We start from the raw sequence: 121,896 nt of genomic DNA on the forward strand, positions 1-121,896 counted from the left end.
GATTGGCTGGGGTTGGAGAGAGAAGAGCCCTAGCGGGGTTTGTGTGCTAGATGCTTCAGACGAGTCACCAACCTTTATCCTCACGACACCCTTGCTGTCAGTACTGCCAATCCACAATCTTTTACCCAAAAGCCAGGAGTGCTTCAGGATTCTGATTTTTTTTTTTTTCTAAGATTTTGGAACAGTAATACGACATAATATACGTTTTATGATAGCAAACCCTCAGTGGGTGGGAGGGGCACCTTAGAATCAAACACATAAACCCTTTCTGCCGTGTAGTATGAGAAAATTCACATTAAGTAGTAAAATACATAACCTCAAGTCAGCTTAGGTCAGGTCTTGCTGCCAAGTGAGTTGCAAAACGCTTCTGGTTTTCAGAATGTGGGAGTTTGGAAATGTGGACAAAAGAGTGTGGACCGGTGAAATCCTCACTTTTTGGATGAGGCAACGGAGATTCCCAGAGTCACTCTAATCAGAAAGGGGAGTCAGGATTAGGGACACGACTGTGTCCAGCTCCAAAACCCACGTTCTATGGCACCTTCTGGGCTCCTTGCCTGGTCTGCCGCCCAATGCAAAAAGGAGTAAAAGGCAGACCCTGTGGATCCTCAGCAGCCCCAGTAATTCGGAGACCAAGTTTGGAAAAAAGAGTTTTCTTTCTGGAACAGCAATGCCTCCATCTACTGGACGTATCTGAGAATGACATCTGACTCACCCAGAGAATGACGTTTACTGGCCTGGTGGTGGCCTCTATAAAGGGCAGTGGAATTGGCTTTCCCTCTGTAACCATGCATGCCACATTTCAGGGAGCAGAAAGCTGCTACTAAATTACCTCTGTGTAATCCCTCTTTCAAAACAAAACAAAACAACCACAACAGTAATAATAATGAAACCCGTTTCACCCAATTGCCAGAAATTCTGGACCGCTTTCACCGTTCTCAGTGATTGCAGTACTTCTTCTGAAACATGACACCCTCCTTCTTCAGACTTTTCAGTGGTCCCCATTACAGAAGCGACTCCATAGGCCTCCTTTTAACCACACCTGCCTCTCCAGCCATTCCCCACGCCATACACTCTCTGCTTTCGCTGGGCCCTTATCCTACTGTACCTTCTCTTATAGCACCTGGAACTGCCCACTACGTTACTTTGTTTGCTTGTTTCCTCAGCCAGACTCATAGCTCCTGTACATTTCAGGCTACCTGCAATATAGTAGGAGTTTGATCATTTTTGAGAGATGAAAAATGAGAGTGAATTTATTTCATTAACTTAAAACACCCCCAAATTTGTTCATCAATTAAATGCACATACAGGAATCGTTGTCAGGCTCCTAAATCTCAGGTAATTCTACTTTCAAAATTCTTTCTTGAATATGAAGTTTGGTAGAGGGCAGGATGGAGAGAGTTTGGGGATATTTATTTCCCTAAAGAAGGAAGATTATCAAATAATATTCAGAATAAATTGTTCCTCTAAGAAATGATTCCTTCCTTGAATTTCCCACATCATCTTTTCTCAATGTCTTGAATTTCTCAAAATAAAACCTCAGAATGAGTTACCCAAGGAAACAAGAAACTGTACATAGACTATGGCACTTTAGAATTTGGGGTAGGTCACAAAACAAACAAGAAATAGTTATCTTTTCAGGTACGTGTATTATTTTTTGCAACAGCTTTATTTAGATATAATTTACATACCATAAAGTCACCTACTTAGAGTATACAATTCAGTGAGTTTTAGTATATTTACAAAGTTGTGCAATCATTGCCACAATCAATTTTAGAACATTTTCATCATTCCCCAAAGAAACCCCGTACCCTTTAACTAACAACCTCCCATGCCCTGCTCCACCGTCACCCTTGGCAACCACTAATCTACTTCCTGTCTTTTAGGAGTTGCCCATTCTGGACCTTGAGGACAAATGGAATCATATCATATGTGGTGTTTTGTGACCAGCTTCTTTCACTTAGCATGATGTATTCAAAGTTCATCCATGCTGTAGTATGCGTCGGTACTTCATTTCTTTTCATGGCTGAGTAATAGTCTATTGTATGGCTTTATCACATTTTGTTTATACGCTCATCAGTTAATGGGCCTTTGGTTGTTTTCACCAGCAGCTATAGTGCAGAGCGCTACTACAAACATTCGTGTACAGGTTTTTGTAAGGATGTAGTTTTCAGTTCTCTTGCGTATATACCTAGGAGGGGAATTGCTGCATCAAATGATACGGGTATGTTTATTTCCATCCCCTACTAAATACAAACACCCCCAGGGCAGAGTTTGAGGCATTCAACTCCTGGCCCAGTACTCTGTACATAAATGTTCAGTAAATGTTTATTGACTGGAATGAAGGAATGGATGATATTTGCAATTCTAACATGGAACATAGTAGAGAGTTGGAGGAATAGACAGGCAGCATCAGGAAAATGAATCTTTGGAAAAAACTCAAATCATGAACAATCTTGACACTGCCAAGTAAAATTGCAAAACGTAGTTCTCAGAAACCAGCTCCCCTTCTGTACAATGAAAGTAACAACACCTTTCAGAGTTGTGTCAAATTGCTTTCTATATGGGGAGGCTTCAGACAGGCCTGAGACACACCCTAGGCACTCAACTGACGCTGTGCCGCTACTTAAATTCAGGATGGCTCCTCAACCGTCTAAGTTTTGACCTTCTGTGAAATATCGACTAGATTTAACCTTGAAAAGACTGGGTTTTCATCTCACTTCAGCTCTGTCTTTTGCTGCCCAATGTGAGGTCATTATACCTGTATCTACATTCATGATATCAATTTATTTTTAAAATGTTATTCTTTTAATTGAAGTATAATTGATTTACAATCTTATGCCCATCTCTGCTGTACAGCAAAGTGACTCAGTTATACACACATAGACATTCTTTTTTTATATATCCTTTTCTGTTATGGTTCATCACAGGATACTGAATATAGTTCCCTGTGCTACACAGTGGGACCCTGCTGTTTATCCATCCTATATATAATAGTTTACATCTGCTAATCCCAAACTCCCACTCCATCCCTGCCCCCCCTTGGCAACCACAAGTCTGTTCTCTGTGTCTGTGAGTCTGTTTCTGTTTTGTAGATAAGTTCATTTGTGCCATATTTTAGATTCCACATATAAGTGATATCATATGGTATTTGTCTTTCTCTTTCTGACTTACTTCACTTAGTATGATCATCTCTAGTTGCATCCATGTTCCTGCAAATGGCATTATTTCATTCTTTTTTATGGCTGAGTAGTATTCCATTGTATATATGTGCCACGTCTTCTTTATCCATTCCTCTGTAGGTGGACATTTAAGTTGTTTCCTTGTTTTGGCTATTGTGAATAGTGCAAAGCAGCTAGTTGAAAAGCACGTGACTAATCTAGTGACTTTGGCTCTCAGGAAGAGCATCAGAAGTGCCATTCCCTCAGTCTTGCCTGGCAGCATCCCTACATCCCCACGGTGAGCTGTGCCTACCTGGCTTCACGCTCTGCAAGTCCACGGAGTTAGACTTTTGCCCTCAATTGGGGGCAGGATCGATCTTTCAAAAACACACTTTGTTTATTATTTAGATATCAAATAGACTCAATCTGTTGACCTTTCTTCAGAGTGTCATTCTTGAGATCGTTTGGGGATAAAAAACCAAGTGAGGGAGTTCTGTGTTTGTGATACTATCATGCTTAAATATGTCTAAAAATAGAATAGGCATCTAATTAAATACTTTTAATGATGGGTTAGATTTTGTTATGATTATCTCCGCAGTAAAACATGTTCAAAATGATACTCTCTAAATTTCAGAATATAAATGCGTGTCAATTCCTTTCAAGTTCAGGTACCAGCCTCAAGCTGGAACACAAAAATGTCACCTAGCTCAGTTTCACTTCACTAACTAGATAAAAATAGTATGTAATCAGTACATCAACTCAATGATCTAAAAATTGTTAGCCTCAGCCTATTATGTGTATAGACCGTATAATTTCTGTAAACTCAAGGAGACTTCCAAAACATCTGAAACTTTCTAACCTAGCCAATCGGCCCAAAGTTTTTTTGTTACAATCTTGCTTACACTATTCATTTGTTTCTTACCTACCCTCTTTCAATAAATAGAACAAAGGGGACGTTCTCATTTCCTGTTTGTGGAACAATCCTCCAACTAGTTCTTGTGAGAACCACCAAGTTTTATTGCAGGGGTCAACGAGGACCCCAAAGCTTCCCAATCTGTGGTGGCATTTGACAGTTCACAGACATGCTGCCCTCCAAGGGACCGCCAACAACTGAATCTCAGGATGCCTTCTCACCCCCATGCATCCCCTACCCAGTGCCTCCAAGAATCACAGCTAGGAATCTTCTCACTTCATCCCTGGGGGGCTGAGGAGGCAGAGTTTGTAGTTGGAACCAGACCCCATTTGGGAAAGATAACCCATTCCTGTGCTTCCGTCATAGAAATACCTAGAACGAAGAGAAGGCCTGGAAGACGATCTCTACCCCTCTCTGCCACACAGCACACACATTGTGCTGTGGGCAGAGGTGTGTGCCCGGGGAAGGCTGACCCAGGCAGGACCCCATGAGCCCACAACCTAAGGACATTTTCTCTGCCATCTTTCACCAATTATTATTGTTACTTTTCAATTAGAAGGGGAGGGAAAAAAAGTCAAGGGGACTTCCCTGGTGGTCTAGTGGTTAAGACTCTACGCTCCCAATGCAGGGGGCCCAGGTTTGATCCCTGGACAGGGAACTAGATCCCACATGAATGCCGCAACTAAGGAGCCCACGTGCTTCAACTAAGACCTGGCGCAACCAAAAAAAAAACAACATTAACCAAAAACAGGTCAAGAGGGATGTGGGTGTGTATATTTCTCGGAATCCAGAGGTTCAGGGGGAAAAAAATCCATCAAAAATGTCCCTAGTACAAAACTTGGCAAAACAAAAAGGACTCTCTGTCTCTCTTTTTTTCTTAAAGCTGAACTGTGTAACAGGAGAAATTCTCTCACAAGGGGAGAGTGTTCCTGAGCCAAGTTTAGGCCGAGGAAAACTTTTCCAGCATGTCAGGAATGAAGCCGACGTTCCATTAAGGAAAGAAAAAAAAAGTGCCGGAGGAAAGAGTAAGCGGGAAAAGGATTCAGACGGAGCTTTAAATTCCAGACGGGGCCGCAGTGGAGAGCCCTCGGGAAGCTCCCTCTGAAGGGAGACAGCAGCCAATTTCTCCCTGGGGCTCCCAGCCCTAGTGGACATTTCCTGTTCTGCCCCTGGACATTCAAGCCAGAACTTACAAAACATCCTTTTCCCTCGAACCAAGCGTTTGGTTTGGAGACCCACCCTTCCCCACGTCGGTGATCTCAGCCCGCCCTCCCCTTCCTTCCACGGAACCCCTCCCAGACCAGCGGCGCTCGGCTTCCTAAGCAAAGATGATGGATCCGCTGTAGCAGGTGACGCCAAAGGGAGAGAGGAGACCCGGGGAGCACCACCGACGAGGTAGGAACAGGGGCTGGGTGTTCTGGGGTCGTTTGGCATTTATTGAGCAAAGCGGGGCCCTTGAGCTTTAAGCCTTGGGCTGGGGTCGTTTTCTGGTTGATGGGGGTGTGTGGTGGGTGAGTGAACTCCAGGGAGGTTGGGCATTTCTTTTCCCTCTCCCTTTCCAAATTTTACTTTAATTCTTGGGTCTCTGGAAGCACGTGTTGTTTGTCTGGTGTGGAAAGTGTTAGGGCAGAATTCTGGGAATTCCCTGATTTCTTTTTTCTTTTGCTTTCTTTTCTTGGAAAGAGAGGTCGTGGGGAGGGAGTCTTGCAATGTCAAGGAGGAGCATTCATAAATACATTCCTCTCTGAATAGATTCAGAGAGGAATGACCCACGTGCCTGTGCAAGGAAAAGGTATCTTCGCCTTGATGAGCTGGGGTCCAGCTGTTTCCCAGGACCTGGGTGGTGTGTCCTCCTGGTCCGCCATGCTTCCCCCTTCTCCCCCTCCAACTGTCATGGGTACACACAACTTGAGCTGTTTCTCAGGTCGGGGGATGTGGCACATGGCCCCAGTGCTGTGCGCTTATGGGCAGAGCCCAGGTGTCCCTGGATACTTAGATGTCTGTGGCAGAGCTAACTGGTCTACCTGGAAGGCTGCATGTGGCTTGTTAGGGAATTGCCCCAGCAGCTGGTCACTGAGAAGTTAGCCTTGCCAACACGCGCTGACATTGGACTGACCCAGAGAACTCAGCATGGCTTCTGCACAAGGAGTGCTCAAAATTTTATGAAGCAGTCATAAATGAAGAATTTCAAATGCCCTTCCTCTGAATTCCTATGGCTTTTTACTTCTCTGTAGCACTCATTTTGCTCCTTATCCACATACTGCCTTGCACTGTTCTCTAACAAGGTAAATAAATGAGAGAGTGAATTGGACAAATGAGTCATAACCTATTACTTGGTGATCCCAAGACAGTTACTAACTCTAGCTGAGCACTGGCTGTGTGCCAAGCACCATTGTAAAGGTGGCAGGTGTCATCATCATCATCATCCCCATTTTACAGATGAGGAAACTGAGGCTGGAGACACAAGTAGTGAGTGCAGAGGAGGGATCTATACTAAGTCCAGGATGCGATGTTCTGAAACCAAGATTGGGGTTTGACCCTTGGTTCCCTCATTGCCTAGCTGGGTGATTTTGGACAAGTTAAATGTCCTCAGCCTCAGTTTCCTCATCTGCAAAGTGAGACAATAATAACCACACCTCACAGAGGTGTTGTGAGAGATAGATTAATTTTAAAGATTATTTTACTGAAGCAGGTCAAAATGTAGGCATGCTCTTCCCAGACCCTACTGTGTGCGTTGTAAATGTGGAGGGATCTCTTGCAACTGAAAAGCCTCAGGGTTCTGTAGGAGGTAGCAATAGTGCCTTGTTAGGATTTGTACCTTAACGATGGACATTGGGGTTAACTTGCCGGCCAGTACAAGCCTGTAGCCACCAGTTCACTAGACTCTAAGCTCGCTAAGGGCAGGGTTCGTGTCGTATACACGTTCTGTATTCTGGATTCAACCAACCTCGGAACAAACACCCGCCCCCCCCAAAAAAAATTCCAGAAAGTTCCCCAAAGCAAAACTTGAATTTGCACTGCAATTATTATTATTATCTTTTTTTTGCGGTACGCGGGCCTCTCACTGTTGTGGCCTTTCCTGTTGCGGAGCACAGGCTCCGGACGCACAGGCTCAGTGGTCATGGCTCACGGGCCCAGCCGCTCCGCGGCATGTGGGATCTTCCCGGACCGGGGCATGAACCCGTGTCCTCTGCATCGGCAGGCGGACTCTCAACCACTGCGCCACCAGGGAAGCCCCTGCAGTGCAATTATTTACATAGCATTTACATTGTATTTACAACTACTTGCATGGCACTTCCCTTGTATTAGGTTTTATAAGTAATTTAGAGATGATTTAAAGTATAAGGGAGGATGTGTGTAGGTTATATGCAAGTACTATGCCATTTTATAGAAGGGACTTGAGCATCAGTGGATTTTGGTGTCCGCAGGCATCCTGGAACCAATCCCGGGGGTGGGGGGGGGGGGAACCAAGGGACGACTATGTATTTGTCTCTCTTAGAAAATGTTTCTCAACCTGTGGTTGAGGGACCTCATTGCCCTTCAGAAGGGTCGCAGGGTCCCCTTAGGGCAGGAGTTCAACAAAGCAGCTGTGGATGCTCCAGGAGCCTCCTCTTTCCACTCCCGACAAAGCAGCTCCATCTTTACCTGATTACGTGTTGGGGTGCCCGTCTGAAAGAAAGTTTTGAAAACAATGTTCAGAACTGCTTACCTGAGACAGGTAATGTCGTGTCTAGGGAGAAACTGACTGCTTACGGACCGGAGTTGATTTATGGAGGGATTTCCTGCTGGGCCCTGTCTGGGCTCTCACTTGGCCCTCCCCATCACCTTCTACTTAGTGACCATCTCCCACTCCGGGGAACCCACAGGAGGTGTGTGCCAAGCGGGCTCGGGAGGTGAGCCCTTCTGTCCCAGGCAGCCGGTCCTCAGGTGCAGGGACAGACAAGGGGCGGGGCCCCAGAGAGCTTATATTATTACAACCTGGCCTCTCTCTGAGTCTTCTCGGAATGTGTCCTTCTCAGTTCTGCTCACAGTGATGGACCGCCTGATCGATACTCATAATAGCTATGATTCATCTGCCTTAACAACGACAGCTTCCTTTCTGAGCCTGGCGCTGTGCGGAGCACATTACGCAGATATGCTCAGGTAATCCCCACGAAAGCCCTGGAAGGCAGTTTCAGCCTGTTCCCCACTCTGCTGGTGAGCAGCGTGAAGGTAAAGGCTTACATCACCTCACCAAGGGCACCCAGCCAGTTAGTGATGAAGGTGGGATTGGAGCCCCTCCCCCAAGCCTGATCCACCCCACCTGGAATATTTTTGCAGTCCCATTTGACAGAGGTAAGAGGGATGTTGTTGTGTGTTTCTTTCATATTTTTGGCAAAGGATGGGCCCTGAGAATAGGCTGGGAGGAACGGGGCCAGGACAGGACGTTCCATGGCGGAAGAGTGCTGCTGTGAAAAAGTAGAGTCGGAATTCTTGTCCAAGCTGTGGCCCTGGGAGCGTCACCTGTCCTATGAGAGGTGACATGGTTTAGTGGGAAAGAGCCAGCTCTATTGCCAGACTCCCCGGGCTCAAATCCTTGCTCTGCCCCATATTAGCTAGATCATCTTCGGCGAATTTCCATGTAGAGGGATGATAATAACCGCACCTATATCATAACGATATTATGATGAAATAACTCAGTCCACATAAGGCATTTAGAGCTGTGTCTGGCACATAGTAAGCACTCAATAAATATGTTATTATGTGTAAAAGAGGTTGGTTTAACCTTAGGCAAGTAGTTGGGTGGCAGGCTGGAAATAAGAAGTAACTAGTGTTTGAGATTGAAAAATGGACACCAGCAATGTCACCTGTGAGCTGGGGATGGGACGGTTGTGCCTGGACCCCAACCTGGAAGGATCCAGAGTCCCTGAGAGACAGCTTAAGACCTACGAGAAAAAGCTTAGATGTTCTCTTAGAAGTTTAATAAAACTGAAACAACTAGTCTTCAGGATTGGACTTGCCAAATTGGAGCCTCTGATTAAATGAAGTTTAACTTATTTATCTTTTAGTTATGGAAATGAGTCCCACTTCTGACCTATTGTTATTTCCAAAACAAAAAACAAAAAAAAAAGCTTGCTTGTAAATGCCATTGGCTGAACCACTTGTACTTTTGGAAGGATGACTTTAAGATTTCAAGCTGAGATATTAAATATAAGAGCTAAATATAGCTGATAAAAAAAAACAAACCAGGAAGGGCTCGTGACTTATAAAAGAATTTTGTGGCTTTTTCAGAGAACAAATCCGTGAGCACCGCCTAAGTCTAGACTAAATTTGCAATGATTTTGAGAGGAGCATGCATCCATTTGCCGACTGTTACTGGAAGCAAAAGTATGCAAGAAATAAATGAGAGGTGGTTGTTTATTGAGCACTTACTATGAGTCAGGCATTGTGCTAAGTGCTTCATATGTACTATCTCACTTGTTTAACCCCCATGTCTGCCATCAGGTTAGTACAGTTGATCCTTGAATAACATGGGTTTGAGCTGCGTGTGTCTACTTATAAGAGGAATTTTTTTCAATAAATACATACAGTATTTAAGTATCTATTGTAAAAACTACCCAACCTGAGGTTGGTTGAATCCACGGATGCGGAATCTCGGATACGGAGGGCTGACTCTGTGGAGGGTGGTGATCCCTAACCCCCTGTGTTGTTCCAGGGGCAACAGTACTACTATTATCCCCAGTTTGCAAATAAGGATAACAAGCCTTAGAGAAGGAAATAATATGCAAAAAAGCACACAGCTGCTAAGTGCGAGGGTAGGGATTCTACCTCAGTATGTCTGGCTTGGGTATGGGTGCTTAACTCTTACCTTAGGGTAAATCTAATCCTCCCTGATTTAAGCCCTTTCTATCTGTCTGAGGAGGGCTGTATTTGGAAGGGGGTGGAGTAACTCACAGCCCTCTTAGGCATTTGGAGAGCAGGGGTCAGAAGATGTAAAGGGCACCTGACAGCAGAGGCCCAGTGCAGCTGTATCCAAGCCAGCAGACTGGGTCAGGCGGCCAGGCGTGGGTAACCTCGTGAAGCAGGCTGTCTTCTTAACCTTTCTCCGTGCACTCCGAGAGGCCCACTGTCTCCAGGGATTTGTCCCTCCTTTTCTGCAGGGATCTCAGCACCTAATCCCCTCTGTATCCCATATTTAAAATGGATCCTCTTATTTGCTGTCCATCCAACCCTCCTTTGACCAGTGCTTGACTTTCAGCAGACCGTTGAAAAGTGACTAATAAGTGAATTGATATACATCTCCAGTGGGAGACTTAGCTGTCACTGTGGCAGCGCATAGGTGAGCATTTTGGAGGAGGGAGACTCCCCAGGTACCCGCTAGCCAGCTCCCCAGTTGTTTCCTGCTCCAGTCTGGAAAGACAAGCTCCTTTGTGAGTGTCTGGGGTCCAGGTCACAAGGTTTTCATGTGTTACTGGATACAGAAGCTGCTTATCTGAATTCTCCAAATCTTTATAGCACCGACTCAACCGGGACAGCTCCAGGCAGTGGCATGAAGCGTGATGTCTTTCCTTGGTGCCCAGAGCGCTCTCTCTCTCCGTCTCTCTCTGTGTCTCTCTTTCGTAGAGGCCCTTCTTCCACCCACCTTCTCAGCCTCCGACATCCAGACCCCTTCCTTCCCCATCTCTGGTTAGGATTTCAGCCCCTTAATTCACCGAACAACGTTGAAGCACACATCGCCCACGTGTGGGTGTGTTTACAACAAGAATCATTTTTTTTTTGCTGGAGACAAGATGATAATGGAATTTAGGAATCAATGAGCAGTTTGGGGAGGGTTTTTAAGGATTTTGGAATATAGGTCCTTCATACACGATAAACTAAGGCTCACGTGGGGCCTACCTGTAGTTATGGAGGGACCTAGTTTAATGGCTAAGGGTAGGGTTAGGGGAAAAGGAGGAATCCCTTGTATCTCCCAGGCCACCCAAGATACATGAGAATGGGGAGATTACACCTTCTGCACTTTCGGCCCTGGAGGGGCTCCTAGCTTCACCTCTATTTTCAAAAGGAGGTTCCATGGGACAGAAGCAGACAGAAGTCCCTGAAAAAGCAGACACAGTACCGAACACAATGTCCCCAGGCAGCAGGGGAAGGCTCGGTGTATGTTCACTGGTCCATGTGGGGCTCTCCTGGACCCTTGGAACTTTCCACGGTTTGACTTTCTGGCTAATCATTAGCAGCTGTGTGGTGGCTGGCAGCCACCTCTGCATTGGGCCTGCCAGCCCGAGTTCTGGGCCAGCCTGAGGGCTGCTCTAGCTGCTGTGGGGGGCTGGGGTCCCTGGAGTTTTTTTCAGGAGCTAGCAGGCGTGCCCCGGGCTGCTGACCCCTCCCGCTGGCTGAGGAACAGCTTCTCTGCGGCCTCTTGGCCTCTCGCTGCTGGTGGTCCAGAGCCCCGTGTGGTTTTCCTGCCTCAGGTTTCCTTCTCCAGCATCCCTGAGCGAGCGCGGGCCCTGCTCCTTTTCTGGGAGTGGCTCGCTGGCCCTCGCTGCCCATCCCTGCAGAGACACCGGGTGGGCGTCAAGGAAAAGAGACCTTAGTAAGTAAACAGCTATTGGGGCTCCAGGCAGGGATCAGTCTTAGCCTGAAGGCATTCAGTCTGCTTCTGGAATAATGAGTGTAAGGCTTGAGAGGAATCTCAGAGGCTTTCTGGTCTAAACCCTTCATTTTACAGATGATGGGACCGATACCTAGGGGAGTGGTGACTTGGCCAAGGTCATAAAGCTTGGGTCCACGAAACCAGTCTGCTATATGGGTGATCTGGTAGGGGTAGTTACAATTTCTCGGGTGCTGGCTATGTCCATTGGCCCCTAAATCCCCTCCCCACCCTTCACTCTCCTCTGTGTCCAGCAGGCTGACCTGAATAGTTACCTTGCATTTGGCTCCTATATAGTTTAGGTTCAGCCAATGGAGGCCTCAGGAAGGAGGTCAGAGGGACACAAAGGTACTTATTCCCCTTGGTCCTTTCGTGCTGCATTGCGTGGGCTGGTGTCTCCCCTGACTGAAGGCCACACTCCTGTCAGACGGCCCTTCTGTCCCTCTGACCCTCAGGCCTAGGGCAGCAACAGTGTCTCCCCGACTGTACAGCTCTGGAGAACTGCATTTTCTCTTGTCCCCAACTCTACTCAGGCCTTTGTAAACCGTCCCTTTATTAAATTCTCAAATTGGAGAGTGTTACCTGCCAGGGTCCTGACAGATACAAGAGGGTTTGTTTATTAGAGAAAGGAAAGTCTATATGACAGGAGGATGAAATTTAGCAAGAGGGTGTATTTGTTTCCTGAGGCTATTTTGAGAAATGACCATGAACTTGGAGGCTTAAAACAATAGGCATTTATTCTCTAACAGTTCTGGAGGCCGAACGTCCTACCTCAGCATCACTGGGCAGAAATGAAGGTGTCGCCAGGGCCGTGCTCCCTCCAGCGTCTCTCAGAGAGGATGGCTGCCGTGGGCTGGAGTTGAGTCTTTCCCTTTCCAGGTCAGTTAGGCTTTGATGGTACCCCAGCATGTTAGGCTCTGGTTAACTAATTTCCTCGGCAGACTCACAGACTTAGAAAACAAACTACGGTTAACAAAAAGGAAAGGTGGGGGAGGAATAAACTGGGAGTTTGGGATTAACATATACACACTGCTATATTTAAAAAGGATGACCAGCAAGGACCTACTGTACAGCACAGGGAACTCTGATCAATATTCTGTAACAACCTAAGTGGGAAAAGAATTTGAAAAAGAATAGATACATGTATATGTGTGACTGAATCACTTTGCTGTACACCTGAAACTAACACAACACTCTTAATCGACTAGACTCCAGTATGAAATAAAAATTTTAAAAAGAAGAAGATAAATGGAATGCTCTGGCATGTTTCAAATGGTTTCCCTCTCCCCTTGCCAGAAGCCCAAGGGGATTTTTCTCTGTGGGAATCTGGTCTAGCTCCTGGGAGTAAATCTCAAAATTCTGGGTCTCCCTGGAGTTTGAAACCTTCAGAGCTGTCCACACTGAGCCCCCAGCAATTCATCAGTTGCAGTTTACCCCAGCATGGTTTCCACCGTCGTTCTGGTTGTGAGTCTCTGCTCTGCTAAGCAGTGACTTCCTGCATTCACCTGTATGCTGCTCCAATCTGGCTGCAGTGGTTTGCCCTCTTTCCTCCCCTCTCTTACGAATCCCAGAGGAGTTGTTGATTTTTCAGTCCGTTTATCTTTTTACTTGTTGGTAGAACAGAGTGGCGACCTCCAATCTCTCTACACACGGAACTGGAAAACTCTACACATTTATTGACATCCCCGTGCTTGACAGAAGCATTGCCCAGTCTTTGAGGGACATGTATTGCTGAAGACGCCTTTCAGCCCCCCCGACTCTCTAATTCTCTTATCCTCGGGCCTGGCAGCTGGCGGTCACTGTGGTATTCCCATTCTCAAGCCAACAGATTAGTCACCAGGCAAAACACTGTGGGAGACGAAATGGCAGCAGGGGTGATGGAAGGGGACACCAAAGTTGTGGAAGGGCCCAGCCTGCCGACATTATGTATGTGGAGGTTTCTTGACTCAAGAGTTGAATCCTACAATTGGGAGTTTGGGATTAGCAGATGTAAACTATTACATATAGGATGGATAAACAACAAGGTCCTACTGTATAGCACAGGGAACTATATCCAGTATCTTGTGATGAACCCTAATGGAAAAGAATATAAAAAAGAATGTGTATATATGTATAGCTGAATCACTTTGCTGTACAGCAGAAAGTAACACAACATTGTAAATCAATTATACTTCAATAAGAAGTATACCTGAGTATACACACACATTTATAAATATTTCTATATGTGACCATACGAATCTATATTCAGCAGAACATGAATTCACACTGATGTCTCCAACTCCAAACCATGACCCCATGGATCTTTCTAGACCTCCCTTTGCTCATCTATAACTCCCCACTCCGACAGTGAGAAACCTGGCTCCCACCATCTGCCATCCACTTACTTCATTGTTCAATTGAGACATTCGTGTATAGCGGTATTAGGCGTGTTAACACGTACACCCATGGGAACAACTTTATCAGCTAGAGAACACTGCTTGTGCAGTTTCCTTTGCCTTCAGTTTTACAGACTCCATTCATTTCCAAAGTTAGTTAGGTCAGCATCTTTCCCCCCACATCCCCTCCAGTGGACTTGTTTCACACATTTGCAATACAGTTAGGTTGTTTTGTCACAGTCTGCATTCCATCCTGGGATTCCCTGGTCTCCTAAATATTTTTTCTTTAATTTGCACACATTAAGTTTCACTTTTTTGCGCCGTAAAGTTCTACAGGTTTTGACAAATGTGTAGTGTTATGTCCCCACCATTACAGTATCATATGGAATAGTTTTATACCCTAAAAAAATCCCCTGCGCTTCACGTATTAAGGCTTATTGAGGAGTAACACCTGGGAAAGGAAAAGGAGAGAAAGCAAGATTGGACACTACAGCGTTCAGACTGTGATACAGGTCAGATTAAGTCTGCCAGGCCAACGTGAAGCTCCAAAGCAAAAATTGCCTGAGAGAGGAGTCCCACATCGGGCAGGAATGGACAGGACGTTGTACCACCACCTTGCTCAGCCATTGGCTGGGGGCTGCCAGAGGGGACTGATCTCAGCTCAAAAGCCCAGGCAGACTCTGAAGGCACTAACAGCTTCAGGTTAGCAGCTAACCACATTCCTTGATGCTGGGTTGCTAAATCCGTCCTTGACAGGGGTCTGAGTGCTGCAACTCTGTGTCTGCCGGAAAGATCTTTGAAGTTTCCAAGCAGAGGCTGGCTAACCACTGATCAGGAATCTTGAGCGGAGGATCCCTGCATCAGGTGGGATTTCAAATCAGGTGATCCCAATGGCCTCTCTCAGCTGCTGGGCCCCGTGACAGGTCTTCAGCCTGCTCTGATCCAGACGACCCAGCTATTCCATTTCTCACATTCATTCCACCTTGCTCAAGGCCCTGCTTCTCTTCTTACCCTGGCTAACGTATGCCCTGCTCTGTCCTAGAGGTAGGATCAGGGACCAAGATTATTCGTGCAGGTGCCAGGGAGCCAAAAGATGGAAGCTATGGCTCCCACTTATGCCCACACCTTCTTAGACCCCAGATGCTCAACAAAATGGTTACAGTATCAATAGCAATGTGGACCACAGATTAGAGCGTAGATAAAAAGCTTGTGAGTGCAAGCAAGAAAGTTGAAAAATTCAAAGCTCAGACTACACAGACCAATCCTGTTTGGAAATGTCCCCTCCCTTGAACATGGGAAAAACAAATCAACAGCACTCCCTACCGATCTGTGTATATACCATACCTGGCAAGGTACGACACTTTTATTTTTTTCAATCCCAACTCCTATGGGCGCCCCTGGGTTTTTATCTGCAGATGTGCAATTCTGCTCTTTCTCTGCAGGAAGGTGGAAAACTTCCAGAAGAAGGAGTGGCTCTGATGCTTTGTTCTACCTGTGCTTACTTTTGCTTTTATTTAACCTGTTGAAGGTTAAAAGCCTGTTTTAGTCTTGTAACTTGGCAGCTCTGCCTGGCTCACAAATGTCCTTAGATAAACAAGCGAGGTCTGTATATAACCTCTCAGGACAGTCATAGCTTCCAAGCCAAAAGAACTTTTAATATTTACTTTGACTCTCTTTGGAGACTTCCTCTGAATGTTTGCTTCTGCTTTGAAGCATTTTCAGACTCCATAGACCCTGTTTGTTTTGCCCAGCCAGAGAACAGTGGCATTTTTTTCTTATATTCACGCTCCTATTTTTGTACAATGAGCCATGCATATTGCTTTTAATTCCAAAGGCCCACAAATTAAAGCGCTTCCTTGAACCGAGACCTCCAGTACTTTTGCCAGCCTTCTCATTTTCTTGTCCACTTTGCCGTTTCGTGGTGGAGTAAGTAAAGTCAGAACCTGCTGGCTCAGAGTAGAAATAAACTATTGGTGGAAAACTCTCCTGACCCTCCCTGCCCCAGGACCAGACAATGGGGTTGGAATCCATGTTTAAATACCCAATGGTTGCTCCAGGTCACTACCCCAAAGTTATAGGAGACCCACAGAAGTACTTAGAGTTACTATTCCAAGAATAGTGGTTTCTGAATCCAGGACTTTTGAATTATAGGCAGGTTCTGTTTCTGAACACAAAGCTGGAGCACACATAAATAGTCTGCTTAAAAAAAAAAAAATTCAATAAAAAGTCCACAAAGCGTGTACTGTCCCTGAAGCATTATGTAGGAATAGAAGTGACAAGTAAATGAAATAAAAAAACAAAAGAAGTTTTTTTTTAAGTGCTTTCATTCCTCTCCCTGAGGATACAGACTGAAATTGTCAACCTGGCAGCTGTATCCACAGGAGGAGACTGAGGGTCACAGGTCTGAAGCGCGAGCTGTCTTCTAGAAACCGCCCTCTTACGATAGGTGACAGTTGCATCACCTTGAAATAGGAGAACACTTTTTCGTTTTTCTTTTCCCTCCAGAATTCAACTTTACTAGCACGGTGTGTTAAAGAGCAATCACAGAGTGGCTGTTGGAATTATAGAGGAATTTCTGAGAATTAGCCTTAGGCAAAAGGCATTTGGCTGGAAACTTGCACTGAAAACTTACCTTGCAAGTCAGCATGTGACTTCCACCTGACTTAATTTTCCTCAGTCCCAAGGGTTCCAAGGCCAGAGAAAAGGTTCTGGTCTGGGTTGCTGGCGTGTTTGCTCTTCAGAGTCAACTGGGAATAAATTCAAAGACAAATCAACAAAGGTAACTTCTCCCTTTGACACTGAGTATAACTGGGAGGGTTTCTTAAGTAAAAATTTTTGTTTTCTCATCAAAATAACAGATACGCAATCTTTGTATTTGGTTTAAGTGTGAATGAAAGAGATAAGGATTGAGGAAAACACAAAGGACTGGGCAGGGGTGGGGAAATCTGAGTCAGGGTTTTAGCTTCTGTCTCTTGACCTGGGGCATGTTGCTGGGCCTTCGTTGACTTATATTAAAAGAAGAAGGTGGAACTAGATGGCCCCTAAAAGCCTTTCCAGTCTGTTCTAGGAATCAGTCTCTTAGTTTTTATTTTTTGTTATCTTTAGGCCAAAACAAGGATGCAAGGTAGAATTAGGGTATAGATTTGCAAGAGGGTCATCTTTTTTTTTTTTTTTTTTTTGCTGTACGCGGGCCTCTCACTGCTGTGGCCTCTCCCGTTGCGGAGCACAGGCTCCGGACGCGCAGGCCCAGCGGCCATGGCTCACGGCCCCAGCCGCTCGGCGGCATGTGGGATCTTCCCGGAAAGGGGCACGAACCCGTGTCCCCTGCATTGGCAGGCGGACTCTCAACCACTGCGCCACCAGGGAAGCCCGGGTCATCTTTTTTTTAAAAAATTTTCTTTTAATTAATTTTTATTGGAGTCTAGTTGATTTACAATGTTGTGTTAGTTTCTGCTGTACAGCAAAGTGAATCAGTTATACATATCCATATATCCATTCTTTTTTAGATTCTTTCCCCATATAGGTCATTACAGAGTATTGAGTAGAGTTCCCTGTGCTATACAGTAGGTCCTTATTAGTTATCTATTTTATATATAGTAGTGTGTATATGTCAATTCCAATCTCCCAGTTTATCCCTCCCCCCTTCCCCCTTGGTAACCATAAGTTTGTTTTCTACATCTGTGACTCTATTTCTGTTTTGTAAATAAGTTCATTTGTACCATTTTTTAAAGATTCCACATATAAGCAATATCATATGATATTTGTCTTTCTTGCAAGAGGGTCATCTTGTGGCTGGTAGCAGGCTTCAGATGACTCACCTCATCCAATATGTTTGCAAAGATGAACTGAGATCAAGACGGGCATCAGGGTAGGCATTTATATATATTTGTCAAATGAATGAGTGAATCAATCAATCAGTCAGGATGGTATTGAGGGAGAAGGGAATGAAGTCCTTCCACTGGTGGAAGTTTATTTGGGGTAGGGCATAGATTTGCTTAGCAGTGATGGCTGGGGAGAGGTTTTATGGACAGATTCAGCCAGAGCTGAACTTCAGGACTGGGAAATGTTAGGGTTAAGGCTAGTTTACATAGCACTCTTTATCTATAGAATAAAATAGAGTGATTGCTGGCAGGCTGCTAAGTACTACGGTTTTTCCAACTACAGGTGGTTTAACTACAAGATAATGGGACTCTTCTTCTCCCCAGTTTAATAACCAGAATATTGATTAGTATTTGCTTTGGCTGAGTCTTACAGAAATCCAAACTTATAGTGGCTAAACAACATGTAAGTTTATTTTTCTTTCACATAAATGAGATCTGTAGGTAGGCAATTCAGGGCAGGCTTAGAGGTTCCAAGGTGTTATGGATTAGCATCCTTCAACCTCAAGTTGAAGTATGGCTGCATGAACTCAGCTATCCCATCAGCATTCCAGCCAGCAGGCAAAAGAAAGAGCCAATAAAGGGCTCACCTCCTGTCTTAGTCCGTTTGGGCTGCTATTACAAACTATCACAGACTGGGTCATTTATAGACAACAGAAATTTATTTCTCATAATTTTGGAGGCTGGAAGTCTGAGATCAGGGCGCCAGCATGGCTGCATTTCAGTGAGGGCCCTCTTCCTGGTCCATAGCTGGTGCCTTCTAGCTGTGCCCTCCCATGGTGGAAGGGGCAAGGGGTCTCTCTGGAGCCTCTTTTTTAAGGGCACTGATCCCATTCATGAGGGCTTTACCTCCATGATTTAAGCATCTCCCAAAGTCTCCACCTCCTAATACCATCACCTTTGGAGGTTCGGGTTTTAACCTATGAATTTTAGGGGGATACAAACGACCATAGTACCACCCCACTTGCCATGAATGATACTCCTTGGAAGTTGAATTTGACACTTTTTTTTTTTTTTTCTTTTTTTGCGGTACGCGGGCCTCTCACTGTTGTGGCCTCTCCCGTTGCGGAGCACAGGCTCCAGACGCGCAGGCTCAGCGGCCGTTGCCCACGGGCCCAGCCGCTCCGGGGCATGTGGGATCTTCCCGGACGAGGGGCACGAACCCGCGTCCCCTGCATCGGCAGGCGGACTCTCAACCACTGCGCCACCGGGGAAGCCCTTGACACTTCTATTGTCATCCCATTGACCAAAACTTAATTACATGACCACACCTAAGTGCAATGGAGACCGGGAAACATAACTTTTATTTATAATACGTAAAAATCAGCTTTTTTTGGTTTAAGAGAGAGGGGGAGGACAGATATTGGGGAATATTAGTCTGTCACCCTGAGAGATTACACACTTATTCCAGTTATGCAATGAAGCTCCTTTTGTTCAACTCCTTTGGTCCTTATCCCTTAAAATCATCTTCAGGGCCCATAGTAAATTATTTTCAGTATTCTAAATCTTTACCCTGGGGAGGTGAATTTGATTTTTGAAAGCAGGCCAGGGTCACTCAGGACAACTGTGATGAGTAAGGTGGGTGATAAAGCTGAGAATTACCATTTCATAAGAATGAGATATGGGCTTGTATATTTGGATATTATAGGCTATACTGGGCATTAGGATCATTCCTACAGAAAACAACTCTAGAACCCGGACATAATACATAAAGCGATTCACTGAAGGTACTGAAGAGGGAACAGAAGTAGGTAGATTCTGGTGTTGCATGTAGCTTGGAGAAGAGGAGATAAGGAGTCATACAAGTAGTCCCTCTGCCTCGGCTTTTAGTGCGGGGCTAAGTGTAGTCCACACAGTGGCTTGTGTAATAGAGACATCCATGAAAAACTCCCGAGCCCTGCTGTTCTGGAGAATGAGAGAAGTGAAGCCAGGAGATGATGAATGCTGAAAAAGTGGGGGAACCCAGAAAGGAAAGAGCCAAAGAGGGGATCCCTACACCAAATCACTGGCCAACCCCTGAACCACACATGCACAGAAAACACTCAAAGCAGCTCAGCTACACAGAAGGTCTGCACTCAGACTGGAGCTGCCACCCCAAGAAACAGGGTTTGGAGTTCAAGCCCAACAAGAAAATTATCTGCTAAAACAAAGGAAAAACAACTCTCACCAGAGAAAAATAATGGAATCTGAAATCTCCACAGCTTAGTATTCATGATGTCCAAGATGCAGTCCAAAATTATCCGACCAATGGATACTAATAAACTAACACTAATATTAGTCTCTAACATCTGAAAAATCAACATAATTCAAAAAATTAATAGAATATAGAGGAAAACCAATATGATTATTTTAATAAGTGCAGAAATAGCATTTGTCAAAATTCAACACCCATTTATCATAAAAAAAAGTCTTAGTAAATTATGAATTAAAAAAAAAACTTTTGGGACTTCCCTCATAGTCCAGTGGCTAAGACTCCGTGCTCCCAATGCAGGGGGCCTGGGTTCGATCCCTGTTCAGGGAACTAGATCCCACATGCTGCAACTAAGACCCGGCACAGCCAAATCAATACATAAATAAAAGTATTTAAAAAAAAAAAAACAACTTTATCGGGCTTCCCTGGTGGCGCAGTGGTTGAGAGTCCGCCTGCCAATGCAGGGGACGTGGGTTCGTGCCCCAGTCCGGGAAGATCCCACAAGCCGCAGAGCGGCTGGGCCTGTGAGCCGTGGCCGCTGAGCCTGCGCGTCTGGAGCCTGTGCTCCGTGACAGGAGAGGCCACAACAGTCAGAGGCTCGCGTACGGCCAAAAAAAAAAAAAAACAAAACAAAAACTTTCTCAACCGCATCTACAAAATCAGATAGCTAATGTACTACAATGTGAAGGATTTTATGCTTTCTACCTAGGATCAGGAACAAGGCAAGGATGTTGACTAGTTTTTTTTTAACATTGTATAGAAGGGCCTAGTCAGTGCAGCAAGGCAAGGGAAAAAAAGTATACAGATTATAAAGGAAGAAGTAAAATTGTCTTTATTTGCAAGTGATATCATATAGAAAACCCTAAGGAACACCCAAAAAAGCTATTAGAAGTAATAAGTGAGTTTAGCAAGGTTGCAGGATACAATATACAAAAGTCAATTGTATTTCTATATACTAGCAACTAACATTTAGAAAGTAAAATTATAAAACAACTCCATTTACAATACCATAAAAACACTTAGGAATAAATTTGGCAAAAGATATGTAAGATCTGTAGGCTAAAGGCTACAAAACATTATGGGAAATTCAAGAACATCTACATAAATAGAGAGCTGTACCATGTCCATGGATCAGAAGTCTCAAAATTGTTAAACTGGCAATCCTCCTCGTATTAGTCAATAGAATCAATATAATCCCTTTGGAAATCCAATCACTGGGATTTTAATTTTTTTTAATTTAATTAAATTTTTAAAAAGAAATTTATAAGTTTATTTTGAAATTTATGCAGTAACACAAAGGACCTGGAATAGTCAAAACTATTTTGAAAATTGAGAACAATGTTGGAGCACTTACACTACCTGATTTCAAGAACAGTATGTGACTCTTAAGTAGTAAATCCAGTGTTTTGGGGTTTTTTTGCGGTACGCGGGCCTCTCACTGCTGTGGCCTCTCCCGCTGCGGAGCACAGGCTCCGGACGCGCAGGCTCAGCGGCCATGGCTCAGCGGCCATGGCTCAAGGGCCTAGCCGCTCCGCGGCATGTGGGATCTTCCCGGACCGGGGCACGAACCCGTGTCCTCTGCATCGGCAGGCGGACTCTCAACCACTGCGCCACCGGGGAAGCCCAGTAAATCCAGTTTTAATCTTTGGTTTATAAAGTGGCATTTAAATAATTTCCAAAAAAAGGGAAGATGGTGCAGCTCTGAGATAAGCATGTAACTTCCCAAGTTGGCTACTTTGAAGAGTAGTATTCATTTGGCATGATTGCTGGGGAAAAAAAAATCCACTTTGAGCATAAGCTTTGTAATAAAGACAGAACTGGGTTTAAATACTGAATATACCACTTTCCTTTCTACATCTCAGTTTCTTCATCTTAAAGTGGAGTGCACAGTGTAAAAATTAAGGAAATACAGCATAGAAACTAAGCTTTATGTTATAGCTCTGGAACGAGCCTACGTGGGTTAGAACCTGGCTCTGTTGTTTTCTAGCTGTGTGGCCTTAGGTGTGTTTAATCTTTCCATGCTTCGTTTTACTCTTTGTAAAGTGAGTATACTAAAAGTACCTACCTAAAATGTTGTGATGAACTAAATGAGTTAATAAATCTAAAGCATTTAGAACGGAGTTTGGCACATTAAAAAGTGCCCAACAAGTATTACCCACTATTATCCTTTCCCAGTGTTATGAGGACTAAATGTGGTTACTTTTGTCAACCACCAAGCAGGGTCCCTGGTATCCAATAAATATTAGCTCCCATCCCTCCTTAGAGCATAAGTAGCATTCTGAGGGTAGGATTTGACACTGAAGGGTGTATTTTGCTATCTCGGAGACAATCTTGAATTTCAGTCTCTTAAATTTTCTTTCTTTACTCTTTTTTTCAATGTTTAAAAATGCCTTACTGACAGAATCACAATGCACAAAGGGAAACCTTAACACTGGATATCAAATACTACCCCCTCTGGACCCCATCAGGCATTTTCCCGGAACAGCCTTTGTAAGTTTACTTCCCAAAGACAAGAATTCCCTTCACTGTCTTCACTCCTCTGGTTACCCCTGTCTCTGTACCAGACGAGGCAGCAAAAGCAGTAAACACAAGCATCTTAGTAGAGATGCCCTTTGGGCCCCTGTAGACCATCTTTCACATTATTGTACAGACTCCTTTTCCCCCTCATTGTCTCAGTTTCTGTGCACCACAACAAGATGTGGGCTTCACTCTCTTCCTCTTCTTTTAAACCAGTTTAGTGATGCTATCCTGTGCCTTTCCGCACAAATATTGGATTGGACAAAAAGTTCGTTCAGGTTTTTCCGAAAATCTTACAGAAAAACCCGAAGGAACTTTTTGGCCAACCTGGTAGTAATAAAACTCCTCCCACGACCCATCTTGTCTACCCGGTAAAAAGAAAACTTTCCCATCCTCATTTCCCTCTCCCACTGCTTCCCCTCCCATTTTCCCCTTGGAATGACCCACCTTTCTCCCTAGGAAGGGCTGAATGTTCCTCTGGAGGGGACCACAGCTCTTGACAGGGTTGTGTTTGCATTCTCAATGACACTTCAATCACATTGCCAAAGTATTCCAGGTAGAATGTGGGGAGAATTTGAACTTTTAAATTATCTGCCAAGAGTCAACTTTTCTTCAGCTATTTGAAATCCTTCCTACAAAACCTCAATGCTCAGTCTCACTATACTGTTACTAATTAATGTTTATTTTCCCACCCTCAAATATTCTGCTTGTATATGTCTACAACGCAGCAGCATCCTGAATCCTGGGAACCTTCTGGCTATAGTAGAGTGAAGATAATGTATAAACAGAAAGTCAAAATTTGACCTAAAAAAGAGAGATCTGTTGTAAATATGTCTGTATTAGGGGTTTCCCGTCCTTTCTGGAAACATTAAAATGTAGCCATATACATCTTTACTGCCTGTAGCTTCCATTCAAGGGGGACGTTAACATTCCACGCCATTCTGTGTGCTTAACCACTGGCTCGTTCATTCATTCGGCAAATATTTATTATATATAAGCCAGGATACAGGCACTGCGCCAGGCACTAAGCTTGGATACAGAGATAAGGAAGCTTTCTTGCCCTTAAAAAGAACTCATATCCTAGTGGAAAGACAAGTAAGTGAAGAGATCATTACAAAATAAGATTGGTAAGTGCTATGTTATAGGAATTAACAAGTGCTATGGGAGCAGTGGGAAGGAAGGTGATAACGTGTGTACGATGAATGCACTTATCAACAGTTATGAGTATGTACTAGGTATGTGCTAGGTATGTTGGGGGAACAGTGAAAATGAAACAATGAAATAAATTCCCCGTCTTCACGGAGTTTACATTCTAGTGAAGGAAACAGGCAATAACAAAAAAGTTGTAAGACCAGGATGCAGGATAGTGTTATGGAAGGGAGTATGAGTTGTGTCTGGAAGGATAAATGGGTGTTAAAAGAGAGCGTTCTTCTTCCCACAAAAAAAACGAAACGCTGAGGTGAAGGAGAGATGGCTGGAGGGGAGGGAAGTGGGAGGTGGGAGTGGATGAGAAACAGCATGAAGTATTCTGAAAAGGGAGTATAAGTAGGTGGATCACAGGTGTATGAGTAGGTGGATCACAGGTGTAACGGGAGGGACAAGGTGCGTTCCCCCCCTCCCGCAAGACAGAGTTCGGAAGAGAATTCATTCATTGGTTGTCAGAACCGGAAGGGACATTTAAGAGGTAAAGAATGATCACACTCCCTTATTTTACAAATGAACAAAGCAAGACTCGGGGAGGGAGCAGTAACTTGTCCCAAGTCACCCGGCTAGTCGGGGACACGACCAGGATTCCCCCAGTTTTCTGCACAACTCCGCGGAGGCCTCTGTGCGGGACTAGCGGCCGGGGGAGGCCGCGCCGCGGGAAGGCAGCCCGGGTCAGGGATACCGACACACACCGCCCCCTCCCGGGGCTTCTCCGCACGGCCGCCCGGCGGGCCTCCTCCCAGCCGCGCCCCTTCCAGCCTCGCGCCGGGGCGCGCCGGGCGGACAGGGAGGGCGACGGCCGCCGGGCCCCAGCCCACTCCACCTGTCGCCCTCCGCCGCCCAGGGTCTCCCTGGCGCAGTGACCCGCGCGCTCAGCTTCTCCCGCGGGGTCCCCAGGAGGGGGTCACGAGCCGCCGCGCCGGCCGAGCCCTGCGATTGGCGGAGAAGTAGTAGCGTCTCCAGCAACGCCCTTTAGCCGGCTCTCCCGGCGGCCGGGACCCTGAGGCCGAGCTCCCCGGCACCCCCGCCCACCCGCGGCCCCACCCTTCCTCCTCCGCCCGCCGCCTCCTCCTGCAGGGGTCCCGGTCGGGCCGGCGCGCTGCAGAGCACGAGCGGGCGCAGCCGGGGCGCCGCGCTCCGAGCTATGGGAGGCGCCCACTCTCAGAGCCCGAGGGGCCGGGAGCCGGCCGCGGAGAGGCCCCCGAGACCCCGAGAGATCGCGTGAGTCCCAGAGCCCCCCGCCTCCCGCCCCCAGATCCCCGGGCCGCCGTTCGGGGCTTTGCATGCCGGCCGGGGATGGGAGCGCACGGCTCCCGTCCCACCAGGGCTGGGAAGGTGGGGCTCCCGCTGGCGCCCGCGGGGCGCAAGGGCACAGGGGTGGGCCTGGTGGGACATCCCGCCCCGAGCCTCGCCCTGCAGTGCCCCGGGGGCGCTGGGCCACGACCCACAGCGACAGAATCGCGCCCAGGCGGGGCTGCTGTCCCGCGCCCCTTCGCGCTGCGCGGGTGGGACATGGGGACCCCGAGGTTTTCCAGACTTGTCCAAGCAGGAAGACGCACGTGTCCCTAAAGGGCTCAGAAACACTCCAGAGACAGATCTAGTTGCAGGGAGGAGTAGATATTAGAAGGGTTCTCGAGTCTCCAAGATAACGCGGCTCGTGTTGGCCTTCAGGGTCCAGGAATTTGATGCAGTGCTCGCTGTTCGCAAAAACTCCCTCTCTTGTTTGCTCCGAGGGCTTCACGATGATCTCAGAGAAAGGGCTGTATTGTAACAGCAGCAATTAGGCTTTTGTTCTGGGACAGCAACAATTGGGGACACCAAGTACTGAAATGCTCCGAAGGGACATTTTTAGAGAACGTGATTTCGAGCAAGTTGCACGGTTTGGAAGATGGCCTTGCTTCTTATCACAGAGAGGATGCGTCGATAACTATATATTTATTTGAGAACCCAAACGATCTTTAAGCGTATAATTAAAAATGTTTAAAGGGGGTGCGTGTCTTGCAAGTGAGGTAATGTCAAGGAATCCACACTCTGTTTGAATTCAGCCAATGCCAAAGCTATTTAGTTTGAGAAAGATACACTTAGCCATCACATATAGGCAGCCTGGGCCGTGGGAGGGCTTTTTTTGGATTATCTTTTCAAGGCAAAGTATCTTCTGGAATACCCAGATGATAGACGTGTTAGTTGTTCCTTCTTATGTTTACATATGATTAGTAATCTAAACTTAGTTCAGGCATCTTATTAATCATACGAATAGCTGAGAATTATTGAGCACGAAAAATGTGCCGAGCCCTGTTCTAAACACTCTGGGTGTTATTTAATCCCCAAGAACACTGAGTTAGTTTCTATTATTGCCCTCATTTTATTGGTGAGGAAACTGAAGTAAAAGAGATGTGACTCGTCCAAGGTCACAGAGCTAAAACGTGGTGGACCCTGCTTGTCTGACTCCAGAAATCCTGGTGCAGCCACTTCCCACAGGAGAGTTGGGACTGACTTAGGAAACAAACTGTTATCTCAGCTGGCAGAACACACCCCCATTTTCCCCTTTAATTCCTCCCGAATAAGGGAGGAATCTGAATTAGCAATGCTTATGCCTAATGAGCAAAAACTGCCGAAGTTGATTTAACTTTTTAAAAAGTTAAGAGGCAGTGTAACACTGAGATGAAGTTTCAAGTTTTGGTGGCAGATTGCCCTGGGTTGAATTCTAGGCTCTGCTCCTTAACAGCTGGAGCTCTTTTATCTCTTCCTTAACCTCTCTGGGTCTGTTTCCTTGTATGTAAAATGGGAATGAAGACAGTGTCCACTTCACAGGCTGTTCTAAGGATGACATAAGATCATGTATATAGGAATAACAAGTTAGAGTTTTATCTCTGAGCAGTAAGTTGTTTTAGCCAAGGATGACAGCTGACTATTTAATCTTTGTGAGCACGTGGCTGGTGTAGCTCAAAAGTAAACCCTTAAATCATTCTCTGAAAGGATGCTGAAGCAATGAACTCAGGGCTTCCTGTGTAGGATTCAGTTGTCAGGGTGAGGAACCGATTCTTAATTGTCAAATTATCCCGTGCTTTGGCAGTAGGTAGAGGATCTCTCTCTCTCTCTCCAATGAGGTTCTGCATGTGCCTTATATATTTAGCTAAACTTGCCTAAAGATAAACATAAAAGCCATCCTTGGTCTAAACCTGGGAATACCGCCCAGGGATGCCCTATCCTACTGGAGTGAGTACATTTAGAAGGACGAAACGCACGTAGGCAGTGTTGGGAGCGTGCAGGCTTAATGCGTCAGCCCCACAAACCACTTGGTGCAGACCAGCTGCAAGTCGAGAAATATGAGCTTCGATGCCTGTGATGTATATACGTGAAAAGCAAAAAGCATGCTTTTAATCCAAATCCTGGCTCATTCGGATGTACAGCCACAAGGGTCTCCACGGTCATTGTTAATGTCACCCGGCTGCAGATTTCCTGCCGGACACATGGCTGCCATGGATAACCCTGACCTCAAGGAAGTTCCCCTAACTCAGGCCATTGCATTTTCAAAATCTATTGTTCCTTTTTTAAAAAATAAAAATAAATACACGAAAACCTCACAAACGTTGCATGAATACTGGCATTTGTCTTTTGAGGGAGAAAATTATGTTTCAGAGTGTTCACAATTTATATTTCAGAAAAACTTAATCAAGTAGGAAAATTAACCAGACAAATCTGTCTTAACAGAACTCTACTGCGAAATATAAACAGGTATGGATGTGCGTGAAGAGAAAGGTCTGATTTTAAGATAAAACACATTATTATTGAAAACTGTAGCAGTCTACCTTCCCCAAACCAGAGGAAACAAATGAGCCAGCCTTCATTTATACAAAGAGGGCTGCTCACATGGTGATTAAGAGCAGAAGCTGTGGAGTCAGGCTGACCTGGGCTGGAATTCCAGCAAGATGGCTCGCTAGCTTAGGTCAGGAAGCTTTGGAAAATGATCACTTAACTCTTCAGTTGGGCAGATATCTGCATCTTTAAAATGGCAATAATTATCATATCTACCTTATGAAATGGTGTGTATTATTAGTGCAGGGCCTGGTACCTAAGATGTGCTTAATACCTGAGTTACCGGAATTCCCCTACATACAAACGAGTTCCGTTCTGAGAGTGCGTTTGTAAATCCAATTTGTTCGTTAAGTCCAACGAAGTTAGCCCAGGTACCCAACTAACACAATTGGCTATGTAGTGCTGTACTGGAACAGGTTTATAATAGTTTTCACACAAATAATACATAAAAAGCAAACAGAAAAAATAAAGACAACATTTTTAATCTTACAGTACGGTACCTTGAAAAGTACAGTAGAACAGTACAACAGCCGGCATACAGGGGCACGTTCACATCTTTGAAAGTTCGCAACTTGAAGGTTCGTATGTAGGGGACTTAGTGTATTATTAGTACATTCACATGTGTATGTACCTATATATCAGGTGCTACGCTAGATTCTGTGGGATGTATATTTTTGAGTAAGGCTGGATCTCTTCTGAAGGGAGGGTTGACTTGTGTGCTGATTCAGCAAGGCCTCTTGGAGAAGCAAGACAATGGCTTTTTAGAGTTAACTTTTTCCACAATTAATTTCCCTTTTCCAGAAAGAAGCACTATCCCGAGGATGGACCTGTGTTTGGGGATATGGTAGTTTGGTGAAATGTTTGTAAACAATGACTCCTTAGTTGATCATTTTCGGCAATGGGGTCAAAGTGGGTTTCCTAAGAGCAGTAAATAATTTGCAGAGAGGTTTGAAGAATGACATAAAGGAGAACCTATTTTTCAGTAGGGAATATGGCATGTAACTAATTCATCTAGAGCTTGTTGAGTTTGTCCACCTGGGATGAACAATAATGCACTTGTTGTCAATTCTTTCAGTTAAATTTCTAGGCCAGTCTTTGTTTGCATTTGGAATGTATCCTAATGGAATAGGTCGGTGGTGAAGTCAGGAGGAGTTTCTGAGGTCTCGAGTGTTTTTGCCATGAGGTTTTCTGATCATATGAATTACATGTAGGTTCTACAATGTTCTGGAGAACTGCAGGGCCAGTTGGGAACAGTTGAGCCTCTTGATGGACAGACATCCTGACATGAAGAGGGAGGTGCTGGCTTTGAAGTTTTAGACACAGGAAAGCAGGACTCAAAATAAGTAAACTGAGGAAGCAACGCTCTTGAACCCACTGCTTTCAAATTCATATTGTTCACCACCTCCTCACCACACAATTTTTATTGTCATTAAAAACATTTAGGTCCCCAATTGCTGTAAAAAAATTTCAAACATCCATCTAAAATGTTTTGGTGTACAGTTAAGAGAAAGACTTACAGAAAGTTTGTGGAAAAGACCCAGAAAAACCAGCTAAATGAAGAAATGTTAAAAGAAGTGTAGTATTTAGCTTGAAGGAGGGACTGGAGAGATGGTGGAAGTATATAATTTTTAGGGGATGTTGGTGGCGTGTATCTCTGATGAAGCCAACCCAACAGGAAATGGTTTGAACTGCAGGACAAGGGAATTATTTGTGTGTGTATGTTGAGTTTAGATAGCACAACTTCTAGACTGTGAGGGTAGTTGATATACCAAAAAGAGTTAATAAGGGAAGAAAAACCCCTTTCTGCAAATCATTAAAAGGTAAGAGAGATAATCTAACAAGGATTGAGACTCCAAGGGGGTTTGGGTCTAGTTTTGCTCCACAATTTCTGCTCTCTTTTAGCTTCAGTGGCGCCCCACCCCTACCTCTACCCTACGGCTTCTCCCGGCTGGTACAAGTTTCCGTGTTAAAAATCAAGAAGAGAAAGGGTGGGGGGCACAGCTGCTGGTGTCCTGAGCTAGCGAAGTGGGTTATTTAATATCTGAGTTGGCTGGTAGCCAGAGTGGGCTGCAGGGTGTGTGAATTTGTTAACCCAAGGTCAGGAGATGAACTGGTAGCACCCTGAATGGCCATGGAACGTGGAGGTCCATCTTCTGAAGAAGTTCACTCTGGCTCCTATGGGATGCTTTTTTTTTTGCAATTTTTTTTTTATTGTCGTAAAATATACGTAAGATAAAATTCACCATTTTAATCATTTTTAAGTGTCCAATTAAGTTCATTTACAATGTGGTATAACCATCACAACTATCCATTTACACTTTTTCATCATCCCAAAGAGAAACTCTGCATCCATTAAAAAATCACTCCCCATACTTCCCTCCACCAGCCCCTGCTACCTCTATTCTACTTTCTGTCTCTATCTGCCTATTCCTCACATAAGTGGAATCATATAATATTTGTCCTTTTGTGTCTGGCTTACTTAACTTAGAATCATGTCCTGAGGGTTCATTCATGTTGTAGCATGTGTCAGAGTTTCATTCCTTTTTATTGCTGAATAATATTCCCTTGTATGTATAGACCACATTCTGTTTATCCATTCCTCTGTTGATAGACACTTGGGTTGCCTCCACCTTTTGGCAACTGTGTATGATGCTGGTATGAACATTGGTGTACAAGTATCCGATTGAGTCCCTGCTTTTAATTCTTTGGGGGTATTTGCCTAGGAATAGAATTGCTGGGTCATGTGGTAACTCTATGGTTAACTTTTTGAGGAACCAGCAAACTGTGTTCCACAGGACTTTATTCCATTGACCTATAGCTCTATCTTTATGCCAGTACCACACTGTTTTGATTACTGTAGCTTTGTAATAGGTTTTATTTTATTTTTTAAAATAAATGTATTTATTTTTGGCTGTGTTGGGTCTTCGTTGCTGTGTGTGGGCTTTCTCTAGTTGCAGCGAGCAGGGGCTACTCTTCGTTGCAGTGCATGGGCTTCTCATTGCGGTGGCTTCTCTTGTTGCGGAGCACAGGCTCCAGGCATGTGGGCTTCAGTAGTTGTGGCACGCAGGCTCAGTAGTTGTGGCACATGGGCTTAGTTGCTCCACGGCATGTGGGATCTTCCCGGACCAGGGCTCGAACCTGTGTCCCTTGCATTGGCAGGCGGATTCTTAATCACTGCGCTACCAGGGAAGCCCCTATAGTAGGTTTTAAAATTAGGAAGTTTTAGTCCTTCAGCTTTGTTCTTTTTCAAAATTATTTTAGCTCTTTGGGGTTTCTTGAGGTTTGTTTTTGGTTTTGTGTTTTAATATCTCTCTCTCTCTCTCTCTTTCTCTCTGTCTCTGTCTCTCTGAGTTTTTCTTCTTGGCTGGTGGCAGTCAGCAGCCTTCATGAGAGAATGCTGGACCGCCTTCAGCTTGTGTGTGCTGCCCCAGAAATTCTCTTTCCCTGCCCTCCCCTCTACCCCCTCTCCAGCCAGACTTTTCACCCCAAGATATGAACCTGTTTGTGAGTCAGACACTCGGGCACTGAGTATCCAAAGAGGACCCAGATGTGGGGAGGAGCCCGGGAGGGATGGGCAGGAGACTGGAGTCACTGTGCAGGTCAGAGGTACCAAGAGTTGAGCATCAGGGACCCCCCTGTTCCCAGGGGAGAAGCTGACCCTGGAAGGAGTCTTGAAGGATGAGTGAGTGGCCAGGGAAGGGGGGTCAGGGGTGGGCAGGCCAGGTGAGGAAAGCATGGCAGATCGTGGCCCAATGTGTCACGATCCATCCTGTCTGGGCAGTGGGGAGGGTTTGGGGTAGGGTGGGTGTGGAATGGACGGGGGATTGGGAAACAGTGAGTCTGGAGAGGTGAAGAAGAGCTGCGTGCTGGGGGCTTTGTGGCTGGCTGGGAGTTTGGACTTAATTCCAGGAGCCATAGATGATGGTTTGCCAAGCCCTGGACTGAACTGGGGAGAAATATTCTCACCGAGAGGCTCAACCACATGTGGGGGTACCTGTGATTCTCCTCAGCACCTCATCACCCACCCAGGCATCACATCCAGGGCGCTAGATTTTCCTTTTTCAACCTCTTACTTCATCTTCATTTTTGTATATTAGCAATTCAGTAACACATATAAACGTTTTCTTCTTTTCATTTTTCTTGTTTTCCAAATTTTCTACAACAAACACATTTTCCTCTGATAGTCATAATGTACTTTAAAAAAAAAAAGCCTGAAAATTTAGAAAACCCAGAAAACTGAAGAAAATAAACCACTCATAATCTCATCACCCAGAGATGACTGTTAATATGTTGGTACATTTTATTACAGTCTCTTTTTTTCCCAGTAAATATAATTTTCAACAGTAGGGTTATACTATATGTGTTTTGCATTCTGATTTTTTCACTTAACATTATAAACATTTCTCTGTATCATTATACTGAATTTTAAAATGTCATTTTATTGCTTGCTGAATGGTACACTATGTGCATATATTATAATTAATTTAATTTTTCCCAAATGGTTGACATTTAGGTTGGTTGCCGTTTTTGATCATATAAGTAATACAGTTAATAAATATTCTTATAATTCTTTGTGCATCTCTGATTAATAATTAGGACACATTCCTTGAAGTTTAATTATAGGGTCAAAAACGCAAGTATTCGAAAAGTTATATTTTGTTATATATTAGTATATATTGTCAGATTATTCCCCCAAAAGTCATCCCAAATTATACTCCCCCCCCCTTAGCAGTATAGCGTACTTTCCATATGCTCATAGCATCCTTCCCAAGCTAGGCACTATCATTTTCAATCTTTGCCAGTTTGGTAAGAGAAAAATGTGTAATCTTGGTTTGATTTCTTAAATTCTTCATCAGTGAGAGTGAACTTTTCCCCCATGTTTAGTAGCCATTTGTAATTTCTTATGTATTTCTCTTTGCCAGTTTTGTACTAAGGTACTAATTTTTCTGTACTTATTTGTGAGAATTCTTTATATGATGAAGCCAGTTACTTATTGAGCACTTACTAGATGCTAGGCACATGTTAGTCTCTCACATGCATTAACTCATATGATTCTCAAAATAACTCTATAAGCTAGGTGCAGTTTTACATTTCCACTTTACACATGAAGAAACAGGTATAGAGAGGTTAATTAACTTGTCCCAGGTGTCACAGCTGGAGTGACAAAATTGAAATTTAAGTGGCCTCAATCCAGAGACCTACATGCCTAGCCATTTGTCTTATACAAATCTACTAACCCTTGTCCTCCATTTTTGTTTTGTTTTGTTTTGAAGGGGAGGTATTTTTAAAAATTAACCTCTTAATTTAGAACAGTTTCAGATTTACAGAAAATTTCAGCAGATGTACAGAGAGTCCTCATAGATTCCACAAGCAGTTTCCCTTATTATTAGCATCTTATATTAATATGGTACTTTTGCTACAGTTAATGAAACCATCATTGATATATTATTATTAACTAAGGTCCATACTTTTTAATTTTAATTTTTTTAACACCTTTATTATTATTATTTTTAACATCTTTAACATCTTTATTGGAGTATAATTGTGTTAGTTTCTGCTTTATAGCAAAGTGAATCAGTTATACATATACGTATGTTCCGGTACTTTGTTTAGATTTCCTTAGTTTTTACCTGATATCCTTTTTTCTGTTCCAGAACATATTACATTTAGTAGTCATGTTACTTTTTAATATAAATCAACCTATCACGTTTTCCTTTGGGGTTTCTTCCTCGGCCTTTCCCTGTCCCCAAATGAGATAACTCTTTTCTTCTGTTTGTTTCATGATGTCCTTTTCTTTATAAGAAACCATTTACTCGATCTGAAATTTCTAGAATCACTAGTGTAAGATAAGACTCTAACAATTTTTTATAAGGCTCTAGCTTTTTTTTTTCAAAATAGCTAACCAGTTACTCCAGTACTGGTATTATTAAATAATCCTTTTTCTTCCCACCAATTTGTAATACCTTTTTTTTTTTGGCCGTGACATGCAGCTTTTGGGATCTTAGTTCCCTGACCAGGGGTTGAACCCGGGCCCACGGCACTGAAAGCACCGAGTCCTAACTACTGAACCTCCAGAGAATTCCCTGTAATACCATTTTTAAAAATTCAGTGCTATAACTTGTCTTTCCTTCTGTTTAACCCTTGATGGTTTTTCTCTTTCTGTTCTCACTCATTCAGCAAATACGAATTGACTGCTTTCTTATGTTCAGGCACTGTGAATATCCTTTATTATTTATTTATATATATATATATTTTTTTTTGTGGTACGCGGGCCTCTCCCGTTGTGGAGCACAGGCTCCGGACGCGCAGGCTCAGCGGCCATGGCTCACGGGCCCAGCCGCTCCGCGGCATGTGGGATCTTCCCGGACCGGGGCACGAACCCGTGTCGCCTGCATCGGCAGGCAGACTCTCAACCACTGCGCCACCAGGGAAGCCCATCCTTTATTATTTATGTGGGAATTTACAGGGACAGAGGAAAGCATTTCTAAATGTGTAAAATCTGAATATTCATTGATAGTGTTGGGGGCAGGACATTCGCCAGAGAGTTGGATGAGGGGGGGGTGACCTGTGAAAGGAGCTTGGGAAAAAAAAGGACATTCATAATTGAGCTTTCCTCATAGGTTTTACACCGCCCTAGGCCACTCTGCCATCCATCTGAAGGTTTCATTTTAAACAATGTAGCTTCCTGTGCAGAAACAGCTGTGCCTTCAAATGTTCTCAGGTCATCTGCATGCTTTGGCAGGCTCACATTTTTCGTGTACAGTCTAGACTTTATTTTTCGCAGTAACATGATATAAAGTCCTACAGATTTATATAAGGAATGAAGGATTTATATAAGGATAAACCACCTCTGCTTCTGATCTTCCACCTCTTGTGCCTGTGGAGACGTGGGAACCTTGGAAAGTGCAAGAATCCCTCACTTTGACATTCCTTCATTCTCAGGATTCTTACTGTGCAGGACACTTTGGATATCGTTTTTTGTGGGGGTTTTTTGCCTGTACCTAGTACAAGTTCGCCTTAGCCAATCTTATGGTATGTCTGCTGTGAACGTTATGAATAACAGTTGTAGGCAAAAGAAATTATATTTGGCTTACTTACATTTAGGGGTATTCTGTAGCAACTTTAGAGTCATAACTATATTTTGGAGGCAGGATAGTTCTGTTTTTAATATAACCCATACATCTGTCTCGCCCTGCATGTCCCCATAAAAGCCTGACAGCATAAGATATCATTGGTCAGGATGAGAGCTCCCAGGAATCTGGCAAAGACCCTTCACTTTAGAGCAATAGCTCTGAAAACTTCATTGGGTCAGAGATCCTGTGATAACATAAAACTTTTATAGACTTTTTCCAAATGAAAATACACATACACACAGTACAGAAAAGTTACGAGAGTCAGAGATCCTGAGACATAGGCATTAGCTCGTTTAATCCTTTCATGGCCCCTATAAAGTAGATGTTAATAGCTCCATTTTACAGATGAGTAAACTGAGGCCTGGAAAAGTTGAGAAACTAAGGCTGCAGAGCTAGTAAATGGTCGAGCAGGGATTCAAGTGGACCTGGCTGAGGGAAAACAATTACTGGTCATTTCCAGAGTGGGTCAGCCACAGAACAACTTATTAACCAGCAGAGGCTTCTGTTTATCTGCTAGAAAATAAGGTTTTATGGCTCCCTCCCTACTGATAGCACAGTTTCAGGACAGTAAACGCCCATTCTGTAGACAAATACCCGTACACTGTGTTGCCTTTACACAGAGCAGATAGAATGCCTCTCCCGGGTTTCTTTGCTGAATTATTTTTGTCTGTGAGTCTTGTTTTCCTAACAACTGCAAAATGTTATGTTTCCATGGCTACCTCAAAAGTGTTCTTAAATAGGGGTTTGAGAAAACAAAACTAGGAAGGCTTGGGCAAGACATAATGGTAGGAAGATGACATGTTTTACCTGCCAGGCATCACCTTCTCAGCATTTCTGTGAGTCCAATGGTGTCTTGTCTCTGTCCCTTCCCCAGTTGCCTCCTTTGCCTTTTAAGACCTGTGATCCACTGGTTCCACCACGTGTGAAGCCATGGTTCCTGTGACGTCTCCAGTGGCCTGGAATGATGGCATCTGGGAAGACAACTCAAGTTCTGAATAACATGGGCCACCTTTACAGTTGACACCCGAAGTGCGGGTTGGCAGGTTCCACTGAGGACAAGAGTAGAACTGAGAGATGTGCCCACGTTTCAGGAGCGGCTGTTGCCGGCGGGGAGGAGGAGACAGAGGTCTCTGCAGTGGACCTCACCTGTCGTCCACCTCCGTCCCCCTTCTGGCCGGGTAGAGGGTGCTGTTCTCCAGTCGTCCCACCAGGGGGCGCCAGCCACCATCTGCTTAGTTTCTGGCCTTGGTTGGCCTGGGGTGACCAGGACGCACGGTCTTCAGCCCGCTCCTTTGCTGGGTGGGAGAAAACAAGAGAGTCTTCGGATGCTAACTTACAGTGCACGTAGGAGGAAAGGAAACAGATTAGGGAGCGAGGGAGGATGAGGCCGAGGGTTTTGGTATTTCCATTTCCTTCTGCTGGCTGGGATCCTGCATCCCCCGGGTGTCTTGTTTCTCTTCACTCCTCCGAATCTGTGGTTCAGGGCATATTTTTTGTGGCTTCTGTGGAGTTGGAACTCTTCCGCGCTCCTTTGCGTTGTTCGCTGGTGTTCGCTGGTTGAACTGCAGTATAAACACCCAGGGCTGGACGCAGAGGGGGCTCACTGTGACCTTCTGACTGATAGAAATACAAAGCTGGAAGAAAGTCTCTTCAAAAACATTTGGGGGTTGAAGGTGTGACAGAAGTTTGTGGTACCCCCTGGTGGCCGCTGTTCAGTACTTCATCCACTGAGAGAAAGGAGGAGCCCCGCATCCCCGCCCCCACCGGCCGCTGGGTCTCCCGTGACACGGCCGGGGTATCGCCGCTCCGAGGAGTCTTCTGCAGACACCAAGACCAGACAGCTCTAGCGCTTGACCGGCTCCACCGACATCCCTCTTTCTTAGTTTCTGTTGCCCTAGGCCCACACTTTTAAATTCCTCTCGTGTTTCTCATTCGGCAGTCTTTCCCCAGTTCAAGGCCTTTTTCTTTTAAGTAAAAGTTGTTTTTATGTCCCTGATAATAGACTGTTTTGTTTGGTTGATTCCATACCCCCGTTTGAATGGTCAGTGGGGCTGGGGAGGGTCTTGTGTTTGGGACTGAAAATGCTTGAAGGGTGTGTGTGTGTGAGGTGTGTGAGGTGTGACTGTGTGGAAGGTGTGTGTATGTATATGTGGGTGTGCAACGGTGTATGTGGTGTGGGTGTGATTATGTGTGGGAGGTGTGTGTATGTGTACGTGTGTGTGTGACTGTGTATGTGAGAAGTATGAGTGTGTATATGTGGTGTGTACCTGTGACTGTGTGAGGTTTGTGTGAGACTGGGTGTATATGTATATGTGGTGTGTGTGTGTGTGACTGTGTGGGTGTGTATGTGTGGGTGTGTGACTGTGTGAGTGTGTCTGTATATGTGGTGTGTGTGTGTGTGGGTGTGTATGTGTGGGTGTGTGACTGTGTGGGTGTGTACGTATGTGTGGGGGTGTGTGTGTGACTATGTGTGTATGTATATGTGGTGTGTGGATGTGTGTGTGTGTGTGACTATGTGTGGGTGTGTATGTATATGTGGTGTGTGTCTGTGGGTGTGTACATATGTGTGTGGTATGTGTGTGTGGCTATGTATATGTAGTGTGTGTGTGTGACTATGTGTGTATGTATATGTGGTATGTGTGTGTGTGACTGTGTGAGTTTGTATGTATATGTGGTGTGGGTGTGTATGTATATGTGGTGTGTGTGTAACTGTGGATGTGTATGTATATGTGGGGCGTGTGTGACTATGTGTGGGTGTGTATGTATATGTGGCGTGTGTGTGACTATGTGTGGGTGTATATGTATATGTGGCGTGTGTGTGTGTGACTATGTGTGGGTCTGTATGTATATGTGGTGTGGGTGTGTATGTATATGTGGGGGGGGTGTGACTGTATGGGTGTGTATGTATATGTGGTGTGTGTGTGTAACTGGATGTGTATGTATATGTGGTGTGTGTGTGTAACTGTGGATGTGTATGTATATGTGGCGTGTGTGTGTGACTATGTGTGGGTCTGTATGTATATGTGGTGTGTGTGTGTGTGGTGTGTGAGTGTGAAGGAACCCCGGTGCTGCCAGCCCCAACTTGCCCACAAGTCCTTCGTCACAAAGCAGTGACATTTCGCACATAGAGACGTCAGGAGACTGGTTTCCCCGCTGGGCTGAAGAGCTGTCTCATGTGTCTGGTACAGAGTGTGAATACTCTACTGAGAGCATCAAATCCCAGGTTCTCCGCCTTCTTTACAAAGCACAGAGGGTTTTTGACGTTTCCTTGTTTATCAGCGTGAAACTATCTCCAAGGGAGCAGCGGCGTCCTGGCCTTCTGGGTCATCTGGAAGGGAGCGGGGCCTCGGGCTCCCGTTTCTCCTTTGCATCAGTGCCATCGCCACCCTCGGGTCGCCCCTCCTCTCTCCCTCTCCCCACACATCTTCCCTTGCACGTTTGAAAACCCTCTGTGGAAGCTGAATCATGTCGCTTCCTTTTTTGGTCATCCTGGAGCTTTCCTCCACTTGCATCACTGGGATGTGTGAAACAAATCAGTTCCTCGCGTTCTGTTTTGTATGTTCAGAGTTCAGAGAGAATAAGCAGTGCCCTGGGTGTAGGGTGCCCCACTGAACCACTCCGTAGATGTTCTCGCACAAGTCAGTTTAATTAAAGGGTGGGTGCTGAGATAAAACCATTCCGAATATCTTATCTGAGAACAAAACTAAAATCAACAGCTAAAGGGAGAAGAGAAAGAAAGATCCCAGCACAAGGACTTGTTAATATCTCCGAGTTGGGGAATTTCTGTGCGTTTGGCCCTTGATGGTGTTGTCAGGGGAGAGAGTTCTGGGAACATCTGAGGCCGCGTTTTCCCCGACAGATGTACCAGGAGCCCTGGAATGAGGCTGAGGAATGTTGCCACATAATCTGCATGTATCCATCCCCGCATCTGCCAGCCTGGGAAATGTGGCTGCCAGCTGTCACTGCTGGAGGCTTACCGGGTGTCTCAAATAGAGGGATTAGGGAACCAAAAGGCCAGTGAGTAATGGAAATGCCCATCCTGGTGGCTGATCCCAGTGCAGGGTCACATTTCTGCATGTCCTGTCCCCTGATACGGCTGAAGCGGGCTCATCCTGTCCCCAGGGACACCTCCTGGTCATACCTCCTACAGGTGGCCCCTCTGGGCAGCGTTCGGCATGCCTCCCTCCCTTTGGAATGCTGCCAAAGGGCACCAGATTTGCTGCAGAAGTAGGAGGGGTAGTGATGGAAGAGTTGAGAGAGGTTGTCGGGAGACATGAATCATCGACGGCCTTGGGTCCCGCAACCTTGGCTGAGCCGAGCTGTGCGGGGCTTGCGTGCAGGGCTGGCGGTGTGTGCTGGGTATGGTGTGGGTCATGCTGAGTCAGACCTGAGTCACTTTCCCACCCCTGCGCCAGGAGCCGGTTGGGGGGGGGGGATCCAAGCCACAGGCCTTGAGAGTGAGGGGGGCAATATGGATTGTGGCTCAAAGAAGGGGACCGATGTTGGTCGGACGAGACTCGGGAGTCCCCTGTGCAGCGGTAATTCGGCTGTTCTGAGTTAGGTGAGTTTTGTTATGGTAATTCAGAATCTTTTCTTAAAAAATTTTCTATTGGAGTAGAGTTGATTTTCAATGTTGTGTTAGTTTCTGCTGTACAGCAACGTGAATCCATTATACGTATACACATATCCACTCTTTTTTAGATTCTTTGCCCAGATAGGCCATTACAGAGTATTGAGAAGAGTTCCCTGTGCTATACAGTAGATTCTTATTAGTAGCTACAGAATCTTTTGGAGGAACGGAAATGGTAAATGATATTCAGTCCACAAATGCAGTTTTGAGGAGGAAATATTGAACCTGCTATTGATCAAAAAGCTTTTCGTCTCCAGTTTAGAGGTTAGAGACACGTTTTCTGTATAGAAAGTGAGGATCTACGGTGTGACAGAAATCCCAATGATTTAAGGCATTTCAGCATCTATGCAGAGTAGCCATCACCTGGACAGCCCATGCCCAGAGTTTCTGATTCGATAAGTCCAGGCTGGAGATAGGGAATTTGCATTTCTAATTCTCAGGTAATGCTGATACTGCTGGGCCAGGGACCCTACATTTACTGATTTAAGGCAAAGGACTGAAACATTCCATTTACCAAAAAAGAAAGAAAGAAGGAAAGAAAGGGAGAATGGAGGGGAGGGCGGGAAGGAGGAAGTCCGCCAGTGTTTCAGTAAATACATTACAAGATATTCAGACTTCAGTAGTAATCAGATGTGTTAGGTAAAACCAACAGTGGCATAGCATTCGTACCCACTTGCCAAAGTTTTTGAAGATTGCCTGACTCGGTGTTGGTTAGGATTTAGGGAAGAGGCTGTCTCCCATGCTGCCATTTAAAACGGAATTAGTACAACCTTTCTGGAGGACAGTCTGGCTATGTGTCTCCAGACACAAAATGTGCTCCAGAGTTTTAACTCTAGGAAATAATCCTGTATGTGTGAGAAGATGCTTGTATAGGGTTATTCATCCCGGTTTCGTTTATAATGAGGAACAATGAGCCCCCTAAATATCCCTCCACGGGGAGCAAATTATGTAAACCATGGAGACACACAAAGGCTTGTTATGCAGCTGAGAGGAGCTGGGAACACGGGCTCTGCAGGGGTCAGGAAGGGTCTTGACTCCACAGCCTGGTTTCCACTCCCTCCCCTGGGGAGCAGAGCTTATGATGAAAACAGGAGAAGTTGGGAATAAGCCCTGGCCTCTAAACGAGGACAATACGTATATTTAAATCTCATTTGTTTAAAAGTATCTATCAGTCCATCTGTTTATCTGTCTGTCTGTCTGTCTATCCGTGCTCATAAGTACGTGCTGTGTGTATGTAACAGGGCGATTTGGGAGGTTTTTGCCTATTCATTCAATTCACCAAATATTATGGAGCAGACAGAACAAGACAGACAAGATGCTTTGTGTTCACAGAGCACACTTCCAGTCAGGAAAGACAGATACTAAGTGGAAAAATAGAAATAATTTCATTCCAGGTGTAAAAAAGTGCTTTGAAAAAAGATAAAAAGAGAGTGTGTTGCTCACCAACATTTTAACAGTTGGCTGTTTAGCAAAAACACGACTCTGGGTAAGTTCTCCTTTCTTCTTTGTACTTTTCTGTGCCATCCGAAATTCACTGTTTCAAAGACCGTGATCCTTGACGTTCGAGGATTCTCCCCTCACTCACTTGGCTTAAGTCACACTTGCTGTCTGCACAGTTCGCAGGCTCCTCCCTCAAGCCTCAGCTGGTCACTTCCTCAGAGCAGCCTCCCCGGCTGCCTGATTCATCATATGCACTTGTCCTCCCCACCCCACCCTCCCTGGCCTTCCTAGGAGCCCCTGCACTTTTCTTGAACGTCATTCATGACGGCTTGTAAGTTCCATATTTTCCTTGCTTACTGAACTCACCAATATGCAAGCTCCGTGAGGGCAAGAACGGGGTCTGTCTTGTCATCTGTGAAATGTGTGGGGTGATTGAATGAAAGAATTCTTACCGAACTCAGGTTCGGCTGCTTGCCGCTCAAGAGCCAATAGTTCAAGAGGCAAGTGTCAATAGAAAGGAAAGGTGCTTTAAGTCAGAAGAGCCAGCAATCTGGGGGGAAGGTGGACTTGTGTCCTGAGACCAGCTCCAACGAGTCTGCTCAGCCATGACGGTTTTTAAAGGGGAAAAAAGCGGAAGGATCTCAGTGAATCATCGAGGCAGGAGGTTGGATTCTGCATCATTCTCTGTTGTGTCGCAGACTGGCTGACTCTTTCTTCGGATGTTATCTTGCCCAAGTGATCTGCGTACAGGATCGCTAAGGGGGCTGCTGCAGAGCAGAGAGCTAGTCATTTTAACTGCTTAAGTCTTTGTTTTTACTGCTTTTTATCTAGGAAAAGAATCAACAGGTTAGACAAGGTGTGGTGTGCTTTCAGAAGAGCGTAAGTCAGGAGTTACGTTAAATTGCCTAGTGATCTCAGTCCTATAATTAGGTTCTTTTAAAGTTAGAGGGGAACAGAAATAGGCAAACAGGAAAGGGGCCAAAGAGCTGCTTTCCGAATGAGCGTGTGTATTATTTTGCCTTAAACAATAAAGGTGTTTATTTAAAATACCTTTAAAAACAAAGCACAATGTTATTTGTATATGAAAGAATCCTTTTCTTGATTAAACAGTTCACGTTGCCTTCTAAAATGAGGTGAATTTGGGGAGGGATGTTGTATCTCTGTTACACATACCAACTGTGCATATTGTTGGGGAGGAATACATTTCCCTCTACCCTTCTAGATTCTTCTGGCTGGTCTCGGAATTAAATGGACATAAGACAGATTAATAGGAGAAAATCAAACAAAAGTTGAATAACATGTGTACATGGGAGAGACCCAGGATAACTGAGTAACTCCCCCAAATGGCGGAAACCCTCACCTTATATACCATCTTCAGCTGAAGACAAAAGGGGATGCTGGGGGTAGTGGCTGGGACTTCGAAGGGATGGAAGGAAATTCACATGAAGATGGAAAAGCAAATGTTTGGTACACAGCTGTTTGCTGGGCCCTGCAGAGACGATGGGACCCAGTGTGGACTCTGGTCACTAGGTCCTGCGCCCACTGCACTGAGCCCATACTCTCTGCAGACATCTCCGGTGACAGCTCTATCCCGGGAACAGGCCCTCTAGCTGAATTTTTTTAGTCAGTTGGGAGAAGGTCAGAATTTCTTCCTGAGTTTTGGTGCCTTGATTGTTTTCACCTTGATATAATCCACATGCCAAAGAGACGTTTGGAGGTGGCAAAGTTTGCTTCCCTATAATATCCTTCACAGTTGAGGAGAAAGCCTAGAATTCAGACGTCCCACCCGAGAGAACTGAGTCCTAGTCATGCAAACTTTGGTGTCTGGTACTCCTCAGGAAATCAATGCAGAGACTCATCTGCTTGTCTGGAAGCAGGATACTGGGCCCAGGGATCTTTGACAAAGGGCCTTTCCAGCTAAAAATTCCTGTGTTTCTGTGAGATCTGGGGTGGAGGCTTAGGCTTGGAGTCAATGACTTATTAGTTCAGAAAAGAATTGAGAACAAATGCATTCTACTCAGTAGCTAGCTATGCCTTGGCCGAAGGAAATAGAAAATACATATGATCTTCCTATATCATATGTGGTAAGGTGCCGAAAAGAGCAGTAAGGATAATCTTGCTTATGCTAGTTCTGTAAGATAATAATCACAGAATATCTTGGGAATTCCCTGGCAGTCCAGTGGTTAGGACTCCGAGCTTTCACTGCCGAGGGCCTGCGTTCAGTCCCTGGTCGGGGAACTAATACCCCACAAGCCACGTGGTGTGGCCTATATATATGTATGTGTGTGTGTGTGTGTGTGTGTGTATCTTGACTAATTATGAGTCCGTAAGAAAACAGTTTCCAAGAAAATACTTTTTGGGTGAGTGCTAGAAATCGTCACTAACACCAGTTAGTGTTACAGCCAAAGGACAACAATGGTTAAGTCATTTATAGAGTGTTGGTCAGTTATTATTTTAGCCTTTGAATTGGAAAAAGACTCATTTATTGTATAGTTTTTGTGGATTTATAAAATCCTATTATTTTCAAGGAAATCTCCCCAAAGAAGGTAATATCCTCGTCCAATATCCAGCCTTCCTTTCCTTCAATGTATCAATATTTTCACTAACCCAATTGAATTTACCCTGAAGCTAATGTAGCTTAAACTTCAGGACCTCTCACTGTGCAGCCCTTCCTAGGTCTCCAGAGGGGCTCTGGCATTGTGTTCACAAGGTTCATTTGTAATTTTCTTAAAGGGAGCTCCCCAAATTCTGAAGCTTCCTGCTTCACAGAATTGGGCCTGGCAGCCTCCTCCATGCCTCGTTCCTCCACTGAGCCCCACCACGGTTCCCGCTTTTTCCCAGATGGGAAGAAAGGCTCCCGGTAGTGCCATCTGTGTCATCAACATGGTGTCCTGGAAGAAACCACCCTAAAGGGAATGTTAGAAAACAATTCAACCCAGTAAACTGAAAAGTCAAATTGGCTTCTTTCTGTGATCCATGCATTGGGCAGCATCCCATGGAACCAATAGGAGGGAGCTCCCCAGAGCTGCACAAAGTGAAAGGCTTTTATGGACAGAAGGGGCAGGAAAGGGGAACTAGCGAAGAGCGGATTGTTTCAGGCAAGGTCACCTCCCTTTGGGAGGCAGCAGGGGGCTATGAGGTGTTTACCTCTCTAGGGCTGCCCAGGGAATTCCAGACTGTCTGGTCAAGATCACATTCCTAGGAGGCGCTGACTCTGCAGTCAGGTTAGGTATTAAGTCTCGGTTTGGTGCCGTGGGCTTAGCACAAGTGACTCCATTTGGGGCCTGTTGTCTCTTTTTGAACAATTTCCCCTTTTGATCAGACTCAAGCTTAACTGAGAAATGGGATCCAAATTTAAGGTGTTGGCACCACTCCCAGCTACGGCTCTGAAGCTCTCAGTGTTTGTTGATCCTATGTGTGGTATTCACAGGTTGTGACTTCAGGTTCACAATTTTTCAGCTGGTCATTTTCTTCATTCCTCTTCTGGCCTTCCAGTCTTAGGGAGATCATGTGCTTGGTGGTTAGCGGCTGCAGACATGCACTTAAACCTTTTTAGAAAATGCAGGGACTTCCCTGGCGATCTAGTGGTTAAGACGCCACACTTCCACTGCAGTGGTCACGAGTTCAATCCCTGGTCAGGGAACTAGGATCCTTTATGCCACGTGGTGTGGCCAAGAAATTTAAAAAAAAAGAAAGAAAGAAAGAAAGAAAATACAGTGTGCCAGGATTATAATGATTGTTACAAGCAAGCTAATTCCCAGTGTTTGGAGTGCACTTTGGAGCCATGGTCCCCAAGATCCAAACCAGTCAAAAGCAAGTAAGTCAAAGAAGGACCCAACTGAAGGAGTCACCGTCTTAAGCCAAGTGGCTTGTTTGGTGATCTTCTGTAACTGAGTTTCAACTTCCCCAGAAGAGTTAATTCAGGTGCAGCAGGTGTTGTTGACCACAGAACAGACACTTCCTTGCTCCGCTAAAGGATAATCAGGGACTTTCCTATTACCAAGAACAACTTTGGCCGGAAAGTCTAAGGATTTTGGTTCGGCAGCTGTCATCTTAGCAGTGGATTCTGCAATGTTTTCAAGAGTTGAGGAGAGGTTCCTGATCATAGCTTCATGTACGTTTACTCCAAACCAGGGAAGTAGGGCACTGCCAAGGGAAGTGAATCCTAAGTCATGAGGGACTCCTGTTAAGTCTTTTCTAACTGAACAAGGCAAATTCAGGGGAGTTAACCAATGATGTGTCTTTGTTTGTTGGTAAAGAGTTCGGGGCACAGTTAGAGAACCTAAGAGGCAGGCATCCGTAGGCCCAAGGAGAATGATAACCACCACAGACAAAGGTAAATCCTGCCACAGCACAAACCACTTTCACTAAGGTGGTTAATGAGTTCATTCTCAGGAATTGTTGCAGTTGCCCATTCAAGCTAGGGGTTAGTCAGGTTTTGTAGCGCATTCGGGAAGTAAATCTCCTACCGTGAAATTAAAAGTTACTCTAAATTCCAGAGGTTACCTGTCTTAACAGTGGCCTGGGAGATATGGATGATGGCATTATCTTTCCAGGCCAATGTCACAGTAAAGGAAGGAAAACGAGAAGAAAGGGTTGCCTGTTTAGTTAAAGTGTGAAGTCTTGATCCTGTGTCTTGGGAGGATGCAAGTCCTCAATGTTGGCTAAGTCTCTTCCCAGTCAATTTGATTTTGAGGTCTCTAGCTGGTGTAGAGGGCCAGGTATCAGTGGAGACTTCTTCAACTGTGAGATATATACCTTTGGTTCAAGTCATCTGGGTAGTGAAGAGGACCTGGTATAGTCCCTTCCAGGGAGATTCAAGGGCAGTCTTTGTTCTTAGTGATTCCAAATCAGAAGGGTGGGAGAAAACTGGACAACTTAGTTAGGAGAGTCATAGCCAGCTGTTTGAGGAAACTAGAAGAATTCAGGGCACAGTCCAGCTTACAGGTATATAACAAAACCTCAAAAACAATTAGCCGAACTAGAATCTAATATATATGAAGGTGCAAATATAATTTTTCTCTCTTCAATTACCCCATTTCTTTTAACTTTTTTTTTTTTTTTTTTGCGGTACACGGGCCTCTCACTGTTGTGGCCTCTCCCGTTGCGGAGCACAGGCTCCAGACGCGCAGGCTCAGCGGCCATGGCTCACGGGCCCAGCCGCTCCGCAGCATGTAGGATCTTCCCGCACTGGGGCACGAACCCGTGTCCCCTTCATCGGCAAGTGGACTCTTCAACAACTGCGCCACCAGGGAAGCCCTACCCCATTTCTTTTAACCAAAGATAATCACAGTAAAACTAACTTGCTTCCATTAATCTTGGCCTTATTATTTACGTAAGTGCAGCAAGAATAGTGATTGACCATATAAGCTCTTTTAAAGACTGCTTTGCTGGAACTTTTCATAAGGAATCTCAGATTGACCTTTTAAAAGCCTCTGAGGCCAGGAAGCCAAGCCAAGGACTTACCATTAGAGTTTACCTGCAATACCTATAGTTTGGGTGAATTCCTCTCTTCTCAAGGTCCCCCACAAATATCCTGAGGTTCCTGAGCCATCAGGCAGTGACCTTTCTTACTCACCTAGAAGTAAGTCCTCCAGGAACCTTATAAGCAAGGTACCAGGCTGATTTTTCCAAGCAGTTTTTAAAGCTATACATTTTGATATATGTGTGTGTGTGTGTGTGTGTATACATCCTCAGAGCTATGTCTGAATTTATACACATCTCTCTCAGATATAAGACTTGGTAAATAGTCAACGTTTCCAGTTGTGTCCTCTTACAAGAAGAACATATTCTTATTGAACTTATGCAAATAATGAATTACATTGCCATGAAAAGAATACCCAAGATTTTGCAAATTCTGGAAGGATCAGGTAAGGAGAAAAAGTAAACGTTTCATCTTTGTTTACAAAGATATACTTTACAAAACTGCTGTAAGTCATAGAGAGCTTAAGAGGAAAGATTTCCTTAATCTGGAAAAACTAAACATTAAGGAACCAGCAGTGCTTCAAACAAAAATATTATTAAAAATTATGATCATCCTCAGTTCATTCAGTCCCATGTAATTATACTTGTTCTGCTTGAATTCTGTTCAGTTTTATGATCTTAGAGTTATTAGAAACCTGTACTTGTCAAAGTCCTTTCCCTGAATCTCCTTGAAGATGAAGTACTATTGTAGGAACACTTTTGCAAAAATATCTAAGACAAAACTCTGTAAATGACAAAGGCTTTTAAAATACCCATTGTTAAAGATCTGGTAAGAGTTCATTTGATAAGGAAATGTAGTTATCCCTGTGATATACAACAGTTTAAGAGAATAACTAGAATTATGACTGATAACATTATACCACAACATATCAGATTTCCAGGAATTGCACGGAGTTTCTAGAACACTTACAAAATATACCTATACAAATACAACATCAGGAAGGCTTAGTATTACTTTCTTATTTGACAATGCCCATGTAATTTAAGATATCAAATAAGCCTAATTAGTGTAACTTCTCCTTTTTTATAAGGAGAGAGAGAACAAATCTTTTGAGATGTTCCAGGGGCCCTCTGGAAAATTTCGAAGTTGGTTCAAGGTCAAAAAAACTTTATTTATAATTTAATTTTTTGGCATTTGCCAGAAACATCAAAGGTTTCAAGACACTTGGTCAAATAAGATCATAGGTAACTGTGAAACAATACTTAGTTATTCATTTAACCAAACTGACAATTGAAGACTTTGCAGGCAAATATAGAAAGTTAAGTAGTAGTCACAGAAAATTATTTTGGCAAAACACAGAATCTTTGCTTTCTAGGCAGATTACTTAAAAGGTAAAGAAACTTTCACAACTGTTCTCAAAAGCAGACTAAGAGTCTAAAAAAAAAATTAGTCTTTTTAACAGAGAAAAAAACAGTTTTCATTTTGCACCAAAATTCATTTCATTTTTTTTAAACTTAAATAAATTCATTCCAATATTAGCCATCTTGATCACACATAAAATTCCTTTACCAAGATTCCTTTTCCACAATCCGTCTACAGTTTTGTCCTATGTTTTTCCTCTTTCCCGTTCTGAAATAACCAGTCTCACTGTAAGACAAACTTTCTTTTCCTTAACAAAAATGCATCTCCATACCTCATACCTTTTTTCATCAAAAACACACATCCTGGGCTTCCCTGGTGGCACAGTGGTTGAGAGTCCACCTGCCGATGCAGGGGACACGGGTTCGTGCCCCGGTCCGGAAAGATCCCACATGCTGCGGAGCGGCTGGGCCCGTGAGCCATGGCCGCTGAGCCTGCGCGTCTGGAGCCTGTGCTCTGCAATGGGAGAGGCCACAACAGTGAGAGGCACGCATACTGCAAAAAATAACCCCAAAAACAAAAACAACAAAAAACACACATCCTGCTCTCCTTTCACACAGAGATGTTTCTTTTATTATTTCTAGTAGCTCTAATTTTACTATATATATTAGAATTTTTAACTCTAAAAAAACCTTAATTTTTAGTGAAAATAAAGAGGTAAACAACTGTGAACTCTCTTTTATATTAGCATTCTGTGGCTTGACAACTTTGTAAATACTTTTTATAATCTGTAGAAACAATTGCTTTCTCATAGTAAATTTTTCAGTGTAGCACAAAACATATTTACTAATAAACCCAAGTATCTTTAGTTCCTCTGTAAAAGGAAGCCCAAAATGGACAAACCTGTGTTCGGTAATTACTTAATCTTATCTGGAAATGATCTAGATATTTAATAACTATCTGTCATCTAATTTAACTTAGTGAAACTTTAAGGTTTCAGGTTACCAAAAAGATTTGGGGAAACAATTTCAAAAGTTCACATAAAAACTTTTATTCCACTGTATCTATTTAATTCACTTGTTCTTGATAATTATGTTTAGACTAACCACAAAAACTTCATGAGACATTAAACAAAGTCAACCGTCATCCCAAGCTATTTTTCTTGCTGACATATTTCTTTCTTTCTTTTTTTTTTTTTTTGCCGTATGCGGGCCTCTCACTGTTGTGGCCTCTCCCGTTGTGGAGCACAGGCTCCGGACGCGCAGGCTCAGCGGCCATGGCTCACGGGCCCAGCCGCTCCGCGGCATGTGGGATCTTCCCGGACCGGGGCACAAACCTGTGTTCCCTGCATCGGCAGGCGGACTCTCAACCACTGCGCCACTGGGGAAGCCCCTATTGCTGACATATTTCATAACAGAGATAACATGAACTTCTTTGACCAATAAACCCAAGTTGTATGTTGGCATTATTTTAATACTGATAATTCTAAAGACATACCTATTTTAATTAATCCAAAAAACTTAAACTACCTTTTATTTACCAAAGATTATCTCAGGTCACGTGAACTTGAAAAACATTTGGGTTAGCTTCTATTGTATTTCTGAGAGTTTTAAGAATCCTTTATACATACAAGTGCTTAATTCTCTTCAAGCCAGTTAAATAGGGCTCTTTTACAAATTAATTTAGTAATACCATCTGAAGGTGGAAAATACCATGTATCTACAACACATGTACATAGACATACATACACATACAGACAGATGCAAACAGAGACCTTATAGCTTCTGTTTAAAAATTTAGCCATGAATCAGGTAGTTATAAAAGAGATTGGATCCAAATTACATTTCTAGCAGAAGGAATAATCTAAGGTTGCCTGCTCAGATGGCTAAAGCTTTTTATTAATATTTGTGGAGAAGACATTTAGGATTTTTCAGTTGCCTAAGTTTCAAGTTTTCAGTTGCCTTTACCCCTTTTGTTTTCCTTCTGATAAGAAGTACCTCCCTGAAGTTGGTATTTTAAAGAGGTGACCTAAATAAGAGTTCCTGGAGCCAGAGTTCTGACTTTGCAAAGATATGTGAGATAAAGACACTTGCTTTTAATTCCTCAAGGAATTGGGCTGCAACTTAAATGACACCATAGGCTGGTCCACCCATAAATCCTTTTACAGGGGCTTTAGAAGGCTTTTCTTTCCCTCTGGGTACATAATTTTATTTTAGCTTAGGGAAGAAGGCCTAAAAAAAATTTGTATCAGGCTCTGCAGTTTGGCTAGTTTCTGACCACAAGAGCTACTTAGTAGTTGTCAGGTGGGACAAACAGTAAATATTTCTGGCAGTATTGAACAACCACTTGGACTCAAGAGGCATCTCCAAAGAGGGTACTGAAACCGAGCAGGACACTGTGAGACTCTTGGGCAAGGAAGCCTTTCTGTGTCCCCTATTTCTTGTTTGTAGGGAATAGACTCCAGCCCCCATAACCTTCCCTGAGCTCCAAAGGGCAGGTTCGAATAGTTCTTTATCAGGGAAGGGAGGGGATGCAGAGACAGGGGAGGAGAGCACCTAAGGCCAGATTGAAGGAGTGCAGGCCCTGCACACACCCTGATCCTTGTCAGCAACCCTGCCCTTGAAACATTGCCATAAAACTCCTCACCAGATCCTCTCAGGTTGGGACACACAGTGTCTGAGGCGTGAGCCCACCGTGTCCCCCTTTGCCTGGCAAAGCGGTAAAGCTGTTCTTTTCTACTTCACCCCAAACTTTGTCTCCAAGATTCAGTTGAGCACCAGCGTACCGAGGCTGAGTTTTCGGCATCAGTACAAAAGATATTTTATTTTCCTCTCTCTACCTGGTACTAGAGACAGATCTGGAAGAGCTGTCTCTGGGAAGAATTCTTACCCTTAGGTGGTTTCTGCCACTTTCTCCAGGATCCCATCCATAGGTTCCACGTGGAGTTTACATAGAGAGTGTAGCACCCGTATCTACCAGAATTTAGCCAGGTTTCTCATTAATTTTAATTTTAGTTTTCCTTGGCTGTTTACCAGAAAATTCTTCAGAGACTCATCAACTCTGGGGAGGGCCCATAAGAGGGTCCTCCTTTGAGAGCAGTAGATATGGGGGTGTCTGCATGGCCACTAACTTGGTGGACTTTTGTTTACGGTGTTGTGGTCTCTTCAGAATGGAAAGACTTTCAGACAGAGGATTACTAGAAGAAAGTGAGTGCTGCAAGGAGAATAGAGGGGAACAATATGAGTGATGTTGGTCTCACACTTCTGTTTCAGGTCCGTCTTGTGTTTAGCTTTCCATTATCTGTTTTGCAATGAATCTTTCCATGGAGCTATTTTGGAATTTTGAAGCCTTTCGGAGGCTCCTGCATGCTAATTAAAATAGGTATCCCATTCTGTTTTTGATTTGGGAGCCTTTGCTTTTAAGTGCACTTCTTTTTTTTTTTTTTTTTTAAGTGCACTTCTTAAATGATCTTATCTACATGGAACTTTTGTCATAGTGGTCATTGTAATTCTAGGTTGTCTTTAGTAAGATTTTGCCATTTCTGTAGATGTTTATAGCTTCCAAAGCCATAGTTCTTAGGCATAAAATAAGCAGCTGTGCTGAAAGGTAGCACGCTTGACTCTTTGGAGCTTAAAGATCCCATTCCTTTTTTTTGTTTGTTTCTTCCTTCTGCTAAGCCTTTGGGTCTCTTGGAGCCACACTAATAACTAAAAGGGTGGTGCCGCTGGGTTGGGGATTGTGCAGTGCTTTACAGTGTACCTCATTGCCTGGAAACTTTCTTGAGGTTGGTAGGTGACCTAGTGTCAGTCTAACCTGTCCTGTGACCACCTTATCCTAACACAGAGTCTTTGGTTAGGTGGCGGGCGTCCTAATGGCCTCTAAGTGTTTGATCCATGCCCACCAACTTTGGCAGCTTTTCTGGCTTCTGAGATTCCCACTAGCAGTTGCCTTTATACACACAAAGTGAGACAAATGTGCACCTTTAACAAACCAGCAGTAACCAAGAGATGTTACTGCGGACTGACCACACCACCAGCAATTCCCAACCCGGAACTGGGGACTGGGCAGGGCACTGAACCACAAGTGAGGGCGGCCGACTGGAAGGGGTTTCCAGAAGGGGGAATCGCAGACTGGAATGCCAACTAGGTTGGGAGCTCAATGCAAAGAGAGCCGAGCTCAGAACTGAGAAGCATTTACACGCAGCCTTTGGAAATGGTGGGAAAGACTGGGAACTCAAAGGGCTCTCCAGGCAGCAGGCCTGTGTTTCTCATTGTCCCCGAAGCTGTCAGAAGTTCACTTTGGATCCCATCACTGACACCAAATCTGTTAAAAAAACAAAATTCAGTTGAGTACATTGAAAGATCAGATTGGCTTCTTTCCATGATCCATGAATTGGGCAGCATCCCATGGAGCCAATAGGAGGGAGCTCCCCAGAGCTGCACAAAGTGAAAGGCTTTTATGGACGGAAGGGGCAGGAAAGGGGAACTAGCGAAGAGCGGATTGTTTCAGGCAAGGTCACCTCCCTTTGGGAGGCAGCAGGGGGCTATAGGTGTTTACCTCTCTAGGGCTGCCCAGGGAATTCCAGACTGTCTGATTAAGATCACATTCCTGGGAGGGACTGACCCTGCAGTCAGGTTAGGTATTAAGTCTCGGTTTGGTGCCGTGGGCTTAGCGCATGTGACTCCATTTGGGGCTTATTGTCTCTTTTTTTAACCGGAAGTACACCAAAAAGAGAGAGCATCCCCCAAAGAAAAATGTCACAATTATTCTTTTGCATCCCCCTCATGAAGTGCACCTTTTACATCCTGGCCCAACTTTGTATGTCTTTGAGGAGGCTCCTGTGTATCAGTAGGGATCCCTGGGAAAATCTCCCTTTTTCACGGCATCTTTGCTGCTGGTACGAGGATGTCACACTTTGGTCACCAGTCACTTACATTAGACCCACGGGCTGCCCACTGGGTCTTCCTCTCCTCTCCTTTCCACCTGTGGCGTGTCATCCAAGCTCATTGCTTCTTGTATTAATCTCTGGCAGGTCTGGATTCTCTGAGTATGGGCCTCCTGGGTTAAAACTTCCTTGTAACTGATGGGGGAAGAGAATCTTTTATTGGTACCTCTTTCAGATTCGAAAATTCATCTGTAATCAGCCTAAAGCATTGTTGCCGGAGTGGAGCTTGACTGTACCTGGGGAAGAGGAGGGGGAGAGATGGGTGCAAACGCACGGGGTTAATTTCTCATGTAACTTCAAGGAAGTCATGATCTTCTCAAGTCCTTCCTTACTAAGCCCAGATCAAGAGCCCCTGCTCTAGAGGTTGGAAATGTAGCCAACTTGTCCTGCTTTTTTTTTTAAGCCGGAATAATACCTTCCTCATGAGACTGTGGGGCAAGGGGGCGGGGACTAAGATGAGATAATGCTTGCAAAGCGCTCATAATGGTGTTGACACATAGTATGCAGTTATAACTGCTCACGTCTCTGCTGGGTTTGGGTGATCTTACTGGTTTCCACGAGTTCCTTAGGTAATAACAGTGTGAGCTTTGGGTTGCCACTGTTTTCCTCAGCCTGTCTGTTCGCCTTTTAATTTGAAGGCAGACGTTCAGGAGCTTTCGTCTTCTTATGGTGGATTGTTTCAGGCAAGGTCACCTCCCTTTGGGAGGCAGCAGGGGGCTATGAGGTGTTTACCTCCCTAGGGCTGCCCTGGGAATTCCAGACTGTCTGGTTCAAAATCTGCGATCTTTATTTGGTGTGTGATTTCGTGAATTACTCCAAAGTTTGGACAGTCATCCTTCTGACAGAGCTTTGACAGATTCTGTTGCTTCTAGATTGTTTTCTCCCCATGGTTTGACTTGTATTATTTAGCCATCTAATCCATCTGGAATTTATGTTGGTATATGCTCTGAGGTAAGTGTTGAATTTGAGCTTTTTCCCATTGCCAACCAATTATTCTTCAACCATTTATTAAGTAATCTTCCCTTCCCCACTGTATTGTAACCTCTTCTCTATCATATAACAACTTCCTATATCTTACAGGGTTTTTTTCTGGGCTTTCTGTTCTGTTTCACAGAACAAGGATATGCCTATTTTTGCATAAATGTGTCTTAATATCTTGCACAACTAATCCCCTTCTTGACATTTTTTAAAAGAATCTAAAGTATGCTTACCAGTTTATTTTTCCAGATAAATTTTTGAAAACTATTGAGAAATCCTCAGAAAAATCCCCTAAGAATTTTGATGGAAATCGCATTACACCTAGAAATTAATTGAGCAGGACTGCCGTCTCTACAATATTTAATTTTACCAACTTGGAACATTGTTATGTCTTCCTATCCAGCTAGTCATTTAGCTTATATTTATTAGCAGTGTGTTAATATTTGGCACTTTTACAAATTTTAACACCCACAGAAAGGACAGGTTTCCCCTCTCCCTGCTTTGTACTATAACAGAGATGTAAAAGAATATATTTTCCTTGAATTTTCACACACATGTAGTTTCAGAACCAAATTATGGCAGTTAAACTTTTAGCATAAAAAGATAAAAGCTGGAAGTAACAGTAGGCTGCATATCATGCCATGGAATTTGCTTCTTAGTTTCTGATCTTTTTCTTTTCTTTTTATTTTTTTTTTTGCTGTACGCGGGGCTCTCACTCTTGTGGCCTCTCCCGTTGCGGAACACAGGCACCACCGGACGCACAAGCTCAGCGGCCATGGCTCACGGGCCCAGCCGCTCCGCGGCATGTGGGATCTTCCCGGACCGGGGCACGAACCCATGTCCCCTGCATCGGCAGGCAGACTCTCAACCACTGCGCCACCAGGGAAGCCCTGATCTTTTTCTTTTAGAAACACAAGAAGATTTTTGGTCACAAACACACAAGGTCCTGTGATGAAATTTCCCCCATGTGCCCAGAGTGAGGATTTCAGTGGAGTGGGTTTCCCAGTTCCTTTGGAAATCTTCTTGCGGTTTTATTCTTTCTTCTGAGAGGATACCTCTCTCCACATCCTCCTACCAGTGACTCCCTGCTGCCCTTTCCAAGTGCCCTCCCAATCTGTACCTTCTCACTACTTGGTGACAGTGTTTTGTAAATGAAAATGGGGACAAGTCTTTGTGTGGACGCTGGGTAGAATATTTGATATCAGGATGATCTCAGAAAATCTGGGCCATGTGATCAGTGTTCTTCCCGTCCAGCAGATGGGGAGGTTGATTGGGGGGGATTTATTTTATTTTGGACCGGCACCGGTCCACAGCCCAGGGGTTGGGGACCCCTGACCTAGGTGGAATGACATACTTTCTGAGGAAGTCAAACTTTGTTTTTGTGATACAGAACAAAATAGATGAGAGAGAGGATCTGACGAGAGCTGTTTACCAGAGCAAAATCTGGAGCAGGTCTCCTAGGTGGGGAGCTTGGCCAACTCTTTAATGGATGCAGTCTGAATCCCTTTTAATCTTCTTGGAGCTCTGAAAGAGTTTTAGCCATGGACATAAATCCAACTTTTCTGTTTTAAAAAAATGAGAAAGGAGGTTCTCTTCAGGATGTAATATTCAGCGTAAACGCATACTACAAATTCCCTGATTTGGGCGTGTTTGGGTGGTGGAGGGAAGATTGTGATTCTCTAGGTGATGATAGCCTCCAGGTAAAGGATAACATCGGATCTTGCAAGGTTAAGACTGTAACCTGAACTTACTTGAATACCTCAGATGCCACTGTTGGCAGTGGCAGCTCTTCACTGGTGGAGTGAGGTATTCCTAGTTGTGACTTTGCAGCCCGTGCAAGGTAAGCAGGAAGCCAGGACTGCAGCAGCAGGAAGAAATTGAGAGGGCCGTCCAGCTGATGGAACCACAAGCTACCAAGGGGCTCCAAGGGCTTTCTGCTTTCTTCCGATTTGATACAAAGCAAAGGAAGGGTACTGAAAGGTAGGAGACTAGGGTTCCATATTCAGTTCTGTGGCGCAGTTTCAGGCAGGTGGCTGCCCTTTCTGCTTCAGTTACGTCATCAGCAAATTGAGAGTGAGAAAACCTGCCCCACTACCAGAGAATGATTGTAGAGATCAGATGAAACTTTATTATGTAAGATACTCTTATCATTGCATCTTAGAGACCTTCATCACTTAAATATTCGAGTAGAAAAAGGTTAAGGATTGAGGGTGTTTAGCTCAGTGATGGGGCTGATGGAGGGAGCACACGCCCAGAGTGCCCCACCATGTCTTGGAAGCTCAGTCCGTGGACAGGGTGGCTCTCAAAAAGCAGGGTGGGGAGGGGACATGGTCTGTCCAGGTTCCGCTGAGGCACCTAAACCTAGTTGCCATTGGCCGTTTCAAGTCGGTATGGGCCCATGCTTTTTCTCAGCCCTTCAGAGATGCCCTGCCACTTTGGTGACATCATCAATCTGACATTTCATGTTAATTGAATTAGGTGTATCTTACGCTCACCGAATTCGTCAATTGTTAGGAAATACAGATGAGTTGATGGGTCTGCCTGCCTGACCTTTCTGTTTTCTCAGCGGTGACTTTATCTCTGTGATTCCCTAGTGCCACCCTGGTCCCACCCTCCTCCTCTCCGGAACATCATCTGGTATACACCTGGCGGTCAGAAATTCACCGACTGTCTCATTTCACTGGCTGTCGGAAATGGTTTTCTTCACAACAGCAGTTTTCTCTTCCTTCTGTTGTAAATTGTGCTTGGATTGCTCACAGCTCCAATTCTTCTTCTTTATTCATTTATTTATTTAAATTAAAAAAAATTTTTTTTGGCCGCACTACGCGGCTTGTGGGATTTTAGTTCCCGGACCAGGGACGGAGTGAAAGATAAGGATGCTAATTCCAGTTCTGCTTCTTTACCCTCTGGAGGAGAAGCCGTCTGCCTTCTTCAGGCGGCTTGGGGCAGGGAAAACAGCACTTTCAGGCGTCTCCCATTCTTCACTCCTTCCATCCCAGCCCGCAGGTTGTTACCAGAATGATCTTTCTAAATGGAGGTGTTTCTTACTGGCTCCAAAGCGTGATAACTCCCCTCGGCCCATCCAGGGTCCATGGGCCACGCAGGCACACAAAGTGGCTTTTGTTTGTCCTGCGCCGCGATGGCCTCCACAAGGTTTAAAACAGTTGAAATTAGTAAGAACACGAACGCTTAGGGACTTCCTTGGCGGTCCAGTGGTTAGGATTCTGCGCTTCCACTGCAGGGGACACGGGTTCGATTCCTGGTCGGGGAACTAAGATTCCTCATGCCACATGGCCAAACAAACAAACATGGAAGCTTGGAAGATGTCTTATAAAAGCCAGGATTTGGGTTTCTCTTGGGAGATTGTTAGATGGGCACCAGGAACTGGGTCGGATTGCCCCTTAGCCTCCTCAGGGTTCTCCAGCTGCCACCCAGGCCTCGTCGCTCCCTCACACTATCTAGGTAGGGACTTGTGTTTGCTCCCCCTACTGCAAGATCCAGTTCAATCTGAGTTAGGATCTACTCCTTAGCAGTAGAAGGATCCTTCCCGGTCAGGCCCCACCCTGCCTCCGCCCTCCCCTCCTGCCACATTCCCCCAGACATTCTCACAGTAGCTGCGCCACTAAATGGATAGTTGTTTGCCTGTGTGAATTTGCTTACTCATATATTTTATCTTATTTTATTTTATTTTACTTTTTACCAAAGAGACCCATTTCACAGACCCCTCTGGAGCATCCATTAGCGGCAAAGTATGTGCCTGGCCTGGCCACCTGTGTGGAGCGTTTCAGGGAGTTTCATTTTAGATTTTCATGGTGTTTCATTTTAGATTTTCATGGTGTATTGATCCAAAGCTTCTGTGAAGGCCAAGGAGCAGAGGAAGGAAGAGAACGGATGGGCCGTTCCTGTGCTTACGGTCACTTCCAAAACAAAGACATTCCATTTGCAGACATTCTGCTCCTTGAGGCTAAGGGCTTAGCAGCAAAATGATGGTTTTCCTTGGTTGTCAAACGTTGCCCAGTCTTTACCAGAGTTACAGGAAAATTGACATATCAGCCTCATTATTTGTTCTAGACAATAAAAATAATTCAGGCTATAGAGTAATTACTTACTTTATTGCTGTTCACGTTAAGTCCAGGAGTTTGCAGAGATTTTCAGAAATCTGGGCATTTACCTCTCTAATTTCAAGAAATTGCTCTGTAGTCTGGGCTTTGTCTTGCTGGGGCCATCACTCATCTGGTTTCTGTGCTATGCTGGTTCGAAATCTTGATTTCTCCAGAAGAGTCAGTCTTTAGGAATTTATATCACCCTAGCCAAACTTAGAAGGTCTGTTGTAAACTGGAATATTCATTTTCTGCACATTTACACAACACCCTACCGAGTGTGTGGCCCTGTCCTGATTTCTGGGGAAACAAAAATAAATCATAAATATGACGTGGTCCTTGCCGTTTAAAAGCTTATGATCCAGAAGTGGGAGAGATGTGAACAAATATGTTATATGTAGTGCGCTAAGTGTAGGGTGACCTTATGTCCTGGGATGTCCTGGTTTATGCCTGTTGTCCTGGTGTAGCTATTAATGGTACCCTATTTCAAAACTACCTAAGGGCCACAGTCAAAGTCTCTCTGAATGTTCGGGGTATAGAGATGGTAGAAAGCAGGGAGACATCAGTCTGTTTTCCCAGGGTAGACACCTGCGCTGGGTGAGGAAGGAAGTTTGGGCAGTCAAGGCCTGGGGGCTTGACATGTGGGTGGAGGCCAGGGCGGTGGGGGGGCGGTGGGAGGGGTGGGGAAGAGGGTGCAAAACTCTGCAGGCAAAAGGGAGATTGTTCCTGACGCAGCAGTTAGTTGGCTCAAGCTGGTCGTTGTTTCCCAAATTTATCCTGTGGAAGAAATTCCCCAGGACACTTGGTCAAAATACAGATTTCCAGAATCTGCTGGCAATTTGGATTTGGACTTTTAAAGAGGGGCCCAGATGATTCTTGGACATATTAAAGTTCAGAACCAATTCTGTAGAGATTATGGCTACGACTACAAAGGGTCGGAGGAGAGGGGAACAGGAATAGCAAGACTAGAGCGCAAGTCACAGATCAGCCAGGCAAGGGTGACCCCAGCCGAGACGACCCTCTAGAGGTAGAACCAATTGGACACATTTACAGTAGATCTATATGAAAACTAGGGAGTGTGGGAATTAGGTCAGTCACAGTGGGGATGCAGAGGAGGGAAAAGTTTCGAGAACCGCTCGGGAGGAAGAATGAACAGGACCTACTATATGCCAGCTACAGATTTACATGGGCAACAAAACACGTGTCAGATCCAGGAACTTGGGGGGAACCTTATAATCTGAAGGTTTGTGTGGTGAGCCATAAACCAAAAAATATGACCAGTTGGATAGTATTGTGGCGTATTTCATGCAGACCTGATAAAAAAAAAAAACGACTCCTGCTTATTTCTCATCTTTGTAGTCTCCAGTACGGTCAAGACAGTTGTATTCATCTCTGGGAAGGAGCTGGATGACTTCTAAAGCATCCAGACACCCCAGCCCTCTAGTCTAGAGTGCAGGCGAACCCCCATCCGTCTGTTATGGTGAGACTACCTGCCACGCCTGATCTTGCGTTATTTTTGCTTTTGTTTTTGTTATCAAATGTGTAAGATAGTCATGATTCATCAACAGTTTGCTGCGCCAACCCCTTTCAGTGGAGACGTCCGTGTGGCAGTTTCAGCCTGACTTTGTTCTAAATTCTGGAGCTGCTGTCTCTGTGGGAACCCGCAACTCTGGAAATTACAGTAGTACAAGAAACGCCTTATCCAGGCAAGGAGATCACGAAGCCTGGTTGTTTGAGGCAGATTCGCTTGGTGCCTTGGTGATTCTGAGAGGCGCAATCCCTAAGTAGAATCCCTTGATGGAAAATGAAGAAAATCAGAGGAGAGCTCTGCTACTTCCCTGCCTCTCCCTTCAAACACAGAGGGTTTTTATTTTGAAGGTTGAAATCATTAGGCCTGTTGGCAGACTTCGGAAGCAGCAAACGGAGTCAGAGACCAAACACTTAGAAGTTATGCCTCAAAAAGGAGAATGGGAAACGGATCAAGCTCTAATTTCACAGGGTAATTTAGCACCCTTTACCCAAGACCTGGCCACGGCACTTCCACCAGTGAGGACTGAGGAGCCACAAAGCGTCTAAAATCCCAGCCCTTGGCTACTCTTGCAGCGTTGCTGAGGGATCTGAAGGTTGAAGGTGAACAGGCTGAAATCTTCCACGCCGTCCTATTAGGGAGGGGAAAACACAGTCAACAGCGGCCTCAGAGTTTTTTATAATAAGGGGCTGAACTTCTCTGCGATCCAGTATCACTAACGCCATTAAGTCGCAGTAGCAAGATGAGAAAATAAAAATAAAAAGGGAAGGAGGCACAGTCCAGCGTGCACGTACACGGAAAACGGATCTTCCCGGCTCGCGACGCCGGGGGAGCCGTTGAGGGCGCCCGGGTCCTCGGCCAGCGGCCAGGGTCTTAGCAGAGAAGCCCCTTCCCGCAGGGAGGGCGCGACCACTGTGGCGCGAAGCCGGGGGGATCCGGCGGGCGCGCGCGCTTCAAAGTGCCGCCGCCGCGGGCGCCCCCGCCCGCGGGCGCGAGTAGTACGGTCCGAGGGGGCGGCTCCTGGGGCGCGGCTCCGCCGCAGCTGATGCGCGCCCAGCCGGCCGGGAGGCGGGAGCCGGGAGACGGGAGCCGGGCCGCAGGGACCGGGAGCAGCTGAGCCGCCGTGCAGCCAAGGCCGAGCCGCCGGGCGTCGCGGACCCGGGCCCCGAGGAGGCCCCAGGAGAGGCATCTCCCCCGCGGGAGTCGCCGGGTGCGGGGGCGCCGTGGCCGCACGTTCAGGAAGGAGGACGCGGAGGAAGCGGCGCTGCCAGCCGGAGGAGAGGAAGCGCTCCACCCGGGCCCCCGACGGCGCTCGTTTAACCACATCCGCGCCTCCGCTGGAAACGCGTCCGGGCGCCTGTCACCGGTTCCCTCCATTTTGAAAGGGAAAAAGGGCTCTCCCCTTTCCCATCCTCCTAGGAGCCGGAGCCGGAGGAGCCGCGCTCATGGCGTTCAGCCCCTGGCAGATCCTGTCCCCAGTGCAGTGGGCGAAATGGACGTGGTCCGCGGTGCGCGGCGGGGTCGCCGGAGAGGACGAGGCCGGAGGGCCCGAGGGCGACCCCGAGGAGGAGGACTCGCAAGCCGAGACCAAATCCTTGAGTTTCAGGCAAGTACACGCGTTCCTGCCAAAATGCAAACGCGCTGCTATCCATCCATCCATCTGCGGCTCAGTCTGTGTGCGTGTGTGTGGTCGCCACCCGCGTAACCGTGTTCATGGCAATGCTGCGTCCCTGCCTGTAACCGGGTCCCCGCTGTGCCTTCGAAGGTTCAGGATGTTCTGTCCTCCCGGGTATTTTCTTCCCCCCGTTTCAGTATGATCTTTCTGAACCTAACCCAGAATCTGCAGTCTCTCTGCATCCCCGTCTGCCTCGGTCACTTTCTCTAAGCTTCGAGCCCCCAGCCCCCCGCCCCTACACACACACACACACACAGTCGTGGGTCACACCCGGTGGAACTTGGGGCCTTCCCTGTGGGGAAGAAGTCGCTCCCAGGCCCTCCTGGGGGTTCCCCTGTGTCCCGAAAATGCAGCCTTAGTAAAGAAGGTCGCGTGATGACAGGTTCTTGGCAGCTGGTGAGAAATGGTGGTGTCTGCTGAGCTGTCACCCGTGTGATTGCGGAAGGCAGGTGACAGCATCCCCGGCCTCTGGCTGGGTGAGTTCCAGACAGGTAGAGGCCTACCAAAGAAAAAGACATCATGGCGAATAGTGGCTTAATTTTTTTTAGAACGAGAGGGCAATTTAATTTTTAAACCTCCAGGAAAGGGCTCTTGTGAGAAAAGGAGTCTGTTGAAAGGGCTTTTTTGGGGTATCAGAGGGAAGGATGACCTCAAAAAAAAATGGTGCTGGAAAAAGTCTCCTGAGGATGGAGGAGATTTCAGGGAGACAGGAGGCCAGACAGAAGCCCGAGGAGGGCGCGGCAGCAGCTCCCACAGGCCAGCCCATGCTGAGGACGCGCAGGTTGTAAAATTAGGCAAAAATACTGGACTTTGCGGATATGTAGACTATAAAGGGTGTCGGAAATACCGTTGAAAGTGGTAATTCCTCATTTTTCCCCCTTGGCAGCTCGGATTCTGAAGGTAATTTTGAGACCCCTGAAGCCGAAACGCCCATCAGATCACCTTGCAAGGAATCCTGTGATTCACACCTAGGACTGGCAGGCCCTGGGGCCAAAACCCAAGGTAAAGAAAGACTTTCCTTTTTGGCCTTATTTTGTTTAAAGGTTTGAAAATGTAAATGAGGGAAGGAAAAGTGTTAATTTAGGGCCATTTGAAAAGGTTGGGATTATCTCCTTACTAAGCCGGAGCTGTTTGAAAGCTCCTGGCTCATTTGAAATGGTTTCCTTGTTTATTTATTTATTTATTTTTATGAATGTCGTGGTCAGAGGCTTTCTTCTCTAAGTAGACTGTACATTTGCTGTATGAGATGATCATTATCAGAACATTCCTGCTGGGCCCTTCCCCTCGGCCCCTAAACAACAAAACTGTGTGTGGTGATGCCGTGATGGAGGTATGTTTAGCTTTGGCTTCACACATTTCTCAGGCCAACTCACTTTCTATAGGGTGTGGCTGGAGACAAGAATTATAGGTAAGAGTTGACTTTTTTAGATGAGGAGGACTCTTAAGAGGCTGTTTCAAAGTTGTTTACTGCTCCCTCTTCCACCAGGGATGGTAGTGAGCCCCTGAGTCCACCCGAGATGGGAGATTCTCTCCCGGCCCCTCAGAGCCCAGCCTGGAGCCTGCCCTTCATCTGCAGAAGCTGTTGCTGTTACGCTTCATTAGTAGAAACGCTTTTTGTCACACAGCCGGTTTTAAGTAAAATTTCACCTGTCCTGATCGAATGCATTTAGCTATCCAGTAAACAGAGTGGGCTGGGATTCAGCAGTGAAACAGTCCCTATCTCCTCCGCAAGCCAGCGTTACAGAGGGAGACAGGCCTCTTAGAGGTTAAGCAAAATGTATATGTCAGCTTGTCCTAAGGATTTTGGAGAAAAATAAAGCAGAGGAAGGGGGAGCAGAGCGGGGGCGAGTAGGAGGTGCTGAAGGCCGTTGGGGGGTGGGGGAGCCCAAATGATCAGGGGACTTGAGCAGAGCCCTGAGGGAGGATTGAGGGGAACAGCTGTGCAGGTTCCCGAGAAGTCTTCCAGCAGAGGATGGCACCTGCGAAGGTCTGAGACAGCAGCAGCCTGCGCGTGGGCCGGCGCGTGGTGGCAGGGTGGCAGCATGTTCGAGGACCAAGGAGGAGGCCAGGGTGGCTGCAGCGACCTGCGGGGCAGGGAGCTCTGGGAGCCACAGTCAGCCGGGTCGGGGGAGGCCTGGGTCACCTCGTAACGAGGCATTGATTTTCCTCCTGAGTGAGACAGGAAGGGGCTGCCTTTCAAAATTGCCACAAACAAAGGGGGCGGCGTGAAGCAACAGAAATTGATTCTCTCACAGCTCTGGAGGGCAGAAGTCCGAAATCAAGGTGTTGGCAGGGCCACGCTCCCTCCAAAGGCTCTAGGCAAGGATTCTTCCTCGTTTCTTCTAGCTTCTGGTGGTTGCCAGCAGTTCTCGGTGTTCCTTGGCCTGTGGCAGCAAAACTTCCCTCTCTGCCTCCTTCATTCCATGGCCAGCTCCTCCCTGTGTGTCTCTGTGTCTTCCATGTGGCTTACTTATAAGGACACCAGTCATTGGGTTTAGGGGCCACCCTAATCCAGGTTGACCTCCTCTTAACTGGATTACTGCAAAGAGACCACAGTGGAGCCCTGAGCCACGTGGGTTTGAACTGTGCGGGTCCACTCACACAGATTTTTTTCAGTAAGTATGTTCTAGAGTACTACACGATCCACGGTTGGTTGAATCTGAGGGTGCAGCACCGCTGATGGGGGAGGTTTTCAACGGTGCTGGGTGGTCGGGGGTCGGAACCCCTAACCGCCACGTTGTTCAAGGCTCAGCTGTACCTCCAGATGAGGCCACATTCCAAGGTGTGGGGAGTTAGGGCTTGAGCTTGTCTTTTGGAGGAGTACAGTCCAGCCCACAGCAGAGGGCTTTGAGCAGAGGGATGGTGCCTTGACTCCTTTTTCAGAGGCTGGCGGGCTGCTGCCTGGAGATGGGCGTCTAGGAGGGATGTCCTTTTCACATGCTTTTTCTATTCCAGTGTCTGTCACTGTCACCTGCAGTGACAAAGTAGAGCCAGCTTTCAGTTGTCCAGTTAGCTAGTTTTTGACCTGATCACGAATTTATTCTCCCAACAGTGATTCTGTTTTCTTGCTTAGCAGCTTCCTCACGGGTCGCCACGGGAGGTCAGGTTCCCTGTGCTGGACTTCGTGACGGAGCTGGAATTACTGGGGAAATGATATCAGCTTTTTGTGATGTGGTTTTGCTTTAATGGTGAGCTCCATACCGTGCTGCCCTGCTGAGAACTCCCCCGACTGTCCCCGGGCTGCTTTTTACCATGGGTTCAGGCAGAGACCGTGTGGGAACAGGCAAGTTTGCGTGTGGGAGGACTTGTGTGTGGCACTTCGCTGTGTAGCCATCTCAGTGACAGAGATGCCGCTTCATAGCTTCCCTTTTTCTTCTCTGAGGATTGGCAGATCAGAATGGAGATTTGAAAGCCTGAGGGAACTATTCTGTGGCCTTCCCCTCAAATTCACATAAAGCTCACAAGACACGTTAAGTAGCTGTTTGAAAGCCTCTTTGAATTGCTCAGCCTGGGCCGCCCCCTTCCTCACCATCCTGTCAGCTGGTAGTCTGATTCATCCTGACAGATTCTTTGCTAATTGAATGGAGGCCAGTATGGCCCAGGCCCCCAGAACCACACAGACCCAATTGTTTGGTCCTTCCTGTGCCACTGACTTATTTTTACAAGTTTTGGTAACTTGTAGCTCATACTCTCTTTTTCACTCTTTCTAGAAGTTTTCCTTTCGTGTCTTTTGTTTGCTTGTTTGTTTCTGGCCACACCATGCGGCTTGCAGGATCTTAGTTCCCCGACCAGGGATTGAACCCGTGACCCCTGCAGTGGAAGTGCAGAGTCCTAACTACTGGAGCCCCAGGGAATTCCTGAAGTTTTCCTTTTAGAGAGTTATGAACCAAGAAAGCTCAGTGGAGTAGATCACGATTGCGGACCATGAATATGGCAGGGGTACATCCTAGGAAACAGCCACTACATATTATGAAATCTTTCAATTTAGGGTCTCTCGATAACAGCGTGATTCCTCATCAGCCTGGCAGTATCCTGCCTTCTAGGGTTTCTTCTCCCCAGCACCCAGTCCTTGTCCAGAGCCCTGTTGATGGCCTTGTCATGCATACACAGTAAGTGTAAAAATACAGCCAAAGCACAAGGCTGACCAGGAAAGAGATCAGTGGACAAAAGTTTCTGGAGTCTAATGTTTAAGTCTAATTTCTGGGCCTGGATGGTTCTCTTTCTCCAAAAATTGTTGATTATTTGGCTCCTGATAAGATTAGTCTTTCATGTTTCTGTGGTTCAGGACATGGGGCAACAGCAGGTATAGATCATGTAAGACTCTGTCTTCTCTGGGGATGATCTATGAGTTGTTAGCTGGTCAGGGTTGGAATTAACATATGTAGAAGATCCTGGCTTCCTGGTGTAGAAGGGCCCTCAAATGTGTGGCTGCATCCCATGTACTGTACCCATGGGCTCCATCCCAACCTCCATCTAATTCTTTGAACTTGGGGAAACATCTACATCTATTTTGAACTAATTTTCTTTTTATTGGAAGCTTTTTAGGGACCTAAAGTGTCTGAACTCTATACAGACGTGTCTTATTGTACTGCACTTCCCAGATACAACATTTTTTACAGGTCGAAGGTTTGTGGCAACCCCTGCATTGTCAGATGATGTTTAGCATTTTTTAGTAATAAAGTGCTTTTTACTTAAAGTATATATATTGTCTTTTTAGACATACTGCTATTGCATACTTAATTACAGTATAGTGTAAACATAACTTTTTTTATGCACTGGGAAAACAACAACAGAATGCATGTGACTCACTTATATGCAATACTTGCTTTATTTCAGGGGTCTGGACCCAAACCCGCAATATCCCTGAGATGGGCCTGTAATAACTCTTCTTAAGGCAGGATTGTATGCCATACTAGGAATTAGACAGTGGATGAGGTTGTACGGTTTTTTTAAGCCACAGATAGAAGCCGGTTTCAGACTAACTGTTAAAATAAAACTGTAGGCCAAGAAGTTTCTTGAATGTACCAGAATGGTGGCTGTAGTGCTTGGGCTGATAGCTCTGTGTTTGCTATCTGTCTGCCTTCCTCCGCAAAGGGTGTTTAAATTGCTGGTGTTAACTCTTCTTTCTCTTTGCTGGGAGATGTATCAGTAAGGAGACATCACCTAGGAAAGGACTTTTGAAAGGCACAATCTCAAGTTCATCTGTTTTTTGTTGTTTGGGTTTTTTTGGTGCGAATGGACTGTGGTTTTGTCCAGTGTTTCGGGTCATAAAAGCGAAAGCTGCAGTGGCTGTCCTCTGTTAATTGACACCTCCCCTCCACACACACACACACACACACACACACACACACACACACACACACACCCCTTTATTTACAGATTGTTACCTTTCTTTGAGAGAGGGAATTTTAATTCACGCTGAAGCTCTCTATGCCCTTGGAACAAAACTACCCTGCTTGATGTGTTGATTAGATGGCTAGATATTCCAGACACACACTGTGGTCCTCCAGAACAGGAGAGAGATAAACAGGGTCAGTGCATAGGTATCTACTGCTGGAGGCCTGTGGGGACTGCAGACTTGTTTGTCCACACAGTTTGGGTTAGTCTAAATCAGGCATCAGCCAATGATGGCTCATAGGCCAAATCTGGCCTGCTGTTGCCTTTTACTGTTCTGCCTGAGAGCTGAGAATGGTTTCTGCATTTTTTTTTTTTTTTTTTTTTTAAATTTTTTTTTTATTTTTCGGTACGCGGGCCTCTCACTGCTGCGGCCTTTCCCGTTGCGGAGCACAGGCTCCGGACGCGCAGGCTCAGCGGCCATGGCTCACGGGCCCAGCCGCTCTGCGGCATGTGGGATCTTCCCGGACCGGGGCACGAACCCCCATCCCCTGCATCGGCAGGCGGACTCCCAACCACTGTGCCACCAGGGAAGCCCTGCATTTTTAAATGGTGGAAAAACATACTTTGTTTGAAAAATATATGGAAATTCAGATTTCAGGGCCCATGAATAAGGTTTCGTTGGCGTGCAGCCACACTTGTGCATTTCGCTGTTGTCTGGCTGCTTTTGCGCTAAGATAGCAGGCTGAGTACTCAGAATAGAGACTGAAAGAAAGATGGGCAAAAGCCTGAAATATTTACTGTTTGGCTCTTTACAGAAGAGTTTGCCGACTGAGATCCACACTTACGACAATTTTGGTAAAATTATAAAGTTTAAGTAATTAAACTTCAATTTAAAAAAAGCTACAAGGCTGTAGCTGATTAACAGATGAACTGTGGGCGCTGGGTGCCATTCCTGTAGGCCTGAATGGTCAGGTAAGGCATCACGGAGAGACTAGTTTGGGCTGGCTGTTTGTCTCCCTTGCAAAACAATGTTTTGGTCTGTCAATATACTTAATTTTCAATTGACTAAAAGATCTGAGAAAAAAGGAAATTAGGGAAGAATGGGGAGAATTTTGGAATCATTTAGTACAAGTACAATCATAGAGGCTTTTCACTTTTGCCCATTAAGTGTATTTAATGTAACTTTGAGTGTTTGCGAGTTTGTAATTTGACTGTCGCTATGATGTATTGTTGGTATAGGTTGTGTGGTTGATATGATGTATTTATTGGATTGTTTTAGACTGTATCTATATAAGACCTAGAAGGGAGATCTTATTAAAATCTGAGCCTTAGATTTTTGATCCTAAGGCTTTGGGCTACATGTATAAGCAAAACTTATGCAAACATTTTTCATGAGGTACTTCTTGAAATGTTCTAGTCGAAACTATGAGTGTGGTTCTCCTAGGGATTTAGTTTGACGTCCTTTCCCTGCTCCTACCGCAGGGATTGCTTTATTAGAATGTCCTAGAAGTAATGCGACTAATAAGGACCCTTAATGTTACCTAGTCCGACAGTTCAACCCATGTGGCTCCTTTGACAGCATTCCCGGTTAATGGCCTTTTTATTTTTATTTTCAACTTTTTTATGTGATAGGCTTTTTCACAATTTAAATTTTTATATTGCACTATTTTAGATTATTGTAAGAGAAAACATCTCAACGATAGGCTTGAAAACCTCAGCTACATGATACAATGCCTTCCCCCCACCCACCACCCCCTTTAATGTTTGTAGCTGTCAGCTTGGAGGTTCTCACTAGTTAGTAAATGGGATCAGGCCATGTTTCTCTGTTGCTTTATTTATAACAATGTACAGGAGCCATGTAGGGAGCATCTCTACCTCTATATGGTGCTCGACCCAAGGACAATGTACTCTTGGGGGAAAAGTATCATTTTTCCAGCAGAGACTCAGAGAGCGTTGAATAAAACACGTGGGGGCAGGGGCAGAGTGTGCCTGCCTGCCGGAAGTGAAGATTTTAGTAACTGTCAAAGCAGTATTATTCTTTTAAGGTGAAGAGCAAATTCAAGACCTTCTTAGATATTGTAATGATTGAACTCACCTCAGACTTGGCATTTCCCGATTTGGGGCTTACCTGAGTATCAAATAAAGCAGTATAGCTTTCTTTGATAGCTTCTGGCGGTGGAGGCATTTTCTCTGGTGTATGGGCGGGGGGGGGGGGGGGGGTGTAAGCAGCCCTGCTAAAATTACGTTGCTACCACTTAATGTTCCACACAAAAAACGGGGGAGGGAGGGAGACGCAAGAGGGAGGGAGGGAGACGCAAGAGGGAAGAGATATGGGAACATATGTATGTGTATAACTGATTCACTTTTTTATAAAGCAGAAACTAACACACCATTGTAAAGCAATTATACCCCAATAAAGATGTTAAAAAAAAAATGGATGTGGTCTAAAGCCATTTAAACATTTAAAGAGCAGTCATAGTACCTTTTCCAAGTGATCAATAATACTGTTCATAGGAAGCCCTAGCAGTATATGCCGTTTCGTCACGGTCTTCTAAACTCAGATTAGTGACAGGAAGATCATGGTTGACCCACCCAAAACAGCTGTCTCTGGGGATTTGATAACTGTTAACCTTGGGCCTAGGAGGGGATTGCCGTTTCTGAGTTCAAGGTCTCACCCTCACCTTTGGGTGGACATGAACCTAATTTTATGGGCTCTCACAAACATGATTAGATCCCCAGGGCCTAGACTGGTGATGGCCAGACTCACAAGAGGATAGTAGCCAAACGGAGTATTTCATTAATTCACAAATGGAAAAATGTAATCTGGCAGTTCTGCTTGACAGATGCAGACATTGTCCTAGCCAGTCCCTCTGCCCTATGTCATTGCTGGAAATACGACAGCAAATTCTTGATCTCCAGCTTTCCCACTGCAAGATTCTGACCTAACAGACCCCCAACTTTCTGTTTCAGCTGTATTTATCGTACATATTGAAAGCAATTTTCCCCCCAGCATCTTATTTGATTTTATAACAGTGATGCCGTGAGATAGGACACATGTGATTTCCAGTCTAAAAACTGGGAAATCGAGGCCACAGCTTTTAAAGCAGTGGGGTCGTAAGTTCAGCTTTGAAGATCACACATCCAGCTCACAGGGAAGGTATGAATCTCCCTCTCTTCGCTGACTTAAGAGAAGACCTATCAGAGGAAATAAAAGTTCTTAAAATGTTGCCAGGACAGAGTGTGTGATGGGGGAAAGCATCTTCTTTAGTATCTTATTAAATGATAGTAATTTTAAAAAAAATCATCAGGGGATTACATCTTTTTTTTTTTTTTTTTTTTTTTTTTTTTTGCGGTACGCGGGCCTCTCACTGTTGTGGCCTCTCCCGTTGCGGAGCACAGGCTCCGGACGTGCAGGCTCAGTGGCCATGGCTCACTGGCCCAGCCGCTCCGTGGCATGTGGGATCCTCCCGGACCGGGGCACGAACCCGCGTCCCCTGCATCGGCAGGCAGACTCAACCACTGCGCCACCAGGGAAGCCCGGATTACATCTTTCACATGTGTTAACTTAGCATATATAACATATGAAGTATAAAATGTATTTTAAGAGTTTTGAACATCAGAAGTTTACACACAAGTTAGCCATCGAGTCAGAAGGGAAAAAAGAAAAAGCGTCACAGGGTAAGCAGTGCCGTTGGATTGAAAACATTTTGCTTCCTTAATGCTCAGCTTCTGCTCATCCATGAGAAATAAACAGGGAATGGACACACTCGTCCTAGCTCTTGCTTCCCTCTCCACCTGTGAGTCATGTGTGGGTGAGGAAAGGCAGGTGCGTGGAGACGTGTGCGGTCTCCTGGGACTCTGCCCCTCTTTTGGTGTAGAAAGAAGAGTCTCCCAGAGTCTGGCATCGTTTATGTATTGCCACATAACACAACTCCAAAGCTGATGAGCCGCTTACACCACTGGACGTTTATCATCTCACGTCGTTTTCATAGGTCTGGAACTTGGGAGCAGCCTAGCGGGGTGATCTGGCTTGGGGTTGCTTGTGAGAATGCATTCCTGGCGTTGGCTGGGACTGTAGGCATCTGGAGGCTTGATTGGGGCTGGAGCCGTGAGCTCACTCACGGCTGGCACCTTGGCCTGGCTGTTGGTGGGAGGCCTCAGTTCTTTACCCCTCGGGTGGACCCCTCTCCATGAGGTTGCTTTAGTGTTTTTGCAGCACGGCAGCTGCAGCGTCTCTTACGACAGCCTCAGAAGTCACACTCTGTTATTTCCACAGTATCCTTTTGGTTACACGGGTCCAAGGGCGTGAACACCAGGAGGTGGGGGCTCACTGGGGGCTGCCTTGGAGGCTGCCTGCCACGAAGCCCGTTACGCCTTCCTTTGGGGCCTCTTCCCTGCATCCCCACCCCTCTTTCTGCCCCTCTTCTTAGGGTGCAGGAGCAGAGGAGGTGGGAGCCATGACGTGGGCTTCAGCCAGGGTCCCCGTCCTGCTGCGGAGGCATCTGCTTGCTCTGTCTGGAGGCTCCCCTCTTGCCCAACATTCTCCCTCTTTTTCTGTATCCTGCGTCTGCTTCCCAGCTGTGTGGGTGGTTGCTGCTTTGTGAGAGAGGCAGTTGGTGTTTTGAATGCTCTAGTAATGATTTCTGAAGAGATGCGCATTATGGTTGTTTGGCAGCAGTAGAGTGAAGTTCAGGTCTCTGCTAGCTCTGTTAGCACGCGCCCTTTCTCCTCTGCTCCTGCTGCCTGCTGGGGCTGGAGCAGAAGGCTCTGGGGAGGGCTTCTGTCTGTGCAAGGGGTCTCTGCTCTACTGGAAATGTAGCCTCAGACGAATCCAGGTGGTTCCAAACCCAGGGGCACCTCCTGAGTGAGAAGAGAAGACGTATCTGTCATTGGCTCAGCTTCTGGGCAAGGCTGGGGTTCTTGGGGGTGGACTCCTCCGGATGAGTGAGCCCCACCCTCTTACCTTACGGTCACCTTGGCCTTCAGAGGGTAGGGTTTGGGTCTCTTTTTAAATAAAACAGCATGGGGCGCTGGTTTGGAAATTTGAAGTCCTTTCGTCATCCTTAGTACAAACTTTTCCAGTTTATCGAGTGGCTTTCCAGATTATTCTTCACCTGCGGAGTCTTGTATATTAGAGTGAGCCTCTCTCAGGAGTTAGAAGCTTCCAGCACCTGGCCCCATCTCTTACAAAAAGCAAATAAATTACCACCCCCCCAGCTCCTGGGTAGTGTTTTTGTTTTTGTTTTTTGGACAGTGGGGAAGAGGAGGTTTAGACCATCAGTTTGTTGTCTGGGTTCAGGCAAGGGTGTGCGTGTGTGTGTTGGTGCTGTTTTTCTGCTGTAAGTGGGGATATCTTAACATTGCAGCATACTTAAAAGGCTGTTGTGCTTTTTCCCACCTTGGCTCACCCACTTGGAACCCCCTCGTCACTCCCAGGCTCTGGGTGACGTGGGGCCCCAGCGGTTGTCAGGGGAACGTGGGTCCTGCGGCCACCACCCTTAGGGTCTACCCAGCAGTCCTGGAAAAGGCCTTCTTGTCCCGTTATCCTGTTGTCCTGCCCCTGGACAGTGCACTTCTACTCCATTTTAAGGTTGATGTCCTTGGCTGAGTGGCTGAGAACATACGTATATGAAGTATATGTCAACTTGGGGGGAATTAGAGGGACTGGGAACTCAGAGATGTGAAACTCTAAAAAATGTTCACATTTTGGACGCTTCCCTAAATGCTGATACGTACCTTTTTAACAGTCTTCTCAGGTCAGACCCCTTGTGTTTCCCTCCTGAAGCCCTCCATTGGTTCAGACTTGGGAGAACAAAGGTGGGAGGGAAGACACAGAAAGGAGGGGCGTCTTCGAAGGGACAGGGTCAAGTGAAGAGCAAGTGTTTCTCCTGCGGATAGAGCTGAACGGCTTTGTCACTGCTGTTCTGTGTACTTTTGTTCTGTATGAAAGATGATCGGGTGGGAAGGGGGTCCTGTACGTATCAGACATCAACTCAGCAGTGACCGTGAGCATCAGCTCTGTCTTGAGTGCTCAGTTTCTGCTTTGGGGACACAAAAGGGACCATGGGATAAGGCCCTGCAGAGCTCAGAGTCTGGAAGGAGCTGGCCGCCTCCTGTTTCCCAGGCCCCTTGGTCTCCTTGGCTTCCCCAGATGTTTAGCAGCAGACAGGTAGTTTTAGCAAGGGAATGTGTGAGGGAGGTCTGGGAAGAGGTCCAATGTTAAAAATAAATACATAAAAGACTTTTTAAAAGCACACAACTACCCCTACCCCCAAAACAAAAACAAAAGCCTTTTGAGCATGCCAATTGTCATGTCTGTAAGATGGTTCATATACTTGGCTACATCTGTTGTAGAAGAGAAGAGTGATGTCATTTTTTCTCCTCTTTCTGTAAATAGAATTTCTCTAGCATGTTGTGGGCTTCCTTAAGAAAACTTTAAAATCCCAGATTGATGTGATGGTGAGACCTACCACCTCTCTCAAGTATGTGTTCCTACACGTGACACATAAGAGACTAAAGCATTTTCTGAAATGTAAGTCTGTGATATAGTAGAACATTTTGTAGGAATTGCAGGACATGCTTCTGCTCTGTTACCCTCTGAGTCTCTTTGTTCTCTCTCTTTTTTTAAAAACAGTTTTATTGAGATATAATTCACACACATACAGTTCAACCATTTAAAGGGTATATACAGTTCAATGGTTTTTAATATATGCACAGAGAACGTTGTACAACTGTCACCTCAGTCTAATTTTATCACCTCCCCGCAAAGAAATCCTGTACCCATTAGCACTCATCCCCCATTTTTCTCTCATCCCCAGTCCTAGGCAACTGATAATCCACTCTGTGTCTCACTAGATTTGCTTATTCTGGACATTTCATATAGATGGAATTAATACAATATGTAGTCTTTTCTGACTGGTTCTGTTCGCTTACCATAATGTTTTCAAGGTTCATCCATGTTGTAGCATCTGTCAGTACTTCATTCTTTTTTTATTGTTGATTAATATTCCACTCTATGGATAAACCGTATTTTATGTATCCATTCATCAGTTGATGGACATTCGGGTTATTTTCACATTTGGGCCATTACGAATAGTGCTGCTGTGAGCACTCGTGTTCAACTTTTTGTGTGGGTGTATGTTTTCGTTTCTCTTGGGTGTATACCTAAAAGTGGAATTGCTAGGTCATAGGGTAACTCTTTCTAATTTTGAGGAGCTGTCAAACTGTTTTCCAAAGTGGCTGCACCATTTTACATTCCTACCAGCCGTATAGGGGGGTTTTCAGTTTCTCTACATCCTAGCCAACACTTGTTAATCTGTTTGATTGTAGCCATCTTTATAGGTGTGAAGGGGTATCTCATGGTGGTTTTGATTTGTATTTCCCTAATGACTAACGATGTTGAGCAGTTTTCCATGTACTTTTTGGCTGCTTGTATATCTTCTTTAGCAAAATGTTTATCCAGATTCTTTGCCTATTTTTAAATTAGGTTACTTATCTTAGAGTTGTAAGAATACTTTATGTAGTCTAGATACAAGTCCCTTATCAGATATCCGATTCTAAATATTTTCTTCCATTCTGTGGGATGTCTCTTCACTCTTTTGGTTATATCGTTTGAAGTGTAAAAGTTTTTGCTTTTCATGAAGTTCAGTTTATGTATTTTTTTCTTTTGTCCCTCGTGCTTTTGGTGTCATATCTAAGAAGGCTTTGCCTAACCCGTGGTCACAGAGACTTACTACTGTGCTTTCTTCTAAGAGTTTTATAGATTGAGCTCTTACATTTAGGTCTTTGATCAATTTTGAGTTAATTTTTGTACATGTTGTGAGGAAGTGGTGCAGCTTCAGTATTTTGCATGTGGATATCCAGTGCCCCAGCACCATTTGTTGAAAAGACTGTTTTTTTCCCTTTTTAATTAACTTTGCACCTTTGTGAAAAATCAGTTGACCAGAGGTGTAAGGGTTGAGCTTTTGATTCTGTTTCATTGAGCTATATGTCTCTCCTTATGCACACTGTCTTGATTATGGTAGCTTTGTGGTGAGTTTAGAAATCAGGAAATGTGAGTCTTCCAACTTTGTTCTTTTTTCTCAAGGTTGTTATAGCTATTCTAGGTCCACTACATTTCCATATGAATTTTAGGATCAGCTTGTTAATTTTGCAAAGAAGCCAGCTAGAATTTTGATAGAGATTGTGTTCAATCTATAGATAAATTTGGGGAGGATTGTCATCTTAACAATATTAAATCTTCCAATCCATGAACATAGGATGCCTTTCCATTTATTTAGATCTTCTTTAATTTCTTCAAATACTGCTTTGTAGTTTTTACAGTACACATCTTGCACTTCTTTTGTTAAATTTACTTCTAAGTATTTTATTCTTTTTGATACTACTATAAATGGAATTGTTCTCATAATTTTGTTTTTGGACTTTTCATTGCAAGTGTATAGAAATACAGTTGACATTTGCATATTGATCTTGTATCCTGCAACCTTGCTGAATTCACTTATTAGTTATAATAATTTTTGGTGGATTCCTCAGAACTTTCTGTACAAAAAATTGGGTCATCTGCAAATACAGATAGTTTTACTTTTCCTTTTCAATCTGGATGCATTTTTGTTCTTTCTCTTGCCTAACTGACCTGGCTAGAATTTCTAGTACAATTTTGAATAGAAGTGGTGAGACATTCCTGTCTTTTTCTTGATCTTAAGGTAAAAACATTCAGTCTTTTACCATTAAATATGACATTAGCTCTGGATTTTTCAGAGATGTATTTTATCAAATTGAGGAAGTTCCTTTTTATTCCCAGTTTGTTGAGTTTTGTTTTTTTTTTTTTAATCATGAAAGGATGTTGGATTTTGTCAGTTTTTTTCCTGTGTATATTGAGATGATCATGTGGGTTTTGTCTTCCATTCTATTGCTGTGGTATATTACACTAAATGATTTTCAGATGTTCAACCAACCTTGCATTCCTGGGGTGAATCATGCCTTTTTATACGTTGGTGGACTTGGTTTGCTAGTATTTTGAGGATTTTCGCATTGATTTTCAATAAGAAATACTGGTCTGTAGTTTTTCGATTTGGTATTTTTGGTGATATCTTTGTTTGGTTTTGGCATCAGGGTAATATTGACCTTATAGAATGAATTGGGAAGTGTTTCCTCCTTCTATAGCTTTTTGAAGTTTGGGAACAATTGATGTTAATTCTTCTTTAAATACTTGGTGGAATTCACCAGTCTGGTCCCGGTGTGTGTGTGGGCAGGGGGAGTTTTTAATTTACCAGTTCAATCTCTTTACTTGTCCTAGATCTATTCAGATTTTCTGTTTCCTCTTGAGTCAGTTTCAGTCGCTTGTGTCTTTTTAGGAATTTGTGTATTTTATCTAAGTTATCAAATTTGTTACCATACAGTTATTCATAGTGTCATTTTCTTGATTTTAAATGGAATTAATAAGCCCTGCTATGCCTTTTTCACAGGGTTGATTTGAAGATCAAGTTAGGTAATATGTATGGAAGTGCTTTGAAGATCATATGACTGCAAAGTATTGTATTTGTTCTAAATTCTTAGTTCTAGGAAGACATACCCAGGGTACCACTGTCTGCAGTTAATGTTTGTACTACATTTCCCCTTTGTGACTTGCATTTCAAGGGAGAGATTGTGTCCCTTGTTACCAAAGGAATATGAACTAAGATGGGTTGGAGGGGGAAGTGGTTTGGGGGCCTGTCTACCTGTTTCTTGAGGGGTAGCAGAACATAGGTCGTACACTTTCAGGGTCAGAGGGCATCAGTGCCCCATTAGGACATCAGCGTCAGGCTCTGACCCATCCAGCTCCTGCCTAGACCCGAGAGCAGCTGTTGCCTTTCCTCTGTGAGGAAGAATGCTGAGTCTGGTCTAGTCACTGATGTCGTCACCTCTCCCGTAGCCCATACCTTAGATGCACTGCATTCATTCTCCTTACCTCCTCCCAACTTGCTTGGTTTTTTTAAATTAATTTATTTTTTAAATTAACTTTTATTGGAGTCGAGTTGATGTACAATGTTGTGTTAGTTTCTGCTGTACAGCAAAGTGAATCAGTTATACATATACATATCTCCATTCTTTTTTAGATTCTTTTCCCATAGAGGTCATTACAGAGTATTGAGTAGATTTCCCTGTGCTATACAGCAGGTCCTTATTAGTTATCTATTTTGTACATAGTAGTATGTATATGTCGATCCCAGTGTCCCAATATATCACCCCTTTGACTCCCTTGGTAAACATAAGTTTGTTTTCTACATCTGTGACTCTATTTCTGTTTTGTAAATAGGTTCATTTTTTTTTTTAGATTCACGTATAAGCGATATCATATGATATTTGTCTTTCTCTGTCTGACTGACTTCACTCAGTATGACAATCTATAGGTCCCTCCTTGTCGCTGCCCAGCTTGCTTCTAAGTCAACAATAAAGGTCCTTTTAAAATACAACTGGGACTCCCCTGGTGGTGCAGTGGTTAAGACTCCGCACTCCCAATGCAGGGGGCCTGGGTTCGATCCCTGGTCGGAGAACTAAATCCTGCATGCCCCGACTAAGATCCCACATGCCGCAGCTAAAGATCCCGCATGCTGCAACTAAGACCCGGTGCAGCCAAATAACTAAATAAATATTTTTTATAAAATACAACCTACCTGGCTTTCAAAAATAGTTACTTTAGTGCTTCTAGAAAGTTCTCTTGCTAAATATGGAGGCACATTCAAAGAGGAAATAACCCATTTAGAAAGGGAAGAGAAGTCGGTGATGCAGGAAGACCAGAGGTCAAGCAGTGGCGGTTTTCTCTGTAAGAACACGTGAGGTGGCTGTCACGTGAGAAGGTGGTAGTAACTTCCTCACGATTCAACCCTTGAGTGTCTCCGAAGGGTCTTGGAATGTGGCTCTCCTCTCCTTCACTGGATTATAAGCCCCGCGTGCTGATTTTGTGGCCCCTTCGTGCCCAGCGCAGCATATGCTGCAGGTCATAGGGCCTGTGGTTGGTTGGTTAGATGATTATCTTAGACATAATTTTATGATTCGACTTTAGGGCTTCAAGTCCCGCTGAAGCTGAGGGTTTAAACTGATTAGGGAGTGCGGACATGGAGCGTCTGGTTTGGGTCTGCATGTAGGATTTCTTACTACTGTGGCTGACAGTCAGCTTGGCTCACAGCAGTACATCTGTAAAACTTTTGTGATCGCTGGACCCTCCACGTTTGTGGATCACTGTGAGATCAGGCACCCCCCACCATGAGGACAGAATGGAGTAGTGAGGGAGGAACAGTTCCATCTGTTTGTTTTGTCTTTTGGCTGCACCACGTGGCTTAGTTCCCGAACCAGGGATTGAACCCGGGCCCTCGACAGTGAGAGCACCGGAGTCCTAACCACTGGACTGCCAGGGAACTCCCTAGTCCCACCTGTTTGGATGTCTAGCCCAGCTTGGTCACGTGGGTTCTGTACCTCACTTGTGAGCTCTCAGAAGCATGGCACGGGTGGTTTGTTCCTAGACACGGACTGTCCCCTGCTTCCATCTTGACTCAGATGCCCACCCCTCCATGGATGTAGCAATGTAGAGCGATATACTTGATTGTGTCCTACCATAGCATTGAACCTCCACCCCAGAACCCTTCTTCCTGGGCTTGTGACCCCATTTGGGTTTTCTCAGGGTCATCCCAGGAGCCAAGAGAAATGAGGTGAATGCCGGCGGCTCTAGAATTAACTGGGGGACTGTGTAGCATGGTTGAGCCATGACCTTCCTGTGCCCCAGACCAGGCTCCACGCCCCCTCCTCCCTCCTGCTCCCTCACTCCATCTGTTCTAACCTCTCTGGGCCATGGTTTCTTCATCTGTAACATGGGCTCAAGGAACACCTTAAAGTAATATATCTGGAGCACCAAGCGCAGTTACAACAGTAGTGTAATTGCGAAGAATTTTTCAGGAGGGAGGCCCTTTAAAAACAGCCCTTAACAAAAAATAAATTCCACCCTTGTGTCTTGGGAAGAGAAGGAGAGGTGGGGCTGGGTGGGCTTGGAGCCGCAGTCCTGTGTTGAAATGGAGACAGAGGAGAAATGGGTGAAGAGGGGATTAGGTTTGGGTAAGAAGAGATCTTTATGCTTAGTAAGAAGGATTCTGGGCCTCGGGATGGGAGAATTGGCTTAATATTAGTCATTTGTTTATATATCTGTAACACTGGGGGATAATGTAATACTTGTCTAAGGTTTATTGCACGAAAATCATTGCACGAGAAACAGTCTCTGGGTAAGTTATTCTGGAAGTGAGGTCAAGGCTCTGGGTCCCAGTGTTTTCTAGAAATTAGTTTCTCTAATAATATATAGCCAACATCTTTTAATGTCACTAACTACTTCAAACACAATTTTTAACGTGGTACCACAATGTGTTGTTTTTATTTTAATCATTGAACTGGAGTCAGACAGCTAGTAACCAGGAAGTTAAAGAGTACCATGGGGAAACTTTTTCTCTGTTTTTTTTTTCTGGAGGATGTGGGGGTGGGTACCCCTGCTGGACATCTTGCAGCATCTGGTTTTGTGCGAATTTGCCCCGTTTCCCTTGTGAAGATCATCAGCCTTGGGTAATTGTGAATCAGGCTGCTTCTTCCATCACACGGAGGCAGAACCTTTATCTTGCTATTAGATAAGACTGTATTTATCTACTGTCCGTGGTCAACCTGTAGCTTATTAGGATACATGAAAATGTGACAATGTAAATAGCACTTGTAGTTGAGAGGGTTTGGGGGTTTTTTTGACACCAAATATGTGGTGTCTTTTCAAATACCAATTCTGTGTGTGGTTGATACAACAACTGAGCGTCCTACAGTTCAATCTTAGTCTGACAGTAACTACCCAGAGTTAGCGTCAGACTCCAGAGATTTAAGGGCTCAGTCCCTCAAGGTTGCCCTCACCTGAGGCATCAGGTGCATCCCAGGTCCCACACTTCTGTCCAACTTGGCTACAGATTTGGGGGATCCTACAACCCCTCTCAGCTTCTCTACTACAGTGACTCACGAACTCAGGAAAATACGTTTACTGCTTTATTGTAAAGGATGCAACTCAGGAACAGCCGAATGGAAGAGATGCAGGGGACCGGGTACGTCTTGTCCAGGCCTGTCAACCCCTCCAGCACCTCTGTGGGTCCACCAATCTGGGAGGCCCGTGAATCTCACTGTTCAAGATTTTTTATAACCCGACGGATCTCCAGCCCCTGAACGTTGCCACCCTCTAACCACGAGTTGGGTCTTTCTGGTGACCAGCCCCATCTGGACGCTATCTGGGACCCGCACCCTGAGACACCTCATTAAACGCAGGTGTGATCAAAGGGGCTTGTTATCAATAACAGGACACTCGTGTCACCCAGGAAAATTCTGGGGGTTTTAGGAGCTCTGTGCCAGGGACCTTGGACAAAGGCCATTTTTATTGTGTCACATCTTCTAGTATGAAGGTACGTACACGAAAATCTTCACCCAGCAATAATTATAATGACAAATTTGAAAACCCTCAAAAATTACGTGACATGTAGCGTGACTTCAGTGCTTCTGTCATTAGTTTAACCAGTGAATGGATCTTTTAGGCTGGAAGGTGGGGGCGGGGTGCTGCTAAGTGTGAAGGAGAAACACGAAGCAGGAGAGGTGAGTGCAGGTACCCACACGCATGCTCCGAGCTGTCCCCGGTTTGCTGTTTGCGTTCGCTTCATTTTTGAAGTTGCTGTTCTCAGGACACCAGAAGGCTTAACGACACTGAGACTTCTCTCCAGGGGGAAATGGTTAAGTGTGTACGGCTGTGGAGTTGTGTGATTCAGGTGTTTCATGGCATCCCCTAGAAACCTGCTTTGTCCAGTAAGGTAGCCTGTCGCCACCTGTGCCTGTTTAACCAGAATCGAATGAAACTGAACGTTCATTTCCTCCGTCACACTGTCACATTGCAAGTTCTCAGCAGCCACAAAGAACTGGTGGCTGTCTTATCACACAGCTCAGACAATAGGATGTTCTCATCCTGACAGAAAGTTCCGTTGGACAGCACTGCCCTCAGTCCCACTCTGCATGTTAGAATCATCTTTTTTTTTTTTGCAGTACGCGGGCCTCTCACTGTTGTGGCCTCTCCCGTTGTGGAGCACAGGCTCCGGACGCGCAGGCTCAGCGGCCATGGCTCACGGGCCCAGCCGCTTCGCGGCATGTGGGATCTTCCCGGACCGGGGCACGAACCCGTGTCCCCTGCATCGGCAGGCGGACTCCCAACCACTGCGCCACCAGGGAAGCCCTAGAATCATCTTTTTAAAAGTGCCTGGGCCCTTCACCGGACCAACTAAATGAGGGGGCTCTGGGCTAACACCCAAGGATCTATTTGTTTCAGAGCTCCCTAAGTGATTTGGTTCAGGGGCATTTTCAAATCACTGCACTAGATGCATCCGTTTCCACCACGGGAATATCTGTCCTTCCATCTTTCTGTCAGGCACTCATGCATCCTCCACCACTGCACAGCCAGCATACCTCATGCTCTTTTCCTACAGCCTGTGTTGTTCCATTTTTGTCTTAAACCGTCTGCCGTTTGCTAGCCAATTTTACACTTGCTGATGCAGCCAGACTTTGCTTACGCTTTCTGCTTCGCTTCTTGGAGAAATGTGTCGTCTGGTTGCATCGTGCACCGGCATTGTGTTAAGTTACCTCTTACCCTTCTGTGACAGGCTGTGTCTGTAGGTCATTTTCTGAAACCAAGTTTGGAAAGTGGTCAAGTGCATCAAGGTACTGGCTTTGGTGGGATCAAAGGGGATCGGGGCTTCTGTTCCTCTGCGTTGTGCTTGGGGGCGGGAGGCGAAGGGTGCCTGGGAAGGAAGGGAACTTGTCTTGAACTCTCTAGAAATAGGTATCGTTGTACGTAGCTTTGGAAAATCATCGAAATAATATTCATTGTAGACAGAAAGTAGAAAATCTAGGTAAGCAAATAAGAGAAAAAGAAAAAGAAAACAGACATAGTCCCAATTCAAGGGATGAGGTGTTAAAAAAATTCATGTACGTCATTCCAGAGTTTTTTCTAGATACTGTTTTTTTATTCTTATGAAAAACCTAGGCATACAGTAATAGAAGAGTATAATGAATCTCCATATGCATATCACCCAGTTATAGCAATCAACATTTTGGCATGTTTGCTTCTTTTTTTTGAAGTATTTATGAGACGTGTTCCCTAAATATTTAAGTGTGCATCTCTAAAACATAAGGACATTTTTCCTGTTAACCATAAGACCATAATCATAACTAATAAAATTAACCTAATTAATGTTATCTAACCCAGGCCGTGTTTAATCAGGCTTCCCCAGTTCTCCTCAGAATGTCTTTAACATTGGATCCAAGCAAAATCACATACTGCATTTGGTAGAACAGTCTTTTTGGTCTGTTTTAATGTGTTCATCGATTCCCTCCATTCCCACACCACTTTTTTTTCCTACCGCATTCTGTTTGACAAGAGGGCCATTTTCTGTATGCTTGTCCCATCTTTTGGATTTATCTATTCCCTCATTTCCTGCAAACCGGACATTAGGTCTAAAAACCTGATTCAGGTTATGTATTTATTCTTTTTTAAAAAAAGTTTAAAGAGAATGAAGAGGGCCCATCCTTCCACTGTATGTGTGCCCACCACCCTCCTTTCCCTTTTCTTTGTTAGAAAATTCTAATGGCACAGAAAGCTTCTTTCCACTTTCCCCCAAGGCAGTCGGTCAGCGGTAATTTCCCCTTCCATCTGTAAGGCTTTTGTCTTTGTATGTCTAAACTGAAGAAGGTCTCATACCTTGTGCACCCTTCTTCCCCTTGCTCTTTCCACCTGACGTGTCTTGGAAACCCTCCCATTTCAGCACATACAAGTCTGCGTGTTTTTTGATACCCAGATATCAATAGTATTCCCGTGTCAATGTTGCACATTAAATGATCTGTCAGTCCCCTCTGGTGCTCTATAATAGCCCCCAAAGTGGGTGGGAACATCCTCACCCTTGTACATATGTGTGCTTGGCCCTCTTTGTGAGCATAATTAAAATAAACGCCTACCCGAGGAAATCATGAGATAAGCACTTCCTGAAGGATCCCCCATACGCTTTCCCACACGTGTGAGAGGGCCGACTGGCCCGCTTGCCTGGCCGCTGTTAACTGAGCATCATCAGTATTTTAAGTTTTACAAATCTGATGGGTTAAAAACAGTATCCGGTTTATTAACTGTGTGAAAGCGAGTCTGTTTCAGATGTGATTTGGCCATTTTCATTTTTTCTTTTTTTTTTCTTTTTGCGGTACACGGGCCTCTCACTGTTGTGGCCTCTCCCGTTGCGGAGCACAGGCTCCGGACGCGCAGGCTCAGCGGCCATGGCTCACGGGCCCAGCCGCCGCTGCACGTGGGATCTTCCCGGACCGGGGCACAAACCCGTGTCCCCTGCATCGGCAGGCGGACTCTCAACCACTGCGCCACCAGGGAAGCCCCATTTTCTTTTTTAAATTAATTTATTTTTGGCTGCATTGGGTGTTTGTTGCTGTGCGTGGGCTTTCTCTAGTTGCCGTGAGTGGGGACTATTCATTGCAGTGGCTTCTCTTGTTGTGGAGCACGGGCTCTAGGCACGTGGGCTTCAGTAGTTGTGGCACGTGAGCTCAGTAGTTGTGGCTCACGGGCTCTAGAGCACAGGCTCAGTAGTTGTGGCGCAGGGACTTAGTTGCTCTGCAGCATGTGGGATCTTCCCAGACGAGGGCTCGAACCCGTGTCCCCTGCGTTGGCAGGTGGATTCTTAACCACTGCGCCAGCAGGGAAGCCCCTTGGCCATTTTTAAAAATTGCTTGCTTTTTATGAATGAACTGTAGAATTCATTCCTGACTTCAGTTGTTCAGTGGCAGGCACCAGGGACGGTGTCGTTTCAAGTGGGAAACAGGGAGGAGGTTCATGGTCTGGTGGAGGCTCCACCACCTCTGGTTCGTGAAGCCCCTGAGACGTGAGGTTCTCTGTACGTTTTCCTTAATTCTCCTTTGATTACATGGGTTTTGTTACACGCTCCCTCCGAGGGAAGGTCGTTCCAGCATCTGGCCGTTACCAGAGGCCAGGGGCGCCTTTAAGCAGAGCTCCATGTGGAGCGGAGCGTGGAGAAGGGCCTGCGGGCTCAGGCCAGGTGTTGGCTGCCTCTTCACCTTACGCTGCCCTCTGCCCAGCAGAGCCCAAGCCACCCTCCAGAGAAGGAGAGCATCCCCCCAGGTCTGATTTCCCACGGGGTGGTCTGTCCAAGCGTCCCTCCCTTCCACACCAGTGCCCCGCCGGGACCACGCCACCAGCTTTCACTGGACGTTTGGGGCCCCTTAGGGCCTGGCCATCCACCACCCTTCAGTCCCATCTCAGTGTCAACGGGTATGGAGCCCGTGACTGAATCCTGTTTAAACAGACGATTTAAATTTGTGTTTTGGTGCGTGTTCCCTCTCAGACGTTTAGTCCACACTTAAAATTGCTTAAAACAGCACTTGCAGCATTCCCTTGGAATGTTCTCGGAGGTGGTGAGCTTTGTCTTTTGACGTTAGGATTTTTTTCCCGCAGTAGCGTAAGAGTTTTTAAACCCCGGTGTGGTGATTGAGGGGGAATTGAAGTTTTAACTATCAGGTAATGAGAGGAGCCCTTTGAGGACCCTAAACGTGGCCCCCAAATACAGTCTGCCGCCCGGTGGTTTCTTTTCCTTTCTTTTTTTTTAAAAATAGCTATTTTTTTAAAATGTATTTTAAAATTTTATTTATTTATTTTTGGTTGCGTTGTGGTGGCTTCTCTTGTTGTGGAGCACGGGCTCCAGGCGTGCGGGCTTCAGTAGCTGTGGCACGCGGGCTCTTGAGTGCGGGCTCAGTAGTTGTGGCATGTGGGCCCCGTTGCTCTGTGGCACGTGGGATCTTCCCGGACCGGGGCTCGAACCCGTGTCTCCTGCATTGGCAGGCGGACTCTCAACCACTGAGCCACCAGGGAAGTCCCTGCCCGGTGGTTTCTAAGGCCAGACTTTGGAGAAGGCCATGGATTTTCTCCCCTGGAGAAGGCTCTAATGTAATTTTTCATTGAGTTTCTGGGGCTTCATGGACCCTCTGAAATTTTACCTTAGAACCCTTCTTCCTGAATTATTGCAAAGACATTCATTTTCATGTATTGGTTCAGAGATTTTTGTTTTAGCCTCAGAGTCAGGCCTTGCATCTCAGACTTGGTCGTGAGATATACTTGAACGATTTTGAGGTTAGAAGGAGGCCAGGGTTTGTGTGTGTGTGAGAGAGAGATACAGGAGGCCTGTTCAAATATTGGCAGCTTTGTCACTTTACAGGTCCAGTGTTTATTTGTTTGGTTTTTTGTTGTTTTGGTTTTTTCGTTGTTTGGCTGCACCGCAAGGCATGCAGGATCTTAGTTCCCTGACCAGGGATCGAACCCACACCCCCTGCAGTGGAAGCACAGAGTCTTGACCACTGGACCACCAGGGAAGTCCCACATGTCCAGTATTTTAAAACCCATAAAAGAGGCCTCTTGTAGCTGCAGGAGAGGAAGTGATGGGAGGTCTAAAAGGAGCTTGCAGACAACGTTTCACCAAAAAGTTAAAATCTGAGGGGGGGGAAATGTCAAGCATATTAGAGAAAAATGCCAAATCTGCAGTGTTAATATACAATGTCTTCCAAGTGGTTGCTGTTTTATCTCCTCTCAGATGAGGTTATCCATGTGGAAACAGCCAGCTGAGCAGGTTCTCAGTGTATGTGAGCTGAATACATTTCTGAGTGTCAGAAATATTTTGTGTTCATGGCATTTCCCTTCTGCTAAGGTTTTTCATACACTTGTATTTTAACCCAGTATATTTTCAGCATACCAGAGTACAAAGCAGAAGGTCAAGCTGTTACCTCAGTCTTTAGAATTTTGGTGTTCTGTGCCTTTTCTTTTACAAATATTATAAAGAAGGAGGGAAAAAGCTCTTTTTACAGGAGAATAGTCTATAAAAAGCATATAAGGTATCTGTGTTAGAGCACCCATGCGTGCGTCACACAACGTTTTAGATCCAGCAGAGGCTGCCCCTTGAAAGGCAGAGTTTCATTAACAGCAGCAGACGTGACAGAAGTGGAAATGTTGGTCTATTTTTGGATTTCCTCTGTGTTTGCTTTGAATTCATCTGCTGATCACCTCTCTGTCTGTGTTCACCAAGCTGCCAGGCAGTGCTGTGCTTGTCAGAATCATCCAAACTCAATAGACTCAATCCAGGGAGAGAGCCTATCAGCGCGCTGGAGGAAGGTTCTGATGGAATGCAGGATTTGTGTAAAAGTGGAAGGATGGCTTAGAGGGAGGTTAGTTACCTAACAGCGCTCTCAGACGGGGACCGAGGTTAGAGCTCTTAACCAGAGCTTGCAGACATTTTGGGTGTTTTACTTCTTCCTGAAAGTTACCTGTGGTGCCATGCTTGCCTTTAGCGTCTGTTGTAGGGCAGCCCGGGGTATGTGGGGTCGCCTGGTATTGGCACACTTGCTGACGGAGGGTGTAAATGCAAATAAAATCTTACTCTGAGGTACCTTTTCCAGTTAGGTGAGGAGTTTGGTTTTTTCCTTGTTTTACATTTTCCCAAACTCCCCAGACTGGTTTATTTTTATTTTTATTTTGTTTTTTTTGGCCACGCCACGCGGCTTGCGGGATCTTAGTTCCCTGACCAGGGATCGAACCCAGGCCACAGCAGTGAAAGCGCCAAGCCCTAACCACTGGACCGCCAGGGAATTTCCCCCAAACTGGTTTAAGTCAATGAGAAGCCCTCCCCACACTCCTGCCCATCAGTGCTTTCTCCTGGTGACTGAAGATGCTAGACCAGGGTGGGGTCTGCAGGGAGTGGGCGTAGGACTGGGCAGGTTTACTGACCTGGTACCTGGCCAGAGCTGGCCAAGAAATGCCTGGGCAGGGGTCTTCTGCTCAGGCTGGGGGGCCGAATTCAGGTGAAGGGTGCTCGTTTTCCTTCCCCCTCCCACTTGCTGGGTGGCACGCTTTAGGGTACAGCAGAGCTGCAGGTGTCCCCAAGTTGCCGGGCGGGCTCCTTTTCCATTCCTCGCTCCTCTGCAGCCGGTAGAGATGGGGACGGAGAAGGGTCTAGAGGAATGGGTGGAGGTGGAGGAAGGTGGGAAGGCCCTGCCCTTTTCTAATGGAGGCGATGAGGGCAGAAATTGAAAGCTAGGAGAGAGTAAGCGAAGGGCGACTCCATAGGTCTCCCCTCGGTCTCTGGGAGGTGTGGGATTGTTGGTGAAGGAATCAGGAAAGGGAGACAAAAGTCCCAAGAGGGAAAGGGCCGCTGGGCTGGACGCACTGTCCTCACCTCACCCTTTCCCCTTAACTTATCACAAGCCTCTGCAGGAAGAACACAGAGGACTCGGGTATCAGTGCCCAGGGCTCCCACGTGGAAGACTGGCAGTAAATGTTTAGAAGTCAATGGCAAGGAGAGGTTGGGAGAGCAATTATGTAACAAAAGACAGTTTTTCTTTGATTGTCATCAGCTTCCAATGTCCTGCAGTAGAACCTGTGTGTGCCCACTGCCCAGGTTAAATCGTTGCCCCCATTTGCCCAGGTTTGTCCCCACTATGACCTTCTTTTTCTTTTGTTTTGCTGCTTTCGTTTTTTTTTTGTTTTTTTTTGCGGTACGTGGGCCTCTCACTGTTGTGGCCTCTCCCGTTGCGGAGCACAGGCTCCGGACACGCAGGCTCAGCGGCCATGGCTCACGGGCCCAGCCGCTCTGCGGCATGTGGGATCTTCCCAGACCGGGGCACGAACCCGCGTCCCCTGCATCGGCAGGCGGACTCTCAACCACTGCGCCACCAGGGAAGCCCTGCTTTAGTATTTTTAAAACAAGTTCCAAGGTATCAGGTCACAGATATTTCAGTATGCATCTCTAAAATGTTTGGGCACTTTCTTATATAACTATGATGTTGTGATTAATAATACTCTCTTAATTTACAAAGATGGTTAAACTTCAACTTTCATTTTAAATGAATCCTTTTTAGGTAACTTCTTTTTGAAAGAAAGATAATCTCTTTAAAATTTTAGAATAAAATATGCTAAGGCTCAAAGATGCAATGTAGGAGGGAGATACCTTACAGTTAAGTAGTATCCAGTGTGACTTCAAAGGTAGTCAGTCTCAATTATATCGTGGCTTCAGTTAGGTCAAGTACTAGTTGCAGCCCAGATCTGTCTGCGCTACTTACTTCCTACTCAGCATCTCTGCTTCAGAGTTCCAGGCAGCTCTCGGTGTCCAGGGCCAACCTCCCCACCCCAGCCCGACAGCCCCGAGCTCTTCGGCTGGTACCCCTGAATCTCGTTGAACAGTAAAACCATCCTCTCATTCCATGAGCTGAAAACGTACGAATCATCTTTGATGCCTCCTTCTCCTACAGTCCTACATCCAGCCTATCATCAAGCCTTATCAAATTTCACCTCATTTTCTCAGTTACTGTGCACTTCTCTTCCTGTCCATTAGCACCGCCCTAGTCGAAGCCCCAGAATAACATGCTAGCGGTTCTGTTTGTTCCATTTTGACCTCCTTCCACATTTCAACTGGAGAGAGCTGTTGAGAACGTAAATCTGATTTCGATCCACCCCTGCTTCAGCGCTCTCTGTGGCTCATGTAAAATAAGCGGTAACTGTCTATACTTTGGTATAATCAAGATTAGATTGTATTCAACCAGCTGATGCTAGGGTGTGAGCAGTTGTGCCCAGACCCAGCCTGGCTTCTAACTGAGCCTGTTGCATGTAGATTTTTGCAGCCCTGGGGTTTTGATGCTGTGTTTTCACTGTTGCTTATCTACCCTCCCGCCCGCCATCAGCACGGAGAAACAGTCAATAACACCTGCATCACAGCTCAAATATATGGAGAGATAATAGAGAGTCTGTACAGACACAAGTGAATTTGTCAGTACACTTTAAAACGTTCTCTTTAAAATTCTGTGTGAAATGCAGTTGTTTTAAATTTTTTTATTTTGAAAGGTTTCAAGAGTATACGATAGAGAAAATAGTACAATGGAAACTCCTATATACCCGTCCCTGGATTCAACAGTTATCAAGATTTTGCCACATTTGCTGTCTCTTTTTAAAAAAATATCCTTTTGAAGTATGTTAAATCCCAGGTATCATGTGTTGAGAGCTTTTTAAAAAATTACAGTATTAATAATAGTTAAATATATCTTTAAGAACAAGACATATTGGACATTGGTTAGAATATCTGAAGCATCTGTGCAGAATAGTTTGTAAACCGCTGCCCAATTCCAGCCATAAAGAAATCGTGTAAAAAGATGTGTGAGTGCTTTAAAAAAACTCTCCCAGTGATGCTTAGTTCTTTGATCCTGGATTAGGATGACGGTCAGGAAGTAGGATTAGATGGTCATCTCTGAGTTTCCCTTAAATCATGAGATACTATGATAATAACCAGTTTACTCAGTTTTTGCTGCTACTCTATTATCGTTTCAGATATATGTCAGGAAAGCACTATCTTAGTTTGTGCTTTAAAGAAATACCTTCATTTACACCTTCCTGATTGCAGAGTTTCTCCTTATAAAACCCCAATTAAAAAGGATCTTTCATTTTCACAAATGATTTGAGAAGATTCCTGGCCAGCTTAGAGACAAAGCTTCTAAAGAAGAAGTAACTTTATTGTTTTATGATTTGTGTTTTAGTAAAATAAGGGCTGTTTGTTTATAAAGCCACTTTTCTATCTCTGCTTTTTCTAATTAGTTTTTTTTATTTGGCTCTTTCCATTTTTAAGTATACAGAGAAGTTATTCTGAGCAGGCCGTGATGACTTTTTCATTTAATTTTAAACCAGTCTAGTTATTTAAACTCTATTCTGGGGAAGAGGGAATACTTAACATCCAGAGATTAAAACCCGCTTACTGCATAAAATCCGGACCCTGAAACTCTCAGGCAGTGCCTGGGAACCGTGTCCGTGCCAGGTGAGAACCCTGTTACCTGAGTTGTCTGCATCCAAAGTTTCTTCCAGACCATTTTTTTTTTTTAATTAATTAATTAATTTTTGCTGTGTTGGGTTTTCGTTTCTGTGCGAGGGCTTTCTCTAGTTGTGGCAAGAGGAGGCCACTCTTCATAGCGGTGCGCGGGCCTCTCACTATCGCAGCCTCTTGTTGCGGAGCACAGGCTCCAGACGCGCAGGCTCAGTAGTTGTGGCTCACGGGCCTAGTTGCTCCGCAGCATGTGGGATCCTCCCAGACCAGGGCTCGAACCCGTGTCCCCTGCATTAGCAGGCAGATTCTCAACCACTGCGCCACCAGGGAAGCCCCAGACCAGTTGTTTTAACCTGCAGAATTTTAACATCTTATTAATTTGCTTTGCAGAGGGCCCACGATCTATTTAGCCATTTCCTGAATAGCTCTATTCGGTATAATTGTTATTCGTGTGACTTGGATAGCACACACACAGCGTTTGGGCTGGGAAGACTCGCTTTAGAGTGTAGTACCAGCCGTCCGCCGTCAGGCCACGCCGCCGTCGTTGCGGAACCTTAGGGATGCTTCGTACAAGCAAAGAGGGCAGAGCTTGCCGTTTGTGCGGCTTCAGCTAGTGGAGAATAGTCACCAATGCTGAAAAGGTAATTTGTTAACAGGCGGCTTTTGTGTTTTGTTTTAGACTCACAAGAAGTGGACGAACAGCTGGTAGCAGAAGTGGTTGAAAAACGGTCGCCCGAGGCTGGTTCTAGACCCTCAGAAAACGAAGCAGCTCAGCACGCTGCTGAGTCTTACTCGGTCCGGGGTTTCAGAGAAGAACCTGAACACGATGTGAGCAAAATCTCTGTCGTGAGGCCGTTTTCCGTAGACACCAAGAATTCCACGGCGCCCCGGGGGCCGCCTGGCCCAGCAGCGGGTCATGGCTGCGTGGCCACGGCCCTAGGCCAGGCCGGGCCCTGCCCCCGCGCGCCGGGCGACGCCGAGGACCAGGCAATGACCGAGGGCGCCATGGGGTCCACGCTGGAGGCCTCGGCGGAAGCCGACCCGGAGGCGGGAAGCCCGTGTCCGGAGCCCGGGGCCAGCAGAAGCAGGCTGCGGAAGCCCAGGCCCGTCCCCCTTAGGAAGAAGGCGGCAGGCGGCGGGGTCTCCGAAGCCCACCCCGCCCCGGAGGGCGCGCGTCTTCCCCGGGTGGACCGCCAGTCCGGTTCCGACGGAGAGGCTGGGAACGCCGCCACCCCTGCCCTGCTAGGAGGTGACAGGAGCCAGAAGTGTCCCCCCGACGTGAGGGAGACACCGTGTGCCCCCAGCGGAGACACCAGCGACTCAGGGACTGAGCTGCCGGAGGCCGTGAGGGGCTCCCCTCTGAAACTGGAGTTTGACTTCACGGAAGACGTGGAGACTGTGGAGTCCAGGAAAGCCCTCCCGAGGAAACCCGGCCGGAAACTGGGCAGCAGGGTGACACCCAAGGTTCAGAAAGACGGCGCCGGGGAGCCAGCAGGCGCCCCGGGGGCAGGGGCGTCCTCAGAGCCGGGTCCCTGCCCCTGTCCCGGGGAGAGCCCCGACTTCGGGCCCTTTGGGGGCCACTCCCCGCTGCAGCGCTCGCCCCTGCTCTCGGCTCAGGGCTCCTACGGCTTTGACCCAGATCACTTTGACGAATCCATGGATCCCTTTAAACCCGCTATGACTTTAACGAGCAGTGACTTTGGTTCTCCCGCCGGTAGTCATATTAGTGAAATCTTAGAATCACCCAAGAAGGCAAAGTCGCGTTTGATAACGTGAGTGAGATGGGCGTGGGCCTTGTGTTCTAGGTCCTCTCTGTGAGTTTGGCGGCCACTGCTTTTGGTTTGGGTGAAGGTGCCCCGGGGCAGACGCAAAGCTCGTAACCTCGGACTGCAATCTTCACTGTTTTGCCTAACTCTGGTGTGGAATCAGAGATACCTGAGGTTTCCTTTTTAGATGTCTGCTTTGCTTCTGAATCCTCAGTTTATTCAGCTGAGTTCTTTTTCCCCCCATCTTGGGTACTTTTTTCCTATTTAAAAAGAAAAAAGAATGTCATGGGCTAGGCAGGTAGAGATTTGATGGTTTTCAGAAATCCTATCTGAGCTGTCGGGAATCGTTTTATATAACAGAATTCAGGTGTCAGTGCTAGCCACCTTCTTCAGCTTCTCTGTGGATGAAACAAGAATACCAGGGCTGCAGGTAAACTGTGTAGTATCAGTAACACGTGGGAAAGGGTCTTACAGAAGTCTTTTCACTTGAACAGAAAGCTGTGATTTTTGTTGGAAACAAACCTACCACTAAAAGTTAGAATTCTTGTGTCTTCTGGTAAAGCTTCTGGCTCTTTCAGAAAGGAGGTGAGTTTCCAAAAAGAATCAAGACTATTTTAAACAATTGCCTAAATCTGACTAAATTAGGCTGTTAGTCTTCGTTGTGTGAGATCCCGCTCCCCACCAACCCCCCTTCTCCCGGGAAATCTGGAGTCACTTTTGCAAGGTCCTCAGAGTTCTCTCGGAGTCGTCACCCCCAGGCCATAATTCCACGTCACATTTCAGGTTAAACTTGTTACAGGGTGACCTTATCACAAAACTTGAGTCGATGACAATCTGTTGGTATCTTCATGACCCTGTGACATTTTACTAAGAATTAGATATAAAGAAGGGCCAATGAGGAATTCCCTGGCGGTCCAGTGGTTAGGACTTGGCGCTTTCATGCTTTCACTGCTGTGGCCCAGGTTTGATCCCTGGTCAGGGAACTGAGATCCCACAAGACGTGTGGTGTGGCCAAATTAAATAAATAAAGTATTTTTTAAAAAAAAAAAAGGGCCAGTGACATGGTGGATGAAATATGGAAAGGGAGGGTGAGAAGAAGTACATGTTTCTCGTTGTCACCACAGTTGTATTGGCGAAATGCGTTTCAGCGTTAATGTGATGTAAAGAAAAACACTAGATGGTGTGGTGATTGACACCAGAGAAAAAGGGTTAAAGAGCAGAAAGTATGAGGACCAAGAAGCTTGAGCACTGCAGGAACGGATTCTTCAGCAGCCCCAGAATATTCCCCAGGACGTCTAAAGGGAATGAAATGTCATTAATAGTTCTTGGTCTGTTCTTTGGTTATAGACACACAGTTAAATGGTTGCTGAAAAATATTATTGATCAGGTGACCTCAAGGTGCTTTTCTGTGGTTCAGGTTAGTTACCTGTGTCTAGACAATGCCCGGGGGACACGATGGCCAGGTCTTTGCCTGGATTCTTCCTAACCTGGGGTCCCCTAATTATGGGCAGACCTGCCTATCAGGGTTGATAAGGGGTCATTGGGAGCCTCCCTTTCAGTTGCTGTTGAAGGTGTGTAGCCAGTGCACTCATGTTACATGAGACTAAAGTGGGACCAAAGGGAGGGAAGTTTATCCTACATCTTGTTTTCAGTAGCAAGAAGCACCCTCTCCCAGTCCTACCACCCTCACCTGCTAGCATTTTCCTCCTGTTCTGTTTTTTTTTTTTTTTTTTTTTTTTTTTGCGGTACGCGGGCCTCTCACTGTTGGTGGCCTCTCCCGTTGCGGAGCACAGGCTCCGGACGCGCAGGTTCAGCGGCCATGGCCCATGGGCCCAGCCGCTCCGCGGCATTTGGGATCTTCCCAGACCCGGGCACGAATCTGTGTCCCCTGCATCGGCAGGCGGACTCTCAACCACTGCCCCACCAGGGAAGCCCTTGTGTGACTTCTTAAAAGATGACGTAATTGGTGGCATCTCAGATCCTTCTTCTGTAAACTAGAGACATCATCCTATGATTGGGATTTTTGTGGGTCAAATAAGATAAATTATGTAAAATCGCTTGGAGTTTCTCAGTAATATACACCTACCGGAGATATAAGCAGATGCATTTTCAATTATATTTTCATTCATGCATTGATTGCCTTTAATCTGGATGACTAGACATTTAAGAGTAAACATACTCGGCAGTAATGCCGTTTTTTTACATTTACAAATATTTGAAAGTTTACTTTTCATCCATAAATTTGACCGTGTGACATTTCCGAGTGTTTCTGTCACTCTCTAACTACTGAGAATCATTCACTCACCAGTGGTAACATTCATGAGTATGACATTTTTAATTCACATCTCACCTCATAGAAAGAACTTTGCAACCATTATGTCTGCCAGACTAGAGATAAATATTCCAGGCTTTACATGATTTTTTTCTCCATCTGTCTGTCTCTTTCCCGTCTCTAATTTTGTTGGTGCATCAGGACTACTGAGCAAGTGAAATTTCTCTGTTTTCTGTTGTAAGTACTCCTGTTTCTGGCTCTCCCTGGGGCCCTTGGCAGTTCCTCCCCTACCCTCCCCGGACCATCTCTCCATAGCATGTTGGCTTCCCTTTCTGAGTTGGATCTTTTGATGATTTTTTTGCATTTCATTTGCCACTTCCTGAGCCAGCTTATTAGCCTTGCCATCTGTACCCAAAGGCTTGGCGATGGGGCCCTCCCACCTCAGGTGCGAGAGCTTGCGTCCCCGGCTTGACACACGCCTCGTGCGGCGCTGTGATGCTGCGTGCTGGCTTGGCCCTACTCTCATCCCCGCAGCGGCTTGAGGAACTGCTCTGCTGTTTCATGTCAGGAACAACTGACTTTTTTGATAGGATAAGGCTGCCGCCTTGGAGCAGGGAATACATTTTACCGAGTCAGCTCAACCTGCGTTTGGTGGCAGGGGTGACACTCAGGCGTTAGGGAAGACAAGCAGACACTACCGAGGTGGTGGTCCCTCTTCTGGTAGCCATGCTGGTCTTTGTTTTTGCCCCGCAAAACGAGAAGAACTTGCAGTTTTGGTTGGGGGTGGGGTGTGGTCAGAGCGGCGGTGCTGTAAATTCTAAGTTCATTACAAAAGAACAGAATCTGGATAGTCTTCAGATCACAAATTACGTGCTAGTTTAAACAAAGTGGGCGGTTTGAGCTTCCCCAGTTCCGGTCGTGACGTTCGTTTTCCATCTCGCTACTTAAGAGGAATGGTAACAGTTTGCTCAGACATTTTTATTTTCATCCTTTCTGTTGCCCACAGTCCTCCTCTGTGAGCACGCAGGTCTGGAGCTGTCTTCCCAGACTTCCGTGGCTTTTAGCGCAATAAAGAATTTTTAAAGAATGTGGTCCGGCGTGGTAATTTTTCTGGTGACTTATCAAAGCCAAGTGAGCGCGGATCAGATGACCCGACCGTCTCCAGGTACTGGGGCTGCTCTCGGAAGAGCTGTTGGTGGCTGCTGGCGCGCAGTTACAAGCCGTAGGGGCCCGAGTGCTGGTGTTTAGCTACCCGCAGAAGCAAGTGAGGAGGTCACTGAGTTATAGTTCTTTGCTTGCCCTGCCTCTCGGGAGAGGATTCAGAGGCAGGAAGGTGTTTGTTCCCATCTCTGACGCGTGGACGTGTGACTCGCGTGGGGCTGTGCGCTTTGGCTTGTGTCTGCACACACCGCTGTCTGCACCATCTCACAGCTTGGAGGTTGTCAGTGTGATTCCAAACCGGCCCGGTGTTCTGTTTGTTTTTTTCCCAGGAGTGGCTGTAAGGTGAAGAAATACGAAGCCCAGTCTCTTGCTTTGGATGGGTGTTCTCAGGTAAGTCTGTGTTCCTCATCAGAGTGGTGATGAATGAAGATTTTCCAGTGGGGATCTGAGTACTCAGCTTTAAGGAAACCAATTCCCAAATCCTTGACTTGCTAAGCTGATCTGAGAAAGGGCCCTGGAGATAAGGGAACCGTTCCTTCACAGCTACCCTTTTCCCACTTTTTTGTGATAAAGTTCCCTCTCACCCGTTCTCAAACTTACTAGGGTGCATCACCACTGGGTGTGAAACCTCTGGGCACCAAAGAGGGGATTTGAAATACTGGTGTAAGTTATAAGAAGGTGATTGACTCCAGTGACTGGATAATATATTTTTAAAGTCAGATGTTTTTCCAGTTCATTGCTTTTAGCAAGTTAGGAGAACCTGAATTGTCAGCTGATAGATTATTAAAAATATTTTTTGACACAGTGATATATGTCAGTTATATCTCAATTAAAAAGATAATTATTTGAACTTCCCCGGTGGTCCAGTGGTTAGGACTCCACGCTTCCACTGCAGGGGGCTCGGGCTCGATCCCTGGTTGGGGAATTAAGATTCCTCCATGCAGCACGACATGGCCCAAAAGGAAAAAAAAAAGATAGTTACTGATGATAGAATCTTTTGGAACATAATTTGGAAAGGAGTTCAAAGAACTGAGACATTTCTATTACAAACTTCGTTCTGTTTCACCTATTTATTTGTATTAGTAAGGCTTCTGGCTTCTTGATTATAACTATAAAAATGGAAAACAGGAATCAAATTGATGCTGACCTTTGTTTCATTCTAGCAATAAATATTTGTCCATGACTGTATAATTAATTGGGAAACACACACACACACACACACACACACACACACGCAAACAAAAGAAAACCCGGACCCATTTGATTGCAATGAAGTCCTTTTTTTTCTTCCTTTTTAAAACTTTATTCCAGCATAACCATGATTACAGAAATACAGTCATTGCATTTTAAGTTTAACTTATCTTACGCAATTTGGACCAAAAACTTGGTACGTGGTTTAAGATTTAAAAAAAAAAAAAAAGATTTGTAATTTGATTTATGCTTCATCTATTACAAATGTATGAAGTGTCCACTTTCAAATGCTGCCAAAGCAGAGGCAGCAAGAGCTATGAAAAATTTACGTTTGATTTGCTCCAGAAAAATAACACATATTGCATTGTAAAAGATTTTTTAAATCGGTGCAACAAAATATTGTAATCGATTTCCATCTTTTAAAAATTTTACTTTTGTGTTTGATTGTACTTACCAAACATTGTAAAACTTTTAGAATAAATTGTGCCTTTGTAATTGTAGTGATAACCCTCCAGAAGAAAAAATGTTAACAGAGACTTATGGTTGTAAAAAAGGTTTTTAAAATTTTTTTGAACAAATGTAATAGGAGGACTTTAAAAAAACTTGAAAGCAAATGCATTTCTTTGGGATAATTTCTTGATGGAAGTAGCAAGGAAATACAAATTCAGAGAGGAAAAGGAATGATGTAAATTTCTGACTATTAAAGGGCTTATTCATGTTTGATTTTAAACAGATGGTAAAGTATCATCACTAGAGTAACTAAATTGAATTAATAAGCCAAGTCAGTATTTAAAATATAATAAAATTTTTTTCTTTTCTTTTGTATCTGTGTGAGAGGATGGATGTTCTGCAAACTTACTGTGATAATTTCATGATGTACGTAAGTCATATCATTATGCTGTACCTCTTCAAGTTACACAGTGCTGTTATGTCAATTATATCTCAATAAAACTGGAAGGAGAGATAAGTAAACAAGCAAACAAATAATATGTAGCAGATATTATAGCCTTTGTGACTACTTAAGCTCGTAGTGAAAGGTTTTTAGATGTCACCTGAAAATACAGTGGGGTGCATAAATTTTCCAGAAAAGTCTAGGATCTATCTATATGAGCAAAATCTATGAAAACTATTTTCTTCAGCCACTTCAACTTGTTGCTTATAAATTTAGGCTAGAAAAGCTTAATTTTTTAAGCCTCAGGTGTGAATTACAGAAGGTAGGTCCTAGAACATACAACCTTCCATGGTTGAGGGGCTGCAGCTTCTTCCTTGGTTGGTAGCCAGATTCGTGGAGAACATCCATATGGAATGGCGGCTGCTTTGCTCTTCCTGAGATGTCGCTTTCCCCACTGCTTGCCCTCCTAAATGGTAGCATCTCATCTGTTGCCTTTCCCAGGATGAAGGAGCAGTGATCTCCCAGATTTCAGACATTTCTAACAGGGATGGCCATGCTACCGACGAGGAGAAGCTGGCGTCTACGTCATCTGGTCAGAAACCCATTGGGGCCGAGGGGAAAGGTGAGCCAGAGGACGACCTGGAGTACTTTGAATGTTCCAATGTTCCCGTGTCTGCCATAAATCATGCGTTTTCATCCTCAGAAGCAGGTATGGAAGCAAATCTTCATCTTTTTTACGTACATAAGCACAGAAATGCCTGGAAGCCCAGGGCAGGAAACACTTTAAAGAGATTAGAGAACGGGTCCCTTGATGGATAGGTTTAGGCTGCTGGTCTGTGCTTTGCTCCTTTGCCTGGTGAAGAAACACAAAAGGGTGTCAGTGGAGCGCCAGGGACGTATGGATCTGAGTGGCAGGATGTACGGAGACACTGATGTATCAGACTGCTTGAATTCTTTCCTAATTATTTCAGTCTGGCCACATCTTCACGTGTAGTGACCTGGAACCATGTTGGGATTATTGGGCTCCTGGTTTCCCTTATAGAAATAATAACGACTAACAGGTATAGTTGCTTCCACATGCAGGCACTGTTCTAAGTGTTTTACGTGTAGTAACTCATGTCTCCTCACTAGGTAGCGTTCTTTTTTTTGTTTTTTTTTTTGTTCCTTTTTAAATTGAAGTACAGTTGATTTACAATGTTGTCTTAGTTTCAGGTGTACAGCAAACTGATTCAGTTACATATGTTTTTCCAGATTCTTTTCCATTATAGGTTATTAGAAGATATTGAACATAGCTCCCTGTGCCATACAGTAGCTCCTTGTTTTTTTATCTATTTTATATTAGGCAGCATTCTTTTCCCCATTATCAGAGAGGGAAAGTGAGACAGAAGTTAAGGATCTCGGCCACGGTCTCCTGTCTAGTTAAAGTGGTGGACTAGGGTCCGAGTTCCCAGCAGTCTTGGCTCCACGGTCTTTTAACCACAAGGCTAACGTGTGAAGAGATGGTTTTCGTTACCCTCAACTATTGTAAGATTTCCTGCTTGCAGACATGGTGGATTGAAAAAGACTAATGCTTCTTCATGTTCTCATAAGGGCCTAGACCAACCTGTGCTGAAGCTTAGTGCTGTTTTCCTCTTTAGAACATTCTAAATCCGAGGCCCTTTTCCAGGTCCCAGGTTGTATCTGTGGCCTTAACCTTCATTGGGAAGCACTTGGCACCGTGTTCCCGACTTCATTAAACATTATTGGAAACTCAGGTCTTTAGCAACATAGTTCGGTGTGGAGCTTTTATACTTAGAATTTCAAAAATAATGATCTATCATCAAACCAGAGAAGCAGGTGGAAACCTGGACTTTGTGAGAGTTTTCTCCCCACCTACCCAGGTCTGTTTCCCGTCTGTAAAATAAACGTTCCAGGCACTGTTCCACATTTCCTCCCAGGCCTCTTTTCTGCTCTGATGTTTTCTCTGAAGACCCCGTCTGCCATTTCCTTTTGTGCCCCTTTACCCATTGCACAGGCTTACCCTTAGAACTCTCATACCTATGCTTATTTCTTGTATACGAAATGCCTTTCTTCACCATTGTCCTGCAGAGATTCTGCCCATCCTTGCCGGTCTGTCTCAGAAAGGTCACTTGGCTCCCACAGCATTTCTTCGTACGTTCCATGTATTAGTTATGGAAGGTTATCATCTTTGATAAACTTCTTGAGGTTAAGGACTATGAGTGATTCATCTTCGATTTTCCTCTAGTGCAGGTGCATGGTCCCTGTTTGTTGAATTATATCCTTCCTCACTAGGAGGAAATTCCTTTGGCAGAAACTTTATGAGCTGGGGTTCTGCTAACAGAACAGCTCCCGTTAACACTGTTCGTAACGGATTAGCCACATCGTGGGAGCGAGCAGGGACCCTGGTCGCGTGGGGTGGGTGAACTGTGTCCTGGGATATCACCTTCAGCCTGGGTCTTGATAGATAAATACGAAGATGCACCCCAAGGAGTCTCTCACAGGGATGGGAAGGAACCTGCCACACAGGTAAAATGCCCAGTAGCTGTCCGTGAGTACAGGGCAAGTGGGAACCCGGGGTTGTCCTGAGGAGTTGGGGCTTTATCAATATAGAGGAGCCACTGAAGGTTTTTAAGCAAAGTAGTGATGGTCACATTTTTGTTCTCAATAATTCACTCTCGACAGTGCACTAAAGTAGTAATTTGCGATTGCAGGTGGAGGATTGTAGCTTCAGCATTTTATGTGCTTTTACATATTTAAAAATTTTCTTCAGCGAGTGCATGTTCCTTTAATCAGAAAAAGCATCGTGTTGGTTTTTTGTACGCGTTGACTCTGGTGGTGGAGCGGAGCCGAGAAGACCAGCTTGAAGGGTGTGGGGAGGATAATGAAGTTAGTGTTCAGGCATTGAAATTTAGGTTCTTGTTTTATCTGCTACATTAATTCCACTGACGTACCCTTCAGGGCTGGAATTCAGATTCACTCCAACTTGGTAATAAAATAGCTTTCAGCGTTAACGGTTTCTCCTCTTTCTGAAATGACCCCGTGGTTAGTCCAACTCACTTGCAAAACTTTTCATGGACACAAGGGGGCAGCCTTGCCGTTCTCTCCACCTGAGGACGTGCTTCCGTCTGAGGCTGACGGACCGTAAGCTCCTCTTTCCTCTGGATGTTTTGGACCCTGAACACAGGCAGCGCAGTGGTCAGCAGAATGTAGCGCGTCTTCCAAGATCTTGAGATGCTGTTCTGGGGCCCTTAGATGTCCTTCCGGGCCTGCTCTGGGGTCTCCCAGAGTCTCTTGGTGGGAAGGAAAGGCACAACCTCTTGGGATGACCCTAAAAGTGACTCTCTGTGTTTTAGGCACTGAGAAGGAGACGTGCCAACAGATGGAGAAGGATGGACCTGCCGTGCCCGTGAGTCCCCAGGATCGTGGGGGAGGGGTGTGAGCGCGGGGGGTTCAGTGTTCGTTTTGAAGCCCACGTTAACTCAGTAATTAAATTCTAGTCTGTGTCTGGTGACGGGCATAAGATAAAAATAAAGCACAACTCCTTCACTTGAGGCGTCTCGGAGGGTGACCACTAGTACTTGGACCTGTAGCTGGACGTCCTGAGATGTCTTCCAAGTGTAAAGTGCAACCAGCGTTTGACGACTTAGCGCAGAAAAGAAGGGAAGATAAAATGTCTCTAACTTTTTATACTGATAACATGTTGATGTTTTGGATCTATTGGGTTAACGAAACTATATTATTAAAATTAATTTCACCTGTTTCTTTTTATCCTTTAAATGTGGCTACTGAGAATTTTTAAATTACGTATGGCTTACGTTGTATTTCTTTCGAGCAGCCCCGGTTGTAGATTACAAAATGGAAACCAGGGTTACCCTGTGGTGAATGTTACACCAGGATGTGTCCCCAGGACTGGGCTGACCCACCGTGCGGCATGTGTCAGGAAGGCCGGATTTGAGCTAATTAAAAACAATTTTATTTCTTTTTAACTTTCAGGCTTACAAAAATAGCACAAAGAATTCCTATAACTCTTGCACCCATGCTCCTCCAACTTTAACCTCTCCTGTAATCAGAATCAGTACACGCTGGTACGGTATTATTGTCTGGTCTGTAAACCGTATGCAGGTCTTACCAGCTACCCCCACTAGTGTCCTTTCTCTGGCACAGGATCCGGGGCAGGACCCCACAAGGCGTTCAGTGCCTGTGTTCTCAATCTCCTTTAATCTGTGACAGTTCCTCAGTCTGTCTCTGTCCTTCCGGACCTTGGCTCTTTTCAAGAGCGCTGGTTAGCTGTTTTGTAGAATATCTTTCAGTTTGGGCTCGTCGAGTGTTTCCCCATGATTAAATTCAGTTTACGCATTTTTGGCACGAATGCATCAGAAGGGACCTCATGGGTATCAGTGCATCCCACTATTGGTGGAATTAACTGATCACGTGGTTAAGGTGGGGTCTTCTGGGTTCCTCACTTGAACTAAGTTTTAAAGGAAGAATGGGGTTTGCCAGGTAGATGAGGCAATGAAGGGTGTTCTGGGCAGGAGAGTTGTACTGTGCAAAGACAGGGAGTGAGAAGAAGCGTGTGCTTTATGAGGAGTTGTAGGGATGAATAATCTCACGTGATCGGAGGCTACTGTGCGTGCGGTGGATGAGAGCCAGGCCACTGGGGCCCTAGACATCGCGCCGGGAGGCTTGGAATTCATGGAAGCGCAGCAGAGGACTCTCCTGGGGGTTGAAGTAGGAAGCATCATGATCGGTAGTAAATCAGAGGATGGGACAGAGGCTGGGACTCAGCAGGTAGAACCATCACTGCTTGGTGGCTCCCGGGGTGCACGTGGTGGCTGAGGTGGAGGTTGGAGAAAGTCGCTGAAGGCCATCGAGGTTTCCGCCTTGAACATCTGAGTGGTCGGCGTTGCTGATGACCAAGCCCAGAGGGGCCTCGTCTCGACAGGTGGCACCGCTGTCCACCTTGTCGTCTAAGCCACAACCCTGGGGTCCTCTTGGACTCCCCCGTCCTCTGTATTCCCACACGTAGGGTCTGTGGTGTCCACGTCCAGAAAGCAGATGTTGTAAATCCATCTACTTTTGTCCGGCCCATGGCCACCACCGGTCGTTTTAAGCACGGTGGCAGTTTCCTAATGAATCTCCCTGTTCCCGAGGCTATTCTGTCCTCCTCTTCCATCAGCCAGAGTTGTTCCTCTTTGCTTAAACCCTTTCGTTGGCTTCCCTTGTCTTTAGGCTGAGCTCAGACTCTGCTGTGGGCTCCGCGGCTTTCTACACCACCCCTGCCTCCTTCCCACGCCAGACCCTTGCCCAGCCAAACGGGCTTTGGTTCACTTCTCCCCGCCTGCCCCACGGGTTGGGACCGTGACTGTGTGCCGGCCCCTGTACCCCAGCACCGACCACAGTGAACACGGCTGAACGCAGGAGCCAGTAAGTACATCAGGAGTACACAGGAGGTGCAGAATCGCAGAAGTTCAGTTTTAGACGTGTGGCTTTGAGACATCTGTGAGACCAGCTTCTCGGTTCACATTTCCTGTAGGCAGTGAGAAGCACACAGCGTGAGCTCAGGAAAAGTCAAGGTTGGCTTCAGTAGATCTGAACGCCCTTAGGACACAGGACATAGTTGAAGCTGAAGGATTCGGTGAAGTTGTGACAGAAACGTTCTGAACCTGGATCCACAGTAAGAATACACTTTGCATCCTGGCTCGTAGGAACGTGTGACACATCTCAACACACGCGTTTGTATCGTTATCGAACAAATTGCACAGAACAGTATCTGCCTTTCTTCATGTGGCTCACTCTGATATCTTCTATTCTGTTTCATTTATTTTAATGCATGTTGCTTGTCCTAGTAACCGTTCTCGTGACTCACCACTGGACTGCGACCCACGGTGTTTCCCTGGAGGACATAGAGTAAGGGACGTAAGGGTGGGCGAGGGAGCCGTGGGCGCCGGGCAGAAGGAGGACATGCACACAGGGGTCAGGGACTTGGAGCGTGGTCCCCTCTCAGGGGCATTACACAGCAGTGACGGTGGTTTCCTGACAGAATCACTGTTTTGGGAGCCAGGTCTTGTAATCATTCCCAGCACAGCCACCGTGGCTGATGGCACAGTCACTTTGAGGAGCCACTGAGGCCACCATTCTGCAAGTAGTGAAGTGTCCCCCGCATCTGTGGGAGGGGGTCCTTCCCACAAAAGGATGAGACTCCACCCTCCGCTCCCCAAACTGCCTGGTCGTGCCCTTAGGGAAACCAGTTTCCTGTGACGTTTTCCAGGTACTGTGGGAGCGTCGTCTAGTCTTTTCTGTGTGTAAAAATGGCAAAGGGATGGTCGAAGTCTGTGTTGAGGGGCCCAGGCACTGGTCTGCAGATTGGGGAGGTTTACCCACGTTCTTGAAACGCCCCAGTTACGCTTGCACGTTCCCCGGTTATTCATCCACAGAGTTAGCCCCACCTCCCTGCCTCGGCAGGGGGGTTGTGAAGATGCGGGGAAGGGGTAATGTGCAAGGCGGAGCCAGAAAGCCCTGAGCTGCTGTGTGGTGGCGTGACGTTGGTGGGAAAGCTGGGGGAGAGCGGGAGAGAGAAGATGGGGGAAGCCTTGTCTCCAGAGCCCCCTGCAAAGACCACGTCCTGGGTTGTCATCTTTGAACGGTAACTCCAGTTGAACTTGCAGAAGTAAATTAATTTCTACTTCCTTAGAACGCTGAATCAGCATTGCATAAAGAACTTGCAATATTCAAAACACTGACTAAGAAGTCTGTTTAGGGCTTCCCTGGTGGCACAGTGGTTGAGAGTCTGCCTGCCGATTCAGGGGACACGGGTTCGTGTCCTGATCCAGGAAGATCCCGCATGCTGCGGGGCGGCTGGGCCCGTGAGCCATGGCCGCTGAGCCTGCGTGTCCGGAGCCTGTGCTCTGCAGCGGGAGGGGCCACAACAGTGAAGGGCCCGCGTACCGCAAAAGAAAAAAGAAGTCTGTTTAGTCTAGCCTGTGCCTCTGTATGCCTCTGGGTGTTGCTCTGAAGGGCATTCGTGTTGCAGTCTCTGCCCAGTACCAGGGGGCGGCCAGGGCCAAGTATCTAAGATGGGAGGATGGTCATCTCTCTTTTCAGCTGCTGGTCTACAACATCTTTCACTTAGGAGTCAATCTTCTATTTTTTCAAAGAAATCTTAAACTTCTTAAAAGTTGAGTTCACTTGGCTTTTCCAGTGTGTCTCCGTTAGAAGTGGCAGGGGGGACACTGCTCTAACAGGTTCAAGGACAAATGGGGTGAGCCTAACAGATTAGGGATCCTGATTTCTCTCATCGCAAGGATGTGAGCAGAGAATTACTTTGTGGCATCTGCGCTCACTGTGAACTTACAGCCAAGACTCCCCTGGGTCCCACTGTCTGCAGACAGGTCTTTGTGGGTCCTCAAGGGTGAATGCTTTGTGGGACAGGGAGAAAGACCAGGGGTTGTGAAGCAGGACCCTTTTGGAAGGATGTGATTGATCTGATTGGTTTAGCATCTTTATTAAACACATACTAGATTGCCCAGCCCAGGAAGAGATGGTCAGGCCAGATATTGGTGATGGTAGATTCTGTAGGCTTTCTGTGCTGTTTGATAAACAGTATAAAGGACTGCGGAATGTAAAAAGCTAAATAAATCCTAGAGGACTGGAAAAGGCAGCTAAAATAGGCCACGGCTATAAATTCCTCATAAGAGCTGTTGCATTTTGAGCCATGGGGCTTGTGGTGTACAGCCAGGCAGAGGGAGTGCCTGGGAGAGCTGCCGGCTGCAGAGCCACTCGTCCAGGTGTATTTGTCCCCATCTAAGGCCTGATCTTCCAGCTCGGAACGCTGCCCCTTCCAGACACCTCATTTGTTAGAGCAAAGTCATTAAACAAGTGGGCAGACTGAATTCATTTATCCTCTAGAGGATGAATGAGATGCAGACCTCCAGAATAGACACTATTTCCCTTACTAAGAAAACTTGGCTTATTTCCCAAACCCTCGCTAACACGAGGGTCATGGAAGGCACAGGGGATCAGCTTCCCAGAGTTGCCTTGTCTTAGGGATTCTGATTTAGAATAATTAAAACAAAAGACTGATTTTAAAATGTAATAATTTAGAATCGGAAATGTGACGAGATGAACCAAATGTGTGGGCTGGACCTAGTAGGCAGGTTACACGGGAAGCGGGACAGTTGGGAGGAGTCTTGATGGGCATCGTGGCATGGGAGGTGGGGGGATGAGTCAGATGTCCAGTGTGTGAGCGACCGACAGCAGACGATCATGATCTCATCCTTTCTGGGTCGGGAGTCCTGGGGCAGCTTCACTGAGTGCCTCTGACCCGGGGCCTCTCCCCAGCCGCTCTCAGGGTACTGACCAGGGCTGGGGTCACCTCCAGACTCAACTTGGGTGGATCTGCTTCCAAGCTGTCTCCCTTGGCCGTTGGCAGAGATGGCCGTTCCTTGCCACGTGGCCTCTCCACAGATCTTCTCACAGCCGGAGCCTCTCTGTCAACGAGTAACACCGCATGACTTACCACTTTCTGTGCTTTAGGTGGGGGTCACTGGGTCCAGCCTAACTCAAGGGGAGGAGGCTACCCAAAAGGACTCACACAGGGGGTGGGGTCATTGGGGGCCATTTTAGGGCTGCCAGCCCCTAGTAGCTTCTGGCTCTGGTGATGGAGCTCCCCCAGGATAGAAGGTGTTTCTGGGGGGCCTCGGGCTTCTGTCAGCATGGTGGGCTGGCCTCCCCCAGATGGTGCTGGAACGGGCACTGCCAGCTCGTGGCTTTTGCATTTTCCCTTTTCTGTGGCCTCAGCCAGGGATTTGTCTGTTGGACCCTTGGCTGAGGGCAGTGAAGATCTAGGTAAAATTTATGTGCATGTTCTTGAGCATTTTCTAGAGAGAGGGTGAGTCTATAATGACCCTGAAAAGTTTAAAAACCACTGGTCTACATTGACCTTGGACTTCCTGTTCAAGCTTGATTCAAACAAGATACCAGAGCCCGACTGATGACAGTCAGTAGCTAATTGATCAGTTATGCTGACATTGAAGATTATTAAGATTATTCCCTAATCCTAACCCTAACTCTAATAATTTTTTTAAAAAAAGATTCCCAGGTCACCTTGGTGGGCATTTTGGGTGTTAATTAGATCAGCTTTTTTCCCCATTTATACAAAAAGTTAACATAGGTGAGAGGAAATAACCCCCAAAAATGCTTTTTAGGAAAAAAAATGGTACAAAGCCCACGTTCTTGTGAAAAACAAAATCCTAACTGAATGTGGCTCCCGGGAACCCAGGTTTATGGCAAAAATCAAGCTGGCACCTCAGAAGGTGACATGTTGATGGAAGGGAACTGAAAACTCAGCGTCGGGAAGACCCAGGACATGGAAATGCAGCCCAGACCCTGGCGTCTGTGCACGTGACAACATCGCTGGGTCTCCGCATGCCAGCCCTCGGGGCCACTGAAATTCCCTGTGATCCTGAATCATCCCGGGGTGGGGTCAGAGTTCACATATATTTGCCATTTCTACCTGCTTAGGCCTGAAAGTCATTTTAGAAACATTTCCATCCAAAGTGGCCAAATAATAGTACACACAAAGCATCTATATGTAAAAAGGTTGACACTTTCCTGGGAATTTATTTACATGGAACACGTCATCCCCAGAGATCCACAGGTTCACGAGACATTAACCACAGATGGTTTTCTCTTTTATGCACATGACTCTCTGGTAACTGACCTCTATAATTACACTGTCTCCTTTTTGGATGAGAAGAAAACTTCTCTAGGCCGTCCGTTAAAACAGAAGCTAAGACCTCCCTGATATTCGTTAGAACGGGTTTTCCTTCAGATCGTACTGTAACTAGGTGTTTTCTTTTTAAGCCTCCCCTGCTGTTTTCTCCCCTTCAAACGTGTTTTTTAAAGGGTGTGATCAGTTTCTTCAGGAGGAAGTTATCGGAGGATATTTGGGGTTTAGAAGCTGAGGAGTGGACGTCTTACCTGTGCCCTCTCCCCCAACAGGCACTGCTGGAGTCCCTGGGGGAGAAGGGCCCTGTGTCTGTGGCCTGTGGAGGGGAGAGCCCGCTGGACAGCATCTGCCTCAGTGAATCAGACAAGACCGCCGTGCTCACCCTGATACGAGAAGAGGTAAAGGCTTCCTCGCTGCATCCACTTCTGGCTCCGTTTCTTTGTAAAGCCCGTGTGCCAGTGGGTAGCTTCCATCTCTGCTGGCTTGAGTTCTTTCTCCCTGGCTGGAAGTCCCTGTTTCCTCCACCTGTAGCTCGTATCAAGGGCTCCCTGTAAAACGCCTCGCTGGAGCTGGATTCCTGGCCTCCTGGTATCCAGAGGGCAAAGCTGACGCTTGGAAACATCCTTGAGAACTTTTGTGCACTTCTTTATCTTTTAGCCCTGAAGTTTTACATGTCGCATTTTGCCAACTTTACCCACGTATGTAACTAAATCAGTACCTTCATTTCACAGAGGATATATGCTCCTGCCTGAAAGTTTCTTAAATTCTAGACTTGCAGGAATGTAACATTGTTTCCTACCTTCATCCATTCTTTTTTTCTTGTTTTTTTTTCCTTTCAGAGTTATTTTATTCAGAAACAAGCAATTATAAATATACGTGTCTTTTCTTCCCTCTTTTAGACAAATGGTAGAATACTGTATATACCATTCTGTACCTTGCTTTTCTCACTTAAAAATACATCATGGTGATCATTCCATATTAGTACTTAATGCATGCCTACTTCTTTGTCTTTTTATAAATTTATTTATTTATTATTATTTTTTAAAATTTATTTATTTTATCGATTTATTTTTTTGGCTGCATTGGGTCTTCGTTGCTCCGCGCGGGCTTTCTCTAGTTGTGGCGAGTGGGGGCTACTCTTCATTGCAGTGTGCAGGCTTCTCATTGCAGTGGCTTCTCTTGTTGCAGAGTATGGGCTCTAGGCGCACGGGCTTCAGTAGTTGCCGCACGCAGGCTCAATAGTTCTGGCGCATGGGCTTAGTTGCTCCGCAGCATGTGGGATCTTCCCAGACCAGGGTTCGAACCTGTGTCCCCTGCATTGGCAGGCAGATTCTTAACCACTGCGCCACCAGGGAAGCCCGCATGCCTACTTCTTTTTCACATCTGTATAGTGTCCCACAGCCAAATTGGGTCATCAGGGACTTAAGTTCTTGCCATTTCATCCTCAGTGCACTGGCCTGTCCCCTTCAATGTCATAGGTCAGCTCCCCTCATGGTCCTAAGATGGCTGCTGCAGCTCCATACTTCACACTGCAGACATCAGTGCCTAGCATTAGAAAACGTCTAATTCTTGCCATTCACCTCTCTTTAGGAGCAAAGTCCTCTTTTTTAGGACTTTCCCAAAAGTCCCCAGCAGACTTCCTCTCACATCTTAATGCCTATAATCCCTTCATCCATTCTTAAAGAACTCAACTCTCGAATCCCTGTATCATGTTTATTGAACATCTTCTGTTCAAAATAGATCTCTGCTAGGCCTTTCCTGGGTGATCTGGAAAATACGAAAGATACTGTTAGGTGCCATTAGTTACCTCCCTCCTCTATTGTGTTTCTCTGCTGTAGTTTATGTGTTTGGTTTGTGTGTTTCTTGATGATTCCACCTTTTTTTTAAGAAGGTACTTCCCTCGGTGTAGCGACTTAATTTTTATAATATAATGAGAGTGGTTAAGTACCTCTGACCTAGGTCTTTGGAACTGTTAAAACATAGCAATAAGTGTCAGCTAGTCCTGTTGTCAAAACAGGCGCTGTGGTAAGGAGGCCCCTACAAAATCCTGTAAATGAGAAAAATGACTTTTTCTTTCTCCTGAGAGTTAAAACTAAGAGGACCACCAGGTGCATCGAAGATGTGCCTGATCCCCTGAAGCAGACAGGTTGGCTTCTAGTTCTTGAGATCCTGATAGATGGCACCAAAATAAAGATTGTACCAACTAGAAAGAAGCACAGAGAAGTATAATCACAGGAGAACGATAGGTGCCCATCTGAGCTCTGTGCAGGGCAAATGGCGTTTGAGGCCTTGAATTTAGAGTGTTTCTCTCCAGTTAGCACGAGCCTCCCAAACGCAGCAATATGGGTTCTGGTCCGGCGAGTAAGATCTTGCCAACAGTGAGATGGAGGCCTCTGCCTGGAGGAACTTCGGGGCCCTATTCTGACCCAATCCGAAATCTCTGCAGAATGAGACTGTCCGCTCAGGCCAACTTCCCCCACTCTGATTTGGTGGCAGTTTCATTTCTCAGCCTAATTAAATTGGCGCTCTGGCGTCGCCCTTGGTTAAGATGAGTCTCCGCCAGACAAATGGCTCAGCTGTTGGCGTCCCGACCCAGCAGGGTTCTGGGCCGATAGCCAGACCCCGGACCGAGCTGGAGTTTACAGAGATGGTAATAACCACTTGCAGCTTTCCTGGGAGAGGTTCTGGTCACCTTCATCCCGGTGACCACGTGACCACATTCCAGCCTCTCTGCAGCCGAGAGCATCTCCCCAGTGTCGTGAGCATTATACACAGGTGGTGGGGGTTTACTATTCCTAATGTAGATTGACTGCCTTCAGATGGACCTGGTTGTTTTCAGGCTCTAGTCTTAAATTCAAGACATTGAGTAGGTAAAACCAAGCTTTATCTCCACTATAATCTAGATAATCACTAAAGAGATGGAAGCAAATGAATGGAAGAAAAAATACGAAGAAACCCGACAAGAAGTCTTGGAGATGAGGTTAGACTGGAGGTTTGAGGGAGGGGTGGGTACCTTTATGCATTTTTAGATTTAATACAAAGGAAGTGATGACAGTATTTGCTTGCACAGAACCAGCTGTTGAGAACTCGAGGGCTTTGCTATTTGCACCTTAATTTGTGACTGATGGTGTCATTTCCTGAGGATTGCCGACCAGTTATTGTATTCAAATGCTGTAGCTCAATTTGGCTTGTTCAGGACATTGCAAATAAGCAGAACCCACATAGTTCTTGTCTTTTGAAAAGACCAATTTGTGCAAAAATATCCATTTGATATTTGATATAATAACAGATTTATTGACATACTCAATTATGGAAACACTAATTTCTAAAACGAATTATACGTGGTAGCTTCAGATTTCACAACCACGGAATAGATTATAAAAAACATGTTAACAGGAAACAAAACTGACTTTACACTGAAATCTTTTTATTTTTGCTGCTCACTCCCTAGAGTTAGGAGCTGTGAAAAAACCAAAGATGGCATCAAAGACTGGGGAGCATAAATAATTTATAAACTGTGCAGTTGGCACTTGAATGATTAAGAAACATTTTAAATATGTCCACTCTAATTTGTGGCTCTTGTATTATTTGGTTTTTTGAGCATTTACCGGGTGTAAGTCCCTGTGCTGGCATGCTGGGGAGGACGGCATGGCCCCTGACCTTGGGGAGCTTACAGCAGCCATCGTAAGAACTTTGATGCAGGGTCAGCGTGATGGGCGCCACCCGTGAGGGGCGGGGGAGTGGTCACTTCTCACGATGGGGGATGAGGTCACAGGGAGGGGCACCCGTCACGGGGCAGGATCAGGAAGGCACTGCACTTCCCTAAAAGAAAGGTTAACACTACAGGGCGATCTTTAAACCTCTTTGAATAACTAAAATACTTCTGGAATTAGGACAATCAGATAAAACCCGGATCTGAATCAGAGGGGACCCACTACCTGTAAGAGTGGTTTGGGGCCAGGGGAAGCCTGAACTCAGGTCAGGTCTCTTAGGAAGAGCCCCAAGAGTGTCATTAACTTATTTTGTAAAAGATTCACTTCTCTAAGCAGAATTCACGTATTGCCTTGGGGTCATTCACACAAGTGCAAAGAAAAGGTGAAGGCAGTTGTTTCTGTAAATAGAACAAAAACCTGGTTAAACAAAATCTCAAGAAAAACCTTTCTGAACATTAACAAATCTTAGGTTAAGCGTAAAAAAAGGAGAGCCCCAAAGCAGGTAACTGGGTTATGTGAGTGTGTCAGCACATGTTAACGTGTTTAATTGTTTGGGGCAGCGTTTCTCCAGCTTCCATTGTTAATAAAATTCTCTTCTGATAAGAGTTTTTGTTTGTTTGTTTAAGGAAAATTGTGGCTGAGTATGAGAAGACCATTGCCCAAATGATCGGTAAGGAAGTTTTCTTCTAGGGTACGAGCCATGGGATCCAAAGGTGATCTTCAAATCAGAATATAAACGTCAGTTTGTCCATCCCGGAGATACAAGCGATTCTTATTATTTGCAGTAGTTGATGAAGTTTCCCAAACACTGAATTAGCCGATACTGAATCATTGATCCTCAGGAAAGCTTTGCCTTATGGGTGTTTCTGTCTAAAGACACCTTATTTAAGGTGTACTGTGGACTCATTAACATTGAGCTCACGGCCAGTTCATGCCAGTTCATGCCAGGACAGAGCTCATCTCACACGTGTTTTCCCCCTAAGACACCTCCAGCCCTGTGGCTCTTAGGACACGAGACAGCCCTGCAGTCTAGGCTTGGGGCCCATTTCAAAATCCCCAACAGGAAGCACAAAAATGCCAAAAACGTGGCCCTGAGTAGACTGAAAAGGACACTTGTTTGCAGTGTGAAACGAGGCAGAGCATCGCCTTGTCCAGCTTCAGCCGAGAACGTGCCCGGCAGGTGACTCCAGTTCTCTGCCGTTCCACGCGTGTCCCCGAACGGCCGGGGGCGCACCACACCTACTGATTTGGGGGCTACACATAGAAATAGCGAGCAGGGAATCTGCAGATAATGGGGACCACTGTCGTTAGGTTCCTTTTAGAGGACGGCAGACACTCGAGTTCCAGCACCAGGGTGGGTGGCCTCACCTCGTCCTTCGTACCCCCGGGGGGACGTCTCTGCTCTACGCAGCGGCGGCCTCACTGCGCTGCAGGTGGTGCTTTCCCTGCGCCAGACCCATCGATGCCTTTAGAGAAGGACAGCGCTTCACCCTCCTGCGTTGCATTTAGAATCTCTCGTAGCCTCGGTTGTAAGGACCGACTCCCTAAGTCAGTCAGGTCTTCCTGCATTAACTTAGGCGGCGAGATGATTTTTTCTGCCGTCCGCATCACCTGACGCCTGGGTAGACGCACGGCTCACGCCCTGAGCTCCTCTGGGTCTCCACTCCCATCTCTCCTCTGGCAGAGACTGCTCACCCCTCTTTCCCGGCTGTGTTTCCCCCACCCCGGCCTGTCACCATGTCTCCCCCGCCAGAAAGTCAGTCCTTGAGGGTGGAACCTTTGTTACCTTACCTGCTGGGTTCCCCGACCCAGCGTACTGCCTGGTGGCTCGGGAGGGCGGCTGTGCGCTGTGTGTTGAGAGAACGTGCGTTGCTTCTGATCATGACTCACAGAAGATGAACAGAGGACGAGTATGACCTCTCAGAAGAGCTTCCAGCAGCTGACCATGGAGAAGGAGCAGGCCCTGGCCGACCTAAACTCGGTGGAAAGGTCCCTCTCCGACCTGTTCAGGAGATACGAGAACCTGAAAGGCGTCCTGGAAGGGTTCAAGAAGGTAGCCCGTCCTTTGCCTTCTGCCTCCCTGGTGGTGTGTCTTCTTGATAATGGGTCTTCAAACGCACGTGCCAGAGGTGCAGGTGGCCTAGAAACAGGGAATCGGGGCCCCTGGGTGGCGTGTCTTGGTCTCCCCTGGGTCAGGTCAGGGAGCCTTGGACACGACCAGAGTGGCATGGAGTGTGAGAACCGTGGGACCCTCAGACTTAGGAGAATTCTAGAAATGTTCTTTTTGATTATTCACCAATTTAATGTTAGTAAAAGTAAAAGGGAGTCAAGCCATAGCACTGAAAAATACAGGCTGCATATTCTGGAAGAAAGTAAGTGTAAAGTTTCAAATTTAGTGTAAGTGGGCATATTGATTTGATCTGGTTGTACACCATCACTAAGACACATTTATAGCAGTGAACACTTTTTTTTTTCTCTCATATTAACCATAAAAATGACTGTCCGGTTTGTCTAAAATGGGGATCAGATTGCCCTTCAGTTTTGAATATCTGCCCTTCCTAGAGCAGGTGTGTCAGTGTAACTTACTGTATGACTTGAAAGTTAATACATGAAGAAGTTATCTACAGTTTCTTCAGTGAGAATTATTTGTGTCTGTTTCAGACTACCATGGAGTCTTATTTGGAGGCATCTGAATGTATTAGGTTTTTTCATTTTTTTTTTTTTAATGAAAACCCCGATATGTGGTATGCTACTAGTAGAAGGAAAACAAAATGACTTGTTTCTTTCATGTTAAATTGTCACTTGGGAACAGAATGAAGAAGCCTTGAAAAAATGTGCCCAGGATTACTTAGCCAGAGTTAAACAAGAGGAGCAGCGGTACCAGGCCCTGAAAATCCACGCGGAGGAAAAACTGGACAAGTAAGAGCTTGTGCATAAGAATTTCACTTTTCGTGATGTTGTGGGAAGATTGACAGGCGAGGAAAAAAAAATCACTACTTTGCAATTCCAGGTGGCACGTGTGTGTACCTGGGTGTCTTATTTAGTTTTTTGAATAGGTGGACTCTACACAAGGTTCAGACATTAAAAAGAATAAAAAAATACAGTCTCTCCCTCCCACTCTCTCCCCCTCCCAATGGGTTCCCACCTCTTTCCTCACCCCAGGAAATCATTCTTTTATCCTCCCAGACATCCTTTTCCCCCTTCTTTTCCCCCCACCCCAGCTGTATTGGGCTATAATTGACATAAGACATTGTGTAAGTTTAAGGTGTACAACACTGATTTGATACATTTACATACATATCACCATAGAGTTAGCTAATGTGCCATCATGTCACATAATTACCATTTTTTAAATGTGAGAATCTCCTTTTTTAATGGAGATTTTTAATTAATAAAGTTGCTTGTAGGTCTGTGTTTCATAGATGCCAGTGGTTAGTATCCTGACTCATTGGCTGTGTTAATCCACAGAGATCCTACCTGTTATTGTACTGGGTTAAAAAAAAATCTAAGATTGTTGTAGAAACTGTCAATGTGATTCTGTTTTCTGGTGGCATGTGAATGTTGAAGGGTCCCGTGTGCCTTTTAGGTTGATTCTGCCATTGGTTTGCATCATGGAAATCTCCTTAGCAGTTGTGTGTAAATTGAATTTTTATAAATTAAAATTGAATTACATAGCTCACCAATTCCTCTTTTTCCTCTATGGTGGAGTCAGTTCTCCTAGTTCTGTGTCACAGGCGTCAGCGGTTAGCATCCCGATCGTGAGCCACAACTGATGACAAACCATGTGCTTTTTGTCCCTTCGTTCCATAAACAGAGCCAATGAGGAGATTGCTCAGGTTCGAACAAAAGCAAAGGCTGAGAGCGCCGCTCTCCACGCAGGGCTCCGGAAAGAGCAGATGAAGGTGGAGTCCCTGGAAAGGGCCCTTCAGCAGAAGGTAAGAGGGGACCCACCGAGACCTTTGTTTTTCCTCCTCGGCTGCAGCTCCCATGTCGTCTGGATGAAAGGGGCTTATCTCTGCGCAGACGCTTCACTCCAGCTCCTTTGGGAAGTGACTCAGGTGGCAACAGGTACTCCCAGGTGTATTAGTGGGACCTGGCCACAGGCAGGGTACGAGAGGAGGTTGCATTAACTGAAGCTCAGAGGACCAAACGCTTAGGCTCCGAAGCTACCTATTTTCTCTTTCCGTTTTGTTTTTTTCTGTAATATAATATGTGAAGCCATCTTCCCCCTTCGTCGCAATTTTCCCCTCCAGGGGGACATTTGGCAACGTCTGGGGGTATATTTGGTTGTCACGACTGGGAGAGGTTACAGGCATCTAGTGCGTAGAGGCCAGAGATGCTGCTGAACACCCTGTGGTGCACAGGATGTGCCCCACACCGAGACTGGCCCTGCCCAGATGTGGTCAAGAAACTCTGCTATAGAAGTAAAAATCAGTGGTGATAACGATCCCCATTCTTTTGCTAATTAGTGACTCTTAGACTTCATTTTCTGTGCCTCTAGTGTTTTTCTTACTGTGTCTCCAATCATGTTGTCAGGCCTGTGGCATCCATTCAGCCAGGGCAGGGGTTTTTATCGTGGAGTCTGATAACCCCTAAGACAGTGGCCCCTGGGATACTTAGACTCTGGAATCCCAGGTCCCTGGGGATGCTCATGGATCAAGTGAGGCCCAGATACTTTTTTTTTTCTTTTTTTCTTTTTTACAAATACCCCCAAGTAATTCCTATGATAGCAAGGAAGTTTGACAAACAAACTTCAAGGACAGACTTCAGAGGGCCAGTAATTACCCTTACCCCCTACTCAATGTAAGCATAACTTTGTGAACACAAGACCATTTCTCAGGGGAGAAGGTATAGAGCTTTCCTTTCTTTACAGGGTTTCTGGTGTAGAAAAGTTAAGAACCACTGAGTTGGGTTGCCTAGGGAGGAGTATAGCCAGTCTGGGGACTATTTCACTGTGATCCGTTATCTTGGGATACAGACTGCATCATCACATCATTTATCTTTCAGAACCAAGAAATTGAAGAACTGACAAAAATCTGTGACGAGCTGATTGCAAAGCTGGGAAAGACGGACTGAGTTTCCCCTGTTAGCTCAGCAGATCTGCATTTGGCTGCTTCTCTGGTGACCATGATTATCTTGCCTTATCCAGGAATAATTGCCCCTTTGCAGAGAAAAAAAAAAAAAAAACCACGGAACTTTACAAAAGCACATACCTACCGCTGCCTGTCCCGCTTTGCTGCCGACGCACCCGCCCGGGAGGCGCCGCTGGAGGATTTACTGCGCAGCCCCTGAACGAGTGGCCTGACGACCCGTCGGGCTCAGTGAGTCGGGCTGCCCAGTCTGGGCGGGATTCTCTATCTTTGGTTTGTTTTAAAGTCATCTTTACTTTCCCCAGGTGCGTTCAGTGTATGATTTTATGGCTACTATTTGGGACCATATCCTGTCCACCACCTGTCTGGTTTTTTTTTAAATTTATTTCATCGTTTACATTTAATTTTCAATTTTAGTGGTTTTATTTGAGGAGATGATTTGGCCTATTGTTATTTCCAGTTGAGTACCCATTTATACACACGTGCTCTCTCTCACTCACACACACGCATGCACGCACGCATATTTATATATGCTGCTGGGTTTTGTTTTGGTTTTTTTCCCTGAAGCATAATCAAATAAGAACTTCTCTACAGGAGGGCATATTTCCATAAATGTAAAACCCTATTTTGAAACAGAGTCCTTTCTCAGAATGCCAACTTCAGAATTTGGGGGGTTGGGGAGGTGAAGCCCCCAGACTCCATGTCTGGCGTGACTCATAACCTCAGACTCAGGTGTCACATAAGGGAGACTGTTGGCCGTAGTGTCCTGTTGCCCCGTATTTCGATGCTCCTCAGCCTGGATGCAGGCGGCCCCTCTGGAGTTAGTCCTCAGGCCCAGGGCATCTACTTTGTGGGATCCCTCACAGCTGGGGTTCGGCAAGTCTGTCCTAGCGCCATCAGTCTCCTCTGCTTCCATTTGTTGCTCCACGATGACATTTGCTCTCTATTATCTCTCTATTTGGAATATGCAAAGGAAGTCTGCTTGTCAAAGGTTTAGATGATCTTATTTAATTAACCCCATTAGCAATCGTAAGGTGAAGCAAAAGTTGGATTTTTCCAAGTGTGATGCATTGTTCTTCAGACTTTTTTTCCCCAAAGGCAAAAAAAAAAAAAAAAACTTGCAAACTTAAAGAGAGTAGAATTTTCAACCAAATGGGCAGGAAAAATCGTGCAAGCCACTCCAAAAATCAGTGCGTTTTGAATATTTTTAAACCAAGGCCATTCGAAGACTGGAGGAGGGGAGTGCAGGGAGCAGATCCCACTCACAAAACCAAATTCCTCAGGCCGTTCCTGGGCTCCATTCAGAGTGGCGGGGCCCTTAACCCCCAACTGGAAATTTCCCGTGTGAACCCCTCCCACTTGATAGGCGAAACCAAATCCACACAGGTGTTTTAAAGCACTGTTTTGTCTTAATCTGAACACCCTGAGCGTCTTCACGGTGATAGACGTTATCTCCAGTACACGTAAGTTTTCGTACTTTTCTTGTAAAACTACTGCATGACCCAACTTCAGCAATGAATTGTGCCTCGTGGAGACCCGCTCTAGCTCTTTCGAGATGACTTTTTCTTTAGCCGTGTACTGTTCACATGGTTGCAATCTTTAGCTCCAGGGAGGTCAGTATTGTCTTTTAAAGCCAGAAGTCCTGTTTAACCGATATGCATTTCTCACAATTGGTGCTTAGGCTGTATTTTAAAGCCTACCGTCTTAACATTTTGTACAAAAAAAACCAACAACAACAGAAATGATCTGTGTTTGGAGAAGTGATGTGACAATCATTTGGGCCCTGAAAGCAGTCACGGGTTTGACGTGAGTGCCCTGCTACAACCCTGTCCCTGGAGGAGCAGGTGTCTCTAGGCAGTGTGATTGCGGCCTCTTCCAATCCTCCACGACTAGAGAAACTCATTTTGCGTTTTGCAGAAAGAAACGTTGCTAAACCTTTTTGCTGCTGTGTTTTGGTGACATATCCATGTTTACCTGTTTTGTATTGCTCTGTTTGACGCATGAAAGGCTTAGTATAGGGGTCTCTGTTATAAACCTACAGTCCTCTCTTTTAGGCTTCTTGTGTATAAAAAGAGAAAGTAGCTGTGTGTTGAAACAGAGGCGACGACAGTCTTTCCCAAGCACACTGGTGAGAAGAGACCCCTAAAAACTAGACCCTAGGGAGTAAAGTTGCTGCACAAGGAAAACGAAAGGGTCCTTATTCAGTAATACTTGCCACTGGCCTCTCAACTATGACCATTACAGGGAAATGGTCTTCCTTCTAATTGAATAGATGGATTTTCTCCAACAAAAAGAAACATGTAGCTTGTCCAGCTGGCAGATCAAGAGAATATACTGGGCAGAATGAAGTATGTTTGTTTATTTTTTAAAAAACATAAGGGGGAGAAAGAAACTTGTAGTAATCCGGAGAGTAAGAATGTGGCCTAGAATTTTGCTTCAAAACATGGGCGGGGCCAAGTTACTCGTAAGCTAGACAGTAATACTCTCTGTGACAAACATGAAGGGAAAATGAGAGGAAGCCACTGGCCTGGACGGTGGTTTGGGAACACGAGTGGTCCTGTTGAGGCTCTGGGTCCAGAGCCACATCCTAAGTTTTTCATTTTTCCAAAGTATAGATGGATAGTCTTTACCTAAAAGTGTTTTAATTGGAGGATCTATTGGAAGACAGACTGCACAGTTTGTCACTTGGTTGGCTAGTCATTTACAGTCAGACCTCCCCAAATTTACTTTATTTGGAGACACTCCTGGAAACCAGCGAGCGGCCTGCCCAGACCTTCTGTGAAACCGTCCTGGAAACACCGAGAAGCCCAGTTGGCTTGCGTGGCTTCTAGCATCTTCAGACCTAGCCCAGATTAGGAAGTGTAGAAGCACATGATGGTAAAAAACTCTGAGGACCTGGCAGCCTTCCAAACTGATACGGAGTCCAAGGGAAGATTTACCTTTTGTTCTGGAGGATGGCTCAAGTTGAATCTTCTTTCCAGCCAGTTACCTTTTTTTACCTGTCCCACACTTTCTGCAACTCTCACACAAATACTTAGATACTTTAGTACCGGGCCTTGGATTCTTACTGACTGATTATAAGCCAGCAGAGTAAACTGCCCCAGATGTCCCTGGGCTGACTCAGTGCAGCCAGAGTGCAGCATTTTACTGAATGTTACTTTATGAAAGCATGTTACTTTCATTTTACTGAAAGGTAACAGAGGACTTGATGGCTCTAAAGCTCAAAATGGAGTTGTGATGAGCAGGCAATGGTGAGTCTGCGTGCACTAACTGGAAATGATTCAGCACGTCCTTTTTTAGTGGAGTAAAATCCCTAAAGCTCCCTTTTGTTTTCCCTTTGGTTTTTTGCTGCAGTTGGTAGCCGTCTCATGAATTGTCCACGACCGGTGTCTCTTCTTTGTAGATTTGTGACCATGCAGGCTTGCTCTCGGACTTGGGTGGTTTCTTACTTTATCCTCTTGTTGGGAAGAGAGAAACTAGGTGTTTGAAGGATTAAATGATTCAAGCAAAGTGTTTTAGGGTAAAGATGTATATATTCTGAAGAATTTAAAAGATAGATTATTATCTGCTTATTAAAGAACAAATAACAGTCTGGGAATCCCAGAATGTCAAGCCAAAAGTCTATAGGGTCATCTTCTTCAAAGATTTTCATAAAGAAGTATTTTAAGGAGACTTCTGTCTATAAAGGTTTGACTGGCCTCCAGATTCCAGTGATTTGAAGAAAGCATCTTATCACTCAAACCTTGAGTCTCCCATGTAGTAAAGGCAAAGGAATGGTCATGATAGATCCTTCTGTCTAAGGATCTCCTCTGGAAGATTGTATGAACAACAATTTCCAGCGAAGACCCACCCCCTAGTGCCCAGAGCTAGCATTCTGGAGACTAAAGATTGCACTTTCCATAGTTTTTTCATCCAAATGCAATCCCATTTCTGTGCCTCTTAGCATGCAGTTAGATTTGGACAGGCAAGATTCCTAAGGAATGACTTTATTAACTATAATATGGTTACAGCTACTACATATATATATATACACATATATATACACACTCTCGTTATAGTTGTACTATGGAGATGTCGCGTGCAATGCTGGCCTGTGACGGTCCGTCTAGCGCCCTGACTCAGCCGGCGGAGACCAGGCCTGGTGCTGAGGTGTGGTCTGAACCTTCCCTGTATCCATTCATCACTTTAGAACCTTGAAGATGCCACTTTCTGTCCCTCTGCCTTTTAGCGGCATCGGAAATCTGCTCCACAGAGACTCTCCCAGTCACGTTGTTAACTGATGCTCTGTGAATAATTTTCAAGGGGACATATAAAAATACGAGCTCCAAAACCAGCCCCCGACCCAGTGCAGGAAGGTCTGCAGATTTCACACTCGCAGCCTCAGGCTTGGTCCTTGCCACCCAGTGAGCCAGGATCCAGGCATTTCTTTGAAATCTCAGAGGTAGCAGCAACCTTTTCAGTGTCGCTTTTAGCAAGTGTGTGTTTGCCAATAGATACCCCTGTGTACTAACGTGCCAACAAGTAAATGTTAATTGCACATCTGCTTCCACTGTGTCCCCACGGGTGCCACAAAGTGTGTGAGGAGCCTCGTCCAGAGGAATCTAACGCTGCATTGACTACTGCTATCAGGATTGTGTTGTGTGGAATAAATCATCTACATAAATTTTATATGCACAAGTAATTTCCCTTTTATATGTCAGGTAAATATTTGTAAAAGTTATACTCACACAAATGAAATTATTATAATGATTACTAATATATTTTTTCCATGTTTCATTGCCTGAATAAAAACTGTTTATCACTGTTAGATGTGGCTGTGTGGAGACTTTTTTTTTCCTGGTTATAAGTCACTTTATCCCCAATTGTGAAAATTCATGACAGCCTCACTTTTATGGGCTCCATATTTCAGTCTAAAAATACGAAAGATGACATTTTCGCTACATTCATTTTGTGGGATTTTATGCATTTGGTTAGGTGTGTAATTAAAAACAAAACAAACTTTGGAATTCAGACCTTGCCACATAAATTTCCATGCCTTTGCATCTGTGCAAACAAAGTATTTAATTGGGTGCATCTTGGTTTTGCTTAACAGACTGCTTGTCTGCCTTGGCATATTTCAAGTCGTAAGAACCTCAGTCACCCCAAACTTTCCGACTCATGAAGGACACATGATCAGCCAGAACTGTGTAAACATCGCAGCGCGGCCACAAAACATAGTTGACGTTTTATGTTTCTTCTAGGTTAATACCAGGAAAAATTTTTTCAGTACTACCAGGCCAACTCTCCACTTAAAGGGTAGGAAATGTCATGCGTTTTATTACAGGAAAAGATAAATTAAGAGGCCAGTTAAGGCTCTATTTACAACTTAGGTGAGGATCCACTAAGGAAAATCAGAGCACTGTTAACTTTCTTACTATCTCCTACATCGTAAGACATGGCAGCCTCTAAAGTTCTTAAAAAGAGTGTTTCCCAGGGCTTCCCTGGTGGCGCAGTGGTTGAGAGTCCGCCTGCCGATGCAGGGGACACGGGTTCGTGCCCCGGTCTGGGAAGATCCCACATGCCGCGGAGCGGCTGGGCCCGTGAACCATGGCCGCTGAGCCTGCACGTCCGGAGCCTGTGCTCTGCAACGGGAGAGGCCACAGCAGTGAGAGGCCCGTGTACCGCAAAAAAAAAAAAAAAAAGAAAAAGAGTGTTTCCCACTAGTGAGCCCACTGAACTGCCTGGAGGGAATCCTGTAAAATGACCAAAGGAGGTGGCACAGCATTTAATAAATTAATAAATACATAATAAATATAAATTAAGAGAAAATACAGCAGGAAATAGAGTGCATTGCACAAATGAAGGATAAGTATTGCTTCATGAAGTTTGTTTTGGATATAAGTGAATGTGAGCCAGGTGATGAAGAAAAATTAATTTCTTGCTGTGGCTAGTGGTCAAAGCAAGAAAAACTTGGTCTAGTCAAGAGAAGTCACTTTGCAGTGGAAGACACTGGGGCCCAGAGAGAGCAGTGGTGTGGCCAAGATCACAGAGCTCGAATATTAGTAACTTTGTTGCCCTCACTCAAAATGGGCAACAGAATTAATTGCCTCTTAGTAGTCCTTTTGGAACTCTTCAAATCCAAGTTCTCCCAGGTTTGGATAGTGTATTTACATCACTTTCTAAGTCTGTAGGCATTTAAGGACCAAAACCAAAGACCTTTTTTCTACATTGATTCATTCATTCATTTACCAAATACTGCATTTGCAGAGTTAAAGTGAACATACAAAAGTTTCTGAGGCTAGTTATATAAAGAGAAATGTTTTGAAGTTTCACTGAAACTTCATTTCAGTATAAACAATATGCTAATTAAAACTATGCATGTGAACCCAGGTCTCTTTGATCTCAAATCCCACTCTTCTTAAGGCCAGTATGTGCTGGACATACATTGGAAAATCGTCCTCAACAGGGCCAAGGATGAACAACTCTTTATTCACTAAATGAATTTTCATGCTCTTTTCTCAAGTGGGAATATTTAAGTGGGTGTCAGAGAAGCCACTGCGTAATCATGTCACCAAAGTTTAACTGTTAGGGACAGGAACCCTAGTCAAAGATGCATAATTTGTTACTGTACTGGAAAGGCACAGGAAGGGAAATCGAAGCTCCAGTTCTCATTTTTTCCATCCTAGTTTGCGGAACAAGCTTTGGCGTGAAGGCTGAGATGGGGTTTCTAGTCCCAGCTTTTGTCAACTGCCTTGGACAGGCCTTTAACGCCCTCATTTGGACTGAGGATACTAGAAAGCCCTTTCCTGTGATTTGCGATTTCACAAGTCTGCCTAAAGTGCTAACCATAAGGCAACAGTCCCCGAGTTTTTCTTTCAAAATCATTCTGAAAACGCCTGCCGTGAGATGTTCTGACAGTAGTAGACTTGCCACA

The 121,896-nt window shown here is 45.5% G+C and overlaps 1 protein-coding gene across 6 annotated transcripts; it reads left to right on the forward strand.

Moving 5' to 3' along the window:
- Nucleotides 1-5,185: 5,185 nt before the first annotated feature.
- On the forward strand, nt 5,186-119,790 carry TACC1 (transforming acidic coiled-coil containing protein 1). 6 transcript variants are annotated; one of them, XM_032618141.1, is made up of 13 exons: nt 5,186-5,466; nt 61,781-61,896; nt 89,851-90,943; nt 94,700-94,760; nt 96,955-97,162; nt 99,807-99,859; nt 106,453-106,578; nt 109,084-109,160; nt 110,520-110,563; nt 111,786-111,946; nt 112,706-112,812; nt 113,708-113,828; nt 114,901-119,790. In XM_032618141.1, the coding sequence occupies exons 3-13, from the start codon at nt 90,162-90,164 to the stop codon at nt 114,967-114,969; spliced, it is 1,809 nt and encodes a 602-aa protein (XP_032474032.1). In that variant the 5' UTR covers nt 5,186-5,466; nt 61,781-61,896; nt 89,851-90,161; the 3' UTR covers nt 114,970-119,790. The 6 variants fall into 6 exon arrangements, with proteins under 6 accessions (XP_032474032.1, XP_032474033.1, XP_032474029.1 ...); XM_032618142.1 differs by lacking the exon at nt 5,186-5,466 and adding an exon at nt 16,775-16,852; XM_032618138.1 differs by lacking the exon at nt 5,186-5,466 and adding an exon at nt 60,283-60,825.
- Nucleotides 119,791-121,896: the final 2,106 nt, after the last annotated feature.

The sequence above is a fragment of the Phocoena sinus genome, chromosome 21 (genome assembly GCF_008692025.1).
Source record: "Phocoena sinus isolate mPhoSin1 chromosome 21, mPhoSin1.pri, whole genome shotgun sequence".
Taxonomy (NCBI): Eukaryota; Metazoa; Chordata; class Mammalia; order Artiodactyla; family Phocoenidae; genus Phocoena; species Phocoena sinus.

Coding starts and splice junctions, on each gene's coding strand:
- TACC1 (XM_032618138.1), top strand. CDS start 60,665: ATGGCGTTCAGCCCCTGGCAGATCCTGTCCCCAGTGCAGTGGGCGAAA. Junction 61,897..89,850: donor CCCTGGGGCCAAAACCCAAG/GTAAAGAAAGAC, acceptor GTTTTGTTTTAG/ACTCACAAGAAGTGGACGAA. Junction 97,163..99,806: donor GTTTTCATCCTCAGAAGCAG/GTATGGAAGCAA, acceptor TCTGTGTTTTAG/GCACTGAGAAGGAGACGTGC.